We start from the raw sequence: 144179 nt of genomic DNA on the forward strand, positions 1-144179 counted from the left end.
ACTTTTAACCAGCACATCTTGCAATCTGTTTCACAACCACCCTTGACTCCTGTATGTGTTGCTTGCCAACTGTAAATAATGGACTGAATTTTACAATAATGCACGAGCATGCTCTTTGTATATGTCCTAATTCTGGAAAAAGTTGTGTTACCCAGGCCTCACTGTGGACTGTACTTCTGTGCTAAATCTGAGCATATGTGGGTGCCCTGAGCAGGCTGCTGCAAACCTGTCTTTAAAGCTTTCCTGCAAGTCAGACCGTTCTGAAACTTGGCATGCAGCATTTGGAGTGGGTGCAGTTCTTTTTGTTCAATCCAGGTCTGTCTCCTGCTCTCTTTTTATAGCCCAGGTTCCCTAGGGCAGAGGGAAGTACCTAATTGCAAATCTGTCCTGCCAAGTGCTTGGCAGCTGGAGCTTCCCCCCACGCTGGAGTCTATCTCTGAACTAGATAATGTCCATTTGGAAAAACCTGACATTTTAGGCTAGAAAAGGGCAAAGAGTTTTGAAGAATAACTTAGAGATTAAACTCAACTAACACACTTATTTATAGACAATGTGGATAAGACAATTTTAAACACATGATTGGTTGAAAAGAATGTCTTGTAACAAAATCTGTATTTTTTTTCTTTCTCTTGCATTTCTTGTCTTTGGCCACTATTGCTTTATTGTGGCATTTTAGGGTATTTGGGTGGATGATAATGTTATGAAATGTTATGATATTATTAATGTTATTATAACATTTTTATGATAATGTTATGTTTTGTTCTTGTGTATCATACAAATATATCTATATTTAATTTTCAAGCAATTTATGAGCTTTATTTGAATCAAGTAGATAGCTGGAGTTTGAGAAGTACTTTTATGGCTTTGTGTACATTACAGAAATCTGGCATCTGGGTCTGTGCTTGCAAAGTGTGCATACCAAGGAGCACATATCAGCAGAGCAGAGGTACAGCACAATGAAGGGCTGGGGTTGCTGTGAGTCAGTTCTGGAAGCCAGCAATCCTGCAGAGTCAGCACAGGCCCCACGAGCAGAAACCTAAACATCTGGTTAACTTTAGGCTTGTGCTTAAGCTTCTTTGACATGAGCTGCTAAGGGGTGGGGGGGTTTGCTTCTAATCTCTGTTCCAAGAGCTTTACTTTGCAAGGTTGTGCTTAGGAAGCACTTTTCCAGCAGGATGGAATTTGTCCCCTAGCTTCAGCCTGCCTTCACATGGTGGGGCAAAGCAAAGGCATCCGAGTCCCCAGGTTTTTCCTTCTTTTTCTCTCTCTCCATATGTGAGCTCTGCAGAGGAGGCAGCCAGCCTAAGAGAGAGCTGTGGCTTGTTCATGTAAATACCCCAGCTGGAGCATCAAGGGATGCAGAGGTGCTGGCTGCACACCTGCCTCAGTGTACAAATAGCCTGCAAAAAGTGTAGTGCTGAGATTTCCCTTTTGGCTGGGTGGTGTGTTCAGTAAAACCTCAGTGTGTGGGCTGAGGCACAAACCAGTGTTTGTGCAATTATCTGAGGGACTCTGGCTGTAAACATTTGCACTGGGCTTATTCCTTTACTCCCCCAAGCTATGAAAACAAATTGCTCTTCCTTTTGGATTGAATTCTGTTCCCATTCTGTTTTATTGCTGCTCTTCTTCTATGTTTCTCTCTCATGTATTTTCCTCTGTTTGCTTCTCAAGATTTTCTGTATTCATATTAATTATTACCTGCAATAGTTTGTATACATATATTCTATATTTGTATACATATTCTATTCTTTTTGCATACATATATTCTATATATTACTTGATTATAAAGTTCTGAATTAATTTCAGTCTAGTTCTAATGATAGCATATTCAAAGAGAACCCTACAAGAACAACCATGGCTGAAAATGCTCAGGGGAAATGACATTCTTGCCATGACACTGATGTTCTATCTGAAAAGCTGCCAGAAAATAGCACTAGTCTGTCAAAGCCTTTCAACTGTGCTCTGTTCTCCCAGACAGTGGAAAATACTGCTTTGATCCACCCAAATAAAGGGACTCAGCTTTGGAGGCCTCTTCTGACTCTTTGGTCAGAAGTGGGTTTGGAACAGTGAGTTCAGTAAAGTTCTTGAAGATCCCTGTTGTGCTTAGGTCTGATGCCCTTAATTACTCATTATAAATGTGACAAACTCATTTTTGGAAAGAAGAATGTAGAAGTCAAAGGAAGAGAGTGGGAGGGGAACCACCTTTTACTTCTAGAAATACTTAATTCTGAACTGAGGGAAATAAGGCTTGACAACAAATGCTGTTTCTGTTAACTGACCAACAGGATGATCTCCCTCCATCCAAGTGGGAGGATGTTAATGACTTGTTACAGTTTGTTTGATGGGAATTGGGATTTATTGTGGTATCTGGTCACATCTATCTTTCAGTCCTTCGTCTGTTTTGATAAGGAAAAAATCCTGGGCTGCTGTATCCAGCTTCATTCCTCCTGATAAATAAGCTGCATATCTTTATAAACCATCAATTACCCTCTGTTTGTCAGTTTTATAAACTGGAAAAGATTAGTGGGAAGAGAAAGGGAGGGTTGCAGCTCATGTTGTGTGCAGGACTGGATGGTGTCAGGGAGGGAGCTGAGGGCCCCTGCTGAGCAGGGAGCAGGGTTAAGGTGGATGGGGGACACCCCAGCAGGGCCCCTCCACACCTGCAGCTCCTGCCCAAACCCTGCGGGGCCAAGCATGAAGGAACAGCCGTGCACAGCCCTGCCCTGTTCTCCTGGGCTGGGGAGCTGACTGCTTGGACCAGGCTGCTGGTGAAGGATCATGTCTCCTGCTGGGCTGAAAGGTGCCCTGGGAGAGCTGCCCTCTGTAAGCACCACCTGAGAGCCTGTGTGGGCAGAGCTCCTCCTGCACCCACAGCTCCCTTGCTCATATGTGATGCTTTTTTAACTGTGCCAGCTGCAGTGCTTTGGGGACCATTGGTTTCCCCTGCCACAAACACTGAAACTAGCAGAGGCAGGTGTATTTCTTGTGCTACCTGAATTTTACTTTTGATCTCTTATTGAATGTAGTCCTAGTTCTTACAGAATCCTGCCTCATAACTTCCAGTAAATTCACAAGGAGCTTTTTGCACTGGAAGATAGAAAATAGACCTGCTGGGATTAATCCAGACTACATGCACTTGGCTGAATCGCAGCAATGTATTTCTCCCCTGGATATTTTGAGACTTCTTTGAACATTTCAAATTAGCATTTCACTCAGGCTGATGCTAGTGATAGGGGATGAGTGACGTTAATATTTGAAAATTCTGTAGTAAATCTAATTTTCAGGTTTGCATGCCAAATCTTAGCATGTACTGAGGCACTTGAAGCTGACATATAGATCTTGTAGTTACAATTTAAAGGGTGGCTTGTCTCAGCATTTCATGCTCTGATATACAAATGCTCCAGGGTTAAAACCCGTGTGTTGTAAACAGGATGATATGGCTCTTTTGAATAATTAGTACCTGGAAGAACTACACACCATGTCACAAACTGTGATTATGGTCTGTCACCACATGAAAAACAGCTGGGCTGGTAATTTTAATTTACCTCACATTTTACTGGGAGGCCATGGGCAGTGATGCATGTCTAGATGATGCTCTGATCTCCAGGGATCAGTTTGTATTCCTAAGGGCAGTGTGACAGCAGGATCTCAGTAGTTCAGCTGAAGTGGCTCAGTAATGTCCTATCACACTGATTAGGTTCCAAAATGGCTACAAATAGTAGGCCTTGATTAATCAGTTTGATGCGCTCTGTGAAAGTCGTAGGTGATGAAACTCCATGAAATGTTTCAAGGAAAAGCCCAACATTAAGTCTCCATTTTAAGCCCTGAAATAAGGCCAGGGAATGCAGTTCTGGAGCACTGTTGGTCCAGTATATTTGTATCCTTGTCCAAAGTAACTTACCACAGATTTTACAGTCCTCTTTTTGCTGTTGTGATAGAGGACTTATCACGTGTAAGTCACAATGCAGCAAATTAATAAAAGCATTGATTTTTAGTGAACAAAAAGCTGAGCTAACGAGAGGTAATTAACACAGACCTTCCTCTTCTCCCAGCACGGGCTGCCTCTAAGTGAATATTTCAGAATACTGTCAGTTTTACAAAGACAGCTGGGGTAAATACCTATAAATTCAAACTGCACACTGTTTTTTCATTAAGCAACTGCAATGAATGTGACTCAAGTTACAGAGTTCCAGAACTAGTTGTAAGCAGATCTGCAATGGAAAACATATGCCAAGTTATGAAGGATCCCAGCAGGCAATAACTGCTTGGCTGTAAGCTGTGTGCAGGACAACTCTGTGTCCTGGTCAGTTGTCCATAGTAAATACCACAGTTTAGTATTAAATTATCCATTAAATGCACTAAAAGAACAAAAAAATCCACGATATGTCTGAGTTCAAGAAGCATGTGGACAACACTCTTGGGCCCATGGTGTGACTCTTGGGAGGGTCAGGAGTTGGGGTTGATGGTCCTGGTAGGTCCTTAGCAGCTCAGGATACTCTATAATGCTGTGTTTTCCCTGCTGCAGTCAGTGAGCCACTGTAATCCCCTCACTTCTGGGATGTGGAAGGAGCCCCACAAGCAGCTAACATAGCCCATGAAAGTGGGCTGGCCTTCAGGAGGTGGGTAACTTCTCAGCGTTTTGAAAGAAAGTTTGAAAACATTTTATAGATTAATATAAATCTGGTGAAGAAAAAAGATGTTGAGTTGTTTATAGAACAAGAAAAAAGCCTGGCTGTAGCACTGTGTGTCCTCTTGAGATTCACACTACTCAGTCTCCCCTCAGTGCTTTCCTCCTGACAAGTGTATACTCACACAGTAGACATTTCAGCAGTTCTCTTTGAAATTGGCATTCCTTGATCTGATAAGAGAAGACTACAGACAAGAAAACTGAAATGCTACAGAGAAATTTAGAATTTCTTACCTCTACCACCAAGTTCAAGTGGGAGGGGGCTTTGATAAGGAAACTGAGCTCTTTGGAACAAGTAAACAGACAGAAAAACAGGAGCAGGGCTCAAGAGGACTCCCAGGGCACTTGGAAATAATTGGTACTTTTCACATAACACACAGTAACACTTAAAACAGCAAAAGATGATTAAAGCCAAATGCCTTATAGCAACAGAGTGCATCTGAGCAGAGTTTTTGGGGGGAGATGGTGAGAAAAAACAGGAATGGGAAGTAGAAGAGAGGTTTTATCAATGAGCTGCCTGCTGCTACACATGACCTGTGGCATTCATTATATCAATCATTTAACCTTTTCTCCTAAGATCCTGATTTTTTTAAATGTCAGTTGCTGGGCTACATCCCTATCTCATCACATCAAGAAGCAAAACTAATTATGCATTATTTGTTACAGTTACTTTGTTTATGCCATATTAAAGACATGGAGCAAAATAATACCTTATGCAAAACACTTTAAGCACTAGAATTTTTGAAAGAGAAGTTTAATTAGGTTTTAGATTAAAATATGACTCTTCTGAAAACTATGGAAGAACTTTATGCAAGAAACCAAGTAACATGTAACAAAACCACTCTCTTCCCTGCTGTATCCGCACAGGAAGATATCAGTCCTTCCTTAAATGGAATAAACAATACTCTGGGGATACTCAGGAATGCATAGAGTGGTTAGTTTTTAACATGATACAATAAACCATTGTATAGGGATAATTCTAGCAGTCAGTGGACATGAAAGTAGAAAGGGTTGAGTCATGGAGAGGGAGAATTGAGAGGCGTATTTAAAAACCCTTGGTTATCTAGGTTATGCTGATGCAAAATATCCAATTTACTGGACCCTCAGCTCGGCAGTACCAGAATTTTTGTGTTACCAGGGTAACAAAACTCTATATGCTGGCCTTTGTAAGCCTATGATCAAAGGGACTATCCAGTTTCCACCCACTGTGTGCAGGCTGCCAGTTTAAATATTTACTACCCCTTGAACTGGCCAGCCAGGAACGCAGCAGCAGCAGAGGGGTATGAACCACATATGTACTGCCACTGACCTGGGACATGCTCTGTTTTCTGGATAAGCTACAAGAGAATTCTGAAGTGAGCATGCTGTGGCTACATTAGTAGAATAATTTACTATGTGCTCTAAAAAAAAATAAATATTAGAAACACCCAACCAAAGAACGTTTACAATTATGCTGCAGGAAGAGCATTGCTTCAGTAATGTCTCAAGAGAACTGTCCTTGCTCTAAGCCTACCACTTGCATAGTTTCAGTATAGATTTGGAATTCATGAAGCCATAAAGTACTAATTTCCTTTAAAATGCTGTTGTTCTATTAAGTGATTTGAAAGGTTAGTCATTTTCTCTACACAGCCAAGCTTTTAAATGTGGTGTAAAACTGAGCAAATGAGGAAACTGGGTTGTTGAGGTTTTTTCTTTTACTCCAGTTGCCTTGTGTGGTCTGCCTTCATGAGGCAGAAAAATTCAGGTGTCCCCTGCTAAATGCAAGCACTGTTTAATCACCTCATTCAGAACATACCTTTTCATCACCAACAAATATATGAGGCAAGCTCTGAAGTTTTTTTTTTCGTTCTTTGTATTTTGCTCACTAGTAATGGCCAGAAAGGTGATAGGAAAATAAATATTAATATGCATTTGTTACCCTTTTCAACTAGGATGAACATAATAAACATGTCAGTTTCCTCACCTAGTCTGGCTTAGTACTGAGAATAAGCTAGTCTTCCCTATGCTAAATACACAGATGTATTTAGATTTGCTCCCAGCATTCTGTTCTCAGAATTCTAGCTATCAGTTTCTATTCATCTCTCCAAGCCCATGCAGCTTTTTGCTGCCATTTTTGGTTTCTGCCCAATTAGTTACTAACCTTGTCATAGATGGTATCTAGAACTTAACACTCACCCAGCTGTGACCTCACAACCAGTGAACGTTTGTTGAAGCAATGTAATTTCTGTGCAGAATTTTTTCTAATTGCAGCTCTCATGGTACAAGATTCATGTTCAGTTTATAAATATCTCAAATCATGTGTTTAAACTTTAAAGGAATCTTAGGACTTGGCTCTTACCTATGGTTTTTAGGGATTCTTAGAAACACAGCAGAGAGAAGCAGAAAATCCAGTGGCAACCACTGCTCAGCTGTAGTGTTTTCTTGCTCTTTTCCTTAATGTTTTTATTTTTTGGTTTTTGGTTTGTTTTTTTTTTTTTTTTTGCCTGTAAGAGCCCATTGCATGTAACATTTTGCTTCTGGCTTTCTTCTGTAGAGTGTGGCAAAAAGTACTTCCTTAGCATATGCTAGTTCAAGCACACTTTTCTTTTTACTTCATCCTTCCACTTGAAAAAAGAATTCTCCACATTTTAAATAGCTGACTGGAAAAAGGAATACGAATGTGTTTTTCCAGCTTGTTAGAGAATACACAGAGCTTAGAACTGTTCCTCACAAGTTTCATTTACCCTTAGTGTTTTGGTAAAAATACCATTAGCAATGATTTTTCCTTTTTGGCTTTTGAACGAATGCAGAGGTTACTTGCTGTGGGTCTGAGGGGAGGAGCTGCTGAAGGCTGTTAGCAGGGAAAGCCTGAAAGCTCACAAGAGATAGCTGACATATTTTTGCTTGTTGTCAGCTGGTGCTCTCATAAGCCCATAGCCAGCACGAGTGAATGTAGGAGGAAACAATACATCTGCAGACACTGGCAGACAGCACTGCTTGCCAAATTTGGCCACAGTTCCTTTAGATAAATAATTTCTCAGTGACGTGCTGTGTTGAAATTATATAAACAGCAAAAGTTACAAGACCTGGGCCCCAGGGTCTTGAGGGTTTCAAGATTTTCTGCAATCAATATTCTGACATCTGCAAATATTTTTCCCCTTACAGCTGATGCCAGAAACAGAGCAACATTACCATTATTTTCTATGTATTCAAGATTTTGAAAATAATGAAATCTTGTCTCTTCAGCCCCAGTCCTGGTCAGGATCTTTGCACTATCATAACCATCAGCTCATATGAGAAGGCTTTTACAGGAGTTATCAAAAGAACCTCTTACAGCAACTCCATCAGCATCTCAAGAAATGTACATGGAAAAACACTGTATTATGTTTCAGTCTCCAGAATCATCAAGGGGTTTAGAGAAACTTCTGTTGAATGTGATGTAGCTGACTTTGTACATTGAAGGTGTGGGATTTTCCTCCTTAGGACCAGAAAATAGCCAGCTAACTCTGTGCTAAGAGTTCCTTGATAATTAGGATAGGTCTGCTATAAGAGGAGCCATACACACCTGAGCTATCCAAAGTGGCTTCTATCACTGAGGAATTTAGGCAGGAAACCAATGTGGAAGACTCCCTGAACAGAAACATCCCACAGGAAAACCTTACCTGAGTTTTATAGAAGCATCTCTAGACAAGCTTCTGAAGTTATAAAACCAAATCATTTATTGAACAGGTATTTTTTAAGAAATCAGTTTCTATAACAGAAATAAAACCTATGCCTGGCACTCGATATCCTTGAAGGCAGCAGCTGTGGAATACTGACCCATGGCACTGAGGAAACATTAGTAACTGCATTTATTACTATTTCCTAAGTAGCAAAGACCAGACAGGGACAAAAATGTACTTTAAAAGTTATGCTTTTCTTTTGATGATATAATGTCCAGCACCTGGCCTTTCTTCTAGCAACACTCCCAAAGTAAGACTGTTCTCTGAAAATAGTCTGAACAAAGTGAATACTCTTTGTTCCATTTTCAGTCCCCCATGTACCAAACAGGAACAAAGCAGAGATATGCGAGTACAGAAAAAAGTCTCAAACACTTTCTTATTTCAGTCGTACCTTAAGGCAAACTTGTAAATTTTAAGGGAATATCTCAAGAATTAAGCACAGAGCTTATGAAACTCTTTTTCTTTGTTGTTTTTGATCAAAGTTAACTTTCTTAGAGAACAGGTATGCACAGCAATAACCTCTCAGAAGTGTCCTAGGATAAGAGCACGTTAGTGATGTTTATGTAACTTTTGCATCTGCAAGTATTTCTTAAACTGACATTTGGAGTCTAACTGTACAAGACAAAATTTCAGTAGTTCAGAGCACAGTGATGTTATTTCAGTGAGTGTAAATGTTGAAGGCAACAAGGTAAAACTGCCTTAGTATTTCAGTTCTACAAAACATATGAAAGGAATAACAAAGTAAGTTATCTTCTCAGAGCCTTATGTCTTTAAAAAAAGGATGCAGCAAAGCCTCTTTTGCAGTTATTCTTGTTGCAGGGTTTAAGTCAAGTAGCTTATCAAGTAGGTCATAGGCTTCATCAGGAACCTGATCCCATCCTTTCATGTCAGCTTCCTTCGTTTCCAAAGCACCATCAGCTTCCTGAAGACTCTGTAAATGTTGAATTTGTTTTCCAAGTGTCTCAGGAGCACAGGGTTTTTCTGCTGCCAGAGCTGTGTTGTTTTCAGACCTGCTGGGCCCTTCCCCCTGAGATCCCTTACAGCTGCTATTTGTTCCTCTCAGCTTTTCACAGAGGGTTCGTAGGTTTTGAGTTGGGACAACTTGGGTACACACAACTGATTTTCCTAGGGAAAAAAAGGTTGTACAGGAAGCCACATTTTATTATACTTTCTATGCAACTGTAACTTTTGTTTCTGAGAAACTTCATGTCTCAAATTATAACCAGCATGAAAGAAAAACAAATCTATCAAAGAACCAAATCCAGCCCCCCATGTCTCCACGCCAGCCCTGCTGCTACAGAAGCAGCCCCTAAGAGTCAGAAGGAAGGGGTCATCATCTCAGTTCTGCTCAGAACAAAGAGCTCTGGGTTATGTCAAGTTATGTAGTGACAGGTTGTCAGCCACCCTGTACACCAACTTTTTGCATTTCACTGTCATTTAAACAGAACTGAAGACAATTAAATACCCTGATTTCTACACCTCTATATGGAGAATGAAAATTGATGCTGGCAGTTACACATCCAGGTAGCAATGCTGCAGCATTTAGCCTGCAAGCAATTAGGGGAATGGTTATTTGGATGTTTTGTGTTTTGTGGTGATTCTGTCTTTTTTAAACAGGCCAGCTGTTGGGTATTGGGTTTTTAGCTTGTTTGTTTGCTTGTTTTACTAGGCCTTCTGGGGAAAGAGGTGGGGGAAAAGGAAGGTTTACATCATCTAAATTTTAAGTCACATTGACTTAAGCCTCCAGGCCAAATTTTGTAGAAATAGAAACACTGTCTCAAGAATTCTAACCAAATGCCAGTAGGAAACATTTCGTTGGCATACTTCACCTCAAGTAGCCCTGACTTAGTGAAAGGCAGTAGACAGGCTGGGAAAACTATGACATATAGTAGTACCCCATACACACATTGTAAAAGACAGAAAAACACAAAACTGTCTTAAAAGTCTCTCAATATACACTTCAAAACACATTATTTACTTCCAAAATTATTCTCAAACCTAAAAATATATTTATTTACACAAAAAAATAATTGATTGTAATCACAGTATTAAGTAACATTTCCCCCCTTCCCCCAAAATGAATGTTTGCATACCAAAAGTTCTAGCAGCCTGAATGGTTTCTCTGGATCCACGAACTGTCATGATTTGTGCCAAAGCAGTTAAATCATCACTTGCTTTGAAAAATGGATACCGTCCACTGAGTAGAGAAAGGAATATGATTCCTGCAGACCACATGTCTATTGCTGCAAAGGAAAGCAAATTTATTAATCACAAACAAAACCTCAACTTTAAAAATAAATTATGATCTGAAACGTTTCTATCAGCAAAAGTTATGTTCTGAAGTACTTCTTGACTTTGGTCACACAGATAATACTTCAGAGATAATAGTGGAAACTTCTGTAATTAGATTGAAGAATAATTTCCTACTTTAATGCAGAGGGAGATTTTTCATATGAGTAATTCCATTAACTTGCTAAACTTAAAATGAACCAAAACAATGTTTGAAGTTGTTTTACCTGGGAAGATGAGACAGGGCACATGAAATGGCTGGTTTGATAAATATTTAACTTTACTTTCTATGGAGAAAACCCATATAACAGTCACAAATAAAAAATGTTTGTGAAAATTTTTTGGGGATTGAGGCTGGCACAGGTAGGCAGCATTAAGAAATGGAGCTTATTATGAAATTTATTATTCTCTAATATGAACTCACTTGACAAGATAGGCACTTTAAAAACCGTAATAGTTCAAAGTTATTCATCAGTTTCATTGTGTTATGAAGAGTACAGAGAGTACTCTGGGGATAGAGGCCAAAGCCTGATGGAAACTTCAGTGCTGGAAGTTACAAGAATACCTGTCTGCCATGATTTTTTGGCTCACTAAGGTGCACATTTTAAGAGATGGCAAGGAAAGTGAAGGATAGAGTCTGAAGGATCTCAAACTCCAAAGAGAAAAATTAACAGTTGAGAAATAGAGGCATATTTATCCTAGTCCTATTGAAAAAAGTAAGCAGCAAAATAGGCAGTAATTAATTTGGATGTTCTAATTAGAAACACTCAGCACAGGACTTTGATTTGGAAAAAAGGTATTGGGTTGACTTTAGTTGCAAAACCAGATTTTATATCTTTTATTTTAAAAAAATCCAAGTTAATAATTTGGCACAATTTACAGTGGAAAGGTTTTCAGCCTTCTGCACAGTTCCTGTAAAATGTTTTAGTATCATCTTTCCAACAGTGATACAGTAATACTATCTGTTTGAGGGGCCATGCATCCCCCTGAGGATGTGGTTGGGTAAGCTGGAGTAATCAAGGTCTTGACCTTTGAGAAGGTTTAATTGTGTAACTCTTGCTGAAATTATAAGGCTTTATCCATTTGAGTGGGCAGTAAATCCTGGCCCCACAATTGTAGTAGAGCTGTGATCATCAGCAGAGTGCAAGATCTTGTGGAATGACATGAAAATCATGATTCCTCCCCATGCTAGTCTAGTGTTACCCAGCTAGTGAGGAAAGGGGAGCAAGGGACAAACCAAGGGAAAGTGGAACTGGACCTGTGTAGCCTCAGCTTGGAAGTTTGGGCTGTACTCCCAGCACTGTGAACCTGGGTCAGATGTGCTGTAGTAGCTCTGGGTAGAGTCAGCTGGATTCAGCCAGTAACGTGGTGTCAGCACAGAGGCCAAAACCAGGAGTGACACTGGCAGGAGTACAAGAAGGTGACTCCAGCAGCCCCAAATGAAAAGTGGACAGTAATCCTTGCTAGTTCAAATAAAACATGGTATCATAAAAATTAGAATTAGTGTACCCAGTTTAAGTCAAGGGCTTTATTGATGTACTGCAGGAGCTTAGCACTACTGACTCAGTCGAGGGATGTCTGTGCCACACCCAAGGGTATCTAGATTTGCCCCTCCTTTTTGTAATCTCATTACCCTAGAGAACAGAGAACCATCTGAGAGTGTGCTTAACACCAGCAAGAGTCCAACATTTCCTAGGTACGTCTTCTTTCTGCCTCACTTCTGTCTAGACAGGCTCAGAGATTGTCTAAACTTGTCCTAGATTTCTGGATGGCTGCTAGCCCATAAAGCTGGCTGTTACAGCACAGGCACAAGAACTCCAAACAAGCTGCCATACCTTTGAACTCCCAGTCATACTCACAGCACAGATGCTGTTTCAAACAGCAGTAAGCTACCTAGGCATAAGCTGATCAAATATATTGATAATTCTATTTTGAGTGTGCTTACATACTTTACTGAAAACTGACAGCTTTCTCAAAAGCTATTCAGAAAAAAATGGCTAAACCCTTATATCTTAAATGGAGTTTCTGGAGATATTTGTATTTTTTTGTAAGTTAGAACTCCTGGCCACACAGCAAATATTTAATGGGTAACTTTGCTTCTATTGGTACTCCATCCTGCAGGTAGGCACAACCTCTCCCACCTTGCTTGCACCAGGTAATGCATTAACCATCCCTCTGCCCTGCCCCAATATTTACCCAAACCACTGAATCTTATTCACGAAATTTTAACACAGAGAAATGAAAATTTAAGTTCAAAAACATTATGACAATTATACACCATCTACTTAAACCACTAGCAAAAAGTAAAACTATTATAAAAAGTCATTAAATAATGCTTTCTAGAACACATTTGCAATTACAACATTAATTATGCCTGCAATGGCAGCATAAGTTACATCTTGCCTAAAAAAGGCTAAACAATGTTCCCTCTCCCCAAGATTTATTCAAGATTTTTCTTGAACAAATAGGCCAAGAAACTTCAAAAAAAATCTTTTTTCTTTTAAAATATATTGCATTAAACTCCTGTGCATGCCACTACCTCTCAAATTAATAAAGATATTCAAGTTTCAAATTCAGGAAAAATATTCCTGAATTGTTCTTCCTCTGAATAATAAACTTTTAATTAAAATCAGGAAAGACTTGAAAAGCATTACAAGGGATGAAAAATGAATTTCACAAGTTAAAAAATCCTCCCTTAAAAAAGACAACAAAATATGCATAAATGAGAAGGATGAACAAGTGAAGAAAGCCATTTGTTTGAGTCTGTTGGGCAGTACCTGTGGTCTGAGTGGGGCACTTTGTTAATACTTCTGGTGCTCTGAATCCAGGTGTTCCTGCCCTGGGAGCCACTTGCTGACGCCTTGCAATAAGAGACAAATATATTTAGAATGTAAAAGTTGGTAAGTTCTAAATCTAATAATACTTACCATAATTTTTAGAATATACTTGTCTAAGATGTATAAACAACCTAACTGTGCTTTATTCAAGTTTTACAGAGGTTTCAAGCATCTTATCTAGCATGAAATCCTAAGATACACCTATATAGCCTATAATAATTATCTATTATATTTTAATTGTATTATCTAACATAAGATAATACCAGAGAAATACTTATTGCATACTTAATTCACAATGACCTTTTCTTAAATTCATCTAAAAGAAGTGCCATTTTTGTTAAAGGCTTGTTTTCATGGGAAACTTTGAAGCTGAGGCTAATTAACCCAAGGCAAAAACCATATGAGATTCTTGAATGTGGATGCTATGACTTTGTGTTAGTACAGAGCAACCTAAGGGTTCTTCTGAGTGTTGCCAGGAATTTATTTTTTGTTAGATTAACTAAAAGGTCCAAGGTTATCATTATTTAAAAGATCATGTGTGATAAAAGACAACAGTAGATCATAACCAAAAGACCTGCAGAGGGATGGAGCTGAACTCAGCTGCTGAGATTCCCCAGCATGAGGCACTGGAGCAGGCTGCCCAGAGCAGCTGGGTGCCCATCCCTGGCAGGGCTCAAGGCCGGGTAGGATGCGGCTGGGAGCTGCCTGCTCCAGTGGGAGCTGCCCCTGCCCATGGCAGAGGACTTAGAAAAAGATGACCTTCAAGGTTCCTCCTTCCAACTCAAACCATTCTGTGATCCTCTTAGTTTTTTAGATGAACAAATGCAAAACAATCATGCTTCCTTTTTATTCTACATTTCATGATTTCTGACTGTTGCTATAATTCAGGCCTATTAGATAACTACTAAATGACAGGATTTAGAACACTTTTCTAAGCGTTGTAATTAACTCAAGGGATTTTCTACAACACATGTAGGTGAATAAATAAGCACAACAGCAAGAAAATAATTACCAGGGAATCTTTCTAGCTGCAGACAGCAGTGAACTAATCCACAAATTCCATCAACTATTTTTGTTTAAAAAGAGCATACTCAGTGTTTTAAGGGCTGCAGAGATCAAATACTATATTTCACGTACTAAATCAGCAGTCCAGTAAATCTAAGTTTCTGACTTTGCTTGACAGCAGAGTAGACAATTTTACAACATTATCAAAGCAAATTACCTTGAAAGGCAAACACTGCAGACTCTGTCTGTTGCATAACAGTCACAGGGCAGGTTTAAAGGGCAAGCACTGGCAGCTTTCCTGGCTGCCCCACTGCTCACAGTTCTGGTAGAAATAATCTTCTTCTTTGTTACCAGCTTCCTAGATGAAACATCTATCACCTTTGACTGTTTTATGAGCTGCAATGGAGATATTTTAGAGAAGGTGACATAGATATTTAAGAAGTTTCCTTTTACATATAGATAGGACAGGTCCTAAAATACTAACTTAACAGGTGCTGGTGAACATGAAGAATTTTAGAACAGACAGCAAATCTCTCTAACAGTACCAAACTACTGGTAAAAAAACAGTAAAACTACTGGTAAAAACTACTGGTATAAAACAGACGCTGGAACTTTCTAGATAGCCTGACTTCCTCCCCTGCAGAAGACATTTTCAGTGTTTATAAAAAAAACAATATATATTAGATATTCTGAAGCTACAAGACAAATATTTTTCAAGTTATTATAGTGTTTCAAGATTTTTTCTCAATATGAGAATAAGAAAAAAAGAATATGAAATGACACATCAACACACTGACATTAACTGTAGTTCTACAATAAAATACCATAAACCAAACCCTCGAATTAGTTGGGGTTTGCCCCTTGTCGTATTAAATACTAATTACAAAAAAAAAAATAGTTATAAGTTTTATCCTCAGCTTCAACTGCAAAATATATATTTTTTTTTTAAATTTCCCAAGGTAAGTAGGAAGTAGTTTTGCTCAGGAGCAGGCTCCCCAGGGCAGGGGTCACAGCAGCAGCCTGCCAGAGCTCCAGAAGTGTTTGGACAATGCTCTCAGGCACAGGGTGGGACTCTGGGGGTGTCCTGTGCAGGGCCAGGAGTTGGACTCGATGATCCTTATGGGTCCCTTCCAACTCACTTTATTTTGTGATTCTGTGATTAGCTGTACAGATAGATGTATAAGAAAAAAGATTAACTTAGCATCCAAACAAGATCAGCTAGGGAGACAGCTACAGAACTCCTTGTTTAGAAGCTTCAAAAGGGACTCAAACAGAAATGAAAAGTTGTTTGAGCCTTTCAGGAAAGACACGTTTAATAGTCTGCTCAAAACCTTTTAGTTCCACAGCATTCTGGAGCAGTGCTCTGTCTTACAGAACAACCAGTTCTATACTTTTTCAAATATGCAGCAGATTGATCCTACTGATGAGTCAATACTTCTTACTTTTGTGCTTGAGTTCTCCTGGTATGTGGAGCTGTAGACATTGAAATTCCTCTCTCCGAAGACAGAGCGCTGGACAGAATGGTGCACAGAGTCCTCCTACAGACCAGCAAAAAGGACAGTCAGGATCCTGTTTAACAGGCATCTGGGTACTGACAGTTCAAAAAACGTGTGGAGTGTCACAGAACTAAACCAGCTGCATTGAAGTAATTTTCAGGCATCAGGTTACTGTGGATGAAGAAGCATGGTCTAGACAGAACAGCAAACATGTTTACAAAACCAATCACACCTCTGAAGTGCCCCAAGACAATCCAAGTGTAGTCTGTATTGCACTTGTTATGCAACTAGTAACTAAACATAGGTGAATGATTATTGGCTTGGGGAGGAGTTTCCCCATCCATGTATCTAAAAAAGGATTTAAGGCTGTCTAAATAGTAACTCATGTTAGGGTTTATACAGCCTTCAGCCCTGTATTACATCTAACAGATAATGATGAAGCCAATAGTTATGTACAAGTGGCTCCTTAGATATGAACACCGTGCTGCTGTGCAGGCTCAGCTTCTGTGCAAGTACTGCATCTCCCCCTGTTGGATGAAGGAACACATTAAACATAGACAACAGCATTAAGGAAAGAGATGGAGAACCTTTCCTCCTCTTCCTTGTTTCATCTGTACTTTTGAAAGTGAGCTGGACCTTCTGTCAGCTGCTTTTGAGGCTGACTGTTGAGCTATCTGTTTGGGTGCTGTGACACTGACAGAAACCCCATTTTCCAAGGTTACAATGGGATTCATTTGCAAGCAACTTCCCTGCTGGTCTTCAGAGTTGCCAGTTTTAAGAAGCTCAATTTTCGTATCAGGGGTTCCTTGTGCCAAGCCAAAATCTACCAAGGCATACCTGAAAAGACAAATTCAGAATCAGGAGTCACAAAGTATCTATTAGTCATTCAATTTACTATTCATTACTTATTTATCTTTCTTTCACACTTCATTCAGTGTTGCTTATCTGTACTCTTGCCAGCATCACAGTCCTATTTTCTGCCTTCTCCTCCTACTGACCCATCTTACCTATCTCCTCAATGTTTTCACCCCACACCACTGTTCATTGTTTCTTGTCCCAAAATCTTATCAAGTGCATCCTTCCTCCAAAGGTGTTAAAAAAAATATTTTCAGCAACTCCTTTCTGAAGTTTTTCTAATCCTACAGCCCTGAACCTTCAGCCAGCAGTCATGTACAAGTGACTCAACTCGTGCAGGATTCCCACAGGCGCAGGACAAAGGCAGCAGTGAAGACAAACCAGACCAACAGTGCCTAAAGTTTTGACAGAGTTCTGGCAAATACTACTGGAATTTACTTTAGTCTTCAAACAGGTAAGGCTACATTAGTTCACACTTCAGATCTGTCTCTAAAAGGATTATTTTTGCTACAACCAGTACAGAGACAATCCATCTGTCCCCAGGTCTCAAACTCAACTCCACGCCTCTAAACACAAAGTAGAGATTAAAGCTCAAAGAAATGCAGGAAGAGCAAAATGACAGTACATGTTCGTTTTGACAGATTAAAAAATCCAAAACAGTATTTCTCAAACTTTTAAGCTTGTGGTTTGGCAAAATGCAATCAAATCTCCCCTACAAACTTTCACTGCATAGAATCACAGAAACATTTAGGCTGGAAAAGACCTTTAAAATCAAGTCCAACTGTTAACCCTGCTCTGACAAGTCCCACAAAGGCATGTCCTTAAGTGCTGGATCTACAGGTCTTTTAAATTCCTCCAGAGATGGTGACTCAACCACTTCCCTGCACAGCCCATTCCAATGCTTGATAAACTTTTTTCTAATATTTAATCTAAACCTTCCCTGATGCAACTTGAGGCTGTTTCCTATCACTTCCACATTGGGGATGTGCATCCTGCTACAGTGCTTTGTTTTGGACACACTCCAATACTCAGTGTCTTGACTTTGCAAGCACTATGCTAACAAATACAGCTATAGGACTGCTAGCACTGTAGCACTCTGTCTACTTCAGCTCTTCACAAAGAAGCAGTACCTCACTTTTTACAATCTAAATTTTGTAACCTCCAGGCAAAAGAGCCAACTCTACTAGTTATAAACATTAATTCAAGGTAAGGTGAAAACAGCCCATAGCCAGCTATCTTACCTGTATTAGTTTTACTCTATCCACTATTAAAAATGTACAAGGATCATTCTTTGTACAACGAGTTACAACTGACTTTCTTATTTAAAAAAAAACCCCACATTTTATTCTTCTCATTCTTATTTGAAAATGTAGTAGTTTTACTCAGTAATAAAATCTCCATTTTATCAGGTCTTTGTCACTCTATGAAGCAGATACTACCTTCAGTAAAAAAAATCCTTCCCTTTTCAAGTCCCTTAACAGTGAAAGAAAAATTTTACAAATAAAACCCCACGTTTTCAGCTTTATTATTTAAGCACATGTTATGGAGCTGGAAGGAAAGAAGCTTAAAAACGTAATTGACTTTGTTCTGCCAAGGCACACATCCCCAGATGAGATCACAGCATGGCCAGACTCACTTTTTCAGCTGCCTGTTGTAGAGGAAGTTGCTGGGCTTGACATCACGGTGAACAATGCCGAAGTGATGGATGCGCCTCAGCGCTTTAAACAGATTAAACATGTATTCCCTCACTTCTTCAAAGGAAAGGGAATTCAAAATGTCCTGAAAGAATATTTGTATACTGTAATTTATAGAATTATAGAATAATTATGCATCTGCTTTTAATTAAATGTTTTACTATGTATCACAAGTCTGAGACTCACCAAGAAGGACTCGTGCTCCAGATATGGCATAACAATAACAACGTGATCGTTTTTCCTAAAGCAGTATTTAACTCCCATAACATTATCTTGTCCCCTAGAAGAAAAGCAGTATTACTGAACAAAGAACAGAGGATGGATATTTATTTTTCTTTATTTTTTCAAAACAAAAACTTCAGTCAAGCTTTCTTTTAATCCTAATTTATATTTTGACAGCAGTCTTGTGCTCTTGCTGCTCACAGCTATGCTCCATTTTATGCTCTATTCTCCAGTTTGGAATAGAACTCTACAGATTATCTGTGGGGCTGTAGTTTGTAGTTACCACTGCAATTAATATAGGCCCAAAGTTTAATGATCCTACTACTTTAAGAAAGTGCTATTCAGCACCCTCCACCAACTAATATCCATTCCTAAAATCACATTTCTAATGAAGTGATTCTTTTTTCCAAGCATTTCAGAACTGGGACTTTGTTACCACAAAGATATATAATGGAATTTCTCAGCTGGTAAATAGAGCACCCCTCGAAACTGAGACCAGCAGCAAAGGGCATCCATTACAGGTAAGACACTCCTTTTGTTATTTGCTCTCAAGAAAAAGAATATATTTGTGTGTGTTTAAATACAAATCAAGAGAAGTGCCAAAACTTAAATACAGAACAGTGAGACAACGTTCAGCTGTTATGAAAATCATAATTTTTTAGTTTATGTACCCTGCCACTGTGAGGCACTGAAGTTCAGCAGCTATTCGCAGAGGGTGGCTGGTTGGAATCAAGTGTTTTAGAGCCATTTTTTCCTCATATCCTGTTTGTAGCTGTGCTGTGGCCAAGTAAACAGAACTAAAAGTACCTGTAAACAAAGGAGAAAAACACAGTCTTCAAAATTTTTAATTAGGTCAATGCAGATGTTTACAGAAATGATCTGACTGTTCACAATCCTGCAGTACACTTGATACTACATCAAAAGCAGATTCTAGGAGAGAAAAATCCAGTTCCTTTTTTCTACTACTGAATATACTGATCTTGTATACAAGTTTTTTATGTCAGTAAAAATGCAAATATAACACTGTCTAACTTGCCTGGGACACAGTGCTCTTTGAATGTAAATTTCCTATCTTTGATTTGCTTTCTTGTTTAGGTAGCTTACTTTCATCTGACATCTACCTCCTCTCCCTACAATGTAAGAGGACTATATAATGCTAATCTGGAAAGCACTGCCAGTGCTATTCAAAGCACTTCTGAAATTGCTACATTTTCCTTAATTCTGTACTTTATCTATAAAGTAAGGCTTCCCACATGATGTCTCACTGCACTGTTTATCTGCCCAGAGCATTTTACCACATCCAATGTGAGATCCCTTGCTTGAGAAAGGGAGTATTCAGCCTCTATGATAAGCTTACCCAGCCATTTAATTTTAAGGATATCCTAATAAGACTCTTAGGAGGTTAATTTATCCTAATGATCTGAGAGATCTGAACATACAAGTTGAAGTGTTCTTCCATATGAATAAAGAATCGAAAGTAATGTGTTTGCATCATACTGGTTCAACAGTCTGAGTGCAAGCATACATCAAAATGCCAGCAAAACCTAAATATTTCATGCCAGCATAAAAAAAATTCCAAACAACCTGGAGACCCATACTTCCAACAGAATTGATTGCAGCAACAAGGGTTACCAAATTTAACTTAAGACATTATTTTTGGTGGTGAGAACTACTAAAATGAAAGTGATTCCACAGTGGAATCTTAAGTTAGCTTGTTTTCTCATAATGCTGTTGTACTGCAAATGGTATTTTTAAAAAACATTGTTTGTTTCCAAGAGTAAAATCATAGCATTATTCGTAACCAGAAATTTTGTTTAATTACACAATCTTTTGTGATAGGTAAAAGTATTTTTTTTTTAATTTTACATTCCTGTGGGGAATGGAGCTGGGGGTTTTTAAGTAGCTTGGTGGTTTTTGAAATAAAAACTCTTAGGCATCTTAGACATAAAGAAGTGCTGAAATCCCGCACTGAGAAGTACCTGGATCTATTATATGTATCATAGTAATGACTGACACTAATTTAAGGTATTTGCAATACTGTTTTGGTGAAGGCAAGGTGAACACAAGCATTCTAAAATTTGATACTGTATGTCTTCAAAAATATAAAAATTGTTCATTTTTTAAGTAAAGCAGTTCCAATCTTTCAGTTTCCTTATCCACTTCTGCCCAAGAGATTTTAGTGGAAACAAAGCTAACCTAAGGATTAAGCATGTCAAAATTAAGCATGTCAAAAACACAGCTACACATAAGTAGATTTCTCATGTAAGGGAGAAGAACGAATGGATTTTTAAGACTATTTACTTGAATCTACCTAAAAAGTTTTTAATTACCAAAATTGGAATGCTGTTTTTTTAAAGGCTTTAATATACCAGATTTTCAAGAAAATAGCTTGAAAGTGTTCCTAATTAATACACCTATGTGCTCAGAAAGAATTCCTACAGAGACCATTTGGGATCTTAGATTTATACTTTTTAAGTCAGAAATGCCAAAAGAAATCTTAACTCCAAGCAAGATAAAATGAAACATTTACCTTCCCCGATTTTTTCCTTTATTTTGAACACATTTACAAGCTGTGGCACTGCTTCATAAAGTTTTTCAATATCTTTTTTTACTCCTGCTGTGGGAAGAATGGGGAAAATAAGTTAGAAATTTTATGGAACTTGATTCAATATCTGATCTATTTTGGAGATCACAAATTACATTTCATAGGATTGTGGATTCACATACACAGAGGAAAGAACAGCACAAAGATATCCTATCCTCTTGACACTACCATGTGGATACTTGATATTGTTCTTCATCAGACTCCTTTCTAAGCTGCAGCCTTTAAACAATTTTTTTTACTTATGTGACATATAGCAGATTCTGAGAGGGCAAAAGCTGCCTGGTTTGTAGGACACCTACAGCTCATCACTAAATGTTTACGTGGGATTTGCAACAGCAATTTGACAAAAGGCAAATCTTTAACAATAATTTCTGTAAGCAGAGGTGCAAGTCCATCAGATGCAAATCACAAATGCAGAAAAAGCAGTATTTTTTAGATATTTTTAAGATTGGTAATGCAATCTTTCCCAATGTTACTTAAAATAGCTGGCACCAAAGCCCATCTCTTTGCTGTGCATTTCAGCTGCTGCACTTCATGCTGCAATCACTAGATGGCATGACAAGGATGCTGTACTGGATTATTTCATAAAAATCATGTCATTTTACATTCAGTCTACAAATCCTTGTTGTTCAAACCTTTTCTATATCCCACATAAGAATTCACTTCTTTTGAAGCTATCAATTGAGTAGAGGCTGTGACTAATTTCTGTGAAGCAGGGCTAAAGAATATCTCAGTATACAGAACTAAGCACAAACTGGTATTTGAAAAGTCAATCAAATGTGTATACATTTTTCATTCTAAAAATAAATAACAAATTAAATTTAGCATAAACAGATATATTGTAATGTAGTCTATATGTAAAAATGGATTGTGTTTCCCCAGGGCAGTAAATCAGAAGCAATAAGACATTTTTTTAAAAAATCATAGATATGCTAGAATGGATTAGCATGCATCCCTAGCCTTCTATGTAGCTTACTTTAAACAACAACAAAAACTGCCTAAAAACCACTTTCTTCCTTCTAAAAGACCAATAAATCAGCTAGTAATTAAAGTCCTAGTTAACTTTCAATTTTTTTTTTATTTCAAGATTTTATAAAAACTAACATACTAAAAATGCTTCTAAGAAGTGACACCTGCTTCTTCACTTCACTATCTATTTACATTCTGGTTTTTTTCCCCCTTTAAGTTGTTCTCTTGTCTTCCTCAAATTGTTTTAAGACATTTTGGGAAATATTTCAAGAATGAAAAAATCCTAAGGTATATACTAACAACCATGGAGAACTAACTCAACAACTGCTATAGAACCTGCCAGATACCCCATTTTGTCCAACACTGAATTGAGATTCCTCCCTGGAGAAAGTTAAAGCTGTCAGACCACTTCAAGCAGGGTAGCAGAGGCTGCAGTGCCCACCCAAGGCACTGACAGCATTTAGGAGCTCAGCAGGGCTGGTTTGGGTGAAAGAGAGAAGTGCTGGAACAAGTCAGCGAGTGTCCTTGTTGAAGGACAGCAGTGTAAACATCACTTGCTCTGTTCTGGGGGCCTGAATCCTCAGCTGGGTACAGAGAGCACACAGTCACTGTGCCATCAGGGTAATGGTACCAATAATATTAGCCAGCTAATATTTCAGGTTTTAAAGGGATTTCTTCTCATATTTGCAAAGCAATACCAGCAGTGTTCAGCATCAATCTGGGCAAAATACTGGGTTTGTGCACTTGTCTGGTCAGTTTTATTCTCAAGGGCTGGCTTTTTTTATTCTGGTATCCTCTTATACTAACATGTTCTGTAATATATTAATAGTAGGTTTAGCAAAACTAATGTTGCTGAAGTTTTGTAACACACAAACAGCAGGAATAACCTTAAAAATCAAAAGCCACTTCAAATGTTTACATTTCATTAATTCTTTATACAAAAGGATTATATAGAGACAGGCTTATAAACAATACTGAAATTTCCCTAAGTGATGAAGCAGCCTGTCAGCAACAAAATGTAATGTTCACAGTCCCTGTTTCAGCACATACCTGAAGGCTTCCTCTGCTCCAGATTCCCGTGGAAGTCTTCAGCCTGCTGAGGGTGCTGTTCATCACAGGGAGACTTCAACACCGCCTCCATCACAAAACAACTCTCGAGTAAAAAAAAATCCAAGACTCCGAGGGCCACTTCTGGACACCTGGGGGAGCAAGCATATCTGGTAAGACACTTCTAGCCCTGCACTCAGTTCCTGAGATGAGATTTAGGGAGTCTGGGGGGTTCCTCTGTGCTACCTAAAACAAAGTGCCACCCACCATCCCAGTGAAACAGTAAACCAGTAAAGCAACGAGGATAGAAGGGGGAGGGGAAGGGAAGGAAGACTTAAAGCAGGATAAGCTTAAATACAACTGATTTTCATCTCTCATGTTTCCTCATTCACATTAAAGCACTGTCTTTGCCCTAAAGTTTGCTTTGAAAGGCAAGGAATGGATGCACACAGAAATAGCTGCACTGCCCACTGCAAAAGCTATAGAAAGCCAGAAAGACTGAAAGAAATTGTAAGAGAAAAAAAATACCTTCTCCATATGAGAAATCTCTCCCTCCTAGATAAATTCAGCAAAACATAATTATTCCTTGCCCTTCCACCACAGGAAAAACAGAACATGCTTATTTTGAAATGCTTATTCCAAAATCTTGGAAACACTACATAAAACTGAACTAGTAAAGTCCACTAGTACTGTACAACCAAAAAAACCCTGATAATCCCTTTTCAGGAGCAAAAGAGTGGCAGGGACTCCCAGGGCAGTCATACCAGTGATAAGTAAGCCTAAACTGGCTCCATTGAAAAACTTTCCTTCCTTGTTACTCTGCCAAACCTTTAAAGATCTGGACGAACTTTTCCACACAGGGGAAACAAATTCTGAAAAACTCCTGATAAAAGGATTCATCTGTTTCCGCTTTGGAGCCAGAAATACATTTTTGTCCCCAAGGAATTTGAGCTCCCTTTACTCTGTCATCCTTGTGCAACAACAGGGCCAAGAGGCAGGAGCCGTCTCTTTGGAGCCCCGTTTTTGTGCGGGAGCGTTGGTGCAGAGGGCCTGGGACGCTGCTGGAAGGGGACTGGAGGCGGTTCCAGTCTCACAGGCAGGCACTCTCTCTGCTAGAGATGATCACGCACACTGGCCCGTTCCTATCGCGCAGCAGCGCAAGCACGGCAAGCTAACACACAGAGCTGCGGTCCGATACCGGCGAGCGAGAGCCGGCACACGTCCGAACCCCGGTGCTGGCACCAGGGCCGCACCGAGCGGGAACAGCCCGAGCTCGGCACTGCCCTCACGGGACAGCCCCCGCCAGCCGGGCCCCGGGCCCAGCGCACGCCGCGGCCTTCCCCATCGGCCCCGGGGCTCACGGGGCGCACACGGGCCCTTCGGCTCCACTCCGGCCGGCCAGGGGAGCGGTCCCCGCGGGGACGGCGGGCACGGAGGGGCGGAGGGTGCCCGGAGCGGGCCCCCAGAGGCGCGGCTCGGTCCCGGTTCGATCCCGGGGCGGGGCACAGGCGAGGCTGAGGGAGGGGGAGAGGGAGCGGGGGGCACTCACGCGGACACCGGCGCGCGCCGGGCTTTCGCTGCCGCCGCCTTTCGCGCCCGCGCGCCGCCGCCAATCCCGGCCCTCGGCGGAAGCCGCGGCCCCGGCCAATGGCGGCGCCGGGCGGGGAAGGACGCGCTGCCATTGGCCGGCCCGAGGGGCGGGGCCCGCCCGCAGCGGGGCGGGGCGCGGCCTGGCCTGTGCCACCCCCCCCCAGGGCCCGGCCCGCTCGGGACAGGAGCCGCCCGCCGGGTCCGGCACCGGAACGGTGTTTGTGCCTCAGAGTTCGTTTTCCTGGGCACCGGAACGGTGTTTGTGCCTCAGAGTTCGTTTTCTACCTGTGCTTATTGCGAGGTAATCCAGCCCCAAGTGCCCAGTAAATTCTCTGTAGCTCCGCTAGAAATTCAGGCGAATGACCCAGAGGCCAAGGAAGGCTCCACCCACACCATTGTAACGGGGCTTGGCTCGCAGCTTTGCCTTGCTGCTGATTGCACAGCGAAAAGGATCGCACAGAGTACAATATATTTGCACCTTGGCTCTGGTCTGCCCTGTAACTGCTGACCAGCAATGAGTAGGACTAGGAAACTTAGTGGAAATATTGGAACTATTCACTGTAAGGTTTCCTGATGTTTGGAGTAGTTGGATTTTACTGAGACTAATGCAGTTGTATGCTTGTAAATGAAAGAATTTTGCACTTCTTGTTTATTACCCATTTTTGGTCAATTTTTCTTTTTTTAAAGATAAAAGAATATTACTTTTGAATTGTATAATTTTGAATATTACTGTTGAAGAGTAGCTCCACTGCACTTGATAATGCATAAATCTCTTGTTCTCTAGAATATGAACTGAAATAATCTTGTTTATTGCACAAGTCAGGCAGAGATCTGTAACTGCAGCCCTCATAACAAGCTGTACTTGGGTTAACAAATCGTTAAATGCAGAAACAGGTTCCACCACTTTTGTTAAGCTGCTCTTCCTATTACACATTTTAGAAGGAGGATGCTGAAATGAGTTGCTGAGCTGCTTTGTTTGTTTTAGTAGGTTTTGATTTGATGTGTGGGTTTTTCTTTTCCTACAGTTGTTCTCATTTGCACTTTCTGTTTGGGGCTCTAAGAAGTCAGTGCAGCAGTTTGAGATTTAGTTAAGTTAATTTCAGTGAAGTGTACTGAATTTAAAAGCAGATTATCTCAAACATTAATTAAATGAGGTATAATGACAAAATAATGTAGGCCAAATTCCGTTCTTTCTTTTATCCATGTAATCTTAGAGAAGTTCAAAGGGCACCCTAAGCATTCACGAGTGCAGGTTTGTCCTAGTGCTAATGACAAGCAACATCATTCTAAATTAACCTCTTGGGACAATCTTACCTACAGCCATTTCTGAGTACTGTTGAACCAGGAATTCTCTCTGCCAGTTAATGCTTGCATAATAGCTGCTGATTATTTACAGGTTGCATACTTAGCTCTGCTGCCTCCTGGCCAGGTCAGAGTTTCATCCCCCTTCCTTGGCCTCCCTGCCTCGGAGTTGTCCTCATGTGGAATACCAAACCACCACCATTTCTAGGCAGCTCCCATTATTGGCACTTCCCTGTCAGTCATATCCATGCTAACTTCCTCCTCATCACTTCAGTTCACTTTCGCACAGCAAGAAATCTGCTTTCTTTATATCTTCTTATCAAGACCCTGTCTAGCTGTGGTTTCTTTCCCTGCAATGTCTCAATTCATCTTGGTTTCAACACTTAAAATTATTTTCATTTAGACCCAGGTCATTTATCTAGCTTGATCATTAGCTTCTCTCCATTTCCTCCTTTCTTACTGATCCAAATATGTTGTGCTCTCTCATGCCATCCTTCCAGTGATGTTTCTCTGTCGTGTCAAATTTATACTTTTTTGTTCCCATGAGCATAACTGGCCTTATAGTATAATTTCATATTGTTTCTTAATTTATTGCCCCACTCTTTCTAGCCTGCCAGAAACACCAGCCTTCATGCTTGCTTTCATTTATGTCATTTTACCTTCTTGTTTCTCCTCTGTTTAAAAAGGAAGTTGAGTCAAATTGGATATGACTGTTCTCATATCCTCTCAAAAGTCACCTCTTTATCAGTGTTTTTCTGCATGTATGTCTTCACAGGAGAGAGACAGATTATATGTGACTCTACTTGCTTAAGCACCTTCAGCTTATTTTTGCTGTAATTTGAATGAATTTAGAAAAAGTAAAGGCATAGCTTCTGCTTTGCATCTGCACAGCTTCTGTGCCTTTGCTGTAGCATGAGACATTCCCTGTTTGCTCTTGGCTTGGATAAGCAGAAACAACTCCTTCACTCATGGGGCAGAGAAGGCTCCATCTTCTCGTTCAACACTGAGCATCCAGTCCCAGCCATGCACCACGGCAGGAACTTCTCAGAAGCAAAGAGAAGAAATGGCATTAACTCTAATTGACAAACAAAGCAGCACTGTGCTCTGTGAGCCAAACTGCTGCACTGCCTTCTCTGGTGGCTGTATCTCCAGGTTGGAAATGAAGGGTGAGAAGGCAGATGACGAGCCAGGCCCGTGCAGAATGTTCCCTACGGCTGACAAGCAATGGCCAAAACCCACATCTGGAAGCTTGCCAAGAAGGGATCCAAACATTGCTGTGTGATTGCATCCACTGCTGCCAGAACCTGCAGCTGAATCAAACTTTTGCTGTCTGCTGACAGGCCTAAAAGGATCTGTGCTGACACTAGAGCACATCTATTAACCACTTCCTAGGTCAATTAAACCAGAAGCCTCCCTGTGTTTGTGCTGTCCTCCAGCCTTAGAAAAACAATAAGCAAGATCCAGGAAGGTAATTGATGAATTGTATCTAGCACAAACAGAGGCAGGAGATCCTTAACGTCCCCTTACTGCCAAGAATATCCATTCATAAATTAGGAACTTAAACTTAAAAGTCAGAAGCTACTTAGAAATGGGCAAATAAGAGCTGGTGTTGCCCTGTCAGTATTAGAAGTATACATATACTCATGTAGACAAAATTCAATTTTAATGACAGTAGAGACTGTTAAATGTACTATTCAGTTTTCATTAACCTAAATGACACATGCTTTCCTACTTCTAATTACTCTTTTTGTTAGCAATATGAGTCTATGGCAAAAGTTTGCTCTCTTTGGCACCAGGTTGAGACACATCTCTTCATGCTACTGTGCCCTTTAGGAATACTGTCAAATTCAATTATTCAGGACTCATGAGTCTTGCACTAACATGAAGAGATTGATTTGAAAACCATGGGACTAAAGTCCTTTTTTCTGTTTTTCAATTTCCATTTCTTAACCAGGAAAACTGAGATTGCCAGCTTTGCTCTCACATGCAGATGAGTGCAGCCCCAGAATAATGAACTCAGATGTGTCAGTGACTGTCTCTGCCAGCATTTTCTGATCTATCTGAAATATCACGAATTGTTGTGGTGTCAGAAAACATACCACAATAACAGTCTCTGCAGCCTTTTTAAAGGCAGTTAAAAACAGATATAAAAATTACTTCAGGCAAAGACAGAAATTCTCAACCTTTTATAAACTGGGTCTCATTCAAACAAATTATGTTCTAATAAAATCTATTGATATATACCTAATAAGGAATGTAGGAAAGTTGAAAAAGGCCAAGCTGAGTAAGCTGATGAGTTTCCTGTAACAGAAAGGGTTTGTGCAAACTTTGACTTAGAGAACAGCTGTTAATGGTTAGTTACAATTTTTATCTGTACATGCAAAGTGCTGAGAGTGGTTGGGCCATGGTGTGCACAGCTCTGATGCTCACATTGCAAGATGGATACTGAAAAAACTAAAAGAAGAGCTACAGAATGATCAAGAGTCAGAGAAAATGCAATGAAGAACTAAAAACCTTAACTTACCTACTGAATCAAAAAGATTGAAAGGTGAGTCGATAACTATACATAAATGCACAGAAAGAATGTTGAATATCAGGGACATTTGAACCTGCCAGACTGAAATAAGAAGGAATAATGTCTAGTACCTGGAATCAAGCAAAATAAAATAGTTTTCAGTACTTAGTTGAGTACTGACAATAAATATTCCTTGGAATATTTAAATATTCCTTGGAATAGTTAAGGGCTGTCATTGATTACTTGGCTTTGGGTGTCTTCAGATTGAGAGCCAGTGCTTCCCTGGAAAACACAGGCTGTGCTGTGTTTGAGTGCAGCAGTGTATCCAGGGTTGAATACACTTGCCTGTAATTTACAGATCACACTATATACTCCCATAGTCTTCTTTAGACTTTATAAATAAATTTATGTACTTTGTAAACTCTCCAAAACATCTATAAATGTTTTATAATTAATAAATAATAACATAAATAATTCTTTTCTTCCTCCCACCCCAAGTTTAGCTTTACTTTCCATGTGTGTCTCATCTGTATATGACTATTTTGTCCCACTTGCACAGCACTGTGGCTGGATAAATATCACTGACAGGTTAAGGAGGCACCCACTTCTTGTCTCAGCTGCTGAGGCTGCACAACACCTCTCTGAGAAGTTTCCTAAGCAGTGTCATGGCCCTCAATTTCATTTGACTGCTAGGAGAATGTGCTTCATCCAGTTCAGCTCTCTCTGTAGCTGCTCTGAGGTTGTGCTTCAGAGATTTTTCAGCCTTTCAAAGAAAAGGGATAAAATCAAAGCTTTCCTCAGCAACAACAGTCCATTTGAAGTAATTCGGGTGTTCTTGTAATTGCAGCAGCTTTTGTGATTGCTTACCCCTAACAGGAGTGTTTGGCTTGGCCCAACTGGTACCTGTGTAACTAAGAGCAAATCTGGCATCTTATGTGTATGAGCTGTGTGCTTTTCCTTTCCTCGTGTTGGATATTGTCTCTTTGAATGTAGAGCTACAGTTTTCTTTGTTCTTTATATTTTATCAACACACAAGAATTTCCTCATGGTTCAATAAGAGATTCTGGTCTCCTAGTAGATATGCAGATAACACTGTGGTTTTGCTCTAGTAGCTGACATAAAGCTGAATGTGGTAACCTCACTTACTGAATGATTGTGTTGTCATTGGGAATACTCACACATGTAAAATGAGTAGGATTTGGCCCTTTGGTCATATTTTTGTAATAAAAGATAAAATGAGATTTTTAGGAAACTGCAACTTATGACCATAATATTTATGAGGCTGTCAAGACTGCACTGTAAAAATTCATATTATTTAATTCTTCACTCTGACACTAAAGCATCATTTCATTTATATGCAAATAGGAATATGCTGTTTCTTCACTGAAGAAGCTGTTTGAATTATTCAGATTTTATTAATAAAGCTTCATAAATAAGTATTTTTTCTACTCAATTGGTAGTGGCCAGGGGAGAGAATCTATTTATCAGACTTTGTTATTAGGAGCTTCATAACAAAATATGAAGATTTATGGAGTACATAATTAGACATTATGTGATTCTAATGGAAACACTGGGTTATCTAGATGAAATACTGTTTTCTTTATGCATTTCTCCTTGGCAGAGGCACTTTCTGGAAAATGGACAAAACCTGTCCCCATCACTAAGTTCCAAGAAATGCCTATAAAAGGCAGAGAAACTTAATTTTTTTTTTTTAAATCATACACACTGAAACAATTTTGAATAAAAGAAGGTGTCTAAGATTAAAGACTATAAGAAATGCCAGGGAGGAGCAGGTAGAGAAAATTCCTCTTCTGGGCAGAGGGGCTGGGTTGTGTGCTGCTGTTAGCAGGGTGTGCCAGGGAGATAAGTGAGTTTGTGAGTGTGTGTAAATGGGCAGGCAGCTACCTGGAGGATCCTGCTTTGGATTCCCCAACCACAGAGGCAAAGGATGTTCTGCATAGTCATTGTGGACATAACTACGGTCAGAGCAAAACTTAATAATGTAAATTAATTCTGGCCCTTTAACACATGACCAGGTGTTTTGAATGAGAAAATTCCTAAAAAAACTACCCCCTTTTCATGCTAGCTTGTATAACCACTTATTTTATTTCTATAACATTGAATAAGACCTGAAAACACTACACCTAAAGTAGTTATTGCATCAGTTTTTGAATAATAAGTCTGTAACTTTCATTTCTGGAGTTTAATCAAAAATAAAAAAGTCAGTACAGTAATGATGAGCCTGATAATCCTCACCTGGGGCATTTCCCCACCCTGCCCACCTCCCTGTTTCTGCCCAGCCTGGGCTCATTGCCCTGGCTTTTGGTGGTGTTGTAGGACTGCTGCTCTCCTGCTCCCTCCAGCCCTGCTTGCTTGTGGGCTGGTGTCCTGGGCTGTCCCTGTGCCCGGGGAGGTGACACAGGGCTCTGGGGCTGTCTCCTCCCTGCCCTGCTCTGGTCCTGCCCACACTGGAGGTCCTTCCCAGCTCTCCAAGATTATATTATGATTATTACAGGTAAATTTTACTGAGGAAGAAATGCCAGACTGTTCTCCTGTACTCCTCTCCTCCAGAGCAAAGATGTACAGCAGAGACTCTCCATGGAAGCCTTCCAGAGCAGGTAGGTTTTGGCCCAGGTGTTTCCAGCCTGGCAGCTCTCTTTGCACATAACTGTGTGTGCTGCTGGTTCAGACTCCCAGGTTCTTTGGCCAAAGGAAGCAAATATAGAAATTTAAATTGGACACCACATATCCTAGTGTGGGCAACTAGGTAACCTAATTTTTAGGCTCTCACAGCACAGGAGTAAATTGAAAGAATTCCTCGGTCTGGACTGTGATATGCTCGTAGCTTTCTCCTGTTACCACTTCAATTTTTCTTTGGGGCAGAAACAGTAAAATCTGAGAAAAATTATTAATTTCTTGCAATCTTTCATACTGAAAGTAGTAATATTTCCAAGTCAGCTGCCTCCAATACTACTGCAGTGCTTGCCAGCCACTGTAGGAATAACTGTACTGAATTTGAATATAGAGCCTTTTTTTGGTTCTTTTTTGCTTTGGATTGTTTTCCCTTTCACTGAGAGGATAACATGCCTTGGAAAGGCTTTATTTTAGGTGTGTACTGGTGCACTGCAGAGCTTGTTCTGTATTAAATTCCAAGGATGAATTCTCTTGTGAGTAGTTTGCCGTGACTTGACTGATTCATTTATTTTTAAAGACAATTGTCTGGGGTTTTTTATTTTTCCTTTTTTTTGTGGTTCCTCCAGCTACAGGTGATGAAATGAAAACCAGCTTCATTGTTATTATATGAAAAACTGCAATGAGGTGACTTTTCTAATGCCAGAATAAGGTGGTAACTTCTGTGGGCTGGCAGAGGAACAAGTTGAAGTTTACTGTACCTTCAGCGCCCCATGTGTCAGGATACAGCTCTGTGAAAGCTTTTCTCAAGCTCTGGCACAGGGAAGGCAGGCATGTGATCACGTGGAAAGGCAGTTCTGCTTCTCTTCCTCCCTGATGGAAAAGTATGCCATGTTTCTAGTCTGCTGTGACCTCTGGCACATACATGGGAGCCATGTTCTCCTTGTTATCAAGCTCCATGTTCAGGTGTCTCAGACAAGCCCTCTCCAGGCAGGTGAGCCAATGGACCAAATAGCACCTATGGCTACATCTGGAATAGACAGGACACTCACTTAGAAAGGAACCCTTTTCAGCCCTCAACTGCCTCCATCTTCTAATGTTCCTTTAAGCACAGAAACTCACCTAGAATATTTTATTTTGTGACACTGCCTTACCTATGGGTGGTAGCTTGCTTTCTGCTGCAATATGTTTTTTGTGGGGAGGCATACAGGACAATAGTTGTTCCAAAATTCCTCCTACACAGCACCCTTTCTGGAGTTTGTGGATCCCTTTCATATTCTCAGTGAGGAAATATTTTAGTGCTGTAATTTGGTGTGAGCATCCTCCAGGTAGTGGGTTTTGCTGTACATGAGCTTTCCAGGGAGACTTTTGGTGACTACATTCTGGTTTTAGTTCTGTTCTTCACTCTGTAGTATGCAAGCCACAGGACCATATGGTATAGCCACAGAAATATTTGTGCTCATTACAAAACTGCTTCCTATTACAGCTACAAAATATGGAAACTATAAGTTAAATTGATCAAAAGTTATGTCGCTATTCAAGAAAGCAGCAAGCCCAAAACACTTACCTGTGAAAATAGAAATGTTGTTTTCTAATAGACATTTCTAAAATATCTAATGTTAAGAAGGAAACTGGAAATTAATTTAATTCACAAGTACTCCAGATATTTTGCCTAACTGAAAATAGATTTTCTGCTAGCATTCCCTGAAAGGGGCATGAGGGATGCAATGGCTGCTGTTCATATTTTGTCCATAGGGGCTGTCAGCTACCTAGTAACACATACATGCCTTCAACAAAGATAAGATGTTGAAGGGCCCCTGGTTTTGGTACAAATGTGGTAGCAAACTCACCTTTATGCAAGTCCATGGCATTCTCAGATGTTGCTCTCTGTCACTGAAATCTCTTGTATTCTCTCTTTTGACCCTCTGTTAACTGAAATTTGTATCCAAGTAAAAGGAGTCACTTAGAAACAGGTATTATCATAGGAATTTTGAAAACAAATGGGAAAGCAATAGGATTGGGTGGAAGGATTTTTTGCAGACAGCAGGAGCAGTTTTGTAAGCAATGCTGGCAGAACTCTAACAAAGGACAGAACATACTAGAGCCAGTGGTGCTTAATGAGGGGGTGGCAACTCACAGGAACACCACAGTGCTCATTTGGAGTGGCTGGGAAGAGTTGAAGTCTTGGGGTTTGTTCTTCTGGCAAGGACCTAAAGCTGTTGTGGAAACACACAGCTCAGCAGGGTGTCTTCCTTCAGAGGTTTGAGTAAGGGAAAGGAAATAAGGCAACTGTAATGCCTCCCTGCACTATGAACACTGCCTTTCATGCCAGAAGAAAAGCACAGCCTCTCAGCCTTTCTGATCCCTGTTATATTCAATATTCCTATAGCCACAGGCTTTGTGTCCTAACCATTCCCTCTCAACTCTGAAAACTCAATTTCCTCTTGTTTTTTATCCAAAATACATCCTTTGGGCACAGTTAGGGGTATTGTGTTGTAGATGGTCTGTTTATCCCAGTGCATTCTTGCATAGCACTGACCAATGGGACCTTATTCTCTGCTGACTTTATCTGCATTTGCATATATACAATGCAAACAAAGCTGTGTGTAACCGTTTTACTTGATGGCATTTGGTATCCACACAGCTCTGATGAAAGTTACTTCCTAAGGAGAGGTGGAATGAAAAGTCCAGCCTTTGATGAAAAGGTAGTCTGGAGAAAATCCGTGGAGGAAAACAAGGAGAGACATTTCTTAACAGAGCCTGCAATCAATGAAGAGCTGGTAGGGATAGCTGAAGATGAAAACTGACATAATTTTACATTAAAATTGGCCTTTAGAGGATTAATTTTAATGTTTCTGCAGGGTGCTTATACTGAGAAACATTGAGGTCAAAATACAAGTATTTCAAATTAGGAAAGCAAACAGCTTCGATGATAGCTTGAAATGATCAGATTTCTTAATGGGAGACTTCAGTGAGGATGAAATGATGGTAAAAAATAGATTGCTAAAGCAATGAGAGCAGTAATGTGCAGCCACAGGAGAATCAGGGTGTGAAAGAAAGCCGGGGTCAAGGATGAAGCCAGCATCCCAGCCAGCAGGGACAGCCAATAGGTCAGGCTGGAGCAAAACAAGAGAGGGAGCAGCACATGTATAATAAATGTGATAGGCAGGGCCAAATCCTGCCCGAGCCTGCATCAGTACAACTTCAATGGCTGAAACCTCTTAACACAATGTCACTTCCAATATGATCTAACAACATACATGCAGGCTTTTATTTAAATCAGTACACAAGGCTAGACTTTCCACTCTCCTGTGCTGTTTCTAGGCAATTGTAACTTCATTGTTTCACTGCTATTACTTTGGGGTCTTAGCTGAATTTCTTCTGTTGTGTATCTCCTGTGAGTAAAACTTCACCTGTTTGTAACTGGCCTTCTGTTTTAGCAGGACTAAATTCTTCAAGCTAAAAGATCATTTTAGGAAAGCGTGATATTGTTCTCTATTTCTTGAACAGTATACTATTTTATTCAGATTTTAAAACAGAATTCTTTGTGCATTGTACCCACTGATCCTAATTTTAAAAAAATTAGAGGTTTGATTTTTTTTTTGTTGTTTTTTTTTTTTTTTGTTTTTTTTTTTTTGTTTTTTTTTTTTTGTTTCTGCTATGCTGCTAGTATTCATGCTCTCCATATTCTGGCATCAGTGGTTTACAAAAAGGTGATAAAGAGGAGAGTCAGCTCCCAGAATTAATAAGATGGAAAACGGACTTTGTTTGAAACACCTTTCTTGTCATATCTTTTATATTTGTAGCATTTATATTATTTTTGAAGTCGTCACTGATGTGAGAACAGTTATTTTAAATCCAACACTTAGCTTTCCATACAAGAAAACTCTGCCCACTTAACTGCAAGTATACATGCACAAGGATTCACTACTCTAAACCCGGAAGTTACAGGCATTTGGTTTTGAACTATAGCTTTTAAACTCTGGTTCTTTTGTTTTCATTGTTTGACAAAAAAAGAAACAAACCCCTATGGGTGATGTTACAAATAAAAATCAAAAGATTGCAAATCTCTAAAAGCCGCCACATCCCTGCTCCAAAACTCTAGGCTTTAGTTACTCCTTTCAATGTATACTTTCTCTTAGATTAGCCTTGTAGAGAGGACTGTATTTCCTCCTCGTTTCCATGAGTATAACAGAGGTGGAGTTAACCCTTAGCTCAGTAAGTGGGACTGTCAGGGTTTCCCTAAGCCTGCTGCTTGTTCCTCCCGAGAGCTGCCAGCCCAGGAGCAGAGAGCCGGGGTTCCCGAGAGCAGGGTTCCACCCACAGCTGCATGCAGCAGGAGGAGGAAATGCACACAGGAGAGGGAATCTGCCTGCCCGGCCAGCAGCACCCTGGTGGAGCCGTGCCAGCATCCCGGTGGGCACGGGGAGCCCCGAGCTCTCTGTCAAAGGGAAATGCCTTACTGAAAGGACAGCCATGCCTATGTCACTTTAGGCATCTCCTTAAAATATTAAAGAGGGGGACAGAGCTGTGGTAAGGAGAGTTATTTTAGAAAATTGCCTGTGGACTGTGTTTTAATGTACTGAAGCCGTTCCCTCAAGCTATTTTACACAATATCCAGTTTTCTTGACTTTCAGAAGTACTAATAATTCAGTGGATGCAGAATCACAGAAAGCTCCTGAACTCATACTCTCCTCCACTGCCTTGAAGTCCTATTTTCAGCTAGTGGTTCAGAACTATAGAGCATTGCAAAGGGGCACAAAACTCTGTGTGGTGTTAACTGATACCTTTTTCGAAAGAAATTAATTTTAAAGCAGAGAAACTGGATGTATATGAATGAAATTTTGTTTCTTTTTCCTGAGAGCTGGTAGATTACTAACCTAGATGCTTGGTTTAACACAACAATTATAGTAATGAAATTCAGCATTGTCTTTTGTGTTTGGTATCAGGGGGGTTTTTTCCTCTCTTTTCCAATATTTCTGTAGATATTTCTTGAGGGTTGTTATGCTTAAAATAGAATAAAATTACTTGAAACACTGTAACATGAATAAAAATAATGCAAGTAGCAAGCCCCTGTCCCCAGTTTAATATGAGGATGTTTAATCCTCTCCAAACATATGGCATACAATTCCTTGTATAACATCAAAATATATCTTAGAAATACCATTTTGTGAACATTTCAGTTGTATAGGACTTGAGATACATGCTGCATACTGTCTAGCTATATAAATCATCAGGAGAAAATTGGCTTGTTTTTATGACAATAGCAAATAACATTGCTGAGATTTTTCACTATTAATGTAAAACTAGGAAAAATTTGGATCATGTAGAAATATAACTGAAATGTTTGAAAATCCTGCACCTAAAAATCTCATTTTAATGCCTTTTTCTACAAGACTGTTCTGAATGAATTAGAAATTACTGAAGTACTGTTGAAGCAAAGCCACAATCTGCCTGAATTTTCACCATAATAAGAATATTCCACTTGAAGATAGCAACTTGGCCCAAGGTTTTTATGGAAGTTTAGTTCTGTTTAGTGCTAGAGGCATGTTTCATGCCCTCAGTGTCAGATAAAAAGGACCAGGTGACACCCAAACTGTGTTTTCAAACCTTGAAATAGACACAATCCACACCTGTGAGCTAATGACAAAGCAGAAAGACTGTGAAAGACAAATTCCTTTTAATCTTTGGGAAACAGATGACAAGAAGCAGTAGTAACGACCTTGATTAAAAGCTTGGAACACATTTGGAGAAATAGAAATTTACTTTTGAAACATGAAATACCTGTAAGTAAATGTAACCAGATCTTTCTTTTGGTGCTGACCTAGGCAGGTGCTACAGAAGCCAGGGCTTCAGGGTCCAGATGCCACTCTCAGGAGCCCCAGCCACTCTTGGAGCCCTTTCCTATGTTTTTTTGGGTTTTGGGTTTTTTTTGAGTAAACTTCCTCTGCTTTTCTGCTGTCTCCTGTTTTATTGCAGGGTTGTTATTGTGGTGATAGGTCTCAGCTCCATCAGGATAACTGCCCTGTGCCTCTGCTCTCCTCTGCCATCTGGAAAGCAGTGGTTGGAGCTGACTAGAAACATGATAAATATGGACTCTAAAATACATGATTGCTGGGCTTTGTCTTAATATTTAAGTGCATTTCTCTTGCTCATGCTCCAATTTTTAATCACTATTATTTAAAAATATACTGTGAGTTTTAGTTAATTCTGTAGATCTGTATTCTGTATCTTGTGCACGGGTGATAAAGATTCTTCCCCATACCTATAGAGTAGCTATGAGGAACACCTTTTTTGTGAATTTTTTTTTCCTTTTTTTCTGTTAAGAAGAGATTTATCCTAACACTTTGTTTTCCTTGGTACTCCTGCTGTTACCACTTCTATTGCCCAAGGAAATGTTTCTACCTCAAATCCCTCTGCTTCCACAGTCTGTGCACAGACTGAATATAGGCCATAGGTCATGCTTTGGAGAAAACAGGAGGGTGGAGGGAAAAGGAAAAGTTACAGGTCTCAAAAAGGGGGTGACTTAGTGAACTTTAATGGCTTTTTACATGAAGCAGCTCACGTTGGGGATTCTTACAGCCTCCTTGGTCATACCATTCTGGCTCTGTAGAGGTTAAGTCAGAACAAAAAGCTAAAATAAGGAGACAGGAGATGGATTTCTTTTTGTATATGTATAAATAAAAATACTGTCTGAATATAATGAGAATTTTATCTGTCAGCAACTTCTCAACAAAGAAAATAAGACTTTTTATGAAATAATTTATTTTCACATTGGGTACTTTGTAGTCAGCTTATGAAAACCAAATGTTAATTTGCCTAGATGTTGCAAATCTAGCTTGTTTAACAGGAAAGCATGGCACTTATGTACAAAGAAGTAACGAATGGCTACTAAACACTTGAAATTTACACTTTATAACATTTAGCTATGCTATAGCATACTAACTTACTTTTTGTCACTAGAAATACTTTGCTTACTTACAGTGAATATTTGGTTCCCAAATATAGTGGGTTTAATTCCTTTGCATGAAATAAACATTTGGACAAGAGCACAAATGACTGTATTCTCTGTAACTAGGGGAATGCTTTGCTTTGGGGGGTCTCACAAGGCTAAGGTGATTTTTCTGAGACAAACAGTGGTTATTGGCACGTATGTGCTCTTTCTACATAAGGTTTAATTATTCCAAAGAACTTTAAATGGTTTTACCCTCAAAGAGCTGGTACAGGCTTGGAACACAAAACCCAATAATGGAGTAGCTGGAGCTTTCACTCATGAGATGGGAGATGTGGACTGAAATCACTTCACAGAAAGGGAAGGGATCTCAAGTGAATATTGTAATGCTGTTTGGTAAAATGAGAAGGGAGAACCCTACCATATTTCATAGTGCTGGGATAGACTTAATAAATTTCCAAGTTCTCTCCAGCCAGGGCTTCCAATTTTCTACAGAATGTTTCAGCAGAAAACACACATACCACCTTCCAGAAGAAGACTCACAAAACTGTCAGACCATTATGACACCCTGAATTCTTCTGTAGACAAAGTCCAGTGATCATTCTGTCTTTTCATTGTGTGTTTAAATGTATATGTCCTCTTCTGAACATCTTAACCCAATTTTACCAATAGGTCTGTATGGTCTGAATTAATACATGAAAGGCTTGATTAGTGAATAGCTGGACTAAATATGCAAATTGCAAAGTTTTCTTTGAGGTTTTATATGAGAAGATGTTTTAAAAACTTTATCAATGTCAACATGTCAGACTGCATTTCTCTGTGAAATCTTGAAACTGCTCTTTCATCTATGTTGTAAACACATCAACAAGTATGTAGAATGTCTTGACTTTGAAATGCTGTCACCTACTTTCTGTATCATTGTCAGTAGTCAGCTTGTTATAAAAGTGTTTCATATCTAACTCTGTTTCTTTTGGTAGTGTGTCAACATACTGCATTTTTCAGCTGTGCTCCTTGCTGCCTCTTCCATTTTTATCAAAAATTCTGTGTGACAGAAGTTTTTCTTTGCAACATGTTGATATCTCAGGTTCTCCACTGTCACCAAAGCAGCTGTGCTACTTTGAGGATAAGTTGAGTCTGTGTAAACCATCTTCACTGTTTTGTGCCAAAGTTCAGTGGGATTTTGTACTCAAATGTTTTTGTGATGATGAGAAGTCCCCAAGCTTCAGTCATTGTCTTTACTTCTTAGTTTGGAAGTTTCCCAGAATGTGTTCTGTTTAGTACTGTGCCTACTCCTGAGATGCTCAGCTGTTTGGAGTCCACCGTTTGCTTGGAACAAACCCATCTGGTGATGGACAAGTTCTTAAATGTGAGCGTACTCAGATATTCTATTCTACTGTTTCTCATATAATTTTTTGGTTTGTTTTCAGAATATATCAGGAACAATTGCCTGAAGTGCCCCAGTTGGAATCTGAACATCTGTATTGAGTTACTGCATTCCAAAATGTAAGACACTTGCTACTTTAGAATTTTGAATTATACTGTTTCACAAGGATTTTCAGTTCCAAAATACAATACTGCTGGAGTTTACAGTGGTACAAATTTGGTTGAGTTGGAAAAAATATTCTGTTCAAATGCCTTGGAGACTTGTGCAATGGAATTGCATAGATTTGTAATGAAGGGCAGTGAGCCCATGGACTGTGACGAAGTACTGAACAGGTAACCATAGAATCCTTTAGGTTGGAAAAGACTTTTGATATCATCAAGGCCAACTGTTAACTCAGCACTGCCAAGTCCACCACTAAAACATATCCCTAAGAACCATTTTCTGCAAACAATGTTTGCAGACATTTTAAATCCCCCCACAGATGGTCACTCCACCACCTCCCTGGGCAGCCTGTTCCAAAGCCTGCTAACCCTTCCCACGAAGAATATCCAGTCTACATCCTGTGTGGTGCAGCTTGAGGCCATTTCTTCTTATCCTGATATCAGATACTTCTGTCATTCTTGTGTGTTGTTGGATCTTGCTGCATCTACAAGAGTACAGTTTCAAAGGTCGAGTTCCTATATCAATTTGGTTCCAGTGCTGTAAAATACAATTTCCTAGTATCTGATAGTAGTCAGGAGGGTTGGCTTGTCTTCATTCCATCATCTGCAAGGATGCACAATACTTCTGCACTTGTACTTTCTGTTGTGCATTTCTTGCACTGCAATAACATCCCAATCATCTCCTCAGGACTAGACCACCTTGTCTCGTACCTGTATACAAGACACACAGTTTTGCACTTAACCTTCTTATGATGTATCAGTAGATATATTATCCAGTAGTGAATTAGTAAATTTAAAATCATAAGGTTTAAGAAAATTATCATAAAAGTTGAAACAGGGAGAAAATATAAACTTTGAAGAATGTATGCTTTCTCCCTTAATGCAAGGAGAATAAACTTCATTTTTGAAGAAAGATCAGTGCATGAACTTGTTTCCTTCTCTATCAGTATAGATCACATTCCTGATAACTAACATATCATAAAGAAACATTTTCTAGTTATGGTATGTTTCAAAACCAGGTTGACATGAACCAGAGATCAAACAAAATCTGTATACACGGACCTACTTTGAAAGAGTGAAGGATCTGTAGGGTGTTCAGATCATATAGTCTGCAGAAATTTAATTGGCATATTGTTGCTGTTTAACTTAAAATGCACAGCATAGCTACAGTATGGAGGATTATTAGAAATAACTGAGTAAGTAGGCTGTCATTCTAGGAAAGACAGTTTCAAATTAACAGAATTATCTTTGGAATACATATGTGTCTTAGCCCTGACTACATCAAGCTGTTAATCATACTGGCTGGACCCCCCACACTTTGCATATGGATCACACTGCTGCTTTAAACACTGTTTGTGGTTGAGTTGTTTTATTCCACCTTAATCAGTATAAATTTAATAGTTAGGATGTGACCAGGGAAGGCAGAAAGTGAAGATTAGGTTTTCTAGAAAAACTTGGATGAGAATTTCAAAGAGAACAGTACCTAAAATATTTGTTTCATTTTTTTTCTTCCAAACAAAATGAAGCGGACACAAAGCTGAGAAAATAAGTTCCCTTGAGGAGGAATCAGACACATAGTTGGTAAGTGGCCATAGCATCATGGGTTCCTCAAATCATTGCTTGCCAGAGTAATAAACCACATTTGAAAAAATATAAACTTTCTTGGTGAATAAAAAAGCTATGTGTAAAACAAAATGTACTCTAAAAATTCATAATATATCAGACCCATATTTTCAAAATTCACAAATTTTCATCTGTTCCTTGACTACAGACAAATATTCATTTTTTACAAATGAAAAAATTATTCTGAGAAAATATTTAGCAAACTTATTTATTTAAAAGAAGAACTCTAAAAAAGTGTTGCTTTTCAGGAGTTCTGAATATTTTTAAATTATAGACTTATAATTTCCAATCCAAAGCAAGGAATCTTGCTGACAGGAAACATTTTCAAAGGGCATGAACCATTAGATGATCTGGAATCCAGATGTTAGCTGTATAGCTGCAAGCAGAATTGATTCATAATAATTTAAAACAAAAAGCTTAAAAAATAAGAGCATTTGTTGTATTTCTGTTGAAAGCTGGCTTCAACAAAACAGTTCTAGCTTAAAAAAATCCATTTTATCCCTACCTTTAAAAAAATATTATTGGAATTGACAAGATGAAAATAGCCAAATATTTTCCAAACCAGAGGTTGCAGATATAACTTTCAGGTTTGTCATCTGTGCAAAAGCAGACTCCATTGATGCTTTTCAGTGAGACATTTTTGTTTCATTTTTAAGGTAAGCAGCAATGACTTGGCTTCTAGGAGGTGCATTGCAAAAGAGCAAATATCACTACAGCTTTAATCTCATTTTCTTTCCTTCTGTGTATGTCTTATTTTATCAGCTGAGCATTTGATTTGGATGTGCAGGAATTGTCAAGTATCAGCTATGTGAACTATTAAGTCTATACTCACTATGATATCCCCTTTGTCTATGTGAAAAATTGCTATTGTCTCTAATCAGTATAGGATATAAAGTAAGTGTGTGTATTGGACAAGATTTGTTCAGAGTGGGGTTGTAAATGTGGAATAAGCTTGTTTTGTTAGTTTGAAGCACAAGCCTAATACTATACATAATGAAAATAGTTCTTGGTTAGTCTGTACCAGAGGGTTCATCTCTTAAAGGTGTTAAAAAGAACCCCAAAACGTGTATGGGTAAGAAATTGAAAAAGGAAACAAAGGTTAAAAAACACAGGCAGAAAAACAGTGCTAAAAATATTGTAGTTTAGGCGCACCAAAAGCAGAGCTGGCAGGGAGCAGCATGTGCCGGGCACGGCCAGGGCCGGCGGCAGCGCCCTGGGAGCCGCGCTCGCCGCAGCGCCGGGCCAGCCCCGGGCGGACACGCGCGGCGGGACTGCGCGGCCCCGCGGGAGCGCGCTCAGCTCTGCCAGCGCCCGGCCTCGAAACGCTGGGGCACGGCAGTCACTGCGGCTGCACAAACCTACTGGTTCGCCCGTCCCACGGTTTGCAGGGGCGGTGCAACATCCGGCCCACAGCTGTAAATCCTGCGTTTAAAAATGTTGGCCTAAGTCCATCAAAGCCAACATGATAAAATGGAAGGAACTCCCCTTTTCCTCACCTAACTAGGTAACTTCATTTTTGCCATATTTCCATTTGTATTTTACTGGAAAAGGTTACAGGTGAAAATATTTTTTTAATTATTGAGTCTTACAATTTCTTTAATAAATGAATGATTGCAACCACCTCACACGCTGATAAAAGTCATGCAGTTCAGGGGTTGCCTGTGATTTCATGCCTTCTAACATTTCCCAGTGATTTCTACCATGAGGAAGGCAGAGACCTCCTCATGGCTTTTTAGAGACCTCAGGCTTTTTAGGGACCAGTGGTGTTGTCATGTCTCTGAAATTGTGGATAAAGCTCAGCAAAGGAAACTGAGAGAAGTCACCACCGATTGTGAGCTCGCTTACATCTTCCTACTTTTCTGAACTTAATTTATCGTTGATTTGTTCAGTTTGTAAGTTCTGGAGAAAACTGAATGTTCTAACAGCCCTGTATTTAGCAAGTATGAGAATTATTCTGTTCTCATATGGATCACTGACCAATGTCTGGTGTCCATGATTTTCTAGTTGTGTTGTTCCAGAACATGCAAGTTTATGACTTAGTATGTGATCTCCATGAGCTGGAAAGACTCAAAACATATGGCAGATCAGATGTTAGGCTTGGGGAAAATCAAAAATTAAACTGTCTCAGAGCAGTTGAGAGACTGCTTTGCTATATATTTTATGTGATTTGTGTGTGTGTTGAGGGAGATGTCACCTAGGGAAAGGAATCGAAGAAAAAAATAGCTTTAAAAAATGAACTGTTTGTATTATGGCTTTAAACATTAAAGTCTGGTCAGCTAAAAGCAGATGTTGTGAACTAAGATGGAAACTTGCCTGAGGCCAGAATCAAAGAAGGCATTCACTAATAGTAAGAAGGAAAAATGCTTTCTGGTTTCAGAGTTTATTGTAAGCAAAAAAATGAATGCTTTACTGCATGCTTATGCACAAACATTTTCCCACTTTTATTCAGATTACTGAATAAAATTGATGGTTTCAGAATCTAATTTCACACAATGTGTTCATTATCAATCCTGATTGTATTCTAAGCTCCTTATAAAATCCTTTGTTATTCTGTGCTGGCCAAGATCCTGTCATGTTAGGAGTAGGAATGAAGTGCTTCTCACCTTTGGCTGTCTGCCCAGTAATTAGATGGGGAAGTGGGTTAAAGCATCTAAATGTGTGGTATAAAAATTGGAATATTGTAATATGACACAATTCGGATGCAAGCCTTTTAAAAGGAAGAATAAATTAAAAGAAAGACATGAATATATACTAGATAGTAAAAATAAACATAATATTTCTTGCATTGACCTGGGTCTTTATGGACCTGGGCTTGGACAACTTGAGTGAACAGACGTTAAGTAAATATACACAATGTCTAAGAATTTGAAACGGAAAGTTAAAAATTAATATTTTCAAGAAAGAAAAACAAAAAAGTTGATTAAATAAAAATTATTTATGTTAAAATCAATCAATATTTGAGAAAATATTCTCCTTTTCATCTATTTATGTATGAGGAAATACATATTTACAGTAGCTGCCTCTATAGTATTTCTTGAATGTCATGAAGCTTTGAACCAGCTTAAAATTTAGACTTTCTTAGACAGTTGTGCCATTTATTTAAAATTTGCTAGTTCAAAAGCTACGTTCTAATGGCAAGTCCAGAATTTTATGTTGCAGTATTTCAGGGAGGAGCGAGGTAAGTGACCTAATTCTGCGTGTTGCAAATACTCTGTCATATTGTTTCACTTGAAGAATTTTGTTGTACCATTTGAACAGCAAGGAAAAAACCTTTGTATTTTCAAAAATCCACTAAAAGGATCAATATTTTTGCTATCTTTCTTTCTTTCTTTCTCCAGGAATAATTTTCCTGAGTTGTATGGCTCAGGAATCAGCTGCCTTTTCTAATTTCCATCCGGGTTGAAGTGAGTAAGGACTTCTCAGGAGAGTAATTCACAAGAAATCCATGCTTGGACAAGCTCTAAATCCAGCACCAGTGGATTGTCTGCACATTCCTCTCTGGCAGTTTTTATGGGGAATTTAGGCCAATTCTTTCCCATTAGAGGATCTCCGAGTAGAGGTTTGTCAGGTGCTGCTCCCGGGCCGCCCCTCACAGGGCAGGCAGCGGGCGTGAGGCGGCCCCGCGCCCTCCATTTCGCTTCGGCGGGAGCGCCAAGCCCCGGAGCGGCGCTGGGGCCCCTGAGGGGAGCGTGGGAGCCCCTGAGGGAGCGCCGAGCGCGCACAGTGCGGGGGAGGCGCGGCCGCCATCGCCGCTTCCCGCCGGCCCCGCTGAGGCGGCTGCAGCGCGCGGCGCCCCGCGGCCGCCATTTTGCGCGGTGGCAGCGGCGGGAGGCGCTGCGCTCTCGTTCCTCGGTGCAGGGAGCGGAGGCCTGGCCGTGAGGGGCCTCGCAGGCCCGGAGAGCAGCGCAGTGAGGCGGGGATGCGCTCTGCGCCGCCGGGGCACCGGGCACTTGCGGTTTGTTTGGCTCAGCACCCTTAGAGGTTGTGGCCTTCACTTTGGGCCCCTGGAGAGAGCTCTGTGATGAAATAAGTGTACTGGGAAAGGATTTTTTTAGGAGGAAGGTGAAAAGTAAAGTGGCTTCAAAACTGAGCAAGCTCCCTCGTGGCCTGCAGTGTTTGTAGTAAGGTGTTTGTTGAAGCAGATACATGAGGGAGTTCTTTGCTCCCAGGATTTGGCAGACACCTCTCAGTAAATGTGATTCAGTGGTCTGTGCTGCTCCTGCAAACACCTACTCCCTCATTCTGCCATCTGGAATATGCATTTTCCCAGTGGAATCCAACAGCACTGAGCGTGTGGAAAAGACGCTTTGTTTCGTGGCTATCTTGGAAGCGTTTTGGACTCCTCCCCACTACTCCCACACCCGCCTTTTTTTTTCTTTCTTCTTTTAATTGTCAATTAAAATAATTTTTGGGGTAGCAGTATAACTTTATTTTTTTAAATAGCAATGTAATTTTGTTTTGCAAAAGCTTGACAGACTGTGATCATAACAAAACAATTGGAGAAAATATTGGCTGCAGTTGTATAAAATAATCAGAGAATATGCTGGGCTGGAGGGGACTCAAAGATCATCGAGTCCAACTCCTGGCCCTGCACAGGACACCCCAAGAGTCACACCCTGTGCCTGAGAGCATTGTCCAAACACTTCTTGAGCTCTGTCAGGCTGCTGCTGTTACCCCTGCCCTGGGGAGCCTGTCCCAGCGCTCAAACAACCTCTGGGGGAAGAACCTTTATCTAAGGTCCATCCTAAACAGCCCCTGACACAATTTCAGGCTGCTCTCTTGGGTCCTGTCACTGGTCACTGCAGAGAAGAGATCAGTGCCTGCCCATCTCTTCCCCTCATGTGGAAGTTGAAGAATGTGGTGTGTCCCCTCAGTCTCCTCTTCTCTAGCCTTCTCTAGGCTGAATTTTAGCATTGTTACTAGAATTTAAATACTTTAACGTAATCTTTATCTGGATCTTCATTCCTACCCACTTTTTCTTCCCAGATATGTCATGATAGTAAAACATTGCTGCAAGTGCTGCCCTATAGGGCCTTTTTAGCATAAGCAATAGGAACCACATTTTATCAGGAGAGAGATTCTCTGTTTGAAGAAGGATTAAAAATGCAGTCAAGAGCTCTAAAAGAAAACAATATAGAAATTAAATATTGGCACTTACAACTAATAAACTTTGTATTGCTTTAGACAGGTTCAATCTAGTAATTTCAGTTTTACATTTTCTTGTGCTGCCCTTTGCAGACTAAGAGACTTTACATTTGATCTAAAAATGTTCAACTCTGCAGACATGGTCTTTTCACTGGATAATTTATTTTATGAAAAACCAGATATGAGACAAAGGTAAATCTTTATTATTATTATATATATATTGGTTTTCAGATGGAATCATTTTGCAACAGTGGTTTTTTTTTATGACTCACTTTTTTGTCCACTGATAGAAATGTGGGGCTAGACATCTCTGGTTCCATAACCCATACTTTGAAATGTTTCTCCAGGCACATTCAATGATGCAGGTGTATCTTAGGGCTATGAGAAATAAGGGTTAGCAGAAGTTAGGTTATTTATGACTAGTGATTTTGAGCTAATTGTTATGGAGGGTGCTTAAAAAATGCTTTTACCTCACATTTCTGTGTTAAAAATAGGTGTCTGGAAAATGGAGATCGTAATAGTTGGTTTATTGCACCTGCTCCAGCTATTGCTGAAATTCCAGCTGCAGAGGAGTTACAGAGGGAACTGGAAAAAAGCTCAGCTCACACTCACATGGGTAAGGTATTAGACAACAGAATCACAGAATCATTGCAACCGTTGGAAAAGATGTTTGGGATGATCGAGTGCACCCATAAACCCAGCACTGCAAGGTCCAACTAATGTCACACAATGTCAAGTGTTACTTGACATTAATATTAAATAACTCAACAAGTAATTAGTGTGACAGATCATTCCTCTTCTACTGTGAAATATGAAATATTCTAGGTATGCAAGTAGAGAAAAGAATGTATTTGAGTTGAGAATGGTGGTGTTAGACGTGCCAGGAGCATAGCAGTCCTCTTTAGGCATAAACATGCCACAAGTTTGCTGTGCAGAATTGTGCAAGGTAAGAAGTATAATCAAAATTTCAGTTCCTGCACATTGTTTCACAAAGCACTGTAACACAGTGGGAAGTGGCTGTAAGAGCATGATGTTGCCACATGGATCTGATGGCCTGTCTGCCACCCAAGGAACAGAGAGTTTATATGAAACTCACGTTTTTCTTCCCTTTTTTGGGGCTTTAATCAAATTGATCAGGAGGCCAAATTTGAATCTGGTCATTATGCCACGCTGCTAAGTGGCATATTCCTAGACATTTGGGATTGTCTTAAAGAAATTTATTTTAAAGAATGCCATTTCTTTATCTATGTCAGCTAGATCTGTGCATTTATCAGCTGCTGTGCTGATTTATAATATTCTCTATTTAGGAATTTTAGTAAAACAGAAGGTGAGTTTGTTTCTGCTTTATGCAAAAATAATGCCATTAAGAGCTACCTATTCAAACAAGCTTTTTGATTTTTGTAGAATTAGAACTGCTGGGGTTATGCTACAAACAGGGCATTGTAATTTTGAGTTTCTAGATGGGTAACATTGAAATTAAGACAGCAAAATAGAGCAGTTGTTATCTTGTTGCATTTCGTTGCTTGTTTCTGTTTGTCCCTTTCCCTTCCTGTTGCCAACAGCAAGGCTTGTTGATCTGGTCAGCCAGATCAGGACACTGATTCTACTGAGAATTAACCCTGCAAAGTGTGCTAATTAACCAAGAAGGTTATGAAACCAGCCTGTCACCAACATCAGCACCAGCTCTGACTGCTGAGAATGCAGTGGTTATCTCAGCTGTTTGTAGCAGGAACTTCAAGCTTGGTCATTGTGTCATTTTTTAAAGGACCATCTTTATTCTGGGACAGGGTGGAGAGTTCTATCATACAAACTATTTTGTAGTTCTGAAGAATAGTTTTTATCCTTTATTTTGCATAGGAAGGAAAGAAAGGGACCTTATTTTTGTAACTTTTTATTTACAATGCATGCATTACGTTCATTAGCATAAGTCATGAAATACACACTAAAATTCTTGCAATAAGATAGAAACATCAGTTTGTATAGTAGATGTGAATTTGGCTGATTCTGTGGGAAAGGTACTTGATTAAATAACTGTAAATAAGAATATGAATATTAATGAAATAATAATTTATCATTTTTGTAGGGGGGAGCAAGCATGAGAAGTTTATACAGCAATGTAAGAATAACACAGAGAAAGTGGAAGATAAATCATCAGCACCTATTCATTTTGGCATAGCCCCTGAAAAGGAAGTCCTACAATTAAGTCTAGGAGAAAGAGATAAAATTAGTTTTCAGCATGAAAATCTGAAAGTGGTTTCATCTTTTCTTTCCTTTGATGAAAATAAATCTAAAAGAGTAATAGATTTTTCTCAGCAACCACAAAATAAAGCATTAAGTGAAAACAGTGATGATGAGAGTGTCCATTCAACGTTAAGAAAAAGGTATGTGTCTAGTCAACTCAGACAATTTATCACTGCCAGAATCATATGATTATTTTAGATAAATCTCTTGAACACAAGTTTGGGATCCATCAATTGAAGCTACTTTAGCAGGCTCCAGATGCTAATTCTTCAGTGTAAGAGAAAAAAAAAGTTTCTTTTTGGCAATATTTTAGTAATTTAATTAAATGTGTCCTGAGCTCAGCCTCATTCATGAGAAAAGTAAGCATTGGTTTGTTGCTTAAATTTTAAATAAGTCTTTAGATAACAAAGCTTTTGGAAAATACTGCTCTGAATTCTTTATCTGCCTGGTGATGAGGAAGGCTGAGATCATTTGCTTTGCTGAGCAGAGGTCAGCTAGTCAGGAATACCTTGGGCAGTTCTCAGTGTGATTTCAGTGTTCCCTGGGAGGAGAGATTTTGTCAATAAACTGCTCTTCTGTGTCCAGCTCCTCCCATTCCTCAGAACCTGGATGTCTCTCTTGGTTTTAATGATGCAGAAGCTCAGAATTAATCTGCTATTAGGAGTCAGAGCCCATCTGCACAAGCAATTTATTCTTTCATGTTCTTTCTGCAATGAAAGTGAAGTTAAAATGTATCTTGAAAGGAGTCTTTAGGTCAGATTACATAAAGTTAGATAAAATTTTACTATTTATCTTACTAGTTCTGCTGCTAATACAATTGTATATTTAGTGTTTTTCAAATATTAGATAAACTGTAACATTACAACAAGCTAATGAAAGTTTTGGATCTTTTGCAGCTTATTTAAAAAGTCTGGCAATGTGCATAAAAATACAGAATTTAAAGCTGGTTCTGTTGATGTGAAAGAAATTGGTACTTACCTAAATGCAAGTGAAAACATGAAAGAAGTGACAAAAGAAGGTTTTTTGAGGAATAATCATCATGCTCCAATAACTAAAGATTCAGATTTTACTTTGCATAGGGTAAATAATGAGGAGATTGTGTCTGAAAATGGAATTAAAATTCAATCATTTTCTAATGCTTCAGAGATTCTGGATGTGACAGGTAATTATTTTTATCTATTTCAAGAAAAACAGTCCATTGTCTGTCTTTGGTACATAATAATAAAGGGTATCCAAGATCTGAGGAAGAGTGAAGAACATTTTCCCACCAGCTCAAAGTGAGATAATTGGCTAAAATTGATAGAACGTATTGCAGTCCTGTGGAACTTGATTGCGTTGTTGTTTAATATGAACTGGCTAAACAATTTATAAGAAGATTTCACATTTTCAGAAATGCTAAGTCATGTAAACACGTTTGAAAATGTCATTTTGCAATCCCTCAGCAATTTGAAAAAAAACAGCCTTGTCACTTTGTGTGGTAAAGAGTTTCACCTTCATTTGAAAACAGAAATTGAAAATTAAATGTTTATTTGTGGTGTGGCTCATATTTGTATCTTTGTAGAAATATATTTTAAGTAGGAGATATCTAGAAAATGGAGGGAAGTGGTGAGATTTTGATAAAATTATAAAATACGTGGTTTAGAAATTATTTTTGTCTTTTAATAGTTTTTAAGTAAGTGCAGTTTATTTCTAGATTTTAAACTTTTTGGGACGTGAGGCACCTGTGGAATGTACCTTATATGCCTGACTACTACAGAAATATGGAGTAGAAAATTAGTTCTAGCAGAAAAATGTAGGGCAGAGCAGTGGCTTAGGATGGGATTTGGAAGGTCAGGAATGGAAAGCAAGGTTATTCCTCTGATTGCTGTATGAGCAGTGGTGATTGGATTTGTGGGTGAGGGGCCAGCAGTGGGTACCGTTCACTTTGCCTTCAGCAAGGGTTTTCATCCCACAGAGAGGCTGGAAAGCACTCCCACAGCATTCTGGTACCCACTGGGGCACTGGGAGTGCATCAGCCACTGCCTGCTGTCAGAGTGGCTGGCCAGGCTCAGAGGGGGCGGTGAGGGGGTCACACTGCCCCAGTGCCAAGGGGAGCACTGCAGGGGTGTGCTCTGCAGCAGGGGCTGACAGCAATCTCATCAAATTCAGCAGGAACAAATGCACAGTCCTGCCCCAGGGAAAGAGAAGAACCTCCAGGTTCCTCTGGGATGGTGTGACTGAGGGCGGCTCACGGAAAAGTGCCCAGGGCCTGGTGAGCAGCTTGGTGAACCTGAGTGAGCAGCGTGTCCCTGCAGTAACAAAGGCACCAGAATCCTGGGCTTTGTGAACAAAGCTAGGAGGTTTAGAGAAGTGATTATCCCTTTCTTGGCACTTCTGACACCACAACTAGATACTGCATCAAGTTTTGCATCTCTGGTACATGCAAGATAGCCTTTAACTGGAGTGAGTTCATGAAAGGGCCACCACTATGGCTTTTTAAATGATGAGCTAGTGACCTCCCTGTCCAATCCCATCTTCTCCTTTCTATCACCTGGACCTTCTTGCAGCCTTGAAGCTCCTTACAGAACACAGCTTGGGGTCAGGAAAATACTTTTCATGGTTATTGGCTGAAAATGAGTCTTATTTTTTAAATGTACTGTTTTTTACTTCTTTAGGAACTACAGGAAGAAAATTGGAAATTTTGAGGGCTGTTACAGAAATACGTATCCTTGTATTTGCTGGGTCTGGTTTTCCTGATTTTATTACAGTGCTTTTACATTTGCAAAATTATTATGTTTGATTTGTAGGCATAGAAATTAATGCATTACATTGTAACAGTTTCAATTCATAGCATAATGCTGAGAATCAAATGTTGAATAGATGTTTCTTTTGATTTCCAAAGCAAGACTGAAATTAGACAACTTGCAGATCATTCATTCCTAAGAAAGCTTGTTCTTATTTCAAGCATTCAAATTTCATCCTCAAAACTTTCTTTTTAAAATATAAAATGTAAAATTTTAATTTGCATAATATATATTTCAGACATTTTCTATGCAAGCACACATATACACATATATCTCCATACACTTTAAGTAAAGGAAAAATTTATTATTATGTAGGCTTATTAGGAAAACTGTATCTTACTTTCTGTCCCATTTTCTTTGAAGAAAATTAATTTAACATATTCCTTGTTGGTCTGTATCTATGTTGTAGTGTACCTATACTGTATTTCCATTCTTTAAGCAGATTTTACCATAATTTTCTTTCTTCTTGGCCCTGCCTTGAACATGAAGTATAACCAAGTATTCATCTATATCTATTAGACTTCTGGGTTTTTTACACACTCTTTTCAATATTTTGTTTCTAGGAACCTGTCACATGGTAGGTTATATATCAGGAAGAGGAAATATCTGAATTTAGGCACCTTAAGTTTATATAAATAGCTTTACAAAGTCACAGTTTTCAAAATTAGTAAGGATTTCATTGTTGTGAATTTACCAATTAAGGATCATTAATGCTTTGTAGTTTGAAAATAAATCACTTCTTTAGAGCAGGGATTTTAAATAAGTATTTTTTTTTAATCCTTATTTTCCTTATTCTAATGTTACTTGCTTTTATTTACCTATTTTTAACTGCTTTGGTTCAAATAAGATGAGTTTTTTTCAGTGATATGGAAAATTGTTTCTTACTTTATATATGGCACACCAAGAATCTACAACTACTGAAACATTTAATAGGTTACTTTTGGATAACTTTTTACAAGCCTGTGTAATATTAGGGTATGTTTTAAGTTTGCATTTAGATTGCAAGGACAAGATGCATTTACATTCCTACAATTTTATAATTTATGCTCTAGTGTTTTAAATTCCTTAATGCTCTCAAGCAACCCAATTTAGAAGTATTTTTAAGGAGTTCCCATATTTTAACTATGCACAGTCAAAAGCTTTGGATGATGTAAGTATGGAACATAAACTGCAGCTGCAAGTAGTGCTTTGTAGATAAATTTAAGTGGAACTGTGATATTCAGAACATAAAAGAGATTAGAAAACTATAATATATCTAGAACCTCTTCCTGGAATAGTTTATCAGGGTTGTGCTTAGCTGGGAGAAGAGACCAGAAGAACTTTAAAAAATGTCTTTCTCAGTTTAAAATACTTTTATGTTAAGATGAGAATTATTTTTATGCATACAGATTGGTAATATATTTGCAAGGAGGAGGAAGGGTTATAAATGAGTGACATGGGTGAGTGGCAGTGCAGAGGAGGAAAGAGGGAGGAATCAATCTTGTCAGAGGAAAATGAGGGAGCTTGACATGGACACACTTGGCTTCTAAGGTGGTGAAGGATAAAATATGTGAAAAGGAAGCACAGTCATGAAATCTTTCATTTGTCATTATTGAAAAAATAATAGGACAATTCTTTCCTAGCTTTTATATACAGATAGGAACTTTGTGATTTGTGCTCCAACTGGCTCTGGAAAGACTGTAATGTTCGAACTAGCTATTACCAGATTACTCATGGAAGCCCCACTGCCTTGGTTAAACATTAAAGTTGTTTACAGTAAGTATTTTGCAGCTTTAAATATTTTGGTGACAGAACAGAAAATGTCATTCTGGGAACACAGAGATCTGGAGTGAGTCCAGGAATAATATGGTGATTAAATACATTAAGATATTGCAACCTGCTTCATTCTTTAAAAAGTTGATTTAGTGTTTATTTGTGGTACCATTGCAATTATTATTAGTATTTAACAGCATTGTGTAATTGTAGTGTTCAGCATTGCTTATACAAATAACAATCAGGAAGTCCTGTATAAGTTTGTCCTCCAAGAAAACGAGACGTACACGAAAAGGTAAGGAGGAGGCAAAGGAAATTAAAAATTCTTAATGCATGGTTTCTGGCTGACACTATCTTTTGTATGGCTGGCTGTTGCTCTGAGGATCAAATTTTTCAGTATTCATTTACCTGGCAAAGTTTCCTGCTATTTTCTGGATACTACCTCACCAGAACTGTGATCTTTGTGAATTTAACTGATCTGTGAGGAAATATGTAAATACTTGGAGATACTCACACCAGTTACATGTATTATTAATATCAGTCCTTATTGAGAATGATGTCTGATTTCTGGGAAAAAAGTGTCTGCAAAAGTACAGTGTGTATTCTCAGGAAAAAAAAAATATAAGTAGATTATTTTAGGACTCTGTTCATGAGAACTGCTACCTGCTGTGTTAGCTGCTTCATATGACCCTACACCTAACTGTCCATTTGATTTTGATAGAAAACCAGAAGAAATAAAGTTCTGTCTCTTGCTCTTGGATGGTTTCTCACTTATACTTTGTTCTCTGAATACAGAGTATTCAAATCATTCTTAACTGGTAAAAGGTTGTATTTGTATGATGTTCCATTAGAAAAGATGTATTTCCTGTGGTTTCTTCCATCTGTGAGAAAACCTTTGATAGCTGAATGATTGTTTCCATGTGGTACTGAAAAAAAAAATCAAACCCAACAGGATAAAGGATTAAGAGAGAGCATAAATAATCTTAATTAAAGGGTTCTGTTTCTGCCTGCTGATGGGAAGAACTAGGGCCCAAAGCTCAACATTGGTTGTGCACATGGAGCAGGATAATAAGAACAGGAACACCAGTTACAGATTTTATGGTTCTGGAAGCAAAGCAGAAAATTAGGGAAATTAAATTCAAGAAGGCATCTTACTAAAGAAACTTAATGCATACATTTCTAATACAGTTGAAGATTTGGTTTTCCTGATTTAATTCTCATTATTTGGTGTTGTTTTTAGTGGCTCCAATAAAAGCTCTATGCAGTCAGCGTTTTGATGACTGGAAAGAAAAATTTGGACCTATAGGACTCACCTGCAAGGAGTTGACAGGCGATACACTGATGGATGATTTATTTGAAATACATCATGCTGACATTATCATCACTACTCCTGTAGGTTTCATTCCCAGTTCTTACAAGAACTTAGAATAAACAGACATTAGTGGTCTTCTAATTGTATGCTGCAAGGACTGCTCTTTTTTTTTTTTTTTTGGTAATAGACAGTGATTTTATGATCCTTTTGTTTGTCTGCACACTGCTTTACACACTCACAGTTCATATAAAAACAAGTTAGTAATATAATAACATGCCAGATGAAACATAGATGGCATTAGCTTGAATTAATCTGTTTCTGTTTCAAGATGTAATGAGTTTAGGCATGTCTTCATGTACTATAGTTGTGGCTTGTGTTGGCATTTAAAACATCTTTCAGCTTCTGTTGTTGTTTTGATGTGTTGTTTTTTCCTCCAAGGAAAAGTGGGATAGCATGACTAGAAGGTGGAGAGACAACTCTATAGTCCAGCTTGTGCGACTGTTTCTCATCGATGAGGTAAGAAAATGCATGAGGATTTATGCACTGCTTTTTATCTTTTGTGAAGATAAAAAGGAACTTTAGAAAATATTAAATGTATTTAGCACATGTCCAGATTGTAACTGGAAAATATTTAGCACATCTTTTAAAATTCCTGATAGGTACACGTTATAAAGGATGAAAGCCGCGGCGCAACTTTGGAAGTTGTAGTCAGTCGGATGAAAACTATTCAGTCTTCTCTTTGGCGTCACTTAGAGAAACATGACACTGTTCCTCCCTTGAGATTTGTAGCTGTTTCTGCAACAATCCCAAATACTCAAGATGTAAGAGTTACCTTTTAATGCATTTTGATCAATGAAGTTGTGTTTTATAAAATTTGTCTGGAATTACAATTTTAGATTGATAGCAAAATAGTGATTTCTAAGCTGTCATCTGATGACAGCTATGAGGCTGCTGCTAATGTAAGATTACCTTCAACCATATGGAAATGTCAGCCATGTATGGACATGCTTTGGTTTTAGATTTCTACTTGTGATTTTTGCCTCTTACGTGCAAATCACAACAGATTAGAGATTTCAGTTCAAATTATATTGGTCCTGCAAAAAGCAGACCCTCACCTATGATTTTAAAAGATAAATAAATGTGTTAGTAGTTTACACGTGAAATAGCTAAGTTAATTTTTCTGTGATGCTATTAGAGCTGGAGCACAATTAAAAGAAGAAATTTATGTTTTCTGTTCTACTTTTTTTAAAGATTGCAGAATGGCTTTCAGATAGTAAGATGCCTGCTGTGTGCCTGAAAATAGATGAGGATCAACGACCAGTGAAGCTACGCAAAATTGTGCTTGGTTTTCCTTGCAGTGACAATCAGACAGAATTCAAATTTGACTTAACTCTTAACTACAAGATCGCTAGCATTATACAAACATACTCGGAGCAAAAACCAGCACTTGTGGTACAGCAGCTTTTTTTTATCATGTTTGAAATTATTTCTTTCTTGAAAGTTTTGATTCAAAAAAATATCTTTTATTTATAGTTTTGTGCCACAAGAAAAGGAGTACAGCAGGCTGCTTCTGTTCTTGCAAAAGATGCTAAATTTCTACTGAGTATAGAACAGAAACAAAGGTATTTTTCTATTTAAATTGGAAATAAGTGTTTGTACATTTTAGTAAACCTGTGATATCTGTGAAGAAAGCTGTTGACCTAATACAGTTTCTAGCAGAGGAGTGTGCAACAAAATCATTGCAGTTGACATTCTTTTTGGTAAATTGGTGCTCTTTTTGGGAAGTTTTATTTGCTTCTCAGAATTTTAGGATACCTTTCACAAACGTTGTTTCTCAAAGCTGCTTTCTGAATGTAAAAATGCTAATTCTTATGCCCCTTGAGACCTTGTAATGCAAATATTAAGCATATGAATAGTTGAATTGGGTGTTACTTTAGTAATTTTTTAAGTTGTCTTTATTTTTTCAGATACTGTTAATAAATACAGCCATATTAATTATTATTTACTTCAGAGTTGCCTAGTCATGGCAGCTGCAGAAGCTACTCCTGGCTTTGGAACTAAAATATGATCTTATTTGCTTTATGTGAACAACACATAAGGATTATTGATTGTCACTTGGAAAGATGACCAGGCTCGAAAAGCTGCAATAGGTGCCCCAGAGAGTCAATCTGTTCTCTCTGAGGATGGGAAGGGTGGTTGAAAATAACCAAAGAAGGTATGTTTTTTAATTTGTTTTTTTGTTGTTGTTGTTTGTATGTGTTGCATAGATTACAGGGGTTTGCAAATTCATTGAAGGACTCCAAACTGAGAGGTAAATATAACCTACAACTTCTCTGTTCTGTGATTGAATATTTGCTTGAGAAAACCTAGTCAAATGATGTATATATAATTTCATTATCAGAGCTTTTGACCTATGGTGTGGCTTATCATCATGCGGGTATGGAGATATCAGACAGAAAAATAATTGAAGGAGCTTTTACTGTAGGAGACTTGCCAGTACTTTGTAAGTAAAATTAACTTAGCCAAAATTTCATTTTTGTATCCTGAGAAGATTTGGAAGTAATATTTTATGGTTCTGTAGTTTGCTTAACCTTTGGAAGTTGTGAAATCCAGGTGAAGGTGTTTTTGTTTCTCCTGTACTTTTACCTTGTGAGCCTACATATGCACTGTTAGTAAAAGACCATAGAACTTCTTTTCACCACACATGGAGGTCATCCCCATCCTATGTCCATGTAGATCTGGCCGTGTCTGTTTCCTTTTCCTACCATTGAGCTCTCCCATTGGGGTGGAGAATTCTGTGCTAGTGAATCTTTCCTCTGAGTTTCCAAGAGGTTTTCTTTGCACCTGTGGCTTCCCTGAAGGTAATCATCTACATTTATGCATCTTAGGTGGGCAGGATGCTATTTTCAAACTCCCATGCAAGCTGTTGTGACTGATGGGGAGGTCCCTAAGAAGTATTCCATCTGTTGTTATGTGAAATGAGAAGAGATCTTAGGTGTGATTGTCTCATCTCATCTGGGCTTTCTTTTCCTGTAAAAAAAGATCCAGACCCTATGGGGAATTGTCTGTGTTGCTCATATACAATGCTAAATGATTTGTGGATTTTTTTCTTACCTGTTACAATGATCGTAAGAAAAAATATTTTAATGACTAATTTTAATTTTCATTTCATTTCCAAAAGAATTGGAAATTTCAACAATCCTGTGTTTTCCTAGCAGAGTAGTAATATCAGCAGGCCCATATGACTGGCTTTCTGTGTTGAATTCTTGGCACTCCATATATTCTCTGGAGAAAGTGAATTAGGAAACATGAGTGTAAGATCACTTGCCACATACTTGACTGATGTTTTCTGTGTGAGAGTGTGTATTGGTAAAGTGCTGTGATAGTATTGGTGATGGTTCTGGTTTGGTGCCATGGGTGTAAACAATGCTAATGACTGATGATTTTAAAAATACATCTTAATATTGACCACTACTAGGCAAGATGAAGCCATGGCTCTATTCAAATACATACCCTTGAAGAAATCAGAGTAAAGTTTCTGCATTGTGTGTCTGTTATATTGAACATGGGTCATATTCTGGATTATCTCCAAGTATAAAGGAATGTTTAAGTAAAAGTATCTGGATTTAATTTGTTAAAGAATATGAGAACAAATGAATGCTGATGATCAAATACACAGAAACTGTTATGTAAGTACTTGTCTGTAATCTACATAATTTCTTTGTGGTGCCCACTGATTCCACTAGAAACTAAGAACTCTTAGGCATCAAGAGTTAAGTTACCTATTTGCTGCTTGATTAGAGTCTGCCAGACATTTTGATGGTGTTCATATACTTTGATCTGATGTAGTTACTACTAGCACCTTAGCTATGGGAGTCAATCTGCCTGCACACCTGGTGGTTATAAAATCCACAATGCATTATGTTGGAGGAGTGTTTCAAGAGTACAGTGAAACTGATATTCTGCAAATGATTGGGAGAGCTGGAAGGCCTCAGGTAAGTGAATGTTTTACTGTATTGATGCTGTCTATAGGCAAATTAGTAGAAGCTATTCTTGCAGAAGAAAGTACAATGCCAGGAATTTTACTGCAGGATTTGGTTTTTAAAGGGTTATTAATACTTAAATTACTCCTAGGTAACTTTTCTGTCGAGAAAGAAATCTGTTTACTTTTGTATTGTCCATCAAAAATCACTGCTTCACCTTGCAGTAGAAAAAGATCTGAAGATTACATTTGGGTTACATAGTGAATGAGGATTAGAGAAAAAGTAGAAAACTGGCATACAGTATATTTCAGACAGGATTTTGAGAAAAGAGTTTTAGTGGATTCAGCAGGTATGTGATGCATATTCAACTGTGTTTTCTTCTAAGGACTAAAGAGCAGCTTTTATGTGGGGTTTTATTTTCCAGTTTGACACTACTGCCACAGCAGTTATCATGACTCGTTGCAGTACCAGGGAGAGATATGTACAGCTGTTAAATGGTGCTGATATAATAGAGAGCAGGTAACTAAGTATGTTTTTATGAGACTCTGTAGATAGTAGCTAAACTTCAGAGTTTCTACAGAATGTGTTTTTCTTCACATGGGTTTTGGGCTCTGCTTTTGTCCGTTTAGAAGAAGTTAAGAAAGAATTAAGGAAAATAAAGCCAAGCTATTCAGTAGTTAGTGGTCTCTTTTTCTATCAGCCAAAAGAATCTTCAGGACCTCTTAAGCTCAAAAGAAAAATTAGATTCCTGCTGGAAAACTGAGGAAGCTGAAAGAGTATTTATTACAAAGACAAAGAGCAGGAATTTAATGCAGCCCAATCTGAATTTCTAGATTATAGAGTCTGGGAAGTACTAGACCTATATTTGCTGTTAACAGATTATCATGAGAAATATGTGGGAAAGTTAGGATGCTAAAAGGTAAAATAAGAAATTTTACTCATTTACTTTTGTTAACATTTAATTTTTCAAATATATTTAGAATATCAACAGCACAGAATGTCTATGCTGCAATTTTTAAATGTATGTAACTTTGTTTTCTAGTAAATGTGGAACTTCACAGTTGACAGTTTATTTTTGCTTGCTAGGCATTAGGCCATAATAAACAAATTACATTGTTGATTACTTACATAATCTTTACTGTGTTCCATCAATTTCACTGATTACAGTGAACAGTTGTGGTTTGGGAGGAGGAGTTTGTTTGATTTTGTTCATTCCCAAAAATTAGTTTTAGCACTTTTTGTATTGCTCATTGGAAAAAGTCCTTAACTGTTGTTTTTTTGCATTAGCTTGCACAGGCACCTTGTTGAACACTTAAATGCAGAAATAGTGCTACATACTGTCACAGATGTCAGTGTAGCTTTGGAATGGATACGATCAACATTCTTGTACATTAGAGCCTTAAAAAATCCAGCTCACTATGGTTTGTTTGGTTTTATTTCTTTAATTCATCTAACTATGGCACTAGGATGTGTTATGTCCATATTACTTGTTTCTATAATTTTCTTAGGGACTGTTATTTCATAATGTGATGAAAACAAGATGTGCAATGTGGCCTGTAACATTTTGTTCTTTAACATAAGCAGTGGGAGTTTCAGCATGGTATAACATTTTAAAACTGTGAAGAAGCCATTTACAACTTCATAATCCGTTTCTTTTTATCTTAATATGCTGGACCGTGTATTAATACAATATCAAGCCATAATGTATTTTGCACTGCTGAATATGTAATCTGCTTAGAAAAAGACTAGTCTAGTATTTGATCATTTTGTCTAGAATAAAATTCTAGTTATCTTAATTCCAGTGTCTTCAGTTTGTCTTGTCCAGAACATCATCCCAGTCCCCAGCCCTGACCATATCTTTGTTCTTGTCCACTTGCTCTACCCCTGATTTTGAAGTCATTGGGTAATTGCTGTAGACAATTTTTATAAGGATTTATAGCTGGAACATAGCACATCCAGTACTTGAATGGGTGTTACAATTTAGGTGGCTTCCTATATTCCAAAATAAGAAAACTGTACCTGGAAGTTTCTACTGATATTTCTGAAACTTTTAGGACTCTTGATATTTTACATGTGGGAATGTTTGCAGCTTTTACCTTTGCACATCTGTTCTACAAGTCTCTTACTGATACTTAGAGAGTTACACCTTGTAAGAATACTGACTTGTTTGCAGTATAATAAATATTCCCACATATTACACTTTGGGGTATTTATCTGCTTCCTAAAAATCAGCAAATCAGTTTTAATGGGTGGTGACATTGAGGAGGAAGTGTATGATAGTACTAGGTTATTAATATGTTAGGTTAAAACAACTTTTGTCTTTGCCCTGAAGGTTTTTCATCTGGATTAGATAAAGTTGGAATTGAAGCAAAATTACAAGGTAAGTGGCTACTTAGTTTTTTTCAGTAAAATGTTACAATTTAGGGCAGGTTCACCCATGTTTATTATCTATGTCCATTAATTTCAATGGAGCTATTTGCAGGACAAATGTAATTTACTGTATGTTATTAATTCTATTTTGTTTTTAATGTTTTTGAAATATTATCAGTACCTTTTAACCGGTAGAAGAAATTTTCTTGAGTAGAGGAAAAGCATTAAATGCCTTTACCTACCTCATCTCCATATACATACTCAGAAATATGAAGCAGAACACTTTAATTTTGATTGTTCATAATTCTTCCTAATTTTTCTTTCAATTATCTCAATTGCTTTTATTAATTTCTGTTACTATACTTTCAAAAAAGTTCTTTTCAGAAAATGTCATCTTCGATTCATAAATTTAGCCTTGAAAACAAAGGATATAAAATGTAAATATCTTTGCCCTGTCCAGAAACAATTTAAAATTGCATGAATTTAAGAGGCTTTTTTTTGCTAACACTTGAATAAAACCCAGTTATTAACCTTTTTAAAAAAATACTGCATTTTAGCTATTTGCAATTCCATTAGAAAATATACAGTGGACAAAATCGTTTGGCAATTGATGCCTATTAACTTTAAATACAGAAATAGCATACAACTCTTCAGGTGGTTTTGTTTTGTTAATTTGTTTTAATGTAAGTTTTCTGGTACTTTAAATGTTAATATATTTATAAAAGAGTACTTGCTATCAAGTTGTGCAAATCTACAAATACAATTTTCTTTCTTCAGTGAAACTCCTCATGTCCATCCAGACCATTTGGAGCTGAAATATCTGCAGGATGGTCTGGTCCATTAAAACATGGACAGATAAAATGCCCAGAAATTTGTATAGCTTGTACTTGGAACTCCACTTACACATTTTTAACATAACTGTGTAGGAAACATTTGTGATTGATTTTGGGCTTCATAGAATGATGCTGGGGCTGTTCATTGGGTAAGGGTTTCAAGGGCCTTCAGGAACACAGTACATTTGCTACATTTTGCTACTTGAGGTCCCCAATTGTGAGAGACATTGACTCTGACTTGCAGACAGTGAAAAGAGGAGCACTTATCAGTAAGAAATTTTGCCTTTTCAGTAGTTTTCTATATTTTTCTGTCTTTTACATGAGGAGTTTTCTGTTCTTGCCATGTAGGTTGAAAGGAATAGAGGGAATGAAGTGTGGTACTACCTAAACAAGCCTTTATGGGAGAAGGCATGGTTTAATATGTACAGATAGTGCTAGAAGAATTCAATTAATGCTTTTTTAGTGTGGCAATTCTGATGTTAAAAACTAGCTCCTCTTCCTTACAATATGAAATATTTTGTAGTAATGTATATAATGTTCTCATATATTTCATGTGTAAAGTGAAGGATTGCTTGGGGAACTATCTCTTTGAGTGCTGTTCTAACTGACTTTTAAATTCTGAATGTTGCCCTGGTCTTGAAAAAGAGAGACCAAAAGCACTTTGGTCATTCTTATGCAGATACCTGACACAACAGGTTTAGTGCAATAAATACAAATGCAGCATGAAAATTTCTAATGAATGATTCATGAATACTTGTGGGTATTTGAAATTTGGACCATTTCAGTGTTAACTCTGTAGCAAAAGTCTTTTGTATAAGTGCTTGTGGGTTCTCTAATCTGTCATTCAAAATTGAATATGGCAACCTACGTTCCAGCATCTAGTTTCTTTTCCTTTGCAACTTTTACCTTACTGAAAAAGAGTTGGCTTGTCCTTATCAGTTATCTTTCAGTGAGTTTCCCCAGAGAAAAGTTAGCCACCAACTTTAATAAACCTTTACTTGTGTTCAGTGGAATTACTTGGGTATACGTTCATACCATTTGATGATGATGTTTGTGGTTTGTACATGGATAAGGTATTTTTAGTACATGCAGAAAACATTTTTCAAATTTTTGACAGAACTGTGTCTGAAGAACTTAAATGATTTATCAGCTTTTGATTTGATCAGGATGGATAAAGCAAATAATTTCAAACCAACAGGTAATACATTTTTCAAATAAACTAATTTTCAGGAGTGATGTAGAGATAGTAGTGAACTGTGAAGGATCTCAGCTACCCTTGTGACTCATTAATAAGAGTACACAAATGTAGTAGAGAGTAAAATCTGAGGGACTTTTTGAGTGGAATATTTGGACAAGTTTCTTGACCAAGTCGTGGATGTTCACTCTCTTAATCTTTTTTTATGAATAGATCTTCTCTTGTTGCTGAAAATTTGTTGCAGATTAGAAGATTGCAGAACACTGTGTCAGGATAATTGGTTGTGGCACAGTGCAAGGAAGGACAGGTTTTATCAATACCTGCTCTTCTCTGGACTCCTCTGCTAGAGGTGTTTGGCTTCTTAGCAACCACAGTTCCCTGCCTGGTGTGTTAGTGGGACTTCATCTCCATTGGAGAGAATTGCCACTGCCACTCTGTGATTGGATCAGTCATGTCCATCTCACAGCTGGGGACAATGACATACTGAGTAGTGGGGGTAAATCTCACAGAGGCCTGGAATAAGAAAATTAATTTAATTTTGTGGCTTAAAAAACTCTAAGCCACTAAAATATACTTGAAATCCTTATTTTTTTATGGTATATTCTTCTTTTACAGAGACTGGAAGATTAATGGCGTGGTATTACATTGCATTTGATACAGTGAAGCAGTTTTTCACAATGAAGGGAACTGAGACACTAAATGAATTGGTAATTTGAGTTTTTTTTAAATTACATATGTTCAATTATTTTTAAACAGTCTAAGAAAAGAAGGATAAGGTGTTATTTATTTTAAAGAGCTCAGGCTTTATTTGTATAAAGTTTTAGAGAATACATCTAATTAAATTCTATTTGGAGTTTTTTTGAGACTTTGTACTTTGAGATCTTTTGATTCCCAACTCTTTCTTCACTCACTAACCTTGCTTATGAAGATGCAAAGTTGCTGAAGCTGTTCTGTTTATGGACTAAAAGCCTTAATATTTTCTGCTGTAGTAGGTTTTATTTGTTGAAAAAACAGCTGCATCAAGAGCAGGTTTTACTTTTAAGGGAATTGTCTTTCTGTTTTAAGTAACTTTCCTCTTTCAGCTAATGAGTTGTTACCTGAAGCACAAGACATTTTGTTTTCAAGCAAATATTATGGTAAAACAGATTTGCCATGAAAAAAATGGAACACTTGTTCTCCTGTGCCTGTCTTTGTCGTTAAAGTGTGAAGAAAGCAAGGTGAAATACAGAACAGAAAAAGTTGTTTGTATTTGCCTCGTATAAAGTGTTAGTAAGGTGTGGGGTTAATCTTAGATAACATCAACTGAAATAGTAATCAAAAAGCTGAAAGAAAAATCGTCCCCTTTCATTAATGACCTTTATAGGAAGAGGAAAGAAAGTTGGTCAGTATTAAAAAGAACTGACGGACTGTGTCTTCATGGTCATACTGCTGAGGAAATAAATTTTTTTAAATGTTCTTCTAAAAAAATTAGAAGAAGTAATAGAAAAAATGGCAAATTAAAGCAATTACTAAAAACATTTAATTATTACAGATTACAATGATCTCCAACTGCACAGAATTTGTGGATGTGAAGTTAAGAATAAATGAAAAGAAAATATTGAACACTTTGAATAAAGACAAAGACAAAATAACAATCAGGTATTTAAAAAATACATTGAAAATTGAAAGTACCTTTTTAACAATAAATAAAATGAATTTAGAAAATATTTGTTTTCATGCATAGGTTTCCAATGGAGGGGAAGATAAAAACAAGAGAAATGAAAGTAAACTGGTAAATATTATATTGCCTTTTTATTTTTTATTGAAAACCTGCCATTTTATGGCTGTTGAAGTCCCTGCTAAATTTTTTGTCATTTTGCAGAGGGACAGATCTTGTATCTTGTTGTTTCTATTCTGAATTTCCTTTTTTTTTCCCATGAAAAACTTTGATGTTGTTCTTTGTTTACAAACCCATTGTTTTTCCAGTCTCATTCAGGCTCAGCTGGGATGTATTCCTATTCAAGACTTTACTTTGACACAAGATACTGGCAGAATATTTAGAAATGGCTTGAGAGTTACTAGATGTATGGTAAAATTTAATTTTATTTTCCTGGTACATCTCCTAATAAGCTACATTAAGTTTGTTAACATAAGTCAATCTTATTTTTACAGGGCTATCTGACTTTCTGGCATCATCTAAGAACAACTTCTCTGCTTTATTAAACTCTTTGATTTTAGCAAAGTGTTTCAGGTGCAGACTTTGGGAAAATTCACTTCATGTGTCTAAACAATTGGAAAAAATTGGTAGGTACTAGTTAAAAATTATAAAAGTGTAATCTTGACAAAGAATCACAACTCATAATTAGCCTGCTGATTTCTGTGATATCTATGTACATAATTGAATTAGTCTGCTAATTACTTATTTGCCACAATTGAGTACCACAGTTGCCAGAAGAATCTGCCATTGCAAAAGCAAGCTCTTTAATAGCTTTCTTAAGGCTTTCAAAGTATTTCAGAATTGTTCTTATTCCTCACTATTCCTCTCAGTATCCCAGGCATATTCCACATTGATATGACTGCGTGTCCCTGACTAGGCTATGTCTTCCTTTCCAGGCAGCAGTTGCTGTAGGTCCTCTTGCTTGTATGCATTAAAACCTTTTAATTCACATTGAAAAGGATAGGAATCATGAAATGTAAATCAATTTATTATGCATGAGGTTCTTATACACATGATGATCAAAAGTTTCTAATGATCTTCCTTTCACTGTATCCTGTTATTGAATGAACTTCTGGCTGGAAGTACAGGCTTGTCATAATTACTTGAAAAGGAGTTCAGAAAATTTTGAGTCTTCTGTTTTATAAAAATGTAGTCATACTTGTTTGAGGTAGTAGTGTATCTTCCTGCTTTGATGTCTGGTCTTATCATACCTTCATGCTTTCAAAATTCACTGCAGCATTCTCTGTATTTCTTCTTTAGAGATACATCAGCTCTGCGCTGAAGAGTGTAGTACAGAGGTCTGCAAATTAGAGAATGGCTAAACCCAGAGGTCCATCGGGTCCAGTACCTTACAGGCTTTCCTGCTCAAGGGCAGAGGCTGTAATGCTTCATTCATGTGGATTCAAAGCAAGGGCAGGGCTTGTTAGCCTGTGAACAGCACAGTGCACAGTGCTGGGAACACATTTCCACTACCCCACACCTGTGGCAATGTTGACACCATCATCTGAGGAATCTGCCTCATGTTCAGCATTTCTGTGGAGTTAGGATGAGTGGGATAAATATGGCACTTGCAGTGTAGACAAATCCTTCCCTGTACACTATATTCACTAGAATAAAGTCACGTTTAGTTTTTTTAATAAGAGGTGTATATATACCGACATCTCTGTCCAATTTTCCTTTTTCTGGGTACTTTTTTCTTATGCTGTCATTGCTCTTGCAGCATATGTTACAAAGAGCTGCTAACTTCCAAAGTGTCATTTGTTCCCCTCACAAGCTTCTTTTGAACATTCTTCTGACATTCACTCTTTTCCTGAATCAAACACTGAATTGATGCCTGTAGTATGATACGATTTTTTAACCTCTGCCTATGGCTACTAATCTTCTGTTTCTTTCTGGAGTTAAATTAAGTTCCCAGAAACTTGCTGATACCATGTAGCATATTCAGAAATCCTTAATTTTTAAACTCTTAGCTCAGTGTGCTGTTTTTGAACCTTAAAAATGCCTTTTTAGTCAGTATTTCCATTATTAGAGTGACAGTTCTTTGACTGACACTTGGCCTTACTGAGACTGATATTTCAGTTGAATTCTTGCTGCATTTCTACAGCTCCTGTCCAATAATGATACTCCCCCTTGTTACTGAATGGTAGGTTTGATTTCTGTTTGCTTGTTCTGACAGACAGGATAATGATCAGTTGTCATACAGGATTTATGACGTTTACTACTTGTTCAATTTTATTTCCACCCCCATTTATTCGTTTTGCTCAGAAGTGTAGATGAAAATAAAGAGAAAAGAATCTTATTTACATCTGGTATTCTCTTCACTGGCAGAAATCCTTCTACCATTTTAGGAATTAGGATAAAAGAGTTAATCTTCAGCTTCAGTTATAAAGAAACAGAGGAGCAGCTCTAGCAGAAGTAGTAATATCTGAGAATTCTCAGTATTCAGACTGCAGAGCTTCTGCAGAGGAGCAGGAAGATGGTAAAAGATGTTTTCCCCAAGTCAGACCCATGTGTATTATATTCAAATACACATGAAAAGAAAAAAGGTGTTCTGTTTCTCTAAAGTATTAAATTCTTGAGTTAAGTATTTTCTTATAAGATTACAGTAATGTCTTCCAAGAAGCAATCTAAAAGTATTTTAAGAGTTTTCCCACTTAATTTTCAGATTTCTTACATTTGTTCTTTAGCAGAGCTCTTTAGCAGAACTGTGTGAGAAGGATCCAAATACTCATTCTAAGTATTTGGTACTATTTTTTACATACAATCATTGCAGTTATTATAATAGGCTGTAATGCCAGGTCAGTTAAATGCCTTTTCATAGCTGTGATAAGTCTAAATCTCACTGGAAGTATGGTGAATCACAAAGAGAAATAAAAGTGTATGTGGAATTCTCTGCTTTTGTGGCTTACATGCCCATGGGAAAGTTTTTTGCTAAAGCTGGAATAACTCGTAGAAGATAATAATAAATACTTCTTTTTCAGTGAATTTCATTATTAACTTGTTCAAAAACATTGAGGTCTTTATGATTTTAGCATAATTAAATAATTTCTTGAATAGGGAAAACATTCTGAGACAAAGAATACTGCATGGCATGCTTTTTTATCATATATATACAGAACACATTTCTTGACTCCTGCAGAAAGTGATGTAAAATCTGTTTTACTGTAGAAAATGCAAAAGTTGTCATCATTGAAATATTGTATATTTTCATGTTTGGTTTGTATTGCATTTCATTTTCTCTTTACTAATGGAGAAATTAATTACTACTGAAATACTTGAGTGAAAATACGTTTAGTGACTTGCTGGGCAGAAAGCTGCATCAAATGTAACAGAGTTATTTATGCTTTGGGTTTACCTGCTGTAATGCAGTTGTTAGAATAATTTGAGGTTATTCATTGCCCTTTAACAGCATAAAACTTGTATACGTGTTTTTCACAGGTGTATCATTGTCAAATGCTATGGTAAATGCTGGGCTGACATCATTTAAAAAAATTGAAGACATAAATGCAAGAGAGCTTGAATTGGTAACTTATTATTTTGTGCATAGATAAATATGATAGGGAAAATACTGAGGATTAATACTGTTAGCAGTTAAAACAGTATAGTTAAACATATTTGCTATATGGTCATAGCAAAATTTAGATGTTTAGGTGATTTATTAATTTTAACTAGTAGATTTTTAAAAACTGTGTAGCTGCTGCTGGTTTTCCTTGAAAATGTGTATGATGTTTTTTTGTAGCAAATTTAATGTGAATGATGATTTCACTGATTTGGTTGGCTGTGGAAAGCAGATGCTTAAATATGTAGAATATCATCATGAACGTGGTTTGTAACAAAGGACGATATGCACTTCTCTATTAGAAGTGTTGGAAAAATATAAAAGGGAATATGTATTTACAGTTTCTCTTAGTGTATCTTAATTATGAAAATCCCAAATTTCCATTATTGCAAGTTTGAGATAGGAGTAGAATAAAAATCTTCTAAATCATCTACAAAACACTTCTTATTTTAGGAAAGGTAAATGTTACTCTAGGACTGGTTCTTTGGCTTTTGGCTTCTTTTCTGTGGAAGCTGTTATTCCAGTGTTCTGGAAGATATAACAGACTTCTAAATCTTACTTTGGTTTTTCTGTTTTGACTTTGGAAATTTGATTTATCATTCTGGCTCCTTTTGTGTTTTTTCTTGTAATTTGTTTTGTTTTAGTTAAAGCTTGTGCAGCATAGAAGAGTCATCTCATATAAAACCTGAGTAGTCATTGGTAGGTGATTGAATTATCTGAACTGAAGCAGTAGCAACTTTTACAAGTGTTGGAATTTCCTTTTGGTAATGTTGCTATTCTGGGCATCAATGACAGTAGAGAACCAAGAGTGAAAGGAGCTTTTGTTGCTAACGTAATTACTCGGGTGACTTTGATTCCTTGGATTTACATCTTTGCAGATTTTAAACAGACATCCTCCTTTTGGAAACCAGATAAAAGAGTCTGTTTTGCATCTTCCAAAATATGAACTTGAAATTGAACAGGTACATTCTTTCATATTTATTTTATGTTTTTATGCTGGTTTTATTAAATGAAAAAAGAAGTCCTGACTTAAAGCAGTTCTGAGTCTTCCCAGATGGAAGATCAGACAATATTGTGACCTCCTTCCAGCTTAGCAGGTAAAATGAAACTCCTAAATCTCAAAGGAGAGCCTTGGAACAGACATTCCCCATAATAAATTGGCCTCTCTTGTTGATAGCATTTATGTTACAGATTTATACCAGTACATTCACATTCTAGCATTATATGTGAGTCTGAGAGGTCTCTTCTATCTTGAATTTAAACAAACCCTAGAGACAGCAAAGCATCCAAATACAGCTAACTAAAATACTATTAATGCATGTTTATTTTCTACAGCACACTTAGGAATATAGAGAAACAATAAGTTAGTACATTAACCTAGCTGGTGCCCTTTCAAAGGAAGGGTACAGTTCTACGTGTAATCAAGAGCTTTGAGGTTCTGATATGCATTTTGTCTTTATATGGATCACAAAGACACTCTAGCTTTCTAAAATGCAAAATTTGAAAAGTGACCTTAAAGTTGATAGAAATGAGGACACTTTTGAAGTTAAAAGCTCAATAGATGTGTGAAATTCTTTTGGTATAACAATCAGTTCTAGTTTACTTTTCCCTTGATATAATACCAGATGAGTAGCTCAATTCTCAGAATGAAGATTTAACAATTATAAAAATCTTCTAGAGGAATGTTGGGATGCCAAAATATAATTTCTATATAACAAATCATATTCTTGCGTATTTCTCTTTGCATTTGTCCTTGATTCTCAGTACTGAATCAAACTTAGGGTATTCAGCTTATCACCAAGTTAGTGCTGAAAATCAGTGTCTCAGAGGAACAAATAAAATTGTACCACAAATTCAAATTGCTTAAGTTGAGTTTTTGTGCTTGTATCAACAGATAGAAATTTATGGGGGGCATATATTTTCCTCTGCATATTTTATCAGTTCTGTCTTCTGTATAATTTTCCCTAGCTTCCCAAATACAGTGACACGTTGGCAGAAATCTTAGTAACCATCAAATTAACAAACTATGAGCAGCTCCAGACAAAGAGAACAGCGCCAGACTTTCACTATGTTACATTGGTCATAGGAGATGCTGACAACCAAGTCATTATTAATCACAAAATTATGTATGTATGATCAGGTTTTTTTGCCTCACATGGTTTTATGGTGTTGATTTTTCATCTGTTCTGTGACTTTCAGGCAGATTTTCAATACTTCCTACTGATGTCTAATAGTACAAAATTATTCTTTATCCTACAGCATTTTCTAGTCACTGTTGTCATTTAAAATGCTACACAAAATTCAGCAACCCCCAAAACATGCCAGTGTGCTTGTCAGTGAAGAAAGCACGTGTAAATATCTGTTAAACATCAATGTCATATTATGGAAAAGTCGTAATAATTTTCCCATAAATATAAAACAAGTAAAATACCTTTTAAAATTATGGATAAACCAGTTGTTACTTACTCCTGTTAGCTGTATTTCTTTAATTATATTTTAGAAATATTTTTTTTTTTCCCCCTCAGAGATGGATTTAAATTCTCCAGTTGGCTAAGAGATGTTTGGAGCAAATGGGAAAAGAGAAACAGAATCTTTTCCAACTGCTTGACCTTCATGACAATTCTGACCAAAGTCTGGCACTTTGGGCAAAACTGAAACTGATCTGCAGGATCCTGGCCCTCTTATGGCCATAAATCATACATGACTGAAAAGTTATTCTTAGGCCAATTATCAAGCAGAACGAAAGAAGTAGAACCAAATTCAGGCTCTTTCACTTGGTTACAGATACCATAGTATGTTGTCCTTGTCTAACAACTTTGCTGATGCATTACAGGGATTCTGTGCTCCTGAAAACTGGAAATTGGATGAAGAAAATTGAAGTTAAAAGAGCTGTTAAATCAGAAGACATTAGTATAAATTTAATTAGTTCTGATTATGGTAGGTTAAGGTATTCTTTGAATTAAAAACCAATATGCAGGAGATTTTGGAACAAATTGCTAAAACACTTTCTGTTAAGCCAAAGTATAATAAAGTGAGTTGGTCTGGAAACAAACCTCTATAACATGTATTTTACTGGGCTGCATCCTACCTCTCACAATTACTTATCTGTTTATTTCATTTACTACCACATAAAGAACTGCAAAGCCTCAAAACTGTTACTAGGAGACAATATTTAGCTCTGTTGATACAGATTGGGATTCTCTTTTGTCCTTCTCCTTCAAGTGGGTTAACTTTCAGCAGAGATAACCTATCAGCCTGACAGTTTATTTATGCTGAGCAGAGCTGCTTTTGTGAATGGTTAGGTTTTGCACTGTAGTAAAGAGGTGTTGGATGTGGTCGTCTCCACTTTGGTAACAAGAAATTCCTACAGCTGGAAATGTTGTGCCTTACTATGTGCAGATTTAAACATGAGTCCCCTCAGTGACAACTTCCATACAATTGGAACTATAGCAGTAAAGGAGCACCTTATGACCTTGAAATGCAAAACTTCAAAAAACAATTTAAAGATAAACTGGCTCCATTGAATTCTGTCATCATGCCCCACCAGTAAAAAAGAGTGCTGTGTGTTAGGTTAACTGAAGTGTAGTTGATGCTTCCATGGTAAATATTGACATTGAGATTATTACAATAATCAAGCCTGGAATAATCTATATTTCTATAGCTAGACCTGTGGCTCTGGGAAAAAGGGTTTTCTAACCACACAGAAATGAAAATTGTCCTTTTATCTACAGATACAGCAGATAAAATACTCAGTACTGAGTTCAGAAAAACTCAGCACAACAGTTAATTTTTCTGAAACTGGTAATGGTGAAATTATACTAAAACCAGGTCTTCCTAGTCTCTACTTATTTTTAAGTCTGTTCCTATTTCGGACTTCAAGGAAATCTCACATTTTTTAAAAGCCTGTCTGGTTTTCCAGCAAATTTTATTTCCCTAATAAAAGACAAAATTGCTCTCTTTACAAAGGGTGTCTCTCAGTCTGTCATGAATATTGGCCTTCAACTTGAGAAGCATTATAAACATGTTCATGTTTTGCCTTTGCCAGTACAGAGCTGCTGATACTCCTGAACACAGACTGGAGTAGAGTTTAAAAGTTAAAATTTTATCAGCTGTGCAAAGTCATTGGTAAATTTAGTTTTAACAAAAGTAAGCTTAAAGTTGATCAATACAAGAACATTTGGTTAAAGGAACTAATTTCATTTTTCTTCTAGTAACTATGTCTTTAATTCTAAAAAATGTTTGGGGTTTTTAATCTCAATCCTAAAGAATCTGGTCATACAAGAGTGTGCTCTAAGGGCAAATTACTTTTTTAAATTTCCATGATCTTTGAGTAACTGAAGATAATTGTAGTATAGAAACAGTTTAAAGCTGTTTTAATAGTTTTGTCTTTTTATTTTCCAAGTTGGCCTTGATATACAGCGAGCATATACAGCCTTCTACTTAACACCAAAACCAGAGGGACGTAAGGTGGTTACAAATCAAAAATTGAAAGCTGAATCTACACTTGATAAATGTTATAGCTCACCTCAAAGCTTGCCAGCAGCAAAAGTAGATACAGGTAAATGGTCAGATCACAGTATCTGGCTGATACTAAAGTCAACAGAAAATTGAATTTTGCTTTCACTAGGGAACTAAATCTTTATTCATCCCTGCTGTTTCTTTCTCAAAGGTAATAAAAATACAACTCTGCTGCTTCTACTCGTAAAGTACTACACTGCAATTTTTTGATGATTTTGAAAGTTAGAAAAATCATGGGTGTTTGGTATCCAATATTACTGTTTGGATTTCTGTATTATATTTATCTAGGAGGCAGATCTAAACCGGAGATTGCTTACAAGAAATTTGGCAACAGAGAATGCAACCACCGCTGTAAAAATAAAGATGTGTGTGGGCATGACTGCTGTGAGTTTCATTAAATCTACTACTTCTGATACTTTTAGAGAAATGTAATTTAGAACAGCTCCCATCATGCCAATGGCTACGTTAGCAGAAACAATACCAGCAAGAGAATGGGTTGTTATGCTGCAGTCATAAAAGCAATTATAAGTAGCTTTGGCAATAGCACTTTTATAGGTACTACAATGATTAATAATACTTTTTGTACTTAGCATATGATCTTAAAAAATGTCAAACTTGTTATGCTTTTATATGAATACTGTGTTAAGTCTTGTACTTAGCATGTGAAATCTTTTAGAATGTTTTAACAGAAGATATTAAGCTTAGTGGCAAAGTTTTTCAAAGTAATTTGAAAACAATTAGGATTTATCCCTTATAACTAATCTAAAGATTATTTTACTTCATTTTCCAGGTAAAACTGGAGTACCTCCAAAGTCACAGATGAATGGAGACACAAACTTTTCTTTGTACCTAGCTGATTTAAGGAGCAGGAACTCAGTTTCATCTATACCCCCAGTAAAGCGTCTAAAGGTTTGCTTGAATGCAGTCAGCCATTTCATAGGTTTATTTTAATCTGTTACATATTTGTAGGCATTGTTGGCAGAGAGAATTTTATCACTAAATATGAACATCCAAGTTTGACTTTTCTGTGTGGAGAGCAAAAAGTAAGGAAGTACAAAGGTCCAGGAATCTTTGAGAGGTTCTGCTGTTCTTTGGGACATTTCCATTGGTCCACTTTTGTGCACGTCCTCTATATCTTTTATGGCATTTGATAGGTTGTGGTTGGTGAGGTTCAGAGGCATTGTTGGAAGGTACTGCACTGTGACTTGGTTTGGCAAAATATGACCTGAATGAAATTGTGGTATTTATTAGTCATGCTACTAAGAGTCCTTTTTTCACTGGCAAGTAGATCCACTTGTTTATAAGAAAACTATCCCTATTGGTTTTAAACTTCTGAAACATTTCATGGCTTGCACTTTATTCCTCTGAATGTAGTGGTAAACTAGGTCTTTCTGCAGCAAGAATGACATTTGAGGTATTGGAGGGTTTTGTTTCTACCTCACAGTTCTGTTTGCTTGTTTGTTTGCAGTAGAGGACTATTTAGCCTACAGCTAACACAGATGAGAGTCAACCAGTCTGGCTTTGCCGGGGTGCTTGCATACCTCCACCAGAAGCACATAACTCAAACCTTTTTAACTGACTGCATTAGATAGACAGACATCAGAAAGGTTTTATGACATTTAAATATTGTGCTAACTTAGAATATTAAGGATGCCATTAACCCTGTTAAAAAAATAATAGCTCTTAGTATGTTTATATCTTATAAGTTATAATATTTTGCTTTCTTTAGATGCAGATGTTAAATCAAGCTGAAAATGTGGATCTCAAACAATTTGTTTTTACACCTAAGTCTTTATTGCCAGCCTTGCCAAGGTATTACTAAGAATTGCTTTCTGAATAAATTTATTTTGCCACTTTCTGTAATTGTTTTACAGACATGTCATTGATTTATTGTTTTTAAATAGGTCTAGCAATAAACTGTCATCTTTGTCACCTTCAGTGGACCAGGAGGATAATATTAATACCTTAGAAGTATCTCAGAAACAACTGCAATCCTGGAATTGTGGAAAGAGTAGTAAGTTATTGCTAATGTTTAAAATTGCAGTGTTCACTGTTTTGATATTTAAATTAATGCTTCATATTTTTCTGCCACAGATAAAAGCAGATACTGTTTTTCAGATGCTTTGAATGTGAACTTTGAACTGAGAGATGATATTTGGGACGATATTGATGATGAGAAATTGGTATTTGCCAGTAATTTTGTCAGTAGAGAATTAGGTAAGGTAATTTCAACAAACTTTTTCCTTTCCTAAAATTATTCTGCAGGCTATTATTTGAGAATAAATTATAATACTATACAATGAATAGAACCACCTGAAATTTTTGGTTAATTGACTAGACTGACAGATTTATTATTCTGCCTTGAATGTCACGTATATTGTGACAAATCCAATACAAAAGGGACAGTTGAAAAACTCACAATTAAAGTTTTTTGATGGCCTGAAACTGCATAATTGTTGTTTCACAATGTATATTGACTGTATATCTCTGCTTATCTTTATATTAGCCCAAAACCCAAAGAAATATTTCAAGTGTTAAGACACTTTCATAATTTTTAAAGTACTATTTATCATAACATGGGAAATATTTAGAAGGAGTTGTGGCTTCTTCTCAACCCTCTTTTTAAAGCTTTCATTCTTTTGCAGAACATGGAAATATCTGCCTTCAAAGTCCAGATGAATGTCAACCCCTCTGCCAGTATACCTCAAGCAAAGCCACAAATAACATTTCAAAAGAGTAAGACTTACATAATTTACTACTATTTTATTCAGTTTAAAATATTGTCTGTATTTCACTTGTATCTGTGTAATTAAATGTATAGAATGTTGTTCACTCATAAAAGTGAGTGAAAATTCAGTGTTTAAAAGGCATGACTTGTTGCATTATTTTAATTTGGTTTTTATTTAAGTGTGCAGAGAAATAAGTAGAGAAACCTGAATTGAACAGAAAATAATTTTTCCCTTCTGTAAAAATACTGAAATTATTCAACTTGGTACTTTCAGTTCATGCACGGTACAAGATGAGTCCAGGATTCACAACTCAGATGTTTCTGTGGTCAATAGCACATCAAAAGTGAATTTATCTGCACAGATTAGAAATACAACCTTGGTGAGTAAAAATATATTGACAGCTGAATTTTCTATCATTTGAGTACTTATTGTGTAAATATATCTGCCATATCTGACTGATGAATCAGTCAGGATATCATGAATTTCAAATTGTCCAAATCATTCTCTGTTCATTGGGATATTCCTGATGCAAAGAAATAGGATATGAATTTACTTTATATAGCATGATCTCAAAGCTATTTACTCAATTTTATAATTTCTCTGTCCAGTATATATTTGGATTCATCACATGCTTGGTTCTTGTCAAATATCATAATATCAATTAAATATCAGTACTATATTGTACAACAATCTGGGAGTTTCAGTTGGTTTAACCATGTACACTTCTAAACTTCTGTGTTGCAGTTCAGTTTTCAAGAAAAAACACTTTCAAGTCCTTCTCAAGAGCAAAAAAGTTTACAGTGTTCTTCCATCCCAGAAATAATCTCAGACTCTTCTAAATTCACTAGGAAAGAAGATTTTTTTATTTTCACAAAAGAGCAGGAAAAAGAAGTAGATCCAAGGTAAGAAAAACTTACATATGTTTTTCTGTTTCTTCAGTGTTTCAGTGCTTAGTTCTTCATGGAACAGAGACTTTTGGCGAATGTGTTAGTTTCTAATATTCATTGCTAAAAAGTTTAGTTTTCTCAATAATAGTAACAAATAATTTTTCTTAAGACACATTACTTAAAAGTGCTTGTCTTGGTTTCTCTTAACTCTATAGTGTTCCTGATTCCATAGGTTTTGATGTGCTATACCTTATTTGTTTGTTTGCTTAATCTTTAGATTTCTTCTTGATGATGAAACCAATGATGTCAAGCCCTTTCTTGGAATATTTGATGGTATTTTGTAAAACATGTAAACAAAATACATTGTAAGTGCTGAGGAAAGAACTTACAGTCAATTTTACAGTGAAGGCTCCAGTCAAGAGAGTTTGATTCCTGTTGTATACCTATTTATTAATAGCTGGATTGCTGCATAGAATATACAATAAATTAGACACCAGTTTTGTTGTAGAATTTATGGAATGTAAGAAATAATATCTTGTTTTACAAGTATTAAAGTATTTTTGTTCACCTTGCTGTTTTCAGGATTATAAAGAAAAATATTGAAATGTGTCAAAGGAGAATAGTTCATAATTTGAGGGTACTTTAATAGATAACAGAAAATCCCATTAGAGAAAGTAAAGGTTTAAGTGTTTATAATAACATGTCCTGCTTCTCAAATAATCTTTAAGTGAATGAAAGACTCTTTCCTTGGAAATTTTGTAATATTTTTCAGGTTTTTCTTTCAGTTTCTCTAAAGTTGAATTTTTCATAGTGCTGTAAAATAATTAGATTTATAAACAGAAGTAATAGGATGATAGATTATTCTAGATTCTAGATATTCCTTTTGACAGTGCTATGAATGTGTTAATAAAAAAATGCAGCTTAAGCAGATATGTTTCCAGATTCTCAGCAAACCAGTTGTTAAATGTCTGTAAAAATACTCTAAAACTCTCTTCCCTGTTCAGTTTCCTACCCAAGGTCATAAAATGGACATTCATGTGTCCTAATACAGGTTTAGGCACCAGGTATTGCATTTGGATATTTTCTTGTAGCTTTAGTGTTTGAATAGTAGACTTTGCAAGCTCAACAGTTAGTAGAATTTATGATATTGCCTAAAATCCAAGAGAATGTTAAATTTTACTGTAATTATTTAAAATGTGAGGAATTAAAATGTTATAATCACATGTGAAACATTAGCTGTCTGTTCTTTCAACATTGTGGTGCAACTAAATGCAGCCATGTTTTTCTCCACTACCAGGTTGTAATTTTCTCAACTATTAACATTTTGCTTGACTCCAGTGTTTCCTACACTTTTGACTTAATATAACTCTTTCTCTGCATGAAAGAATGGCCTAATCTAAGCAGCCTCAGTACTCACCCCTCAACATTTTTTTGACTATGCAAATGCCAGCAGGCCCCAGTTTAATTCACTTTTCTACACCTCAAGTATTTTATTACATCTCAAAGTTATTAGTATGTCAGATCTCTTTTTGTCAGATTTTTAAAAATTAAGCTTCCAAGCTGATGTAAGTCAGAATTACTGTACTACTGCTACATTTAACCCAGCAATCCTAGTCATGTACACATTCCAGTTCTGTGCCAGGGTAAGATTTAAGAATGCAGATTTTATCTCCTGCACTTCACCATCTTCTGATTTCCATGGGAGATGGGTGGCTCCTAGGCAGACACAGTGGTGTTTCTCCAAAGATGCCTCATATAAATGATCAGGAGACCAAAACCCCTGGTCACACCCCAGAAGGTAAGTGTTGACATAGCTATGGAGAGCTGGAATTGCCATTGTTTAATTGATTGCCTGTCTAGTCACTAGAAAGAGGCAGACACTGTCAGAAGATGTTTTAGATTGTAAGTGGGCTGAATTGCTCTTGGTGCAACTGTCCAATTACCTGTGTTGAGAGTGACACGGAGAAGCTGGTGTGCTGTAATTTCACAGACAGGCTCACTGAATATTGCTTTGCTTGTGCATGTGAGACACTGAATTCCTTTATCCATGTAAGGATCTAACTTCCCTAAGGTAAATAAAAGGGCAAGAGATAGCTATGCTTGGTTTCAGGTGCTGACCAAATGCTAAAAAAGACAAATTCAACAGGATGTTATCAGACATTTTCACTAAGCTACTGACAATGAATAAAATACAGACTAAAGTACATAAAAAATTTGTTAGAGTCTAAACTGATCCTTATTTTAATTCTACATAGACTTGAAACATTAAATGAGTGGCTCGAGTTTCAATCACTGGGATTGTGTAAGTAATTCTTTGGGGATACAGCAGGATGCCACAGACTGTAGTCTGGGGGTGATTCTACAAAATTTACATTATAAAAAATACTGTTTTCTATAATGGAGAAGTGAAAGAAAATTCAGTGTGATGAGAAGTCAGATTTTACTATCTTACTTGCATGATTCCCCATAATAAAATACATGCTTATACCTGCTTTTAATTTAACTTCAACTTCCTTATATGCTTCCTTGTCCTATCACACATACTGATTTCAAAATAGAAACTGAGGTCAACCATATCTGTGCCTGAAGAAAATGCAATATGCACTCAAAACCTATAATCTTCAAAAGGAGAGGGAAAATAGTATAGTGTTTAAACATGTTGCCAGGCATCTTTGTGTATAAGGTAAGTTACAGCATACAGAATACTACAAATGTATTGTAACAATTTTCATTGTGTGGTGCCTCTCTTGAGCACATTTTAATTATATAGCTTTTATTCCTGTATTTGAAGATTTTAATAAGTTAAACATCACAGTAATTGTAAAAATAAGAGCAGTTGCAACAAGTCAGACTCTTTATTTGGGTGTATTTTCACTTAGATATACCTTCACAGAATAGTTATGTGATATATAAAAGTTGGTGCTCTTAAAGACAGTCAGAATAATGATAAAGAATGAACAGAAGTCTCTGTATGAAACCAACACACACAAAATATTTGAAATTAGTCACTTTGCAGAGCACAAATGATACCATTCTAATGCATCATTATGACAGTATTGATGGTACCTCTTCTGAAAGAAAGGGTGTCTTGCATTAGCTCTTTATGTCACTTTGTCTGCATGTTATGTAGATGAGCAAAAGAGTCATATCATGTCAATTGTTTTACTGCCAGAATCTTTAATTATATCTCTAAAGTGAGATCTGTGAATGCCTGGGTTTTTTCTAAGCTCCTTTGCTTAACAAGGAAATAGAAAAGAAGGTACTAATCAGGGTAAAAGTCTCTTCCTGCAGAGGGCTAATGACACACTGAATTTTTGGAAGACTTCCATGAGAATTAACTGAGGCACATACAGTGCTTTCAGTGATTAATTCAGCTTGACTGAAAACAATCAGATAGGAAAAGGACAGGTGTTTATTGGCTACCACTGTTCAGTTGAGATAAACCTGGCTTAGCCATGCTTCTGTATTTGTTCTTGAAGTCTGTGTGACATTAAATGGTATCAGTTTAAGCCTTCACTTTCTCCCAGTGTTGTAATTCCTGGTCTCCATGTGCCCCGATGGGCGTTTCAGATGGAATGGGCTGGGGTAAGGAGTGCACCTCTGTAAGCACTAGGTCTGTCTGTCTAGGCAATGCTATCACTGTTGCTCTTCCCTCTGGTTGTGAAGAGACTGGAAAGGATGTGCTACTGTTGATTTGCAGTCCTGCCTTTAACAGGAGCCCCAGTCCAGACTGTTTATACCAGTCAGGGAGAGTTGGTTCCCAGTTTGCTTTGTGTGCTACCTACCACACTGAAACACTACACTGGGGGGAATATGTAGTGCTTTGAGTGTCCTGAGTCTGTCCTCTTGTGCTTTTTAAATGGATTACTTCCATGTGCCAGGACTTAAGGGGCACATGTAATTGGTGATGTGTGAAAATGTTAACATGTTTTGCAGAAATGCAGTAGATGGTACTGGGTGGACAAACCACATAAAGAAGGTATATGTCCTTTCAAATATAATAAAATTGCCTAGATATAATAACAAGTAATTTCTGCCTGTATTTAACATATACTGCATGGAACCAGCATGTCTTTTTGACTGGGGCTACATGGCAATTTCTATATTTTAGATAGCTGAGCATAGGGAATAAGGCAAAACATTTTGTTTTGAAAACTGTAAGGATATTTTGTTTATATAAAGGAAACAATGTTTCTTTTGTAACTGTGAAACTTCCTATTAAAGGATGCATATAGCTTTCAAAATAAAAAGACATTTGTAACTGTAAATGGCTATGATATATTTGCTGTTCCCCCACCCACTTAGAGACAAAATCTATTTATGAGGCTTTATTAAGTGCAAATAATTCCCATGGCTTCTGCAGAATATAGTCTGATTTGCATATAAATGACATCTCATGATTTCTGCTCAGAAAACTATATTGAAAAATACATATTTCTGCATTGGAAACCTGATATTCACACATCTTAAGGTCAGCTTGCATAACTTGTTTTAAGCTGCTGCATGTTGATACCTGATCATACTTCCAGCTAGATTCAGGCTTTATCCTTTGAAATTATAAATTTCTTATTTTGATCTAATTCCAAAACATTTATCTCATCAGTTTAAGCATTTAAAAGTACTCAGAATATTCATCAGTGCAAGTGGAAAACTCCTAACTTGGCACTTTTCCTTGTCTCCAGTACTGTGAATTTGTGATGTGAGAGAATTCCTGCTGTTTGAGTGAGACAGAAAAAGGCTGCTAACTTGCTCTAGTCACTTTAATAAATGGTAGGATGTAATGAAAGTAGACACAGAAATCTTAGTCTTTTTTAATGCTTTAATCTGTATAATACAATAAGTAATACAGCAAACCTTGCCATTGAACTCTGTATATTTTCACAGATTCTTATATCCTGCTTTGCCAATACCTTTGATGGTGTTTCTTTAAACAGCCAAGCCACTCATTCAGGACAAGTGTCCACTTACTGACAGGCTCCTACTGCTTCTTAGAGCCATCCTAAAATAAAAGAAAGATGTTGGACAGACAGGCATTAAAAGGTTTGGAAGAGAACTGCCATGCCTTAGTTTTCAAATTCCTGCCTGGCAAAGGTCTTAGTGAATGCCATTGCTGGAAGCAATAGGTTCTCTGCTTAGAGAGATTGATTTGCCACAGTAAATAGTCATTAGTTTTGAATGCCTCATGGAGAGCTTGACACTGTCTAGTAAAGAAAAAGTGAAAGTAGTGCTGTCTAGAAACTTGGATGTGCAAACCAGAACCTCCTTTTAGGCAATTTCTTTCAGTTTATAAAGGCCATTAAATTATCTGAATGAAAATGAGGCAGTACGATTTATTACTATTTTTCCTGGTATGGAGTAATATTTTAACTGTTTTATTCCAGACTTGTTAGGTTCCTGTGTGTAGGAAATACACTTCTTTTATCCCAGAACTCTATCCTTGTGCCTTATGTGTTATGCCTGGAGAAGGTTTTTCTGTCTAGTTGGGAATTTCCCCTCAAAGAATAGTCACCCAGCAGCTGGGTGACTATTTATCATTTATCATTTTCAGTATCTTCTCAATTATAAAGATTTCAGGCTCTGAGGTCAATTTGGTTTCTAAAAATTGTACTAACAGATGTAAACGGTGCATTGACCAAAGCATCAGCACATTATCAAATAATGTTAGTTCTTAAGTATGGCAGCCGAAGTGATAAAGAAATTGTCAGCCATGAAATAGATATGCTTATCTTGTGATACATCCCAGAGATGCATTTCAGACACTGGAGGCTTGCTTAGTGAGGAAAATAACCTGTGTTAGGAAGATAAGAGGTACAAGTGAATGCATCTCCCTCCCTGTCTCCTGGGTGTGATTGTCTCAGACAACCGTATTAGCAGAAGCTTAGATACATTCTTAGCTCCTGGAATGGATTTGCTGAAGTGACAGTGCATACTGAGGATGATGGCAAAAAGATGGGCAGTGTATTCTGGAAGAAAATAAAGTTGGCAGCTTGCAATGGTGAAACACAGCTTCAGATAAGCATGTGGTTCAATAGAAATTAGTCTCTGTTCATAGACTTTATAGCAACCGATCAGACCTGCTCTTTCAGTTCAAGCAGTTAATAATATCTCAGCACTGTAGCTTAAGGGATACAATTTTCAAAATTATTGTAGTGTGGGACCGATAAATTTCAGCACAAAGAAGGCACTACTCCATATAATTTATTTTAGATTTCCATCTAGGGTATGTTCTGACACTCCACATGAAAGTCAAATTGTCCATGTAAAATGGTTTTCGGGTGATAAGTTGACCCCTGGGGTTTTAGTAAAATAATAGGTTCAGAATTCCATCTGACTCTCCAATCTATAAAAGCTAGTAATCAGCTGTTTGAAGGATTTGATAAGAAAGGGAAAAAAAGAGAGAGCTTTTGTATAGTGACATTTTTCTCATTAATGGGGACAATGTAAGAATCACAAACTCCTTCTGGATTTGGCAGTAAATACTCTGCTGACGTGTTCCAGGAGGCAGTTGTTCTGAGTGAGGAGTGTATGTGTCTGATCCTTCACATGCATATGGAACAAGGAATATTTCTAATAGACATGTATGGCCTGTCAAAAGAAGGACGTTTACCGTGCCATCATCTGGCCATCATTTCTAAATGCATTCCACCACCAGAGCCTACTTTGGCAGAAGTTTTGCTGCAGAATGGCTGTCTCACACTGCCTAGAGACACAGTAGGATATTTAAATGTAGTGCAAAACAAATGGTAACCTGAAAAGAAATAAAGTGTTATTTTAAGTTCTCGTCTGAACACTTGTATAGGACCTGCTGTGATTTTTTTGTCTAGTTCCGTTATTTAATTGTATTTTCTTGAGAATATTTAAAAATAGTTCCTGCTGTAAGTTGTGACTTTGCTGTCAGTTTAAGCAGATCCAAAGTTGGGTAGAGGCTTCATTGCATTTTGTTCTAGTAGATGGATGTATCTGCATGTTCATGCAGCATTAGTGACTGGGAAAAGCTGCCAGTAAGATAGGACCAGTCATTGTGACAGTTAGAAGCAGCTTGCTTAATAAAATGCTTAAAGCATGTTTATGCTTAGTGCATTTGAGTGCCTCTTTGAATTTTGAGAAAAAAATCCTCCTGCTTTTAAAAAGCAACTGTGCTCAAGAAAATATGACTTTCTACAGTCTTTGTATATAAAAAGGATTGCCTCAAAGCAAAACCCAAGTCCCTCCTCAGTTGGTTGTGATGTTCCTGTACTTCCCCTTCCTGTGTGGATGGTGAACATTGAGCTCACTGCAGAAGTAGTTATACTCTCTTGCTGCAACTTTTGCAGGTGTGAGGAAAGTTATACAGAGGGCACCTGTTTGCCTCCTGTGTTCTGGAAGGGGCAGACATCTCCTCCTCTAAGAGGAACTGAGCAGTGCTCAGGGGTGAAGACACCTGATGCTCCCAAGTTGGGTAGAGAAGGGAAATCTGAGATCTTGTTGGCAGTGTTACAGAGGATCTTGGATTTTGGTTGTGGGACAGAGCAAGCTTTAGAAGTGACAGGAGAAAGGTGAGTTTCTTAGAGCAGGTGTCTGTGGCACCTCTGTGAACCATTTCAGATTGGAAGGACTGGAGAGAAAGATTTGCCCTGCAGTGACACAATGGAAACATTAATTTTCAAGCTTTTTTATTAACTGTCTCCAACAGTTCATACTTGTCATGATTTAAAGAACAATTCTATCCTGTCATTCCAGTAACATTTGCATTTATAAATCAGGATTTTGTGTGTGCTTATCAAACAGGAAAATATCTACCTTAACACAATTGCTAGTTTGGGGTCCTTGTGGACAGGATGAAAAAGAACTAACTGCTCTAAAACCTTTACCTCTTCCTGGTTTTGTTTGGTTGAGCTTTATAGAGATAACTGGGTGTTAGTCCTGCAAGTGGGTAAGTTGTAACAGATGTGGGACAGGCTGGCTCCCTCCCTTGAATGCGCTCCTGCTTGTTCAGGTGTACATGAGCAGTACTGAGATCTACTGAAGTGTGTTCAAAAGCAAAGCGTCTGTTGCATTCATAAAGTGCTTTTCTTCTGGAAGAGCAGATCTGAGAAACCAGAATTTATGAATAACTCTGACTTCTGCTATTGACTGGATTTAATCTGCATTAACACTTTCCAGAGTAGCTATATCTATTCCTCTGGGTTGTTTGGCACTCTGAGGCTGGTTTGAAAATATGTCACCAAATTTCAAGCTTTCAGATGTTAGCGCTGAAACATTTACCTCTCTACTGAGGTAATTATAATTTGTATTTGTGGCCCTAGTTAATTGTAGTCATCACCTTTTGCTTACTTAAGCCCTGTGAGAAATTGCTTCCTCTCCTGGAGTGGGATGATGCACAGAAGGAAGTAAAGTACTTTATCTGCATTCTCCCATACCCCTGATATCTGGGAAATGCTGGACTGATATAGTGTCAGGTGCTGTAGCTGTGTAAGTGTTTACTGAAAATTCTGTGAGTGCAGCCATAGGTAGAGTTTGTGTCAGACATGTAAACATCATGATCCAGCCCTGGAAGGAGAGTCCCAGAGCTCAGGGAGGACACACAGAGCAGCCACATGCCCAGCATCAGCTCCCTCCAGGACAGGGACAACAATCTGTTACCCCAACAGAATAAGTTTACTAAAGAAACATTGGATAGATGTGGTTTTATAAAAAAGTCTCCCCCATAACTTTTAATGCAGGAGTGGGGTATCTGTTCTAAGACTGAATTTAGGACATAGCATGACTAAAAAGCAAAACAGGAGAAAAAATAGTGGACAAAGTATTGCCTCCTTCAGAGGCACAGCTTTATGAACCACCTGTTTCTTACATGAAGCACTGAGGCTCTGCGGGTAATGCTGAGTTTGGAACAAACCTCACCTTCATGCCTGAATTTTGCCTTTTCTCCCCTGTAGGCAAACTTTATGCAGATGCCATTTTGTCTACTGCTATACAAGGTTGTGCTAACTGGCCAGATACTTTTGGAAGTATGACTGGAATGTGCTTGTGAAGATGTGGAAACCTAATCAGTAATGAAAATACTTGCTGAGTGTAAATCTGTGTTCTGTCAGAAAAACTTGTTGACGCTGTGGAGCTCCACTCTTGCCCCGTGCCATTCAGCTGTTGTACCAGGCCATTGCTCTGTAAGGTTGTTTTGTGAATTATCTTTTGAGAAGCCTATCTCTTATCCCTTGGCAGTGCTGTTATTGCCAGAAGAAAGTGCATGTGTACAAAGAGCAAAGGAGACTCAAATGTTACCTTCCACGGTTTTATTTCACTCATCCTTGAATTGGAAAGTAGCCTTTGTTTCATGTATGTGGCAAGTGAACTACGTAACATTAATGAAAGAGATCCTAAATCCTGCTTAGAATTGTCATTGGCAGCTATTAGTTTATTTTCAAGAGTATTTTTTATTTGGAGCTTAGTCGTAATTTACCAAGATGTAGTTCTGCTTGTTAGCTATAGAGGTGGTTGGAAGGGCTTGTGATGCTCCAAGATTTCATCCCAGCTTCATAGCATTCCTCATTGTCTTGAAACTGTGCTAGGCTTTGTATCTGTAGTGAAAGAACTAAAATTAGAGCAGCACTAAATTGACATTTCCACTCCTTGTGTGGATGGAATGGGAAATGAGGAGCTCTTTGTCACCAAGTGCAATGGGTAATTCCAAGTACTAGCTACCATTTGTAAACAGCTGTGTCTTTCCTGCAGACCCTGACAAGAGATTTCACACCATATTTCTTTAAAAAGGTCATTGAGGAATACAACCCCCAGGACGCACCGCACTCTTCAGTGTTTTAATGTCTTTCACACAGGGCTGACATGGGACATTTCCCCTCCCTTACTGCGCTCACAATCGCCGGTCTGAGGCGCGTTGAGGAATCGCCTGTCCGCCGTGCAGGAACCGTGCGTGGACGAGCCCTCGTTCACTGCGCACCCGCGGCAGCTCCGCGCCCCCGGCGCAGCGCGGGGGGACAGCGCGGGGGCGTTGGCTCCGCGCCCGCTCCCTGCAGCCCGCGGGCCGTGCAGGACGGAGCCACCGCCTCGCTGGCCGTGCGCGGAGGCGGCCCGGGACGGCCGGGATTGCCGCCCTCGGGGCGCGGCCCTCCGGGTGCTTTAGCCGGTGGCACTCGAGTGTCACCGTGCGCTACCCCTCGGTGCTGGCACCAGGCTCAGGGTGAGACCGTGGTATGGCACAGCTTGTGCTGCAGGCACCCCATGGTGTGTTCCACCGTGCTTGTCCTGAGAGCTCTCGCGTCTCGGCACTGCCGGGTAGGTGACACACAGAGCCGCGGGCAGGGACGGCGGGAGGGACCCGGCCGCCACCGCCGCCCACCCGCGCCCCGCAGGGACTTAGTGGCACGGCTCGCAGCTGGCCTTGCTCGGGCAGGTGTTTCCGGACTTAAAAGGAGCCCTTAATACTGAACACCCATGCAAAATGCAAGCTAAAAGAAAGGGCGCCGACTGTACCGTAGAGTAAGAGTTGTAATTTTAAACAGGGAGAGGCCTACGTAAAATGGCCAGTTCTGTGCACTTGCAGTGTATTGTAACCAGGTTGGTTAAATGGTTGACAAGGGACTGATGTGCTGCAGAGGGAAGGTGACGTATCATCCTTTCGGGATATTTCCAAATGAGGGAGTCGTGTGACCCACTTCAGCACCGCAGTTCCCTCCTGACTCTTACTTTGTCACTCTCGGGTGACAGCTGGGCCAGCCAGAGCGGACGGCCGAGCCGGGGCACCATTCCCAGGCACTGCTGCGTGGAGCGCCTCGGTGTGCAGTTCCTCTGCACCGAGCCCATCCGCGTCTGCCCGCCCCAGCCAGCCCGTCACCCTTCCTGTGGGAAGGCATAGAAAGAAAAGAGCCTTTTCCTTAATGCAGAAATAGGTTATGGGATAGTTTTTGTCTCAGAATTTATTTTCTCCTGAAAAGGAAAGTGTGTGCCCAAAGCAGCTGTAGTGCTGACCTGCCTTCCCTGTGTGCAAGGTCCCTGTTGCATGTTGGTAGGGGAAGGGAGAGGTGGCAAGACCTGGCTTGGCTCTGCGGCCTTGTGGGGTTTGGCTCTGTGGCCATGCAGGCTTTTGCTCTGCGGCCATGCAGGGTTTTGCTCTGCGGCCTTGCAGGGTTTTGCTCTGCGGCCTTGCAGGGTTTGGCTCTGCGGCCTTGCAGGGTTTGGCTCTGCGGCCTTGCAGGGTTTGGCTATGTGGCCATGCAGGCTTTGGCTCTGCAGACGGGACCCAGGAGGCCGGCGGTGGCTCTGGGGCTGGGGAAGGCCTGGGTGTGCCTGCGGTCGGAGTGAGGCTCCATGCAGATCCTTCCCTTCAGAAAAGTTTTGTCAGCACATGGACTGGTATCTGGCTTCACATTCCTTCCCAGAGTTCTCGAGACGTTAACTTTCAAATGGGAGGCTCCCTAGTGGATTCATGTCAGTGATTTTGGGTTTTAAACTATTCATGCATGAAAAATTACTTAGGAGCTGTATACTCCCATGTATGAATAATGACTACATGGGAACACAGATTACAGCAGTTTTGCACTGAGACTGCTGCAGTTTACATGCTCTCTTTGGGAACATTATGAAACGTTTTTAAATGCTGGTTCATGTTAATGCATTGATTTCAATCAGTCTCTTTTTGTCCCTTTTGGATTTGTTCAACTTAACAGCTAGCTTGTTTCATGTTTGCTCTAAAATATGCTTAGCAAATTAGGCAAATAAAAAAATGCATGCAAAAATATGGTGCTATGCACATGTATCAGGTTTCTTATTTATTAATAGACTTCAATTTCCATACGATAGTCTGGCTTTTTTTTTAACTTTGGCTCAATGGATAGTTTATGCCAATTACATGTAGTTTAACAGCTTTGAAATCTGTTTTTGCTTTTCTAATGCATGGAGACATTGTTTCAGGTTTTAATTAAACTCTACACTGACTTTAAATTCTATTGTCCTTTTCATTTAAATAGGATTTTTGTTAGATCTTTAACAAGACCTCAGTGGGGTAATAAATCTAAGCAATTGTCCTTATTAGGAGTAGATTATCCTCAAGAGATGGAAAGTCACAGAAGTAACTAAAACCATTTGCAGAGACTGAACTAAGGCTTTTTCTTCCTAAACATTAAACAGACTTGAAAATTACTTGCTTGGGCACTCAAATTAAATTAAATGATATTTTGTTTATTTTTCACATTTTCAGTGTAGGCTATTTGCATTTACTTAAAATTCGTGTTTCATTCAGTAGGATTCACTCCTGAATAAGGATCCTTACTTTCAGTATACAAGCTGTAATTTAAACGCAATATATTCTGCCATTTCTTTTGTTATTAACCCTTGCCGTGCTTCTAATGTATAGGACGTGCTGACACAGTGAGTGTATTCTTAGTTCATTGTTTTTGCCATAGAGATGAGTCTTGGCTGAAGAATTGGTCTTGTGTTTGTCCCACACCCCAGCCAAGGAGAACTGTGGAGTATGCAGGAGCGTGGAGCTTGTGCAGAGATGTCACATGCTGGATTGAAAACACAGCTTCTTGGTGAAAACTTGTCACACACCCAGCAGTTCTGTCTAGGTTTGACCTTATTGTGTTTACATACTACTGTGAAAGGGGATGTAACTCTAATGGTTCTCTTTTTTTCAGCTGTTTGCTTCATTTGGTGATATTCTCTGTTCTGAGGTGCTTCAGGTTTGCTTTGTTCCTGGCTTTAGGCATCGGTTGACTTCTGATGGGACAAGGCCTCTATTTGACACAGTCAAATCCTGTGTTTAATTCCCAACTTCAATCCCAGTATTTAATTCCCAACTTCATTATGCACATTGTGGTGCAGTTTCTTTAAGCATTCCGTTAAGCCCCGTTTTGGGGGACACTAATTTCTATGACTTAGTTCTACAGACCAGCGGGCAAAGGCAGGGATGTTGTTCCGGGACATTCTCCCAGTGAGCCCTGCCGAGACAGCGGCGTTTCCCCGCTGGCCGCAGTCGCTGCGCTGGCCAAGCCACTGCCGTCCGCGGGGCCACGGCCGCAGGAAGCGGGGCTGAGGGGACACGGCTGAGGGGCCGCGGCCGCAGGAAGCGAGGCTGAGGGGACACGGCTGAGGGGCCACGGCCGCAGGAAGCGGGGCTGAGGGGACACGGCCGCAGGAAGCGGGGCTGAGGGGCCCGGCCTCAGGGACGCGGCCGCAGGAAGCGGGGCTGCGGGGACACGGCCGCACGTGACGCGCCCACGTCCGCCTCCGCCGGGAAGGAGCCCGCAGCTCTGCACGGCTGATGAGGACCAGCCCCTCTTGGTTGTTGCAGCTCTACCGGCTCTCAGCCAGCAGGTATTTAATTTCTGGAGCCCTCCTGTCCGTGGGCTCCTCTGCCCCTGTCCTGCAGGCCGGCGTCTCTGCAGAGCCAGGTCCTGTCAGCCTCCAGGCTGCTGCTCCCCACATGGCATCTGCTGTGTTTCTCTACTAAGAAACTTCACCTCAAACCTTCTCGTCTTCTAAGTGGTACTCTAGTGATACTTTGGGGCAGAACGAATTATGATAGAGGAACACAGCTCATAAATATTAATTTCTAATTAGACTCTATTTGCTGCATATTCTAGGCAGCATTACAGGTTTTGAGCCTTCATCTGCCGCTTTCTATATCACTCAAATACCAGAGATTTTGGCATGATAAATCACAGAGGAAGGTGTAAAATCTGATGCAAAGTGAGATAATGTAGTTCTTCGTTATTATGGCTCTTGCGTGCCCTGATAGAAAACTTTGAACCATGAAAGGTGCTGACAGCAGGTAAGTCACCTAGTTCCTGCTCTGCTTTAGGTATAAAGCCTGGGCAAAGTGGAGAAAAGGAATGCACACTCTGGTTTTTAGGCTCTGGTTTTTAGGCAACTTACCCTTCCCTCTAAAGCAGTGCACTGGAGGAAGTGTGGCAAACCTAGGCTTTGTTCTGCAACTTATTTAATATGACTCAGTGCACAAGATTATGAGCTCTAAGAGTGCTCAGCCTTTGGGACAGAGTCTGGGGAATTAAGATGTTCTTCATCCTATCTTGCATGGCAATTAGACCTGATTTAGGCAATGCTATACCTCGGACAAATTCCACAGGGCATAGTTTTGCTCTTATCAGGATGTGGGATTTTCCCTGTTTTCCCCAGCAGCAGGGCCAGGAGTTTGTGGCTCTGCAGGGTAAGATTGAGGGGGCCCAGCTCTGTCCCTTACTATGAGATTTGTCTTGTCTTCCCCTCCACCCCTGTTTCCAGGGATGTATGCTGTAGTCAGAGGCAAGTGCTGTGACTCTGCCTGCAGTAGGAAAGTGATGTGACTATAAGAAATGCAAGGCTAGCTAAATGGACTCCACTGCTTGCTGATGTGCAGTGAAAAGAATCCCGTCTTGCCTTGCACTCTGCAGCAATGTGTGTTGCTTTCCAGTGCCAAGTACGTACCACAGCATCAGATGTGGGAGCTGCTGTTTGCACGTGTGCCATGCGGTGAGCAAGCAGCATTCCCCTGTTCCAGCAGCCTCCCTGGAGGGCAGCAGGCTGCTTAAAAGGTCAGCGGGGTACCTGTGCATCACAGGCGTGAAAAGCTGCCCTCTTTAGGCCCTGAGGCAACAACCTGCTTTCACTTTGTGAAGCCGAGCAGAAAAGCTGGGGTCCAACAGTGGCAGGTATCCCTGAGCACAACACAAGGCAGCATGAGCATATAAGAAATCCAGTTTGCTTCTCAACGTGAGTAGAGGAGGTTTGGGTGGGAAAGTAATGGGAATGCTAAATGTTTGCTGCTAACATTTACAAAAATGACAGCAAATCCCGTCTGTATTAATGTTTAGCTTTTGAGACACAGCAGAATTTTACTTTGTTAAAGAAGGTTAAAGAAACCTAGAAGTAGCTCTTTAATCTTCAACTGGAAAATACAATTTTGAAATCCATTCTCTTAGGAGTGGAATAATCTGAGTGATAATGGATGTTAAACCTACTCTGAACGTTATTTAAAGGATTTCTCAGATGGAAACAAAAGTTGATAGGATGGTGTCAGGCTCAAATGAACATCACCTTTACTTACACAGTTGTCCACATGAAGAAGAGAGGTTGATCAGCATGTATTTTCTGGTTAAGTGATTGTTTAGGAATTATCAAGTCATTATGTGATTCTTAAATACTTCCATTTGCTCTTAGTTCCAACAAAAGGCTGTTGGAACCATATCCATGTGTTTTTACAAGCACAGCTCTATGCATGAGGACTTCACCACAAAGGGTTTGCAGTGAAAGGAAAGACTGCAGGAGTCTTCAGCACTGAGGAGAAAAAAATTGTTAGTCTTTCCCCTCCTACTGCTGACCTGTTCCTCTTGGCACATTTTTGATCTCCCTCGGTCAGTCTGTGCCTGATACCGTGTATACGTGTCCTGTTCCCCACAGTGTAATGCTCTCCTGTTTTTTCCAAATGTTGTTACATTTTCTTTCTCCTCCTCTATTTTTCAGTTCTCTTTCCCATTTGTAATGCATCAGCTGTCTTTGTTGTTTTTCACTTCTAATTTAATACCACCAGTGAATTTGTGTCTCTCTGCAGATCATTAAAAAGGGGCTATGTGGGACTACTTGTAAAAGAAAACACTGCATTCCCAAGACAGGTTACAAAGCAGTGTGTGTCAATACTCTCTTTTGGAACTTTTAGCTTTGTTTAGTTCTTTAGTAGATGCAAAGAGATCTCTGGATCTCTTGTTTGCCACTCTAGCATGAGAATACAAGGAACAAATTCAAGAGCTGCAGGCCTTGAAAGGACCTGTGCCGCCCTAGGAAAAGGGCAGTTTCCTGTGTTAAGCAGAGCAAAAAATCAAATTAACAAAATCCCAGTCCAGCCACAAAACTAATCTGTCCTCAGCCTATGGGCACATTACAGGAGTCCTTTCCTCCTTCCTGCCCTCTGTACAGGCTGTTTCAGCCCACCGTTGTGGTCAGTGGCTGGCGAGCTGGCAGGAATGGGTGTGTGCCTGAAATACCAAGTACTGAAGGGCCACACCTGAGCTGAGAGAGGAGTTCTGCTCCCCTGGGAAGCCAGGAGTCGCGTGTTTGCTTTAATCCAGCACAGATCTCTGTGGCTGATGCAGCCAAAAGGAGCATTTGTTTGCTGTGGTGGGTGGCAGAGTTGGATGAGGGAACAAATCCAACTGTGGGCTACGTTGCCTCATGGGGCCAACCTGAATGCTGGTTTTGACTCAGAGGAGGGAGTTTTTGGGCAGGAAGCGAAGATGAGCAATATCACCACGTGTCAGTGGAGAGAGAGGCTCTTGGAGCCTGAGTCTCTCCCGGTGCCTGGTTTTAGGATGTGGATGGCACTGCTGTGCCTGTGGGGTCTGTACGTGTCAGCTGATGCCCAGGGTCAATCCCTGCCCAGGTGTTACAGCAGCATTGGACTGGCCTATCCCTTCATTTTGCTTGTGCTCCCTGCTGGAGTGTTTCACTAGGAAAACTCACATTCTCAGCCCTGTGAGGGAGGACAAGATGGGCTCATAGTTGAGCTCTGACTGGGTTAAAGGATGGCCTCGGGCAGCAGCAGGATTTCTGAAAGCCCCTGTAGGCTTCATCTCCTGGCACAGACTCCCTGCTGCCCTTGGACCTCCTGCAGTGTAGGAGGCTGCCAGCATTGCCCGGGTGGTAGTTTTAACTCTTTGTTACCTGAAATTCAGGCAGTTTCAAAGTAAATAAACCACTGGCCCCTTTGTACAGTCTCATCTCTCACGTTGGCCCTGCCACCCGTGTTAATAATGTGCATAATTTCCCGAGCACAGACTGGGAGTTGGGGAGTGTGAGGTGTGCCTTAAGGGGCTGGTGGCAGCAGTGAGTGTTTGAAGCTGGATAATACCCACTGGTTTGCATGAACTTGCTGTCAGGGAACTGTTTTGATAGTGATTAGAATTGCTCAGTGGCAGGACTGTAAACTGAAGTAAATAGCTTGGTCCTGATTACATTTTCTAGAGGGGATGATGCAGAAGAAAATTGAGTTAAAAATTAGCTGTGAAATGAGCTGAAAGTTTTTTTACTAACCACGCGGGACTTTGAAACATCTGACATTAACAAAATAACCTATTTGAAGCAATAGTAAACTGCCATCTGCTGGTAGAAAAGTAATGCATGTAATGAACATGCAGACTTAGGAAGTGATAATGCTTTTGTGTTTGACATGCTGCAGTCAAATATGTACATGTCATGGAAGCTGCATATATTTATTTAACGGGTGGTTTTCATCTCTATTTGCATTTTCATATAGAATATGCTAAACAGATGCCTATAATATAACTAACTTTAACGACAAGCACAGAAAACAAGACAATAAGAATAAAGAATGAGGACTAATAAAAGCAGATGAGCGATCAGGATGATGACAGGCTCCAAATGTGTCCTATTTACATTGCTAATAATGAATCACAAGCACTTCCTTTTATTGTTTCCCCCTGTCTTAGACCCTCCTGTATGACCAGAATTGTAGCACTGAGAAACATATCCTGGCATCGTCATTGTGATTTGTGTGTGGGTGTGTGTGTGTGTATGTGGTTCCTTACACAAGCATGTAAATAGGAGCTGGGTCTTTAATTGTTCCTGATTTAAGTAGGTCATCTTCTCCAATACACAAATCTCTTGTCTTCTGGTAAGCCAGGTCAGCTGTTGAAAAGGATATGGAAAATACTTACTACACAAATATGACCAGAGAAGATGATTTCACAAAGGACCACTCCCAAACTGTATGGCATTACAGAGCCAGTTTCCATAAATCAGCAGCACAAGGAGTGCACTGCAGGGGAGAGGCGATCAGATTCCCTGTTTGTGTAGTGTGTACCGAGTGGGTGTGCTGAGCATGGCTGTGTCCCTAAGGTGCTGCTGCACTATAAATAGCGCTGTTAGCGTGAATTACCTCCAGTGCAAACGTCAGGCCACTTGCCCTTTTCATATGCATGTGGTTTTGGTTTATGATTGGGATTATTCCAAACACAGCCTATTGTTTTAGCAAACTGGTCTTCTCATAGGAAATATGTTTAGTGGGCAAAGAAAAAATAGGTCAGTTCTTCCTTTGAAATCAGAGAGAAGTGTGTATTTGTAATATTTCCTAGGCTTGTTTCCTTGGAACAGGTTTGGCAGGTATGAGAGGAAGTTAAAGATTTATTTTTGGTGCTATGTACCAGATGTCATACCTGCTCTTCTGAGACAGTTGCTTTTATCTCCAGCAGTACCTGCTCTAGTAGCAATGAAAAAGTGACTTGAATCCCATTTAAAGCATGTAGTGTGCACTGTTCTTGTGCCACTAAAGGAAGGGGAAGGCTTGTTTGGGAGACTCCAGGCAGAGTCCTTATGCGTCATTATAAAGCAAACATGTTTGCATCCCTCTCAGCAGTGTTTTTGCCTCCTTGAAGATGTGGTGAATTAATATTCCCAACTCCAGGGTTTGTGACCCCAGCAGACACTGAAGGACTACAAAGATGTCCAGTTTGAAGTGCTGTTATATTTATGAGATCTCCACATTTATGGCTCATTTTGTAGCATCCAGGTGGTTCTTTCTAAAAGACTCTTTCTGGGGAATTTCTGCATGCTGTGCACACTCTACTCACATTGGCCTTAATCAAATGCTGCTCAGTGTCTCGCCTGGAAAGAGCCCTGCTTGGTGGCTCTTATTTACATTAATACTGTAGGGCCAAATCCTCAGCTCAGGTAAACACCACAGCTTTTTCTGACTTGTAATCTGTGGAGGATTTAGCCTTGGTGCGTGGTCACAGAGGCAGACACCCTGCTCTGGGTCCTGTTTACTGGAATGCTCCAATAGCAACACAGCATGATCAATGGGAACAGCCGGGGGAGGAGTGGTGCCCATGGATACCTGTTATCAGGTGGGAGCTGAGGTACACAGTTACCATCAAAGACACCACTGTCCTCTGCTTTGCTCTGGAGTCTCCCTGCCAACAGGACTCTGCCTTCCAGCTGAGGAGTGACTGATGGTTGAAACAGCAGGCCCAGGTTATTTCAGGTATGCCAGTGACCCACATGACCCATAGAAAGGATAAGGTAAAGGCAATCAAAGCATCATGTTCCTGTAGCCTCTAAGGGCTGTAAAAATGGAAACATGAGAAACAAGCTCATAGATACATGAAATAGGATGAGGGTTCACTGTTACCTGCTATAGGCTAAATCAGCAGTTGAGTGAGACTGACACTTCAGCCAGCAAGAGAAAGGAGGAATTATGAAAATTATGAAAAGTTAAAGCTGGTGTTTCCTTCATGTTATGCTAGAATCACACTGTTCAAAAAAGCTCCTGAACCACAGAGAGCTGGGGCAGGCAAGAGTGGAGAGGTGGGTTATGGTAGTGGAAGGGTATTGTCATTACATAAATTGGAGCATTTCAAGTCTGTTAAACTGTTTGGTGCCATATCCTGTTAGTCTTTTCTGAGCTTACCTTGCAGTGGAATGGGGGAAGCTGTGCTGATTGCACAATTGGTTGTTTGTTTCTTTTCTCTGTGTTTCCAGCAAATTAAGCACTGTGTCCTGCCTGTGCTATGTTCAAGGTTTGGCAAAGGGCTTTTGATGGGTTTGCCCAGCACCTAATCCTGCTTCCTTTTACTGTGGCTCCTGTACCAAAATGCAGTGATCAGACTGAGTAACAATAAAGCTACTGGTGATTTACCATGGAGCAGGAAAACCCTTAGTTAGGGGGCAGTTTCTGGCAAAGTGTAGTTCTCAAGATGAATTGAGGTCCTTGTCTTTGCAAGGATTACTGCATGGTGGATGCAGAAATGATAACCTAGCAGTAAGTGCTGTTCAGAAAGCAATAAAACACTCACTTCAAAAATCAAGAAGCATGAAATAGATACTATTTCAGGAAGGGGGGAACACTAGGAGAATCATGAAATGGCTGCATATTGTTAATTTCTGTGGCTGTAGTGACATTGGGAGACCTCTGGTATATATTTGAAACAAGCAATGAAATAAGGCTCATGTGCTATATGTGTGTCAAAGGCAGGCAGGGGGATCAGCTAATATGCTTATCAGTCAGGCAGTGTACGTGGAGTTGCTCTGCTTTCACAGTGTCTGCTTATTGCAATTGGGCCCATGAAGAAGCCAGGTGATTAATCTGCAGGGGTTTATTTTTTCTGAACTGTTAATGTCCTCTGTTTCAGAGCAACAGCCCATGGCTCATTAAGCAGGGAAGATTTGATTGCAAGTGTGAAGGGCAGCACACAAAGATTCTCCACACATCTCTTGTTTGAGCCTGAGAGGGTAGGAAAATGAAACATTGGAGAAGTTTGTCCTGGGCTGGGGCAGTGCTTCATGAAGAGCAGTGGTACTGTGAGAAAATATGTATGTATTTGAGTCAACCAGGATAAAATTTAAAGCCACAGTGCTGCTGTAAGATGGTAGCAGACACTTGCTGCTACCCCAGAAACACACAGCTGCCACTTGTGCTGACCTGCTGTGAGAATCATGCCCTTCTTAAATCTGTTGCTCCAGTTCTTTGGTGATGCCACCTTGCTCTTGCTGTGTTCTTTCCACCCATACTGTTGGGTACTCTGGCGTCTAATGCTGAGAAAGCAAATGGGGCTGCTGAGTCCAACTGCCTCAACAGAAATGCAACAGGGGAATTGAATACTCAGTCTGAAAGATTTTGCAATATTAGAAGAATCTTAAGGGGATTATTTTGAGATTATTAGCCACCATTTATAGTCTGTGTTGTACCTGTTTGTAAAATTAATTTCATCAGTTGAAATATTTGAAAACGTTGATTCAGGAAAAGTATTTTTCTGACAGTGCAGTTATGTAAGCATTCATTTATTTACCCTAGTAACTTCTTTGAGAAATAGGAAAGTATTGAAACATTCTTTTTACAGGCTGGGATACGTAAGGCTCAGATGTATAGATTTAGATCCATATGTTCTAGTGTCTGCTGTCTAGCATTTGGCCCTGCTTACTTCCACTCAAGTCTTTCCTCACCTGAACTCCTGGTCATGGAGCAGCTGTGTCCTGTGTCCTGCAACCAGAGCGTCCTGGCACCTCTCTGGTTGCAGCCTGTGAGCGAGTCTGTGCTGGAGGGAGGTTAGCAGTGAGGATGGGTTATTGTGGGAAAGGGGAAAGGAAGAAAAGTGAATTACTGTCTTGCCCTAAGAATGATGTATCAAGCTCCCATTTTGAGCATGGGAACCAGGGAAGGAGAGTGGCTGCACAGGAGGGAGCAGACTGAGGCTCTGCGCTTCCATTCCCAGACATCCAGGTCAGACAGGAGAAGACAATGAAACAACACTGGGAATACAGACAAAATCATGGACCCTGTAATAATTTACTGGCTCCAGGAACAGGAGTATGTTGTAAACTGTAATTATGACAGACAACAAGGTCGTTGGAAACAGGAGTATCCAGGATAACAAAACAAGTCTCCCAAAAAGATTTCTCAGTCCTATGGCACAATATTTCCATGCTCAATGGGCTGCTCTAAATTTAACTGATATTAGATATTTACCAATGATCTGGACTTAAACTGTGCTGTGGAATGCAGTGACAATGGGGAAGGATTGAGAATACTTGTTAGAAGGGGCAACAAGAAAGTTTCAAGGGTTTCTGGCTTTGCTTTCTTCTGAACCTCTTTTGGTTTTGGTTTGGGTTTTTTTTTTCCTTTATTTTTCTCATCTTTTTTGCTATAAAGTTTTACTATAAACAATTAGAGGAAATTTTGCAATAATATTGTCTGTGGAGGCTAGGAAGGTAAGAATACATTCTACATCATTGTTTTCCTTTGTTTGTCTTCTTTATCTTGTTTATCTTTGATCAGCTGCAGATGAAATAACCAGCTAACTGATTTCCCATACAGGGCTGCCACTCTTGCTGATGAAACTGTGCTGACACGGGAGTATGCTCTGTAGCAGTCTAGCAGTATCCATTTCTTATTCCAGTACACTGACAGGTCATTCAGGGAGACAAAAAACGCTATTCTAAAGTGGAAAAGTAACTGCATTTTCAATTTTGTTTTGATTTGAAATTTTCCAGCTACCTATCAAGACCAAATCCTTGAACTATTTACTTAGAGTAACTGAAATACCCCTATTTGAAATAGTGGATATGCAAGGTTTAGCCATTAAAGAGTTGGGGTAAAATTAAAATCCCCTTCAATAATAACTAAAGTCGGAGAAAATCTTTCAAGAAAATTAAACACTTGATCAAAAAGAGAGAAGGGTTATTGTCGAGAGCATAAAGATTAAACAGGAGAGTTGTCTCAGAGAATAACCATCAATGATAAGTAGCAGGCAGTTAATAATATCCCCTCAGGGATCTTCTTTTACTCATGTAGGTTTTTGGACAAATACAATATAACATTTTTTATAGTTAAAGTGTGAGGGAGCTTCATGTCATTCTAGAGCAGCAATAAAGCTTCAGTGGAATAAGGACAGCTGGAATGGTAGGGAAGGGGTGACCCAGAAGTTGAAACAGCAGGAAATCAGTGACAGTTTTTCCACATAACTCTCCTTTTTAACCCACAAATTCTGAGATCTCTTCTCAGTCTCCCTGACATGCCTTTTTTTTCATATCCACAGCATTGTATTAGTGCTGAGATTTCATATGCCACTGGCCCTCTATATGGAAAAGAAGGAGAGACCAAGTAAATGAAGGGTGTGGTTCCATAAGAGCTGTTTTAAAGCTTGATTGTGCAGATGGTGGAGTTGGCAGGACTGAAGGCATGGTGATCTGCAGACAGGGAAGGCACACAGGGTGGAGAGCGTGGGGGCAGAAGGGTCTGGAGAACCTCTGAAGGCAGCTCTGCAGCTGGAGAAACTGTAACATGAAACAACTCCCTTGATCTCTCATCTTTCTTCCCTTATTCTCTCCGCCTATGTAATTGCAATAATAAATCTTTTCTGTTCCTTAACCATCTTGTGGCCATTGCAAACATTTAAGAATTAATGCAGTTCTCACACATGATGCACATGTTCTTCATGTCCCCTTGTGTCCCTCCATTTATTCATTTATCATGTACACACAAAACTCCCATAAAATATTAATCTGAAATACAAATCTCTCTGTGCATCCTGGGAGCATTTGCATATAGTAATGTTAACGAGAGTATTAATTCTGCATGCACAGTCTGTGGACTGCACACAGGGCCAAATCTCTCTCGGCAACTGTGCTGAAATCAGTGACAAATTAAGAAACATTATTTTCATATTAAAAATGCTGAATGGAAGGTGACAGTCTCCTAGAATTGAAATGTTGTCCTTAAAAATCAAACAAGAATATTTGAAGCCTTATTTTCAATTTTTCCTTTTATGAATTCCTTTGTAAAAGGAATTTTGTACTGCTCCATGTTTCTACCCAATTGGTACAGTCTAGAAACAAAAGGATTTAATTTTTTTAATAGTGCTGTAATTCATGGGGTATCTAAACATTTATTTTGCTTTTCTTCCCTGTTGGGAACATCAAGAGTAGCAACACCTCTTCCAATTTGGGAAGGACGTACAGTTGCAGATGGACCAAAATAATTCGCTTAGGCTGGAGAGAGGATCATTTGCTCTGGGGTGACAGAGTGAAAACTGTCTGAGCAGGCATTTGATGAGATGGAAATAGCAGGAGGATCTCCTGTGGTGGAATAAATCTTTGCACCTCACTCCTGGCTGTGAGCACAGGTGGGGTTGTCCTGCCTTTGACAGTGGTGAGAGCCCTAGGGCACCTTGGAGGCCCCTGGGAGCCATGGCAACGCCTCTGGGACAAGGACACGTTTCTAGGCCTGGGTTTTACTCTGGAAAGAGGGAGAGAACAAACTTGTCTGATCCTTCACTGTCCAAGGCAGGCGTAAGACAAAATAGTAGCAACAATGAAAGATGGGTTCTTTGTGTGCACCCAGATCCCACCAGACTCCCAAATAGGGGGGCACTGTTACATACACCCCTTGCCCAGGTTCATTGCATCCCTGCAAGTAATGTTTTTCTCAGGGGTGGATTGTTGAAGGGTTGCATTTCCCTCAGTTAAACTCACATCACTGAAGGTGTACAAAAGATTTTTTAAGGGAAAGTCCCTGCAGCCAGGGACAGTCTCTGGTGAGAGGCAGTTTCCAAAGCAGATCAGATGCCTGCTGCCAGGAGCTGCACACCTTGGGGGAAGGCTGGAGCTCTCAGCAGATCCCTGGCTGCTGTTTATGGATCTTGCAATTCTCTGTCGGTGCTGCAGAAAATCAAAGCACTCTTGTTTCAGCAACAATGTATTTTGAGTTTGACTTTATTTCTATTCTCATGTCTGCAGTTTGTGAAAAAACTAAGTGCCTTACTGTCTTCAGGAAAAATGCCATTGATCCCTCAACTCCTTACTGTAAAGCATTCATTTGACTATACAGCTTTTAAAAGTGTTATAAATGAATCATGTGAGACAACCTCCACAGCTGGAGTTAAGCACTTCCATGTGCTTGCTGAATCAGGGACCAAGTTGTTAGGAAGATCTTTCTGGACTTACTGGAGATCCATAAGAAATTGTCTTGACTTTACCAAGCCATGGTATTTCTCTTAATCTTTCACTTCCTTCTTATTCATGCTTAAATGAGATACATCTGTTTCCATTTTTCACATTGTTCTGTTATATGAGTAACGATATCAAGCTTTCCCCCACACACACACACACTGTGAAAGAATAAATTAGTATTAAGTTTTGTGAAGTTCTTTAAAACACTAAAGCAAAACATCTGTTTCAGCTGCAGGTCATTAAGATAAAAAACTTTAGTCTGTGTGCAGTGCAAAACTGCCAAAATTTTATCAGCTCAAACACATTTCTTTACCTGTCTTTTACTATAACAAGTGAAGATAGTGAAAGGACAGTAAATCTTTGTCAGGGATGGAGCAGTTAAAAGTGTTCAGTGTAGTAATCCATAGCAGTACCTTGCAGTAATCTAGTGAATCTGATCTGGAGATGCCTGGAGATTGCTGCAGTGTTGCAGACCTCAAGCTGAGTCTCCTTGACCTCCACATCTTCCAGCCAGGCACAACACTGTGTAGGGTTGCCTTATCTCCTGTAGATGTTTGTGTCACTGAAGTTCAGCTATGAATCTTTCCACCCGCCCCCAGTAATTTAATTGTTTCCAGGGCAGGTGGCCAGAGTGAAGCTGAGCTGGCAAATCTGCTTTACAGGTGAACTGTGACACTCTTTCCATGCCAAAGCCCAAATGTAGATGTCTGTGTTCTTTTGTTGGCAATGATCTCCTTTATAAAGCATTTTGAGGTATGGAGATGAAAAGCCAGCAGCTACCTGAGAGCTTGACTGTTAATAAATAATTAGTATTAAACCCAAGTGCATTTCCTGCATTCTATAGGAAATGCCAAACCTTGCAGACAGGTCCTGGCAGGCAGGTAATAACTTACTCCTACAAGAGGCAGTGTCCACCTGTGATTCCCTGTCTTTAATTAAAAGATCTAGCACCTTCATTAGTGTAAAGGAGGTGTTGTGTATCATGAATGTGCTCCAAAACTAGATGTGGCTTTTTTGGCATCTTAAGAGAAAGTACTTGTTTGTTCTTCCAATCTGCCAAAGCAGCAGCCAATGAAGTGCTGAGCAATTCTGCTCCACTATGCTCACACCCTCCCTGGAGCAAATGAATGGGATATTTGGGGTCTTTAGCAGCCCTATGCACTTTTGTAAAGCAGCACTGTGGGTCCCCTTTCATTTAAGCCCTCAGTTTCTGAGACAGGAGAGTGTATATATATTGCTGCGCTGAATCTGTTCACCTGCAGCTCTCCCCACCCCCAGCTTATGAGCATGATTTCCTTTTATGCACTGCTCTGTCACAGCTTGGCAAGTTTCCCAAGACAATCCATACCAGAAAGGAGAATATGGCTGCTGAGCAGCTTAGACAGGAGAAATGCCTTATGTAACAGATTCATTTGAATACTATGAAATGTTGGGACAGGCGAGACAACTGAAAGCAAAATGCAGCCCTTAATCTCTAGCATCACTTCTGCTTGCCCTCACCATCATCAGCATCTGATAGTCACTGCCTGTCTCCATTCACATCTCCATCTTTTTCAAGAAACTGCCTGCGGCAGAATGTTCAAACAGCTTGGCAAGCAGTTTTAGGAGAAGGGGTTTTATTTATTTTTTTTTCTCCTAATTCTTCATGAGCCTCATGAGCATTTCCCCACTAATATGCCTGTGGCATCATTAGGTGTTTAATGAGAGTGATGTTGCTTGAATATTATTGTTTTTATAGCTCATTTTATTTTGACAAGTCTTCAGTTCTGTGGCACTTTATAGTGTGCAGACTTCCCCTTCCTATATATTACAGATTTTGCAGAAATATTACCACAGAGGTGTTGTCATGAAAGCTGAAATAATAAATTGTCAACATTCAGTATGTTTGAGTGCAATATGTGTTCAACACCACAGCAGTTTAATGACATCAATTAATTATTTTAGTGTATTTCTTTTATAATACTGAAGCACCGGGAATACTGCCATTAATGGCCTTGTCTCAGACAGCAGTTCAGTCCAATTCTGCACAAACAGTTCTGTTTGGAATCTTCTAGCAGTTCCCCAAAAGACCAGCTTGTACTCCAGTGGATAGTGGATCAGAGTCTTGTTCCTCACATCCAGAATCTGGATCATTATAGGTTGTGCTCAGATGAAAAATTCCAGCATTGTACTTGCAGAAAACAAGGTTGCTGAAATTGTAAGTATTGAATAGACCCATACAATGCCATTTTACCCCCTGCATTTTGTCTACATGTTGATGGTACTGCATCCATTTCTTTACTGATTAAATTAAATGGATACAGGTTTTGTGTCAATGCAAGAAAAATGGCTGTATTTTTAACATAGTAATTAATACCCATTAAGTTCTCACTGTTATGTTATCTTCCAAGTAATTTTACCTGGTTTAGGCTGCCAGCACATACTTTCTTACTACCACAGTGGCAGAGCCTTTAAAACAACTAGCTGCTGTCAGGAATTTGGCTTGCTGGCCTTTACTGAGATGAAGGGAGTTACTGGGGAGAAGGACAGTGAAGGTACTCTTGCGGCTCCCTTGTGCAGTGTGTCCTGCACCAGGAGAGGGGAAGAAGCTGCAGCTCTCTGCAGTGCCTGTTCTCCTCCCACCACTCCACAGTGTGGCTGCACAAATATTCTGCTCTCGGGATTGCTGCTGCAGGCCCCAGAGCTCAGTGCCTGTGTTCCCAGCACAGGCAGTGGAGCTGCACAGCTCCAGGAGTACGTGATGTTAACAAAGCACTAATTGTGTACATAGCCACTGTTTCAAACATTCATATACTGGCTTCCAAGGACCCTACTTTTATGTCTTTGTTTACATTTAATAGCAGTTGCAGTGGTTAACTGGCTTTATTTTGGAAACTTTGATGTTTCTCTTGCCAGTACTGGTGCTGTGAGGATCAGAAACAAAGATGTGCCTTTTTACTCTGTCTTCTGATAGGTTTAGTCATTTGGCAACTGTTGTTCTGTTAGACTTTGCAGAATTTGGACAGGATTCTGATCTCCTACAAAGTGACACACACACTTATTAGAATGCAGAAACAGGTTTGGGGCCTTTTTTCTGATTACACCATGCTGAGTGCCATGCATGAGGAATTAGAGGCTGTCTGTTATTATGTGGCCAAACAGCTGCAGGAACTTCTAGTGAGTGCTTTTAAATACTAGTAAAAGAAAAATCAAAATAACATTCCCATGAAGCAGAATGTAAAGCACATGCACTCCTGCAAGTCTCCCAGGCTCTGGCAAAGAATGATCAAATCTGGACCAGGCCAGTCTTCTTATACTTAAAGTTCCATTGAAGTAAAATGTAAAATAAGGAGAAATTTTGGGGTCTTCTACAAGTTCTTTTGTGGTAGGTGTTTTTTCTAGTCTCTTTTCAAACTCAGTCTAGTGTAAGAAAAAAAATATCAAAATTTTAATTTCTAAATTAAATGAAACTCAAGGCTTGAATTTGTGGGGTTTTTTTTGAGATCCCATATCTAGGAGGCATTTTAAGTTGGGGTTGATACATACTACATTTTATATTAGGTTATTTTTCCTTTTAGGTGCACAGGTAATCACTCACATGACATTTCCAGTGGGGTATTCCCCAAGCCATTTAATTTTCCTGCTCCTGCTGGAAAATTGTTCAGTCAGCCTCCCCTCCCTGCAAGTAAAATATCCTTATCCTTCTCAGAACAAAAGAACTGCCAGGTGTAGGCAGGCCAAATAGTTTTGTCCTTCTGTCCAGTAAAAGTGCTCCTGAGTTACTAGTAAGGCTGTGTTGCCTGAGCATGATGTGCCCTCTGAGACTCCCTGGGAGTGCTCCAGCTGGGATGCTACAGGAAAATTGCTCAGAAACCTTCTCAGTTTGCCCCCCACATGCATAGAATGTGGATCATCTCCACTAAGTGACTTGCCCTGGAGCACCTCCATGCCTGTCCAACAGAGCCATGTGGCTTAGTGTTTACACTCAGCTCTGCACCTGTGTGTGCCACGCCTGCCCACACCTGTGCAGCACCAGCTGGCCACGTGGCCCTCTGCTTAACAGTGATGTGTTCTTCATTACCCCTCCAGCTGGCCCTGGCTGCCATCTGCAAACACTTTGGGCTTCTCACAGTCTTCTTCCACGTTTGGGAGGCCACAGCTACAAGCCAAGCTTTTTCTGCATCTCTTAACCCAGAGGAGGATCAGCTATCATCCTTCCCAGAAGGAAGAGTGACCTCCTCCCCACCTCTTTCTCTAAATTGTTTGCAAAGCAAAAGGAGGGAGCACTACAGATTTTGTTTGTGAAGTGAAGGCCTGAGTGATTGTCTCAGAACGGACTGAAGGAGCAGAGCGGTGCTCACCATCCCAGGGAGGACACCAAGTGGCTGCTGCAGCAGGATCAGAAGGCTGGTCATGGATGAGGTTTTGAACACAAAGGTAGGGCTGTGTAGGTGTGGGTTGTGTGTGGTACATGTGTTCTGGTGTCACATGAGTACTGGAAAGGCTTCACATGGTGTGCTGCTGCTGTGGGATAGGGGTACCTATAGCCAGCCCCTGTGCACGTGTCGTGGTTGTCCTGCCTTGATTCCCAACACCTCTGCATTCAGGAGCTCCCCGGGCTGTGCTCCACAGTGAGCCTTTCTGGCACAAGAGGTACAAGGGGCAGAGTTCACATTTGCCTGGAATTAGAAATGGTGGCTCTGTGTCCTGAATGCTCACCCCTGTTTGCAGCCTGGGCCTCTTGTTAACAGCAGGTATCAGCTCCCTGACCTGCTCTGAAGCACCTCTATCTCCTGTTTCTGGGTGCTGTGCAGCAAAGGCAGGATGTGTTCTCAGAGGGCGTTTTCAGCCTCTGCTCTCAGCAGGCTGCAGAGCTGTTTGATCAACACAAGCTTTGACAGTCAGGCATCATTAATTTTCCACAACCTACTGCTTGAAACTCCTGAAAGGATGGGCTGTCACTGTTCCTTGCAGCCCTTGCTGGCCTGAGCTGCCCTCTGCACTGTCCTGCTGCAGCACAGGAGGGCTGCACACCTCTAGCCACTGCTCTCCTTCTTTGGGCCTGAGATTTAAATCCTGTCAGCTCTGTCAGGGAAAAAAAGGAATTCTCAATATAGAGTTGTTTCTTTTTAAAGGACGAGATAAACTGTAATGCATTAATGGTGGAAGTGATCATATACATTTCAGGCTTAGTGAGTACCCATTGTCTTAAATTAATCCTAATAAGCACTGTTTCCCCCAGCATGTGCCATTTTAACAGTCACTGTGGAGAGCTCTGCTTCCTAAAACTATCAAAAATGAGATGACATCCTCCTCTTTTGGAAAGCATAATTGATAAAATGTGACAAAACATGGTTATTGCTTATTTGTAAGTGGGATCCTTTAAAAAGTACTCTCTTACATGGATTGGGTTAAATGACTTGCTGATTAAGACATCTACATGAAATATGAAACTGCCATTATCTGGCTCCTTTTAAAATTGAAAATCAGGATTCTCTTTTGTGCAGATTAAGTAAAAACTTCTGTGCTGTTTTAAAGTACAATATAAATGTAGTAAGTAAAAGCTAGAGGTATATTTGAATGACAATTCACACATAATGTCTTCAGAAGAAATTCTAATGTGCTTGGGATGAAATTAGAAGGACATGTTTGACACACTAATAGACAGATTTGAGTGCTTCCTCAGATATAGCTTCTTCTGCTGAAATTCCCAAAATTACACTGCTGGCTATTTCTGCTTTTACAGATACCCCATTTTTACTCTATGAATTATCTGCACAATCTAACTAAAAATACACTTCCAAAGCGTTATCTGAGTCCCTTTCCACACACTTTGTTGGAACCCAGAGCCAAGGCCTGTGAAACTGGGACAAGTTTTAAAATTGAACCTGACTGTTCTTCTAAGTTTCCTCACTCATTCTTTTGTCTGAGAAACCTCTACTCAGCATGCATTCCAGGCAGGATACTGAAGTAAGTATTTTGCAGTTATTTTAAATACATAGATTTTTGTTAACAGGAAAATTAGTGCTAGAATTTTCAACCAGAGCCTGGTTGAAAGCTCATTAAAGTCTTTCAATGAGCAGTTATTTCAATGAGCTTATAATGAGACACTTTATGTTCATATGAGCTTCACACTAAAACCAGTAGTGAGTGGTATAATACAAGATCTGCCTGCAAATCCCAAACCTGACAGTATTTCCTGAATGAGATAATGGCAAATGAACTGCTGTTCAAAATAATTCACCTGAGAGTTTAAGTGGGATGTGATATGGAAATACTGGCTGGACAAGAGAGAAGCAAAAGTTTTAATATAGCTTTTGATCATTGCACTGAAGATACGTTTTAGCAGATGAGTGGTAATGGATGTGGGTCAAAGTGAGGAGCTAAGAGATGCTCCTCTTCCTTTGGCATAAAAAGGGGTGTGCCAGGGAAGTTGGAAAGGACAAAGTTACTGGGTAACAATGCTGTCATTATAATAACCCTAGGTTGTACCTTGGTATTTTTTGTTAACAAACCATGCCATATACTGATTCTGTGCAACCACAAAATTTAATAAATCATTTTTCACTATTGCATATTAACTGTAAGACTGTGTGGAACTATCTCAATTTTATGTAGTTTCCCCCCCCCCCCCCCCCGCCCCCCTTCTTTTCAGGAATCAATTACAAAGATGTCTGGTTTTATGCCCTGAAGATATGTACTTATCTATACACTACAATATAGTCTAAAAAAGCTTTTGTAGTTTTTTTTTTAAAGCTTTATCCCTGATGTTAGAAAACTCAGGTATATTCATAATTAATTGTCTTGATCAAAACCAAACTCCTTACAATTAAGAAACAAACAGAAGGTATGGCATATCAAACTGACTTTCTGCTGCTGTGATCTTACCTAAACACAAAATAAGATCCGCAGTACTTCTACATTAATAATAGTAAAATGGATTTTTTTTTTGCTTTCTTCTTTGAAAGCAATTGCTATGTCTTCCCATACACAAACCTTTAGCACTTTACAAGCAAACAGTAATAAAGCTTTTTGCAATTGTGTCAAGCATAAGGAGAGGAAGGTGTGTATGTCCATGGAATGGTGAGAGGAATCAGAATTGCTGATGTAGCAATTGCCTACCAGGCAGAGGAGTAGGAAATTGCAGGGAAAAGAAGGCAGTTTGAAATCCTGCCTGGCAATGATTTTGACGACTGAGAGACACTGTTCATTTTTCAAGTGCTGCTAAAACATATGGAACTTGCTTCTTAAGGCAAAGGGTTTTGGTGAAGATGTCTTCACTTGGATCTTTGTCCTGGCTTCCATCTGGCCAGATGACTTTGAAGTACGGAAGTGGTGGGGGTTGGCTGGCAGTGCCTTTTCCTTTTGGGGAGGGTGTGGAAATGATCTTTGTCTGAGGGAGGTGACTTCCCCATGTTGTGCCACCTGTGTCCCTCACCGGACATAGAAAAGTCACAACTTTGGATATGGAGTGTGCCTGAAAGGATCCTTGTCACAATTCTCCACACTGACATTGCTCTGGTCTCTGATACGTGCTGCAGCCCCGGGTGTGACCCTGATGCTAGTCACAGGTGGATGTGGGAGGTGGGGTGACACACCCTGAAGGAGACAGAATGTGACACTCTCAGGCCTAGTGCAGTTTCCCTCTCGTCACTAGCACTCTGCCAGCGTAGCACAGTCGTGACAAAGGTCTGGCCCAAAGTGGTAGGAGCTGAATTCCTTCATGCTGTGACCTCTGCAGGGGGATGTTGAGGCTACCAGTGTGACACTTGAAACAAGGATCTTGAAATTACTATGTCTGTCTTCTCCCTGAGTATCATTTTGGTACTATTATGTGAACTGAATCATCAGGTAAGCAGAGTTATGATAATTTATACCAATTAGATCTAGGTCCTTTTCCATCATTATTGAAGGCCAATTTATTGCCGCTGCTTTCTTCCCCTCACAGTAAAATATTATTAATCAACAGATTCAGGAAGCAACCTGTTATGGTTTCGTTGCTCATAGCATATTTTCATATATTAATGCTTCCTGTGTGTGATGCAAATGGCAACTCTCCAAGGCAATGCATTGTTTTTAAGAAGGTCAGTGTTATAATGTATGGTGGTATTTTCCTATGCTAATCTGCTTTCTTGTGATCTTTGAATTCTGTGGAACTTGAGCTCAGTAACTGAAATGTGATAAGAGAGATGGCAGATCCTCCTGAAAGGAACACTGGTGTAGGCTTAGCTATTGTCTTTTTAATGGAAGATCAATTAGAATATAACACGTGATGAAATAAAATGAGCATAAGGGCTAAGGTTAGAGAATGACTGTTGATAATTAATCCAGGATTTGTAATGTTTACAGTGGTGGTACCTGTGGAACAGCTGAGAATGGAGCCTGGTGTGCCAGGCAGGCAGTGCTGCCCCAGCAGCTGCTCCCCTCTGATGGGTGGCAGATGACAGGAACACTCCATAGTGGTGGGACTGAGAACAGGAGACGACTGTGGCAAGCTGGGCACGAGCTGCTGTCCTGACAAAAGCTGGTTTGTAATTGCAAGCACAGGCCTAGCCAAGGGGAGCAGGTCTGAGCAACAGCCACGGAAATTTTCGTACCATTGCCTATGGACAGAGGCTGAGCAGTGAGAAAACGGTGGCAGTTGTCTTTATTATGTAATCTGAGCAATCTTCTCTGAGATTTCAAACACACACAACAGTAGGACAGTTCTAAAGGCGATCCACAGTGCACAGCAGTAATGTTTCCCTAGGCACGCTGTCTAAACACCCTTCTGTTGCAAAATATTTCAATATTTCAGGACTAACCTTATCTTGGGATCACTGTTAAGAGAGACATAGGTTTAATGCTTAATGGTTTTCATTTTATCTATATGTTCTTACTGCTCTCTTATTATTTTACTGGTAATTTTAAAAGTTTAATTAATATTGACAAAGATGACTAGAATATCTTGATTTATGGCAGAGACTAAATTTATAAATAAAATACTTTTTTTGTTCTGTCTGAAAAATAGACGAGACAATCCTCTTTAATTAACATGACAACTGTATCTCAAAAGGGCCTGTGAAAGAAGCAAGCCAGCAAAACATGAATCAACAGCTCAAGCAGAAAAAAAATATTAGGAAAAGTCACCTTCCCCTTTTTGTTTTTACAATGTTAAAATAAATTAAACTGCTCCATATAATTCTTTTATTAGTTCTTCTAATATTCCAGTTGAAATAATGTTGATTACTCTTTGTTGAAACAATCAGTACATTGAGTTCCTAAATTCATGGATATTAGTGAAATCTGCATTATGTCATTGTAAGAAAGGCCAGAAACATCTCAGTAGAGTGTAAAGAAAAACTCAGTGGCAAGTTGAGCAATGAAACACAGATATCTTTCATATCATGTTTCTGTGTGCTTCTTTTTGCAGCTACAAAGGTCTAAAGCCAAAGACAAGACAAACTTTATACATAAAGATAAGGGATTTTATTAGTACAACTATCTCACCTTAAAAAAATCCCATCACTATATCTCAGGTACTCAAAAACTCTGCTTTTTCAGACTCTAGTAGTGTATTTCATAAAAGATGCTACTTTTTCCTAGAGACCTTTTTTTGTCTGAAAATCAGACATCAAGAATCATTTCAATTTTGAAGATGTTATGGAAGACAAAATTTTCTACCAAGGGCTATGGCATAAAGATGAGATTGAAATAGTAAATGGAGAAGGAAAATTAATGGGCTAATTGTAATGTATCCATTACATGACAGCATTTTGTAAACCATACAGCCTTAAATTGTTCTATAACTCAAAATTATATAGCTTAATATTTTATCTGTTGTTATTTTGTTTGCTGTACACAGGATAACCAGAATATATGTCAACTGAACATGAAATGTTCAAGGAATGATGCATATAGCGGCTGTATTTCCATGGTGAAGCTTTTTGCATAGAGTTAATGAAGTGCTTGGGGTCCTAGGGAATTAAAGGTGCTATATAAATGTAAGAAATTATCATTAAAAAGTTTTTCCCTCCAGGCATTTGGGATTTTGCTATGTGTTACAAGGAGGCATTTGCAGTCTTCTTTCATTCAAAATGCTTCAGCTTAAACATTTTCCAACTCTCCCTCTGCAGCTTCAGCTACAAAAACGTTTATATGAAGAAACAGTTACTAAATTGGTTCCAGTTAATCATACTTTGCTGCTAACTTGAAAGAACCTGCCTTGGTTTAAGCTTTTTATAGCCATGTTGAAGATCAGGAGGAACTAGAAACATCATTCTCTCAAGAGATTTTCAAATGCTGTTTTAACCATTATTAGGCTTTGCCTGCATTGGTGGAGAAATAATCCAGGCCACAGCCAGAATTCCTGCAAACAGCAAGCCAGCTGTGCAGGATCTGGCTTGATTTCCAAGGATGCTATTGTGTTGTTCTCAACTGGCCATTACATGTTCCTTTACTGACCTTTTGATTATGTGAATCAGAAGCATTTTTAAGAATCCATAAGTGCTAATGGAATTGGGCCTCTTAGTTCAAGTATTGAGAGATTAAAAAATTGCTAGATATCTTTAAACTATTAATAAATTGTGGGATTTGGCAGCATTAGAACTGAAGTTCAGGTTTTGTTATGCTAAGCATTTTACTTGTTCACAAATTGATGTGAAATCTAATAAAACATTGCATCTTCTATAAGTTAATACTTTTATGGAATTTGGGGATTTCCTTCAGTTATTAATTGCAGAATTGAAGCAGGAATTGCTGTTCCTTAAATCTTACCTTCTATTAGGCAACATATATTTAAATTAAATAAGTATGATGACCTTAAAATGATTGTGTGCAATAAAAAATATGATTTTCAGCAAGAAGCATAGGGGTAGTATTAATATTTGCTTTTCACATTTTTATTGTTTGTATTTTGGTTGATGTGGAGCACATATCATGTAAGAATCTTAGAAGGAATCTGTGGATTGCACAAGATGATAATGTTTCTTTTGTTTAAGAGCAGTGGAAAAACTGTCCTTACAAGCTCCAAAATAATTAGAACTCGATTTTATAAATGTATATTTTCAGAAAACAAGCTTAATTCTCAGAAGAATAATATTAGCACTCATTAGGGGACTGAATGCTTTGGGGTACTGTTAATGAAATTCATAGCCTTTTGCCTGTGGGCTATCAGTTTGAATTCAGTCTAACTCAGTGGAGATTGAAAATTGGCCTATTTAATGGCCTTTTAGTCATCTCTAATGAGTTGAGTTTGGTGGGTCTCAGTCCTGCAACATAAACCACTCACACTGCCTTCTCCTAACTGGCAAGCTCCAGAGAAACCCCTGAATTCAATGGATTTTGGGGAAAATTAGCCTCTGGTACCATGGAGAAAAAGCAAAGAAAAGCAAAACCTGTGATAGATAATGGTTACATGAGCACTAACACACACATTGTTTTCAAATGTGGAATTTATAATGATACATAAAGTTTATAAATTAGCAAATTAGCTGAGCATGTGACATATGTTGCCACACAACTATACTGATTGTAACATGACAAAGACTCCCAAAGGGGATATCTACACCTGTGCATAAGATCATGACAACACATTAAATGTTTAAATGCCTCTGGGATTCACTTTTGTCAGGGAAAAATAGGATCAGAACAGATATCTGGATGGTAACTGCAGCTACAGAAAATTATGCTGAAAGCAATTATAACCTAGTGTGCCTCCATTACTTCACAGCAGTCAAATTCTTCTATATTTTCCTTTTGGATAATTAACTTAATATTAAAAAAATACTAATACCATTTCCAGGATCCTGTAGATATGCCAGTTTTACTTATCCATATTGCAATAGAACTCTTCCTAATGTCTAACTGAAATTTCTCAGTACAGTTTAAAGCTGTTACATTTTGCCTTGTGCAACAATGGATTTTTCTCCCCATGGTCTTTTATTCTCTAGACTAAAAAATCCCACACATTCCTAGTTTCAATTAGGGTCACATCTTTTAAAATAGTGACTTTTTTCACTCTTCCTTCCTTGTACTGTTTTCTACTAGGAGTTTTTGAAAGAAATTTTTCTTGAAATGCAGAGGCCAAATCTGAACACACAGATGAGGCTTCACCAGTACTAAAGATGAGGAATTCTTCCTATGTCCTAGATATGACAGTTCTGTTTACGCATCTCTCTGTACTGCAGCTTTTTTCACAACGGTGTGACATTGTTGATGCATGTTCAGTTTGTGATTTACTCTGATCCCCAGCCCCTTTTCTGTAAACCTGGTGTTTATTCATCTGTTCCCAGTCTTGCAATTGTGCAATTGTTATTTTCCTGCTTAAATGTTGAAGTTGGCACTTGTATTTATTCAATTGCATCATATTTCTGCAACTCTTTTTTCAGGAAAGTTTTGAATTCTTTTCTTGTGCTGTAACATGCTTCCAGCTCTGCCAGTTTGGCATTGTTGGCAAATCCAATCCATGTAAACTGTATTCTGTCACATGCATAATTAGACTTGGGACCACAGGCATGACATACCCACCTCCAGGGAACCGCATTTGCTGTCCTGCTATTTGTCATAGTGAAACGTCGCTGATGTAATTTTGCACCACTGCAGTCAGTTCATTATGTTATGTCTTTTGCTTGCTCAATGAAGACTTCTCTGAGATGATGTCAAAAACCTGACTTAAGTTAAACCATAACCGACCGGGCACTACTCACATCCAAAGCCTGTTATTCTGTCACAGCTTGGGACGAGTTTGGCTCGATGTGATTTTTTTGATGAATCTATGTTGGCTGTAGCTTACCACTTCATTAGATATCATCTACCTAAAGATGTGTGATTATTTGCTTCAGTACTTCTCTGGGAATAGAGGCGGGAATGATTGACAGTGCTTGGCTCTACCTATTCCCCCCTTTTGAATTATATGCGCCGTGTTTTCCTCTTCCTCTCTCCCGACATCTGTCTTGTCCCTGAGCACACTGACCACCAATCACACCTCTAACGTTGCCTTTATCAGCTTCTCACTCGAGTGTGAAATCCCCCGGGCCCGGCAAGTCTGAAGGGAAAAAAATTAACTCATCTAAGCAGTCTCTATGCACTTAACATTCTCCCCTGACTCCGGGAGAATTCCCTCTGTGAGCCGGGGCTCGCTTCAGCAGCCTTAGTCTGAGGAGAGAATGGCACCGAACGAGTCTTTTTGTCACCTCATGGGTTCTCGCTCCCCGGGCAGTGCCCGCTGCGCTCAGGTTCCCCGCGCCCCTGGCACCGGCCCAAGCCGGGCTCTGCCTCCCCGCTGCCTCGGGAGCGCCCCGCGCACATCCTGCCGCACCTGACCCGCTTTCCCAGGCCTGGGCCAAGGGCAGCCCGCAGGGCGGGTGGCGGCCGCGCTGGCAGCCGGCGCTGTGCGCCCGTCCCGTTCGGGGAGCAGCCCCGGGGGGACATTCCCTGCGGGCCCGAGGGGAGCGGGGACATTCCCTCTGAGCCTTAGGGGGGACGGGCATTCCCTCCGAGCGGGCGGGGCCGCTCCCGGCACCGGGCACGGCGGGGGCGCGCTCCCGGCGGGGCCAGGCAGGGGATGCCGTGCGCGTGCGCCCTTCGCCCACGGCGGGGCGCGTGCGCGTGTGTGTGCGTGTGCGTGCAGCCGCTCGCGGAGCGGCGGGGCGGTCGGGAGGCTTGCGGGATGACGTCACGACGGCGCGCGCAGGACGTAACCCCGGCGTGACGCACAGCCCGGCGAGCCCGTGAGTTTCCCGTTACGATTTAGTTTTTTGTATCGCGCCCCCGCCGCCCCCGCCCGGCCGCGGAGTGAAGGGGGAGAGCGGGAGGCGCAGGGCCCCGCGGGCCGGGGGACGCGGGCCGGGGCCGAGCGGAGCCCACCCGATCCGGGCCGGGCCGGGCCGGCCGCCCGCCCTAGCGGCGGGTGGCGGAGCGGGCGGCTCTGCCCCATCCTGCCGCATCGGGAACATGGCGGCCGCCTCCGACCTGGTGCGGCACCGCGGCTCGGCCGCAGCCGCCCGCGCCGCGGTAAGTGGCCGGCCCGGGGCGGCGGTGGCGTGGCGGAGGCCGAGCGGCCGCGGCAGGCGCTCCCCTCCCCGGCCCTTCCTTCTCCAGCCCGCCTTGTGGCCTCCCTCCGTCCCGACAAGCGCCCCTCGCCACCTCCCCGAGCCGACGAGCGGCGTTCCCGGTGCCCCGGCCGGGCGGGACACAAAGGGCTGTGTCGAGGAGGGTTTTGTTCGGTCACATGAAGCGGCGCAGCCAGTGAGCGCGGAGCGGGGAGGGGGAGCGGGGCCGCCGCCATTGCCAGGCGCGGAGGAGCTGGGCAGCCCGGGGCCGCCGCTCGGGGCCTGGGGCCGGGCCGGCGGCAGCGGGAGCCAGGTAATGCCCCGCGGGCGGGGGCGGCCGGCCGGGACAGCGCCGTCGCTCGAGGGTGGCCGGGGTCACTCGGGGGGCCCGCAGGCGTCCGTGCCCTGCCGCCGCCCGCCCCGGCGGGTCCCGCAGGGCCGCTTGTGCTCCGCCGCGCTCTCCCGGTGCGGGTCCCGCCCGCGCTGCCCCCCTCTGCTGGCGGCCCGCCCGGGAAAGGTTGCGCTGCCGTCCTGGGACGGGGGGAGCGTGCGCTCCTCCCCTCCCCTTCGCTCCCTTCCCTTCTTGGCGTGGAGCGGGCCGGCTCTGAAACGCCCGGTGTCGGTACAAAGGGCTGGCGAGTCCCCGGCCCGCCGCCGTGTGCCCTCCGGGAGCGGGGGTAGAGCTCCCGGCGCAGAGATGGTTTACAACAGCGAGGGAAAAGTTACCAGTTCAGGTACCAAAGCCGTGTGTTCGGGCTCCCAACAGCTTCAGGAGCTGGTGGTTTCTCTGACAAAGTTTGTGTTATTAGTTTGCAGTGATGAGCATCGTCTTGACGAATGGAACGGGTGTGAAATGTGGAAAGTTTTATTTCTTCTTATGGCTTATGTGTAACCTTCAGCCTGTTGGCAGTACCTCTGTCGTGGTAGTGTGGTCTGTAAACTGACAAGTCAAATGGTCGTGGAAAACAAGTATGATACATCAAAATAGGCTTCCATCAGTGCTGTACAGCCCTAGCCCTTTTAGCAAAACCTCATTTGCAGTGGTATTCTGATTCCTGCCTCCCTTTCCAGCGCATAATTTAATTATGAAGATTGTGTCATGGAACTTTACTTTCAAACGCATATGAAGAATGAATGTGCACCAGATTTTAGAGTGAGAAGTCATTTCATCTTGTATAGAGTAATGAATTAACATATTAATTACTTGACAGGGTTTTTAATACAAGTTGCAACATAAGTTTTGATTCAAAACATCAAACAAATTTTAAAGAGAAGATTCTTCATAGTGGACAGCGAAGTGCTTCATAGTTTTGGTAACTTCATGTGATTCTTCTGTGTAGAATTCTTTACTACCTGACTTGTGCAAGGTTGGTGATTTGAGGACAGAATAAGTTGACTGATTAGACAATGCAGGATAAATCTGGGGAAGCTTTTAGTGGGTCACTTAGGTGCAGAGGAAATGCAGCAATTTTCTTATTGTAGAGCAGTTTAAGCAGGGTGCATCAAAGAGCAGTGCAGTGTGACAATCCTGTTACACTGACTTGGAGTCAGAGCTGATGTTGCAAACCTGCTTAATGTAACTGCAGAGGAATATGGTGCAGAGTTATACAAGAAATACAGTGAGAATTGAAATTAATAATCTCCATAATATCTTCTTGGAATAGTTTCTTCTGATGTCTAATATTCATTCCTACAGATTTAATTATTAATAAAAAGACCTATCCAAGGAAGAGAAATTTTGTACAGGAAAACACCCATAATGTCACTAAAGAGACTTGACTTGTCTTTTTATACATTTTTTTCTTCTGTTCAGTCTGCATGATTTGTTTTTAAATTTAAAAAAAGGCTCTGGGCAAATATCACTGTAAAAAAAAAAAACCCCAAAACCTACCAAACAACCGAGGTGCACTACTCTGAATTTTTTTTTTTTTTTTGAGTCCAGTGTCTCATTTATGCTTAGTAGCACTAGGAGGAGTATGCCTAGGAAAGTATGAAAGTTCTTAATGCAAAAAGGTAGTTGAACTCTCAACAGGTGACCTGGTTAGTAGGAGAAAAAGGCACTGACCACTTGGGGCATCTTTGTGAGGTTATTTAATGCAGAAAAGGTTGACTGAAGTAGGAGCATCAGCAGCTGAATAAACATTATATTAAACAAGAACGGCATTGCCTTTGATTTTAACTGAGTTTCATATGGACACTGAAGTCAAGGGTTATTAATGGAGTTTTTTGAGCAGTAGTTTGTGCTTAAGCTTGCAAGTATTAGCACAGCCTACCTGTGTGTATGCTTTTTAAATTCATGCCTTTTCAAGTCATTTATGGAGTAAATGGAACTAAAAAATGAATAAAATTCTCAATAGTAATAAAGCACACACAAGTTCACACACAGTTACTAGTTTCAAACCCCTTCAGGTTTTTAAAAGCTCTGAGAACTTAAAACTGGAGAAAGTACAGAATGGTAATGTCACTTGCTCAGCAGCTTCACCTGAAGTTGGTTTGAATTAAAGGTTTTTGAACAGCTGCTGATTCACTGTCCTCATATTTTTTACATTTTCAAGCAACTTTTTATCTTTAGCAATGTCCAAGTGATGTGGCTATCAGGGGGCTGCCTTAAGATACTTGTTTTATGCCCTTATTCTTTTAGTACCAAGTGCATTGCTCCAGTGTTAGTTACTACAAGACACATTCAATTAATTTCCTTTGTGCTCTGGATTGCAGAGCATTTTGTGTTATGTATTCAGAGATTGGGAAAATAACAATAAAATTAAACAATGTTGCACTCATTTAAATTGATTTTGAGACTGAGTAAACTTGGCATAACCTCCAAAACTGGATTTGTTCAGATGAAAATAATGTCCACCCTGCTTCAGAGTGTAAAGGAATCCCTGGGGAAATGAATCAAAACCAGTTTGTCTTCTCTGAAAATGTATTTGTTTGTCTTCTTGAGCACTCTGCCTATAAGCCAAATCTATAATCTGATTTTTGTTAATTAACGTTTTTCCTTGCTGCAGTTTTACCAATGTAGATGTAAATTTCATATTGGTACTGCATAAAGAGCTGAAGTTACCTGTGGAAATTGTGGTTGTTGGTCACTCTGGCTGATAAACATCAAGATACTGTCAGAATGAGTTAAAGGATTTCCTAAGTTTATAGTATCATGAAAAAGTATTCTTTTTATGCCTAATAAAAAAAAAAAATCCCAAAAAACCCAGACAGCTCACATAAGTGTTAATGCCTGTATACATTGTGTCCCTTAGGTCAATAATAAGAACCTTTTGTGCGAGCAGTGATAGTAGCCCACATTGTTCACAGAATTGTAGAAAACTCTTGGATAGCAAGGATGTGAAATGGCCATGTAAGACCAGATACAAATACTGTGCACCTCTGTAGTGCAGTGATCCTATGGGATGTAATTTGATGCTCAAATCACAGTTTACCATCAAGAAAGAGCATGTAATGAGTTTGCCTAAACTTCTGATATGCATTGTTTTCAAGATTTGAAAAAGCACAACAGGCTCTGTTACTTACCTGGTCTGCAGTTCAGTGTCATGTAGTGAGTATTTCATCTTGGTACAAAGTCTACCCAGAATCTGTAGGATTTAGTGGTAGAGGAAGAGGAGAGCAAGCTTTTAAAAATCAAATATATTGTATAATAATTTCATATAAAATCATTTATTTTAAATCCAGTTGTGCTGCCTTCCTGTCACTGTTCAGCTGTACTCAGCAGCTGTAAGGTTCACAAAAGCCAGGCCCTTCCATTGCCAGTGAGGTTACATGGGGGAAGACAGTGGCTTAACAGTGTTTGTGTGTTCTGGTTGCACTGAATGTTAACTGACATAACAGTTCTGGGCAAACCTGGGATTGCAGAGGACTCTCACTGCAGGAGAAGTAATTGTAATGCTCTTGGAATGGGAACTGATGGTTCATACTAAATCCAGATACTGGAAATGGAATTCTCTAGCTGATCTTTATTGATTGATATTGAGTGCTTTGTCTTACAAATAATTAACTAGTTTAAGGATGATGGGCTGTTTAGTAATTCAGTGTTTCTTGAAACTTAATCCAGTTTATGTGAAGTTCATGCTTAAATCAGAATAAAGGTCAGATGGCTGGGTTTAGGAATATTTCAGGCCCCTTGTTACTGTGTTGTAACTTTTCAGCGTGCTGAGCGTTATGAGTTAGATACTTACCATACTTAATTGGATTTTTTTTTCTTCCCAAAAGGACACTATTTTGCATTTGAATGCCTGTATTTTTTGCTTGCCTTAAATGGCTGCTTGATAACATTCATTTTTACAAAGCAGTAGAACAGGAGAGGGTGCATTTTGGGAAACAGGATGGGAGGAATTACAGGTGCCTTATTGATTGGTCCAGTTGTAGCTGAAGTCATGAATCAAGATCATTGTACTTTCCCTGTTCTCTGGACCAACTGTTAGCACCCATTTGTAAAAATACTTTTCACAGCTAAGTATCTCTTGTGTAATTTACAGGCTTTCACCTGATGCATCCATTTTTAGTTTGAGTGAAAGACAAGGAATTCCTTAGGAAATGTAATCATTGACATGTAGTAATGAGTCCCTTCTGCTTGCTTTTTCACGGAATAATATTTTGGTACATTGATGGCCTTGGATTGTGCTTTATCCCATCTACTTTCCCAGTTTGGCTCTTTGGTAGGACAGGGCTGAGTTTTCCAGAAAAGGCATACAGCAGGAGGTCAGGTGACTGCTTTTGGGAAACGGATCCTTTTCTGCCTGCTGGTTAAGTGTGGCAGCTCTGAGGCTGCTCCTTGCTGCTGCTGCTGGTAGGAAGTGGCTGTGGCTGCTGCTGGCCGGGCTGCAGTCAGTGGGTGATGGGTGCTGGTTTTGGTTTAGGGTTTTCATTGGTTTGGTTGGGCTGTTCAGGCTGATGGTTTGGGTTTTTTTTCTATTTTAGCTTCAGTTTTTATTTTCTGGAGTGGTTGTCCTCTGTATATTTCTGCTGTTTGCTTCTGCTTCTACTCAGCTCTCCTAGGAGCACTATGTGATGTAATTTTTGATGCTTACTTTTGGAAGGCCCTTAATGTTTGTTGTACAATGTTTGTTGCTGATATCCTTCTTCATCTTCAAACGTGCCCATATACAACAGTTTTGTGACTGCTGAGTTTCAGGAACTGTCTCTGATACTAACTTAGTTTTCTGTATTTATCCTTTTCAGTCAGAAGAGTTTGGAAATCTATAGAATTTGTATCCTAAAATTAGGCTCCCAAAAACCAAAACAGTGGCTGCAGGTTGTTGTATTTATTATTGTGTTTATTCTTATGTAGGTCATTGTATTTGTGCATATAAGAATATTGTGTTTTCTTATGAATGTTCTTAGGAGCCTTCACCAAAACCACCAGATTCTGTGTTCTCCCAGTGACACCTGGTAGGGAGGGCAGAGGAGGGGAGTGTTTTTCCAACAGCTGTGTTTTTGTTGTTGCTACCCAGTCAGCTTGGTATTAGAAACAATATTTTCAACAGAGGACAGGCTCTACCTGCAGAGTTCCAATATAAATAACTTTTTTCCTTCACACAGAAGTGCTGGGTTTTTTGTTTTAATACCATAGCTGTGAGTGTATCCTGTGTGAGAAATTCTTGATTGTGTGTGCTATCACAGGGAGTGGGAAGTGGCAGTTCTGCAGCTGGCTCCTCACAGTTCTCTCCCACACTGAAGTGAGTACTCTGCCCTCTTTGCTTCCTTTTTCATAGCATGCTTCTTGACTTACTGAAATCACCTGATCTTTTGTGTTCTTGGGCAAAACTTTGAGAATCTGTGGCATGTAGTGAAAATAACTGCACTATGTATGAATTGTAGTGAATATTAGTATTCTGAAATTACTTTTAAACAGTTTCTCATCTTGTAGAAAGTTGAAAACAAAATGGCACTTAGAACTCCCTAATCAGGTAGTTATTAACAAAACAAATATATTAGGTTGTGACAGTTTTTTTGCTGGGGTAAAAGGGAGAAAATAAGTTGGGGAGACATGTGATGGTGAATTAACCTAGATAAGCCACAGTGAAAAAAATTGGAAGGGTTTGGAGCAATTACAGAATGAGAGGGAGTAGAAGTTGAATGTCTGGAATGCATGTTGAGCTGAAATGCTGCAGAAACAGAGGTAGAAAGGTTGCTCATGTGTTACATAAACCAATAGTAGGTACTGTCCATGGTCTTTCTAGGTCTTTGTTTTGGGGAAAGGATTGAATATTTGTTTTATTTAACTTGTTTTCTTACAGAAGTGGTTTAGGATAGTGATTGGCTTTTCCTGTGTCCTTTTGAAGCCTTGACTGTGTTGGACAGTAGTGACTCAGGTGATGAAAAGTAGTTAATTTGTTGGTGAGCTGCTTTAGCAGGGATTCTTAGAGACCTTTCCTTTTGTTGGTGTTTTGGAATAAGTACATCACTAGTGGTCTGTGCCATGTCCCCCTAAATGCCAGGCCCTTGTTCCCAGGCTTTGGAGGTGGTGAGGATCCTTGCTGAGGATGTTCAGTGTGATTGACTGCTGTCCATGTGGCTGAAAGAGCTGGTGAATGAGAGAAATTGTTTCTTTCCTGGCATGTGTAAGATTTGGAGAGGAGGAAGAACGCTTGTCCTGAAAAAAATTGTTCTCCAGGTATCTCTCTCTACTACAGTGGTAAGAGTGCTATTGCTTTTCAATGTTTTACCAGCAGTAATGAGCACTAAAAGGTATAATGTATTTTTGCACAAAGGAGAGTGCAAAAAATAGAAGTTGTGCTTGGGAGAAGCCATTCAGGTTCCTATATAACTGAAATGTCACAGTATTTCTAAAAATGCTGTACAGGTACTGTGATAATTCATTTTTAGAAATGTCTTTTAGACACTAAAAACAACTTTGGAATTTGCCTTCCATTTTTTTAGTCCAGTGAAGTGTTACCAGAGGTGAGCAGAGATGGTGACTTGTCTAGTAAGGAGTTATGTCAAGAACAAATAAGCAGTTGTGTTTCTTTGTTTGTATATCTCTACAGATATTTATCAATATTTGTATATAGACAAACAAAAGTTGGAATATTGTGGTTTGGAACATCATACAAAGTTCTAAGTGAAGGCAGTATTTAGGATAATGTGCTGACATTCAGTAAAACTGAAGGCATCCAGGTTCTGTAGTCTTTTCAGAAGTTCAGCTATGTCCATAAGGAAATTAGATGAGTTGATAGTTTTGCATAAGAAGTACTGCAACATCACAGCAGGACCTTCCTTCATGTCATTTGGATGAGTTGGTTTTTGATTTTTGGTTGTTTTGGTTTTTTTTCTTGTGGAGCCATTTAAAGAAAAGTAGGTTTGTTTGACTTCTGCAAGGGATTGCTTTGATCTTTAGGATGCTGGGTGCTGTTTTAAATAAAGTTCTATTTAATATATTTCTAGTAACTTGGCTTTAGGTCCATCTAGTAAGCTGCTCCTGAAGTGTGCTGATGCATACTGTTTTCAAAGGATGTAAATATAAAGGAGGGAGGATTAATTAGAGATCACCAGGGTTGTGGTTTCCATGATCTTCTTTGATCAAAGTTTTCTTCCAACTTAGTGATACTAATACTAGGAGCTAGGGTGCTTTTGTCCAAAGAAATATCTCTGTGATTTCACTTTTGTTATGACAGACAGTTTTACCTTAACTTTCCTTCCATTTTTTCAAGTAATTTTCCAGAATGCCATTTTCAGCAGGAAAGAGTGCTCTGGTTTTTACCTGCTTGAGGCTGTTCTTTTTCTTCATGTTTTCTGCCACTGTAGATTCATTAGCATTTCTTCCTGTCCTTAAAGGAGATTTTAGCATTCAGAAATAAAAACCAAACCTGTATGATGTTAAATCAGCAGCTATTTGAAAGAATGCAAAACTGTTAAAGTTACCAGTACTTTTCCACAGGACAATCCTATTAGTGTAAAAAACCCACCTCACTTCTCAGCCCTCCCTCCTGCAAAGAAAACCCTGACCAGAAAATAACCAAAAAACATCCACCCCAAAACCCTCTTGGCTTTTTAAGACCAAAGTACAAATCTGAGTGCTTTGTGGCTGCCTATACCTCATTAAAAAATCAAGGATACAAATATCTCTGTTTTCTTCTAAATATTGTAAATTCCAAAGAGTTTTCTGGTTCAGGGAAGAGCTTTGGTTAGGACATTCTGAAGGCTTAATTTTGGAGAAGTTGACCTGTTCTGTTGCTTCCTTTGTTGTCTGTTTTATTTGTTCTTGGAATTTCTTTAGTTTTGTGAATCTGAGGATAAAGACAGGTTATTTCTTAAATTTTTAACAATCCCTTATGTATTTCAGTATTTTTATCAGAGTTCTGCAGTGTCATTCATGGCTCTTGTTTTCTCTGAAGCTGTTTAAAGTTAAGTAGGTATAAGTAAGTTCTGAACTTTTTTATCAGAATTGCTTTAATTTAGTGTGCTTCCATATGTTGTCTTTGAACTTGAGGAAAAGTTACTCTTGCTCCTTTTGTCCATTTAAACCAGATTTCATATTCATACACATTCTCTCAGCATTTAAGTATTGGTTATATTTTCTTCAGTGTTTCAGTGGAAAACAAACAGGAGGTCTTGAAATGTGACTTGTATGCTTACGAAACTCCTGGTGATGGTGAAACAAACATAGGAGCTCTGGGGCCAGGCAGTAGGGAAGTAGTCAGCTGTGCTTAGGGCCCAAAAGAAGGCACAGAACCTCTGTTGATGTACAACACTAAGCTTTTGGGACATATTACTCATTGGGAAATCATGAAGCCTTTAAACAAGGTATTCAGAGGTTTCTTATTTTAACTCTGAATGTCCAAGACAATGGCAAAGTTTCCTTTATCTTTGGTGCTGACTTTGGTTTGTTTTAAGAAGCTTTGTTATTACTGCATATAACATAAGCTGTTTACTTGCTAGAAGGAAATATTTCTGTCTTGGAGTTATGTCATTTTTAGAGTGGGAAACATACAGGTTTCTTTGCTTCTATTTAAAAACCATGTCTATATTCTGAAACAGAGTAGTGATGTGAATGATTTGTGCCATTTATACTTTTGGATTTTATGCAGTCTTAGCCCATGCAGATCCAGTTCTTTGGTGCTATCCTAGTAATCCACTGTAAAGCATAAGAAATAGGCTTAGAGTATCTGTCTTGTCTCTCCTGTTTCTTGAGCTGCTTTTGGAAGTTTGTTTGGGAAACCCGCTCTGGTTAGGAAAACTGACAAATCAAGGACAGCCAATGGGCTGGATATGCACAGGTGAGGATAACTGGTGTGGCATGCTGGAAATACCAAGTTTTTCCATTTGCCTTCGTGTATTTGGAAGAACTGATTAAAATAGCAAAAGAATCAAAGATTTTAAACTTTTCCCTGAAACAAAAGGAAGTGAATAAGTCCACAGGCATTTAAAGAGTTCAACGCTGAGAAGAAAATATTAATTAAACCGTGATCTTGAAGTGAAGCCTGCATAGAACTGCTGCATCTTCTTGCAATCTTGCATGGAGCCTCCATAGATGTTTATTAAACAGTTTAGAAAGTAGACCTCAAGGTACTGCGTAACTTGACTAGAGTCCTTGGGGTAGATCTTGAAAACACCTGCTTCATAGCAAAATGCTTTTCATGGAATAATTTTGTAGCAAAGGCAGTAACTTTAGTAAACTCTGTGACATTTCACTACAGGAAGCACTCCTGTATGATGAGTATATTAGTAATAAAGCGTGTGGACCCTGTCCAGTTGAACACAGGGACCATGAATAGGAGCTTACTAAAGAGATGTGGATGCTGTGTCAGACCTGAGCTGTGGTTGTGGTGCTGGTGCTGTGTGACTGTCTCGATTGAGTGTTCATGACAGTTGTCACAAACTACATTTCAAAGAGGGATGTGGAAGCATTTGTCCCAGTTTGCTTGCCAGGTCTGGTAGAATAACCTCAGTTGTAAAATGACTGTTGTTCCTATTCCAAAAACACTAATGCAGCTATCTGACATGAAGGTGTAAAATAAAACACAACTGGCTCAATTATGTTGCATTGCTACAGCTTATCTAAGGTAGGAAATAGTTTTTACCTATTTATGTAGGCCACGGACAATGCTGGAAATTTAGAGTGTTACCAAACCAAAAATGAACACTGAGCAGCTCAGTGAGGAATGGGTTTTTTATGTTTTCAGTGGCTATTAAGGTGTTGAGAACATATTATAACTTTCCTTCTTCACCAAAACCATTCCTGTGTTACCAAAAAGCAGGCTCCAGCCAAATGAAGGGAAGTCCTTATGTTACTGGCTAAGTATGTGTGGCTCCCCAAAGTGCTCTTTCATAGATTGTAAAGATTATAGCTTATGTATCAACCCAATTAGGAAGCATTTTGTAGCTTCACTTCAAATCTGATAAGCAGTGGCTGAATCCTGTTGTATGAAATATGTGTATATTTTATTTGGAAAAAGATTTTGCTAGAAGAATGGCAGTGCTGAAATTTATATTTTTAGGTGAGTGGTTTGGAATTTGCATTTTTTAGGAATTGTTTTATATGGTTATTTTCTTCATCTTGGAACATTCATTGTAGTCACAGCTTAGTCCTCTGATAAGGAAGGAGGCTGTTTGAGAGTTAGCAGTGCTGTTTACAGGGAGTGGTACTCCAGAGTGTCTGCTCTGTCCTCTGCTGGAAGGTACTGTCATAGGGATATCAGAATAAAATCTCTGCTGCACCAATTCAGAGTTCACCATAAGCCTTCCTTCATTTTAGTAACCCCTTAATGAGATATTTCTTAGCACTTAATGAGCAAAGCTTTTTGAATACTTATGGAAAGTGTGCATGAAATCTTTAGGAAATTTTTGTTAGATTTTACATTTTCATGGGCCCAGAAAATAGACTTCCTCTGAGGCTAGGAACAGGAGATTCCCTTTCCTGCTATGGTCAGGAAATGTCAGAAATGCTGTCTAGACAGACAACAGCAGGCATTAGAGCTCGTGATCCCAGCATAGCTGCCCTTTCAACTGGAACAAACTTGTGAGGAACTGAATTTGGGCTTAGGATCCTGTTTTGTAGGGGGTACTTATGTGCTAATACCGGCTCACTATTTCCTGCCATTGCTGTTACAAATGTTTGTGTAATTTACTTTCTGTTCTCTACTGCTTTTTTTCAAACCATCATGATAGCAAGAAGAGGAGGTTTTTTGGTTTTTTTTTAAAGGAAAGAGGAAAATAGTAATTTATCACTAATTTTGAGCTGTAGGATTTTAGGCTCAACCTTTTTTTGAAATCTGCATTGCAGTCTTAATTCAAGAAAGGGTTTCCAGTTTTGTCATTTTTAAGACTTTAGAAACACAGAGAAGACTAGGAAATGAATGTGTACACTAGTCTGCCTTACAACGTAGAAAATTCAGAGCTATTCAGAATAAGTGTATGAAGAAATTGTTTTTGGCCCCAGCACCGGCTGTGGCGTGGTTATCTGCGATCTGCGGTGGCTGCAGTGGAGCGGTGACCGAGGCGCTGCCTGCGGCTTGGTGCTCCTGTGCTGGGCTCTGTTCTCAGCCCGCGGTGACTGTCACGGACCACAGCGCTGCCCTCCCCTTAAAGTATCCTTCAGTAGCAAACTGGGCTTGGCTCGTTTGGGGCTTTTGCAGAGGGAACTGCCATGCTGTCACATTTCCATTGGTGTGAACTGCAGTTGAGTGGGGTGCAGCGCTAGAGAACGCTGCTGGGTGAGTGCCCGCGCTGGAGGTGCCCGCAGGGAGGCAGTGAGAGTGCAGCCAGGGCAGACCGCAGAGCAGTTTGCTGCCTCTGGGGTTGGACTGAGCTTGCAGGGGGGACTGGTGGCTTTGAGACACTGCTAAAGCTGGAGAGAAAATGGCTACCAGAAATTATTGTTGCTACTGTAAGAACATGGCGTGATTATTAATGTGCTGCTTTAACTGCTGTTAGAAATGTTGTGTGAGATACTGCCTTGAAGTAAAAATGTCATTAAAGGGAGCAGATATTTTAGTCCATTTAGATATAATGGATATCATCAGGCATTCTTGTTTTAGAATGCCAGTCTGCTTAGTGGAGAAACTAATTTCTAGTAAATATCTTTTAAAACCTCATTACTGCCTTTTCTACACTAAAAAAAATGCTTAACAGTTTTAAATTTTAATAATAAACATAATGTCCTTATAAAACAACTTGCCGGAAAAAAACCAGTAGCGAGATACTATTTCACAAAATATGTTGTATATGGTAACATAATTCTGGCTTTCTAAAATTAAGCCCTGAGTGTTTTTTCAGCATGTGCAAAGCTTTTTTTTTTTAAAGATTTTTTATATTTTGAGTTTGAAACAAATATGCCCAACCTAAATTCTGTATGAAGGTTTATAAATAAGGTTCAAGATACATAAATAAGAGTCAGATTATAGGCTGGAAACTACTTGGGAGATGGTATTGTACTTTGTTTGATAAGGACATCAGTGTATGCATTGTGTCATAAACTTCTTGCAGGTTTTTGATTAATAGGTTGCAGTTACATTGAGAGATTTCAGAGTTATTTCATGCATTGCATCAGGAAAGGGATATGTCAAGTTCAGTGAATGTGTGAATGATAATTTCTGTCTCTATCAAGATTCCACAGGTGGCAGATTGAGGACAGGTATGGTCAGGCAGTAAAATGTGTCGGCTCTTCTTCAAAGTCCCATATGTGTTAAGTGTTTTATACCTAGAGAAGATACCATTTTTCTGTACTTTTTTCATTTTTGGGGTTTTGGTTCTCTCTCAGACTTCTTTGACTGAAAAGTCACTGGATTGATTCAGAAAGAGGTGTGGCTGATAAACTGTTTACAGTAATGTGTGCCAAATATGTGTAAGAGAAATCTTGGAAGTTGTAGAAAAATGAGTAGTATGTGAAGACAGATGTTTGAACTGTAGAATAGTATTGCTTAGTGGTACACTAAAGAGGATGCACTAATTTGATGGACACAATCTTAGTTTAAACTTTTTTTTTACTTTTATGCTTAACTTTAATAAAAACTTCACGTTTTTATTAAAATTCTGAGTTCTGGAGAAAGGAGAGGACAAGACTACAAATGTGTAACATCACTGTGCAAACCTTGAAATATAAGAGGTTGCCTCAGATGTTTCTAAAAGCTTGCTTTTTTGTTTATGACACAAAATGCATGTTTTTTACTTAAAGCTGTTGGTTCCTTTGAAAGCACTTCAGTGATCAAGCTTTCCTGGTTTGCATTTTCAGTTACTTTTCAGCTGAGAAATGGGAGATGCAAACTTGGACTAAAAGTTATTAAGGAACCATAATCCAATTTCTTATGAGGTAGGGAAGATTTTGTGTAAATATCTACTGGAATGCTTTTTTGCAGTGCTTACAGTCATAGGGTATGTCACTGTATTTTTAGGTGCTCTGTGTGGAGCTTACATGATGATGCATGGTGAAGGAATATATATATATATATATATGTGTATATATATATATATATATGTATATTACTGGGCACAGAGTGATTGTGTAACTGGAAGGGTAGAGGCAGTTCCTGTACAGGTAATGAATTGACGAGATTTTGCTGCCAGCCAAATGAACAGAGATGAGTTCAGAGACAAGGATGATGCCAAGGATGTGTACAGTGCCATTAGTAGTTTGGAGTGGAATGGAGAGGTGATGTCATTCTGGGCTTTAGGCTTTCCCCATTTAAGAAAAGCTGTTATATTTAAGGTATATAAGTGCAGTAAATGAAGAGCTAGTTCATGTGGTCAAAATGAATAGGCTGAAGGGTAACTGAAAATGTATGGATGTTTATTATGCAAGTGGTAAATTGATCTGTAGCTTAAATGGGCAGAGAAATTATAAAGATGGTGAATTATTTCCCTGTAGTTTATTGCTTATGGTAAATCTCATTGTGAAGAATGCCATTCAGTTTAGTAGGGTATTGATGGACTGTAAACTTTTTAATATCTGTGATACTTAGAATGTTGCACTCAGCTGAGGGGAGAAACTGCATTGGTAAGTAACCTTCAGAAACATCATGGTAGTATTTTCTCATAAGGTCTTGAAATTCTAAGTGTTTTCATGACTCACATCTTCAAACTGATGCTTGAGTTTAGTGCTTTTATGATGCTTTCATTTGTGCGTTCATTGTTACATATTTGCTTACTGGATAATGTATGCTCAAAGTAGATAGCTCTCAAATTGTTTGTTTCCCCCTTGATTCTCCGTAGACATCTTTGCATCTTTATTGTGTGTCTGTTGTGTACATCTTTGAGTGTTTGCATCTGCTCTCTTTACTGATAGGGGGGAAAAATAACCTTTTCAGCCAGTATGTTTTGGTAGTCCAAACTCCTTCTTGCCAGAATACTTTCTGCTGTGATGACTTTTCAATTTTTTAAAATTTATGGTATGCCCATTTTTGAAATAATAATTAAGTCACTTATTAGACCTAATTGATGATATAAACAGAGGTTCCTTTTTTCCCATTCAAGCTACTCTGTGAGACTACTTTTTTTCCTACTGTGATATTCCTATTAATGTTGCATTCAAGTACTTGTAATGTTGTTTGGACTGAAAGAGCTTCCCAGTCTGAGGTATGATCAGCTGTGTTCATTTCCTATGCTGTCACACATTCCCTTGAAGTGCTTCACTGTCCCATATGGAGTGTTGTCAAGAAGCAAAACTTTCTTCAAGTAGGAAAATGAGAGATTTCAACATTTCCACGTGAAAGCCCTACCACAGCTTTGGGAACTGTGCGTGTGGCTTTTACTGTGATGAACAGACAAAGGAAGAACTGTAACTTCTTTGAACTACTTTTCAGATAACTCTCAAAATCGAGCAGGAGATTCAAAATGCAAGAGGCAGTCTTCTCTCTTGCAGTTTCTTGCTTGCTTTTGTTCACTCACTGCAGATTCTTTGAAGTCAGGAGCATCTCCAGTAAAGACGTAATATTTTGTCTCTTCACGTTATAAAGTGTTAAGCTTTTGCCTAATTTGGCTTCTGGCTAATTCAGACTCTGGTATAGTGCCTGTTCTTAAGTATTGCTCTTCATTAACTATTTTAAGAAGAGTGATTATTATTTTTTCTTTACAAATTTAATTTTGGTAAATGGGATTGTGGCATATATCATTCAGTTAAACTACAGTTGGAATAGCATAGATTGAGAGGTTCTACAAATTCTCGAAAGGGATTAATTTTGTGGTTTTAGAAAACCTCATGTTTAAATTCAAATGATTATTTAGTCTACACTGGCTGTTAGTTCTAGGTATTTGTGGGTACAGAATGTAGATTGTTTTTATACTTTTTAAATAGAAATCAAAGACAATCAAAGCTCCTTCTGCAGATCGAAAGCAGGAAACTACATTTTTGTACATACAAGGTCATTGCTGACTACTTGTTTGGAAAATGGCAGTATAGGCTTGTATTTAAAGAGCTTTTCAACTGTATCAACTGATGTAGGACTCCCATCAGCTGAGGTTTTGCCTTTCGGTCATCTTCTGAAATTACTTTATCCCTGATGCTGCATGTACAATTCTGGCAGGAACTTCTGACTTTCTTGTAATAGCCTTTTCTTAGTAATCTCTGCTTTCTGCTGGCTGGTTTTCCCTGCATTGATATTTAGGATTCTTAGATTTTTGTAAGAGTATAGACTTTTTTCCAGAGCTGCAACAGATATTAGAATGAGATTTGTTCCACAGCCCGCACTCTGCATTTGAATTTAATGCTGGAATGATCATACCCTAGTAAATGTAGCTGCCACTCTGGACTAATTATCAAATTTTCTAAGCCATGAAGTCAAGTGTACAATTGCAAGCCTTTTGCTATGTTATGTCAAGCTGGTGGAATTGACTGTTTAGCCACAGTTTATATCAACAGCAGTAGTTTGTGTAGTGTAATTATTCTACTCTTTGTTTCTTCCTCTTTATTTCTTCCCGCACAGGCGTAATCAGGTATAGGGGTAAAACTGGTTTTATGTTAAACAGCAACACACAGCAAAACAAAACCTGTTGAATAAACCACCTAAGAGGCTTCCATATGAGTTACATTCCTAGCTGCAGTCATCCCAGGAGAAGGTGGTAGTTAAAGGTGATGGTGTCTTTTCCCAGATGGATGTGGCAATGTCAGTTACAATGCAGATCTGTTACGAAATAAGGGCTGCATAGTAAACAAATGGGTCAAAACTCTTGTTATGATTAAGACAAACTTTACTTAGTCATTGTACACCTTTGCATTCTAGTATTTCTGAAACTTTTTCCTCAGAGAGGGAGGGGATGTGCTGTTAGGAGATATTTTATTATAGCAAGAGTTTTCAGTCCATCTTTTTTTGGTGATTATCACTGGGGGTGCATTTGTGATCTCTCATCTCTACCATTTCGGTTTTCTTCCACTTCCTGTTCACTGCCCATATCAGAACAGGAAGCTGCTTATCAGAAGCCTGACCATTTTACAGCAGTTCTTTTTCCCTGCTGTGGTCCCCCTTCTCACTCTGAATATCAGGGCCTTCAGGTGAATGCTCTCTAACTGCATTTCTTACTCAGTTCTGTCACCCTTTTCATGCCCTCTTCTATTACCTGATATGGGAGAGTGACTTCCATTCCCACTTCCTTTCCTGATAATGAGAATTAAGACAGGCAAATTGAAGCAAAAGCATTTATGATGTTGAAATCTTTGCCTTTCCTTAAGGAAATTTTTGGAGAACTACCTTTCTCAAATCTGCTGGTAAAGAATGTCAGATGCTCAGTTATTTCAAATGTCATCACCCTTGAAATTAATAGTAGGTGTTAGAGTTTGTAGTGGAATGAGAGAAATCTTATTTGACTGCAGAAAGACCTTTGAGAGGAGATGTGAGTGCTGGTTACTGTAGGTGGGTGGCTTTAAACAGTCTCATGCTGTCAATAGTTTGGGCTGAGATCTGGTGTTCTGTGGATTGTGTTGCCTTCACAAAGATGTTTGCATGACACTGCAAGTACCATCTCGCATTGGGTGGAGCTTTGTACATCAGAGGCTTGGAAATCCCAAAAAGGGGAGTTAATTCTCCAGGGCCCTTTGAAGTTTTTGATGCAGGGCTACACTGACCATCCCTTTGGTCCTTCAGCAGTTTACTTGCTGGTGATCTCTTTGTGAAACTTGTCACCTTTTCTTCAGCTGAACGTTATCCAAATTATGATGACCCATCTTCTCTTCTTCCTTCCCTTTCCCTCTGTGCCAGGTGTAGAATAACCCCAGATTTATTCCCAGTGTGGTTTGTGAGCTCCCTGTGATCCAAAGAATACCGAAATGCAAGAGTACTTGCATTTGAGTTTTCTGCCAAGTGCACCTTCAGTGAGTATAAGAGTATCCTCTAGATAGATTGTTCACATAAAATACCCTGTGCTAAGTCAATTGATTGATCCAGAGTAAAGTGTTCCTATTGAAGGGCTCTTACAGACTAGTGGGTGGTGTGACACTGCACTGCTGTATCACCCCAGTGATCTGCAGTTGTCTGGGCTCACTCCTTTGACTGAAAGATTCTGTCTACACTTGAGTCACAAGCCATGAGATGTGTGTTGAGAACAGTTATTACTAATGTTTAATTCATTGCAAAGTTTAGAAGATGTAGGTGTTGAGGCGATTTTGCATGGGGGCAGAGTCATTGTAGTTCTTAATTAAAGAAGTGTTAGACTGGGGTTGTCACTCCCCAGCACAGGCTTACTGAGATGTCTGGTTTAGTGCTCATCATAATGTTTGATCATGTAAAGCCATGACCATTGACTGTTTTCCTCATTTTCTGAAAGGTGTTTTGGCTCTTCGTATATGGAGGCTGTTATTTTTGTGCGAATATAACTATAGCTTTACATTTACTTTCTGTAACACACAGTGGAGCTACAGTGCTGTTTGAAAGTAACACTTTGCTTCTCTAGGTGAATGAATATTGCTCTAAAATCTGACCAAGGAATTGTATTTTTTCTGTAATAAATCTTATTTGAGAAATGAGTATGTATATTGAGTAACATTCATGCATAAAGCTACAGTTTAATGTGATAGTTGGGACACAATCCTGGGGCTAGGAAGAGGAGCTCAAATACTTATCTTCTGTTGCTTTATATTTTCCAGTCAGGCTTTTTTGAAAGGTCTGTCTTCCCTTACTCTCTGTCTTTGTAATTTCGGCAAGAGGCTTTGAGAGAGTTGCAGATTGATTGGGTAACTCTGAATCAAAAAGCTGTGTGTGAATAAAATAAGGACAGTGTGTGACAGTAGTTACTTCATTCAGAGTCAGTTCTGATGATGCCCTAAACATTCAGTCTAGATAAGAACAACCTACCCTTTCTGTAAAGCTCTGTGCTGGTAGTTGTGTCTTCATTAGTAGACCCAGTTCTGTAGAGATACCATACCCAAATGCATTCTTGCTTTTGTGCAGCTTCAGTTGCTTTTGGAGTCTCTTCAAAATTTCTGAATAGGAAGTGAAAAATGACCTCGTATAGTTAGTTCTAAAGATACATGAGCAAAACAAGTTCATCTGACATTGATCAGCTTTCATGCAGACAAATAAATGATAGTTTTTAAGTGGGCCAGCTAACCTTAGAATCACAAACGCAGCTTTGCCTTAGAAAAGGTGAGAAATTAGAAAGGCCCAGGCTTCAAGTCCTCCAATACTTAATCTCAGATATGTTGATCATTTTTGCTAAAAAGATTTTTTTAAAGCATTCATTTGTAACAATTTCCTTTCTATGCATCATTCCTTATTCAAGGACCTTGAGATAGCTGACTTTGAAGGCACTATCAGCAAATGCAGAGCTTTTCTTCCCATTCAACTTCCTTTTCCCTTGTTCTGTCCACTTAATTTAATAGCAAGTGTATATTTGATACAACTTCCTGGTAGATTTTTAAAATTAAAATGCCAATAGCTATGTTATTTGGAAATTACACATGTTTGAGAGAAGACCACTGGAATGTTGCTACTTTTACCCTGAGATAAAACAGATAGAATACATTTATGGCTGGGGATGTTTTTACCTCCCTGCTTTGCCTGTCTTGTCTCATAGCCTAGGACACAAGCAGAAAACAATGACAGTTGTACAGTAACTTCTTGTTTTATTTTGCAGGTTTGTTTTAATGTGGAAGTGGATCCTACAGCATAATGTAAATCAGACAAGCAAAGGTGAGTAGGAGTTTTGTTTGGTGGGTTTTTTCCCCAAAAATGCCATTTGCATATACTGCTAAGCCTGCAGAAAAGTGGTCAGTGAAAATTCTCTTGAAATTTGTATCTTGATTAATATAATGTATGTGTATGTACTGTAATGGTGCAGTGTTACTTCTACAAAAATGAAAGAGGAAGAAAAGACATTTCCCCCATTGTTTAATATTATGATGATAATAATGTTTTTCTTCCATTAATTGTTATAGTTAAAAAGCTATCAAGGTGTTCTGCTAGCTGTTGAGACAAAATTATGAGCACTTTAAATAATTTGTTCTCAACATACTATCCTCCTGGTTTCAAAGTACTGGAAGTGTACTTTGCACTGTAAAAGCAGCCTGTTAAACTTGCACTTAATGTATTAATAAATAACTGCGTGGGAAATTTGACCAGCTATCAGAATAGCATTTCAAGTTTCAAACAATGAAATTGTGTTGGAATTTTGTCCTCTCTTCCTGTCTTTAGGAACCCATTTGCAAGCTATTTGAAAGACAAAGTTTATGGAGATTTAGTCCTGGTAGAACTTAAGTGTTCATTTGCAATTGCAAAGTGTCCATCTAGGAAAAATTTCTTGTAACTAGCATTTTCCTCCTCCCCCCCACCCCCTTTCTCTGTTATTTTGAGAAAAAGAATTAAGAAGCTTATCTTTTCTCTCCCAGTTACTTGCTACTCCAGGAATAATTAGAACTATAAAATTAATCTTGTCTCCATATAATTATGTGAAACATGTAACAATGAACTCTAATCCGTTTTAACTTGAGTCTTTCAAGAGACTCTTTAGGTAAGGCCCCACAGGTCAGTAAGTTCTCTCCTTTGGAGACATGGCCTGATGGACTCAGCTGCAGAGACCTCTGTAGCAAACCAAAGCTGTCTCCTCAAGTTTCCTGCTTGCTGTTTGACTTATGTGCCATCTCAGAATGCAGCTGCTTGCAGTGACTTTATATTTTGAAGAGGTGAGAGGGAGATCCCATTTGCTTAAATGAATTTGTTCCTCAATTCCAAGCTCCAATTATTATGTAGACTTAATACTGCCTTGAAATTGTAGTATGTACATATTAAAATAGACATGAACGGCTTTGTTCATATCTTCTGTTCCACTAAGACTTCTTCAGAGCTGTTGCTGTCAACTTTAAAATACTGATTATAGAAGAGTGCTTTGTGGGGAATTTAAAATAACTCTTCTATTGAGTGCTGATCTTTTGTATAATGTATAACTGATTCAGGACTTTGATTATGAATTGTCTTCTGAACTATGAACAATTAAAAATAAGCTCTACCACTGTGTTATGCATATACTTATGTGTAGAAGATGTTCACCGCCTTAGCCTGACTTTGCTGGTTTCTGAAATGTGCTGCTTTGAGCAAACAAATGAATATAACTCTGCAAAAGGAAATACTTCATCTAAGGATGAGTATAAAACAAGAATTATGGCTAGAAAAGAGACTTGAATTGATAGTAAAATTCAATAAAGTTCAGTTCAGTAAACTGTTCTTTGTGCCTTCTAATGCTTTCAGTACTTAAAGCTTGCCATTTATGCTGTTTCTTTTTATTTTGTGTGGTTATGTAATTGCTCATTTAAATACAAAAAATTAGTTTAAAAGTGTGATGTATAAATAACTGATTGTGTGTTTTAAGTATGAAGTCCTCTGAATGAAACTCTGAAGACCTTTCATCTTAATGGTGGTTATCTGTGTTTGGTAGGGAAAAGCTGGTCTCTGAGAACACCTGTAGGATTGCATTCACAGCAAGAGGGCAGAAAAATGTGTACAAGAATAAGTGGAAACAGTGTAATGATGTTTGATCAGTATTGCTATTGCTTGGAAGAGATCTTGAGGTTCCCAGAGTTCAGTAAAAATGACAACTGAATAATCTGTAAGTCAGTGAAATTATTGTGCTTTATTAGGGAGCAGAACACAACTCAGATCCAGTTCTGTGAATTTGGGTGTACCACAGCTGCATTGCATTGCAATGGGTATTGCTTCTTCTAGTCAGGTGACTGAAAAAAACACATAGAGTAGAAGAGCTGAGAAAGGTTCAGAGAGGGGCAGCAGGGATGACTGAAAGAGTTTTAAAATGTCTTGTGTTAGCAGAGCATTGCTCATATTTGGCAGCTGCAGGAACGTTTTTCAGTCTGTATGTTATGCACGTGGGGAATAACTGGATTTGCAAATCCAAATTTCACCACCACTTGGTGGCAGTACCTGGCTTCAAAAGGACTTGTCTCTGATCAGATAAGGTGGCTGATCCTGTAAAACTATAGGTTAATGAGGAGTAGATTAGTTTTTAAATTTCTGAAAGTTAGTTATGTGTTTTAGAAATGAAAATACTTTTTATTTAACCCACTGGAAGGATTTGCATTTGTATGTCTCTGTGGAAAATCTAGCTATCATGTCTAATACACAATTTAAGAGTATTGCTTGTGTTAATAGTATTCTCAGAAGATGTATTTAATGTTCCCCAGTTGAATTATTTTAGCATTTACTTCTAGCATTTTGCTTCAGTTGAGTAGTTTAGTTCAAATAATTTTAGAACATAAAATTTGCTTCATGGTAGAATTCTTTATAGTGCTGCATTCTGCAGTTTAATAGAGAACTGTCAAAGCTTTTTTGCCTTATGAAACGTTCTCTACATTTTTACTTTTTTATTTATTCATGTAAATTTTAGGAAAAGATTCCCCAGTGGATTTTTCTGTCAACAAAGCTAGTAAAAGTTTGTGCCCTTACCCATAGTCGCCTCGTGACTGTGCTGATTCACTGGTGTTTGGGTCCCCAGCCTTTTAAACTGGATAGTGAAATGGTTGATGAAGTGTGAATGGAGGAACTTGGGAGAATGGAAGAAGGCTGCAATTATTTAAATTGGCTTTGCTTCAAAGAAAATTCCAATGTAATTCCAATGAATAACCCAGTAATTTGACAGTATATGGTGCCATGTTGAAAATACTTCCTCTTCTCTGCAAGCCAAAATTTGCAGTGCTCAGCAGGTTCTTTAATTTTAGTATAATGCCCCATGTAAGGACTGTAGTGGTGATCTTAAAGTCTGGAAGAGTGCAGATACTTTCCTGCACATGGTGTCTTTGTGAAATGTCTCACTTGGTGTGACTGGAGAGGAGCAATGCTGGTGGCAGTGGATTCTGTAGGGAGGAAATACTTTTATTGTATTGCCTGAAGAGCCAACACTGAGAAGCCACTCTTGAGGTGTGACACATCAGGAAGGTATTTAAGTATATGGTGGTGAAGAAGAAGGGTTCTTCCTGTGTAAAATCTAAAATCGTAGAAATACAACTAAAAAATGAGGTGGGACTTGGAAAATGTGTGTTTATAAATTTGAGTGTGATTATAGCACTCTACCTAGTAATAATGTTATTTTATTTAGTGAGAGAACTCTGGAAAACAGGATCTCTTGGAAGAGACGTAGAAGGGAGAAGAGCATTAAATTATATATATTAAATTTGCTGTCAATATAGTCTACATAACTAGGGATAGAGAGAACATGCTTTTACTGTATCCCTAATAATTTCTGTGTAATTTTCTCCAGCTGTCAGAATGACAAATTCAAAGTTGGTAGTTGGAAACCATTTTTAAAATACTTTCATACCTATATTGAAGTTAAGAAGAGAAATAGTGTGTGTTTTCACAGAACAATAATTTTGTATTTTTAATACTTCTTTGTCTTTATTAGAATCCTGCTAGTCATTACCATGTATGTCTGCATTTAGGACAGTTCAAACTATGTTGCACTATTAAAAATCCAAACTAGAGAGCTGCAAGAACATGAAGACAAGTACCTGGCTGTCCTCTGTGAACAGGGCTGTGGTATTCTGGGCAGGAGTTAGAAAGCCTGTGGAGTTGCCAGGCAGTGGGTGACTGTTCTTAAGTTAATAGATTCAACCTCTTGGTTTTGTGTTCTGGCTAGTCATCTTTTAGAAATACCTAGTTCATTTTCACCTGCCCATTAAACTGTCTTAAACTGCTGCATGAGCAGTTAAAACCAGAGGAGTATTTTCTATAGTGATACACGTGGTTCTTGTCACACTTAAATTGTACTGTCATTTATTATTATTGATTTCAGTATTGAATTTTATCATGATGCCCCCCATTGTGACAAACTGGTTATTTCCCCAAGCAAATCAATACTAGAGGAGTAAGATTAAGAGTGGTTGGTGGCAATAATGGAATTCTCTTTTGTGATTTCTAATTGTATGATGGTTATTCTTAAGTTTTGTTCAGTTTTCTTTCACATGAGATGTTAACATATCATTCTTAGATGTTTTAGACCAGAAATCACTTTTCTGAAATTTTGACATTTTAAAGGAATATTTTGTTTCCTTACTGTTCCTGACAGAGAGCTTTTGAAGACATTGTTGCATTAGGAACTAGGCTTAAGGAAAATAACTTTGTATGGCAGTCTAGTTAGCCATGGGAGTTTTCCAGTGTTCATATTGTTATGTGAACAGCTGTGGATTTGAATTGTATTGAAGAGAACTAGTTTTGAATGGAACTCTTCATGTTGTAGTTAGATTAATAACTGTGGACTGTGTGTAGAGTAGGTGGGGAGGGCAGTACTCATGGTGTTAGGCATATTAAACAAGCTCTCACTGTCTCTTCACTGCAGAAGTTTGAAAAAATGCAGAAGTGTTCATTTGTAGATTTCAAAGCTAAGTAAGGTGATCTACAAATAATGTTTCAGCTGTGCAGAAAGAAATGTGTTTTCAACAACTTAATTTGCAAACACAAATAGAAGCTGAGGGAAGGCAAGGTGAGTCACTGACTCACCTCTAGTTGTCAGGCTTTGTTTGTGGTTTTATTTCCATCTGGAGGGTGGAGTGCGATAGCTTTAAAAAAAAATAAACTGGAAAACAAGTAATAGGTATTCTTCTAATTATCAGAGTATCATGATTTTATTGATTTGGGCCATTAATATTGCTAGATAATACCCAAAGCTACAGAGGCATAAACTGTGCATTACTATATGGAGGAGGCAAAAATATTGTGCAGCTGAATTCTAAGGTTGTTCTTTTTTTCTCAAGATGTGGCTGGTTTGTACTGGTACAGTACCAGTTCCTCTATTACTCTGTACAAACCTTCGTTTTCCAGAGGTTCTTAAACCTTCCTCTTTTGGCAGAAGTTCTGTGTTTGATGTTTGCCATGAGTAAGGTTTTAAAGCATAGACTGATGGTGCAAAATGGAAGGAGATGCTTTTTTAGTCCTGTACCATGATGTACTTAAACTCTCTCTGGTCTTCTGTTTGTTGCCTAAAAATCTGTGACTTTGGTTGCATCACCTTTAATACAATCTGTCACTTGAGAAAGCTTTATTACAGGGACACTTGTGGAAAAATGGTAGGTTTTGTTAGTTTTCTCTATTTACGTAATGAAGTCTCAAAGAAAAATATAAATGGGAGCAGTGCAAACCTGAAGCACCTTTCCTCTGTCTTGAATATTTGAACAATCCCTTGAGTGTCCTGGATATTCACATATCTGCTTCAAGAACTTGACTTATGAGAAGTTATTTAGCACAGGACAAATATGTTTTTGCCTTTGTTACAGCACTGCTGAAAGACACTGGATTTCCTCAGTTTCTTTAATTAGGCTGATGAAATTCAAACCATTTAGGAGATGGCTTCTAAGTGTTTGTGCTGCTTAATAGTTGCTCTGTGCTTTTAACTCATTGGCTCACAGTTATGAATTTAGTGAGAAACTTGACATCAGAACACATAAAGGCACTAAAAGCTTTTCACAAACTCAGCCAAATTCTTCTGTCTTAATTTTCGGCTCCAGTGTGCTTTCAAATTTATGGTAAATCCCTGTGAAATGACACTGGGCTTGCACTGAGGCGCAAGCTTTACTGAGCCAGCATTGCATGAAGGCAGTGCTCCTAATTTGGTGTGTGACCCTACTGCATAGTAAAGGTTGTAGTTATGAAATAAGAACTTGGAAAGGTCGTAAACCTACTGGTAATAAATACAATTAATAATGTACATAGAACAATGGATTTAAGTACATTCCTATCAAAAAGAATTATTAATGAACAGAAAGTGGACAGCATAGATCTGATGACAGGAAGGTTGCATCTAATCTGAATTACTGAGTGACCTAGGAAGCCTGCTTGGAGGGATTACCAAATAATTATGTTAATATGCAATTATCACCTCATTTCTTCTGTAGTAACCTCAAGATGTAGTGTAATAAGGGTGTTATAGCAAGTGCTGATAGTTTGCAAAAATACTGATGTTCAAGATTTTTTAAGACAATAAGATTAGCTTAAGGCATTTAAATTATGATCTGTCAGCTTGAAGATAGATCTGACCTTACACTTTTTTAATGCTCAGACTGTCTGGCCACAGGCAGTCATATCTGCAGAACACATTATGATTTTTAAAACTGATACTTTATGAATAAAAACAGTATTTAAAATTAGGTAGATTTCAAATCAGTTAATAGAGAGTGGAATGTGGCTTAGCTGAATAAATAATTGGTTTCTTTCTACTTTTGAATTTGAAATAATTTCTGTATAGTAAATAGCATAGCATGTAAACCAAGAATAACACTGTTAAGTGCATTGCAGTTATTCTTAGGCTTAACTGAAATAATTGAATTGAACTGAATAATTGAATTTAAATCATTGAATTTGACCTAGGCTTTAGATAAAGTGTGTTTCAAAGGTAGGAGCTGGAATTGTGTATACTTGTGTAGGCTTTACCATACACGTTCCATCACTATTTTTACATGTATATATCTCCTAGGCATATTGCACTAGATTCTTAAATAAAAATTAGTTCAAACGTCTAGTTGAGGTACTATAGTCCTGGTAGTGGATATGATAAGCAGTATTTCAAGAAATTGGAAGTTTGATCTCAATTTTTAATTTTTCAAATACACCAAGTATTAAATGCTATATATTTTGACACAATTAATAATTTTGTATTCCTGATATGGTATAGAGAAGATAATTTTAAAACTCTGATGGAAGCATGCAAAGTATATTGCATAGCCTTGGTTACATCTTAGTTACAATGAATGATTTTTCTTTCTTTCCCAAGAGACAAGTTAGATGATAACATTTCCTCACAAAACATGGCATTGTGTCTTTAGTTATACCTGTCATTGTTACTGCATAAATTCTGGCATGTGGAGTACATAATGTAACAGAATTATTGCATCTTAGTTCAGTGTTATCACAAGACCAAATTATTATAATTTAAAAGTACATTTTCTGTTTTCTCTAATGCCACACTGTTAAAACTGTTAACTTTATTGTTGTTGTCCTGCACAAAAAATAGTGAATTGTACCAACTTGATAGCTGAAAAAATAATAATATATGATGATAAGAATAAAAGTGATAATTAGCTGACAATTATTAAAATGTAGCAGTGATATTATTGATACAGTAAGCATTTCAGGGTTGATTCAAAGACTGAAATCTGTAGGGATACCTGTTTTACCACAGAAGACTTCTAATCATCAATAGTTCCCAATTTCCATAAATACACAGTATGGAGAGGAGTCTTTTACAAGATTGCATTTGGTAATGCTTTAGATATCTCTGGTAACTCTGAGGAGAATTTCAGTTTAATGGTGACCACAGGGTGTCTTAGCCACTTTCTTAACTTCAGCTTTAATACTAATATTCATTAGCAGTATGATTTTGTATGTAGAACAACATAATTTTGTCTTCATCTTGTAAACCTGTGAGCAGTTTTGAGGCGGCATTCTGATAATGAGGATTGCAGGCTCCGAGCAGCACGGTGTTCTCAGTCTGCCTCCCCGCTGTTCGGGGGTACCAGTGAAGTTGCTTTAAATGGGAAGCGTCTGTTCTTCCTCTGAACCCCTCACACCACAACAGATGGGTGGAACTTGGAAGGTTTTACCTCAGAGGTGGTAACAGTGAAGCCACTCATTAACGCTGAATTTACCACTTCGTTAGCAACGTTGCTTCCTGTTGAGCAAAGCTAATACAGGCTCTCAGGTTGACTGAGCAGGCTTTTGTCTGCTTCTGCAGCAATAAACCAAGGAAAATGCACATCTTCCAGGCAAAATTGTCTTACTCAATTTCTTACCAAGGTTTTGTGAACAGTTTTATACTTTGCTGCCTGATACTATATGAAGCCTACATTTCTGAGTTGAAAAATTGCTGGAGCTGTTGTGCATCATTGTAGGCTTCACTTCTTTTAATTGACTTTTGCATTACTGATTCTTAGCACATGTTTGCACTGCCCATTTCTAACTTATGGAGGTGATATAAAGGTTCCTGCTGGGTGGTGCATTATCACCATTTTAGGGTGATAGCTTTGGATGTGATCTTATTGGAAGTCGTTATTATAGTGAAAAATGACCCATCTCAAAACAGCAAAGCAAAGAAAAAAAATCTAAGAAGATTTTTTGGCAAGATGAGGAACTGGGTGTCCAGTAGAACATTTGCATAAAGGTATGTTATAGATAATAATACAATAAAATATTTCACACACTTCAAACATTTATTATGCCTCTAATGTGAGCATTGCTGCATTTCTAAATTGGCTAGTTCAGTGGTGGAGTAACAAGGGAAATACTTTTGTAATTACTTAATTTGTCATTGTATTTGTGCTCCAAAGAAAATTACTTTTATCTGCAAAAGTAAGTCACCTTACATTAAGGTTTGTTTTTTACAAACTCAGAAGAGGTTAAGTAATTGTTTTGTCCTTTTGTTGATTTGAAACAAAACAAGTGCAATAAAAGAGAATTTCTGTGATGTTGTACTTAGCTTTGAATTGTGTGGATAGCTGTCATTCTGTCAGGTTTAAAATACTGGACATATTTTAAAATGTTATGTTTGGGAGATGAAAATTGTTTAACTAGGTTGTTTTCTCTCCTTAGGCAAAAAGGATGTCCAAAGTGGTCTTCCTGGATTTCGATAAAGGACCATTGCAGGAAGCCATGGATATTAGTTGTGAGTTATAACATCTTAATTCAAAGAATCTAGGTAATAACTCCTTTTAACTGAGTTCCATTCAAAATGTTAATTAGTAACTGAAACTATGTGATTGCAGGAATCAAATATCACAAAAGATCAAAGTGAGTAGTACTCTCTAAGGGTAAAATATGTGATTTCTGTAAAATGTAGATGTCCTGACTCCCAGGTGTTTTAATGCCTTATGCTCACTGTGTTCTGAGGACCTGTATAAAAAGTGAATGCCAGGGTAGACTAACGTTTACATTTCTGTTGGTCACACATTGATTTTCATGTGTAGGCAGCTCCTTTGTGCTCACTAAGCATTGAATAGATGATTAGATGTATGAGTAAGAGTCACTTGTAGAAAGACAAGGCCACCCATGGGGAATTAATATGCAGTAGTTCTCTGTACTGGAAGATATTGTTAGTGTCATGCTCTGGATTCAACACAGTGACTTCATCTGGTAGGTAGATCCTAATGAAATATTTTGTTCTTACAGTATTTTTTCTCCACCTTTGATAGGATGTTGTTTAATTTGCTTACCATTTAAAATAGCCTCATAAGCAAATGGGATTTATTTGTTTTAAAGCAATGAGGGTCCTTTTGTAAGAAGGGAAATGGAAGACATCTAGGTTCCTCAGTGAGTTTGATCCTTTGCTGTGTCTCTGTCACTAATCAGATACTCAAAATCAGCTTCATTGTGTTTTTCCCTTCTGCAGGCTTCCATGCAGCATCAGGTCAGTTGTATGGAAGTACTTCAAAAAAAGTGCTACCTTGAGAAAAGTAAAGACTCTTTTATTTTCCTAAAGAAAGTATGTTAAAAAAACCCAACAGAATTGCTAGTAGATGTCTGGGTAGCCTTTACTGCTTACTTTTACTTTTGGAGAACAACTGAAGATAATCTATATTTATGTACATATAGAATGCATTTGCTTTTGTTTTGGCAATCTGATTTTCCCCATCTTGCTTGTGTGTAGGTCTCAGGTTTCTTTGAACTGGGATATTTGTCAGTGACTAGTTTGCTGTATGGTTATTAATATTGCATAGCAAAAAATAGTGGGGGTTTTTTTTCTTTCTTCATTGGTTCACTATAAATAGTCTGGATATCCTAAATGAAAAGTAGAT

The 144179-nt window shown here is 39.1% G+C and overlaps 3 protein-coding genes across 9 annotated transcripts in view; 2 read left to right on the forward strand and 1 right to left on the reverse strand.

The window, feature by feature from the left end:
- Nucleotides 1-8941: 8941 nt before the first annotated feature.
- Nucleotides 8942-23553, reverse strand: CDC7 (cell division cycle 7). Its single transcript, XM_058030358.1, has 11 exons — nt 23411-23553; nt 21317-21403; nt 19458-19593; nt 18751-18844; nt 18507-18649; nt 16603-16852; nt 15962-16057; nt 14737-14915; nt 13455-13537; nt 10482-10631; nt 8942-9513 (listed from the first exon to the last, which is right to left on the reverse strand). Exons 1-11 carry the CDS (start codon nt 23499-23501, stop codon nt 9143-9145), a joined length of 1680 nt encoding a protein of 559 aa, XP_057886341.1. The 5' UTR covers nt 23502-23553; the 3' UTR covers nt 8942-9142.
- Nucleotides 23554-46831: 23278 nt separating this feature from the next.
- On the forward strand, nt 46832-77113 carry HFM1 (helicase for meiosis 1). Its single transcript, XM_058030296.1, has 38 exons — nt 46832-46902; nt 47205-47326; nt 48794-49091; nt 49848-50113; nt 51606-51653; nt 52814-52884; nt 53357-53489; nt 54727-54878; nt 55237-55314; nt 55458-55619; nt 56050-56250; nt 56332-56420; nt 57066-57109; nt 57200-57301; nt 58648-58793; nt 59206-59300; nt 60069-60202; nt 61114-61161; nt 63102-63182; nt 63795-63886; nt 64711-64817; nt 64903-64950; nt 65145-65242; nt 65331-65462; nt 68314-68399; nt 69313-69396; nt 70403-70560; nt 71268-71371; nt 72837-72992; nt 73241-73336; nt 73743-73861; nt 74682-74764; nt 74857-74963; nt 75071-75169; nt 75598-75688; nt 75955-76060; nt 76426-76583; nt 76846-77113. Exons 1-38 carry the CDS (start codon nt 46832-46834, stop codon nt 76910-76912), a joined length of 4332 nt encoding a protein of 1443 aa, XP_057886279.1. The 3' UTR covers nt 76913-77113.
- A 12691-nt stretch (nt 77114-89804) lies between these two features.
- ZNF644 (zinc finger protein 644) overlaps nt 89805-144179 on the forward strand; it is a 70686-nt gene continuing 16311 nt past the window's right edge. For 2 of the 7 annotated variants that reach the window (XM_058029799.1, XM_058029805.1), the window contains exons 1-3: nt 114663-114703; nt 134033-134088; nt 142978-143083. The gene's annotated coding sequence lies outside the window, so the exon portion shown is untranslated. Of the gene's footprint in view, nt 89877-114662; nt 114704-114912; nt 114987-115318; nt 115338-134032; nt 134089-142977 lie in introns of those variants that run through there. The other 5 variants (XM_058029801.1, XM_058029802.1, XM_058029804.1 and 2 more) reach the window with 5 other exon arrangements.

The sequence above is a fragment of the Melospiza georgiana genome, chromosome 9 (genome assembly GCF_028018845.1).
Source record: "Melospiza georgiana isolate bMelGeo1 chromosome 9, bMelGeo1.pri, whole genome shotgun sequence".
Lineage (NCBI taxonomy): Eukaryota > Metazoa > Chordata > Aves > Passeriformes > Passerellidae > Melospiza > Melospiza georgiana.

Coding starts and splice junctions, on each gene's coding strand:
- CDC7 (XM_058030358.1), bottom strand. CDS start 23,501: ATGGAGGCGGTGTTGAAGTCTCCCTGTGATGAACAGCACCCTCAGCAG. Junction 16,058..16,602: donor AACAAGGAAGAGGAGGAAAG/GTTCTCCATCTC, acceptor GCTGGTCTGTAG/GAGGACTCTGTGCACCATTC. Junction 13,538..14,736: donor TGCAGTGTTTGCCTTTCAAG/GTAATTTGCTTT, acceptor TCTTATTGCAAG/GCGTCAGCAAGTGGCTCCCA.
- HFM1 (XM_058030296.1), top strand. CDS start 46,832: ATGTTCAACTCTGCAGACATGGTCTTTTCACTGGATAATTTATTTTAT. Junction 64,951..65,144: donor AGAGAAATGAAAGTAAACTG/GTAAATATTATA, acceptor TTGTTTTTCCAG/TCTCATTCAGGCTCAGCTGG. Junction 65,243..65,330: donor TGGCTTGAGAGTTACTAGAT/GTATGGTAAAAT, acceptor TTATTTTTACAG/GGCTATCTGACTTTCTGGCA.